The sequence below is a fragment of the Meles meles genome, chromosome 4 (assembly GCF_922984935.1).
Source record: "Meles meles chromosome 4, mMelMel3.1 paternal haplotype, whole genome shotgun sequence".
Lineage (NCBI taxonomy): Eukaryota > Metazoa > Chordata > Mammalia > Carnivora > Mustelidae > Meles > Meles meles.
The window spans coordinates 161,937,548-162,075,982 of record NC_060069.1 but is presented as its reverse complement, the minus strand read 5'-3'; the positions used below and the strand labels follow the sequence as shown (position 1 = coordinate 162,075,982).

At 58.1% G+C, this 138,435-nt stretch overlaps 3 protein-coding genes across 10 annotated transcripts; 2 read left to right on the top strand and 1 right to left on the bottom strand.

Annotated features, from left to right (window-relative positions):
• Positions 1–31,617: 31,617 nt before the first annotated feature.
• Positions 31,618–44,411, top strand: U2AF1 (U2 small nuclear RNA auxiliary factor 1). Of its 4 annotated transcripts, none has more exons than XM_046002384.1 (8): positions 31,618–31,758; positions 34,975–35,062; positions 38,771–38,837; positions 42,246–42,295; positions 42,441–42,539; positions 43,100–43,233; positions 43,311–43,403; positions 44,130–44,411. In XM_046002384.1, the coding sequence occupies exons 1-8, from the start codon at positions 31,715–31,717 to the stop codon at positions 44,275–44,277; spliced, it is 723 nt and encodes a 240-aa protein (XP_045858340.1). In that variant the 5' UTR covers positions 31,618–31,714; the 3' UTR covers positions 44,278–44,411. The 4 variants fall into 4 exon arrangements, with proteins under 4 accessions (XP_045858340.1, XP_045858341.1, XP_045858343.1 ...); XM_046002385.1 differs by lacking the exon at positions 38,771–38,837 and adding an exon at positions 37,869–37,935; XM_046002387.1 differs by lacking the exon at positions 38,771–38,837 and having other exon boundaries at positions 31,740–31,758.
• An 8,879-nt stretch (positions 44,412–53,290) lies between these two features.
• CBS (cystathionine beta-synthase) lies at positions 53,291–72,354 on the top strand. 2 transcript variants are annotated; one of them, XM_046003362.1, is made up of 17 exons: positions 53,291–53,433; positions 55,828–56,041; positions 59,016–59,122; positions 59,488–59,622; positions 59,804–59,883; positions 59,976–60,110; positions 60,502–60,571; positions 61,867–61,958; positions 62,750–62,875; positions 63,198–63,282; positions 64,211–64,316; positions 65,453–65,530; positions 65,634–65,768; positions 66,286–66,394; positions 69,754–69,838; positions 70,249–70,290; positions 71,601–72,354. In XM_046003362.1, the coding sequence occupies exons 2-17, from the start codon at positions 55,836–55,838 to the stop codon at positions 71,738–71,740; spliced, it is 1,731 nt and encodes a 576-aa protein (XP_045859318.1). In that variant the 5' UTR covers positions 53,291–53,433; positions 55,828–55,835; the 3' UTR covers positions 71,741–72,354. The 2 variants fall into 2 exon arrangements, with proteins under 2 accessions (XP_045859318.1, XP_045859320.1); XM_046003364.1 differs by lacking the exon at positions 70,249–70,290.
• A 10,535-nt stretch (positions 72,355–82,889) lies between these two features.
• PKNOX1 (PBX/knotted 1 homeobox 1) lies at positions 82,890–136,356 on the bottom strand. Of its 4 annotated transcripts, none has more exons than XM_046001576.1 (12): positions 136,251–136,356; positions 113,062–113,130; positions 111,908–112,015; positions 108,930–109,057; positions 106,607–106,778; positions 104,733–104,903; positions 101,086–101,185; positions 99,859–99,956; positions 94,120–94,248; positions 91,636–91,712; positions 88,332–88,504; positions 82,890–86,132 (listed from the first exon to the last, which is right to left on the bottom strand). In XM_046001576.1, exons 3-12 carry the CDS (start codon positions 111,956–111,958, stop codon positions 85,921–85,923), a joined length of 1,311 nt encoding a protein of 436 aa, XP_045857532.1. In that variant the 5' UTR covers positions 111,959–112,015; positions 113,062–113,130; positions 136,251–136,356; the 3' UTR covers positions 82,890–85,920. The 4 variants fall into 4 exon arrangements, with proteins under 4 accessions (XP_045857532.1, XP_045857534.1, XP_045857533.1 ...); XM_046001578.1 differs by having other exon boundaries at positions 101,086–101,182; XM_046001577.1 differs by lacking the exon at positions 136,251–136,356 and adding an exon at positions 114,490–115,984.
• Positions 136,357–138,435: the final 2,079 nt, after the last annotated feature.

Here is a 138,435-nt window from a genome sequence, read left to right as displayed (position 1 = left end):
CGTGACGGCATGGGGAGCCCCTGCTTATGGACCCACTTCACAGACGAGGGCTGGGCTCAGCGCCGACACCCACGATCCCCAAACCACACAGCTCCTGGGGAACGGGATAACGTTTTTCTTTTCTTTCTTTCTTTTTTTTTTTAAGATTGTATTTATTTGAGATAGCGAGCACAAGCAGGGGGAGCGGCAGAGGGAGAGGGAGAAGCAGGCTCCCCGCTGAGCAGGGAGCCCGACCTGGGACTCGATCCCAGGGCCCCAGGATCACGACCTGAGCCGAAGGCAGATGCTTCCCCGACGGAGCCCCCAGGACCCCTAGGAAGTCGTTTTTCAAAACAGCATTCCGTCTTTCACTGCCTTCTGATGACAAAACGGACGGAGTGATAACCTCGAGGAAGACCGGAAACACCAGGAAGAAACTGAAAAGGGGGAGGGGCTGGCGTGGGGTCCGTGTGTCAGGACAGGGAGGCGGGCTCGGTCCGGCGGGCGTGGAAACCTTGTGTCGCAGACTCGGCCTGGACATCGTCCCCCCGTGTGACCTTCCCCCAGGTTCTTCGGCCGGCCACCCGCATGGCCAGCGTCCACTGTCGTCCACGAGGCCCCGGGACCGTGTGGCTCCTCCCGCTGCGGCTCCGGCCGGCGGCTGCCCGGAGGGACTGGCCACCCGGTATATCCCTCGGCAGCCTGGCCTCCGGGGAGCGCGACCCTGCAGTAACATGCTCCCAGGCCCCTGGACCTGCCCCTCACTGCGCCGTCTGGCACCAGAAGCTTCTTTGTCCTCGTGGCCTGGGTCCCAGCCCAGCTCTTAGCGGCGTCCGCAGGTGCTGAGGAGGGATCGCACCCTCAAAGCGCCCGGGCGTCCTCACACGCTCCCCTCGCACCCCGGACCCGGCTGGTCCCGGAAGACCACGGGCTCCGATGGAATCCGTGGGAGCAGTGGGAGCCCCAGGGCACCCCGCACCCAAGCTCTGGACCAAATCCCCGCACCGCCTCCCACCCGCTACGCACACAGCACCCACCCGGTGGCAAAGGCCCTGGAAAATCTGAAAGGGCCAACCTCTGCTCTGCAGTTCCCCAGATGTCAGGCAACGAAGGCCAAATTAGGGCAGAGACGGTCCAGGCGGTGGGGGGCGGAGGGCACCGTCCCTGCCCAAGCCTGCCCCGGGCCAGGCCGGGTCCCCTGTGGGGTTCCGGCAGAACCAGCCACTGCCAGGAGCTTGACGTAGAAGGAACAGAGGAACGTAAGGCAGAGGGAGAAGTCGGGAGCGCTGATGTGTCCTCATTAAAAATGGTGGTATTTGGGGGCGCCTGAGGGGCCCAGTCAGTGAAGCGTCTGCCTTCAGCTCAGGTCATGCTCCCGGGGTCCTGGGATCGAGGCCCACGTTGCGCTCCCCACTTAGCACGGAGCCTGCTTCTCCCTCTGCTTCTGCCCCCCACCTGCTTCTGCTCCCTCTCTTAAACAAATAAATAAACTCTTAAAAATAAAAAAATAAAATGTTGGTATTCTGTGCATTACCGATTTTTGCATTCATTTTGATTTTTTAACCATTACAGGAAGAAATGATCCGTCCGAAGGACTATGCTTCTGGTGCCCCCCGACAGGGTCACCGAAGGGATGGCCTTGCTCTCCTCACCAGCTGTGGCCCCGACGGGCTCATTCAAACAGCCCGGGACCGCAGGCAGAGACGGAGGCTCCGTGCCATGGGCCACACAGCCCGGGGTGGCTGAGGTTGTGCCACGGTCCCTCAGACCCTCGGGGTGCCCGGGTACTCGCAGCCCTTCCAGGGTCGGGACTCCTGTGTGCCGCAGCCGGCAGGCGCAGAGGTCCCACGGGGCTGGGGCGCGGTGGCCGGCCAGGCGTGTAGCGGTAGCCGCTGAGCCAGCACCGAGGAAGCCCCAGGCCCGGCTGTTTCCCACACGCATGTGCAGACTCCCGCTCGCCACCCCGATTCTGGGAAAAGGAAACCCCTTCATTCTGGGCCGGGAGGCCCCTGGAATCCCGGTGAAGATGCCTGCGGAGCCGTGGTGGCGACAGACGGAGAGGAGGGATGTGCGCTGGGCGTCCCCGGAGGACACAGCCACACGCCACCCAGGAGCGAGGCCTCGGGAGGAAGCGCCCCTGCCCGCGCTGGGACCTCCGACGGCGGCCTCCGGGCCGTGAGGACGCGACCTGGCCGGGGGGCCAAGCCCCAGCCGCCCTGCCTGCTGACCCAGGGACGGGCTCCCACGCAGAACCCTCCAGAACCAGGAGCCGCCGCACGCACGCGACCTTCACAGACACACAGGTGTCCTCTCACCCGAACATCTGCCGCTTGAAAACCACCCAGAGACTCCGGGCCACACGGCCGGCGGGGACAGCCGACTGCAGGCCTGTGTTGGTCCCCAGTGGCCACGGGCAGGAACAGGTCGGGCTCCAGGGGACCGGGTCTCAGGCCTGACCTCCACGGTGGCACATGGCTCTGCCCATGCGAGGACGCAGACCTGGAGTCACGAGGGTCACACGGAGGCACCACGGGGCGCACTGTCGGCCTGCTGGTGCCACGAGGTGGACGTTCCAGGACAGGCATCACCTCTCACAGAGTTCGAGGAGGAGCACTGCAATGGACGCCGTCTTCGAGTCCACGGTTCATCGTCTTACATAACAAATCAGCAGTCGTGTCTCTTCACGCAGAAGGAGTGAACAAGGGTGACCTTCTCCAGGTGTCCGGCTTCGGTGTCCAGGCCACTGGCCTTGGGCTCCCCCGGGACACTCGTGCGCATCCAAGTTCCCGCAGGTTTACAGGAGGGAATTGGAACCCATCGCTGTCCAGGGCAGACCTGAAGTTTGCCACAACCCCCCGGAGCTCTCCGTAAAGACCTTGGGGGTTCATCCAACAGAGCCCTCGGGCGCAGACCTCAGCCCTGCCTTGTGAGCCCCCAGGCTACAACCACCCTGTTGCCAGAGACCGTGCACAAGGCCAGGACACCGCGAGAGCTCGGTGCCCATCATCTGGTGCCTTGTGGCGATGGGGCCAGAGGTGTAAGCCGGCCTGGGGCAGCGGCCCTAACCCCAGAGCCCTCGACGCAGGGCACGGGCACAGAGGGCACAGCCCACGAGTGCCCCCCACGTTGTTCTGTCCATCATCCCCAGACCCAGAAGCAGACTTTCTGTGATGAGACACTTTTTTGAAAAGATCTTTATGAAACCAGCTTTTAAAAGAGGATCTTTTTTCAAAGATTTATTTATTTATTTGTCAGAGAGAGAACACAAGCAGGGGGAGCTGCAGAGGGAGAGGGGGAAGCAGGCTCCCTGCCCAGCAAGGAGTCTGATGCGGGGCTCCATCCCGGGACCCTGGGATCATGACCTAAGCCAAAGGCAGACGTCCAACCCACGGAGCCACCCCGGTGTCCCTCCAAAGACGACGGATGGGAGCAGTGACTTGGATTTGTTTGTTTGTCGGTTTCCAATAACATTCTTATTAGAAAAGCGAGGCACAGCCATTGTTCAGAACTTGACCGACAAATAAATCCAACAGCGGGGGACGTGCCCATCATCCTAGCAACCCCTGAGTGCTCACGCGGAGGAAAGGCGAGTCTTCCCCGTCTGGCTCAGTGGGCCGGTGCTCGGGGGCCGGGGAACCAGCCAGAAGGCATTCGCAAAGGAAGATGAGCTGTGAAACGCCAACAGCTTCTCAAGACGCGCGCGGGGTGGGCCAGGCTGGGGATCTCGGGGGTCGGCGTCCTGCGGGCTGGATATCAGGCACAGCCACCTGTCCTCCCTGCGACGAAGACGCCCCGCCTCAGAGCGGGGCAGAGAGTCCTGCCGTTGCGATGGGCCGTGAGTCAGGGACACCATCCCCGGGCGGTCTCCGGCATCGTGCGCTCTTACTCACTAGGACAGGCTGTGCTCCGACGGGTCTGCTCCCTGGCCTGTCCTGGGGACCCCGCGGAGGTCTGTTCAGTCATGGCACCTGTGAGGCCCCCAGGACAGAGAAAAGCCGAGGAGACGCACAGGTGTACAGCTGTGACTCCTGGGCCGGGTGTGTGCAGGGCAGCGGCTGCTCCATGAGGGGGAGAAGCCCCAGGTTCGCAGGGGAAGGAGTGAGGAGGACCAGAGCTCATTCACGGGTGGCCGCAGGCTGGCACGCCACGCCCCTGAGCCATGCTTTCCTCCCCAGGGGCCTGTGCCAGCCGGTGAACGTGGGCCCGAACTTGGCCTTTCTCCCCCAGCCGTCTTTCCGCCCTCCCACGGCTCCCCAGCCCCAGCCTCCTGGAGGGTCACCGTCACCTTCCCTCTGTGCCCCAGACCTCGACTCTGGGGAGAGGGCTGACCAGCCCGAGGCTGTCCCCTGCCCACCGACCGGGGTTGACCTTGGCCTGAGAGGCAGGTAAGGTTGCCATGGGGGAGGGGGAAGGGGTCTGCAAAGCCGGGGCGGGGGGGGGTGGCAGCCAGCGGGTACAGAAGGTGACCACGAGACACCACGTGGGGCTCAGCCAGGCCCAGCTGTGCGGTCCTCGGCGCGTCCTGAGACAGCCACCCGTCAGGGACAGGACGGGGGCCTGGAGGCCCTGCCCAGGACCCCAGCCACCCTGCTCTGTCCCCTCGGCCGGACCCACACTGCAGGTCGAAGAGAAAAAGGAAATGTCTAAAAATCAAAGGAAGAGAAAGGATGTCTCTGCTAAAGCCAGGGAAAGGAAGGGAATCCGGAGACGGTCCTGCTTATGTCCAGATGTCTGCTGAGGTCCTGCCTTCCCACGCGGGGCACAGAAGCTGTCCACGTGGAGAGTGTGACCCGCGGGGACGGGGCTGGACAGGTGCTGAGAGCCGAAGCAGCAAGGAGGGGCTCCGAGGGCGGACGGGCCCTACTGTGTGCTCTCGCCCAGGGCTCTAGGTGCACGGAGGGCGCAGGGCAGAAGGGCCAGCGGGCCGGGGGAGGGGCCGTGGACGTCAGGGCCAGCCCTTGAGAGGTTTGCCTGTGTGTGTGTCTGTGCGTGTGTGCGTCTGTGTGGGTCTGAGTGTGTGTGTCTGCGTGTTGTCTGTGTGTGTGTCCGTGTGTGTGTCTGAATGAGTGTGTATCTGTGTGTTTCTCTGTGTGTGTCCCTATGAGTGTGATTGTGTCAGTGTTTACGCTAGTGTGGTGTCTGTGTGTCAGTGTGTGTCTGCGTGTGTGTGTGTCTGTGTGTGTCTGCGTGTGTCTGCGTGCGGGTCGGGGGGAGCGGGAGCCACGGTCCCCGAGGTCATCTCCCTCTGCCATCTGAATGCATCAGGAGCTGTCGGGAGCATTTTGTCAGAGGTGTGCAGCCGGCCGGTGGGCAGGAAGTGTGCGGCGCGCGGGGGGAGCCCTCCCTGGGGCGCCGTGCCCGGCATTGTTCTGGAGCCGGGCTAAGCCTGCCCTCAGCAAAGGGCATTGGGCCGCACTGCAGCTGAAGGCCGGCCGCTCTCACACAAAGCCCGGTATTTGCTTATCGACAGGATTCCCCGCGCGCCAGCACTTTGCTGGAGCGCTCACAAAGCCCCGGCACCCCGATTTTCCACTCCAGGGACCGGCGGGGTCACCGGCAAATCCACACGGTGCGGGCCCGCGGGCGTGGCCATGCGTCAGCGGGAAGGCACCGGCTAAGCCCTCGGCCGACTCCCCCCAGGCTGGCCTTGGAGCCTACCACGGCCGCAGGCAAGGAGGGAGGGCATGTTGCAAACCCCCCGAACACCATGTGCTGGGGATGAGACCCCGTCCTGGCTCCGCGGGCCGCGTGAGGCCGGGGACAGCAATGCCACGTCCGCTCACCGGCCCATGGCCCTTCAATCATCGCTCCCCGGGGGTAAAGTGCAAACTCACCGACCTTGTTTTCATGACAAAATTGTTCATACGTCCTCACAGTGGAGAGAACGGCCCAGGGAGCGCCCCACGCGCACCAGCCGGCGACCACCCGGCTGCATCTCGCCCCGGCTTCTCCGAAAGCAGCCCCGGCCCAACGCCCTGCGAGGGGCTGCGAGCCCAGGGAGGCAAGAGTGAGGCGCCCTAAGGACATACAGTGAACAGGACGGAAGAATCGCGTGTGTCAGACCCGGAATGTGGCCGGACAACTTCAGCCTCTGGCCACGGCCCCAGCAGGGGCATCTCGGAGCGGCGGTGTAACCGCGGGTCCTGCCCACGGGCACCCCCACTCCGTGGACCCGCCGCCCCCCTGCCAGCTCCCCAGGAAGGCCTTGGAGAAGCAGAACCGCCAGGGCCCGGGCAGGGCCGCCCCAGAGCTGCGCCCCACCATGTGGGGGCCCCACCGCACCCTCCTGCCTCTGGCCCTATTAGCTGATGGCTCCGTCTCATTTAGGATCCCGGGTCTGTGTCCCAGAATCACAGGCCGCCCGTAGCTTCTCCTTCTCCAGCTTCCACACCCGGGTGTGATGTCAGAGCTGTGGCTGCCTCGCTTGATGGGGCGTGGGAGGCATGTTTTCCACTTTTCTTTCCTCTGGAAGAGCTTCTGCGAAACGGGAGCCGTGGCTGAGGTGTTAGGGAAACACCTGTGAACTTCTGGGCCTGGTGTTTTCTATTTGGGGACGTTTTTCCTACTGATTCGGTTTTTGTAGTGGTTCCAGGACCCCCCATCTCTCCGCTGTGCCTGAGCCAAGTGCAGGCTTTGGTTCTCCCTGTTCTTGAGCACACGGTGGCCCGAGCCCGGCGCGGCGCGGCACCTGCTGTTTCCCTCCCGCCGTCGTCGGCTTCCGTCTCCTCGACAATTCCCTCGCGTCATCTGCGGGTCATCAGCCTTTTCAGAGCTCTTGGCCCTCCGCGCTCGGCTCACTGGGGCCTGTCTAAGGGGTATTGTTTTCTATTTCGTTCATTTCTGCTCGTCCTACTACGTTCTCCCTTCCGTGTTCTCTGGATTGACTCTACTACTCATCATTTTACTTTATTTTATTTTATCTTATTTAACTTTGTTTCACTTTGTTATCTTACGTGGTTACTTAGCTGTGTGATCTACCGCTCTTTGTCTCTCGCGTAAGCATGGCGAGTGCTCGGCGGTGGGATCCTCACGGGGTTCGGTGGGAGCAGGCTGTGGGCGGAGGGAGCCCCACGGTGAGGAGCCCACCCCACGGCCTGGCTCGCCACACAGCGCACGCGAGCCCGGATCGATACTGCACAGACGAGCCTGTGGTTGGACCCCAGGGCTCGGCGGAACGTCCTGTGTGTGTGTATCGTTGCCCTTAGCCCACACCGACTGGAGGCAGCAACAGGGACTCCAGTCTGGGCATCTGCTGTGGTCACAGGAGCCAGGGACTCCTGGGAGGGGAGAGGGCCTTCTGACGAGAAAGAGAGCTTCGCCCCCACGTGCACGGCCTTTGCTCCACCTTCTGGGTGGGAGCCAACAGCAGAGCGGGGGAGGGGGGCCGGGTGGGAGAGTCACTAGACGCTGGGGCGGAGGGGCGGCTGGGAGCTTTGGGGGGAATTTCCTCCTCCCCTGACAACCTCCAGTTTTGCTCTGAGGCCTTTTGACGGAACAAGCCCCGTTCGTACGATCTAGATCCATCTCCCTCGAAGTCAACCGATGCGTATTTAAGGGCACGCACACCCACGCGCGCACGCGGAGCCCTAACCCTCACAGGCGCCCATCCACGTGAGTGCCCCTACTGGGAGACCACCCAGGAAGTGTGACCAATGTCATCCGGGGGCCCAGACGTCACCCCCCCACAGGGAGGGCTATGGCCAGAGGAGGGTACCTTAGCAAACTGGGGTTCACAGCCCCGGGAGCTGTGTTGGGGCAGACCCCCAGCTCTGAGCTCAGGGTGACGGGGCAGCACCCTGGCTGCCCAGCCCGGGCATGCCCGCAGCTGCCCCTCCAGCCGCAGTTAGGAGAACTGCCCCAGGACCATTTTGGACTCTCCTTCTGGTGTTTTAATTAGGTGCTGTGGGGGGCAGAGTGAGGCCCCCCCAGACCAGTGTCCCCCAAGACGTCCATGTCCTAATCCTCAGAACCTGGAAAGGGGCTTCTAGGGCAAAGGGACTTTGCAGGTGGGATTAAGTTAAACAGCTCGAGTGGGGAGATGACCCAGAGGTGCCTGGTGCTGTCACGGAAAAGCGGGAGGCGGGAGGGTCAGAGAACAGAGGTCAGCGTGATGAGCACCGTGAGTTAAGGAACGGGGTCCCCTCTAGAAGCGGGAGAAGGTGAGGACGGTCCCCTCGGGGCCCCCCCATGTCCCTACACACTGTGACCTGGGCCCAGTGACACCCATTCTAGGCCTGTGACCTCCCCTAAGGGACCATCAGTTTATGACAACGTAAGCCATGACGCACCCGGGAACTGGTCACAGCAGCCGCCAGCGAGCGACACAGCCGTGACGTTGCCTGGGATCCGTGACAACCAGGTCCGCGGTGTGGATCCTGACTTAAATAAACTCCCCGTGAAAAGACATTTTTGAGACAACTGGGGAAATTTGAACACGGACCATTATGTCATTAAGAAGACATGTGCAGGGGCACCTGGGTGGCTCAGTGGTTAAAGCCTCTGCCTTCGGCTCAGGTCATGATCTCAGGGTCCTGGGATCGAGCCCCGTGTCGGGCTCTCTGCTCAGCAGGGGAGCCTGCTTCCTCCTCTCTCTCTGCCTGCCTCTCTGCCTACTTGTGATCTCTGTCTGTCAAATAAATAAAATCTTCAAAAAAGAAGAAGAAGAAGACAACGATGACGATGTGTGCGGAGTGAGAAGGCTTGATGTCCAGATTTGGGTTCCAGTACAGGGGTGAGGAGAGCGGGGAAGTGGGGTAGATGAAGGGAACGGGGACATCTTGCTGAGCACGGAGTGGGCGTGAGGCTGCCGGGGCTCCACACACGTTTGCCTCGGTGGGAGCGACCTCCGGTCTCGTGGAGGAGAAACCTGGCCCTGCCCACAACTTGCTTCTTTCCTGGGGGTGCCCTGCTGCTTCCAAGAGCTGCCTGAGACCCCACTTTGTGCAAGCACGGGGACATGACCACGCCTGGCCTCAGGAGCCACACTCAGGTGCTTCCCATGGGGCTCATTATAAATAACGTCCCCGGAACAGCCCAAGCACACACGTCCCTGTGAGAGCATTTCTGTAAGGAAATTCCCGGAAGGGACATCACTGGGTCAAATAACCAAATTTCAGCCAAGATGAGAGCTACGACTCCTTCCAACCCTCTCTATAAATTCAGAAAAACAGATGCAGAGAGAACGGGTATCGTGTTTGTAGCCTCGTGTTCCCCTGGAGGAAAGCGCACAATGTGGCTTTCCCTAAATCCAGTTAGCTACGCACGGAGAGTCCGTGCCGTGGTGAAAGAGAGGAGATGATCCATAATGGCTTTCATGGGGTTTTCCAAGACGCTCCCCCTGTTGGCAGGGAAACACAGGAAAACCCCAGGATGGGCAGTCCCGCAAAGCCGGGCCCTTCCTTCTGCCGCGGCACTACCCGCTCCCAGATCCGGGCTGGTAGGGGGTGACCCGCCCTAGGACATGGTTTTGGGGCTTTGTGAAGAAGCAAGGCACTTTCTCCGTCTCAGAAACCAAGGGCTGGCCCAGGTCCTCTGGGCTCCCTGCACCCTGGAGAGCAGGGGCTCCCGCACCGGGGAGTCTGGGCAGAGAAACTCGTCGGAGCCTGGCTTGCTCCCATTCCCACCCCCAAGGCCCCGCGCCCGCTAGGTGTTCCGCAGTCCACTCGTGCTGAATGAATGAAGGATTTTCGTCCCCTCCGGGGTCCACGCCCACCACTGCCTTCCCACAGAGCCCGGACAGTGCGGGAGAGCACGTTCTGTCAGACGCGCCAGCGGCTGGTCCCTCGGTCAGCAGCTTGGGAATGTCACTCCCGTGTTCACCCTCGCGCCCCACGTCTGCTGGAGGCTCCGCCTCGGGGGCGTCCGGCCAGAGCCACCAGCACCTTCTGGGTGAGGAACCTTCTTCCTAACTTCGAAGTCCGCCAGCTCCCATGGTAACCCGGGCCCGGTGTGTTAGCGGCGGGGGCACGCTGCCCCCTCCCCGCGCGCGACCACACAGATGCCCACAGCTCCCCAGCCGCTCCGGCCTCTCCAACCCACACAGACACCCCAGAGCATCGATCTCCCTGAAACTTCCGGAAGGCTACCATTTCTGGGCCCTCAGGTGCGACGGCTCCCGGGAACCACCGTCTACACCGCCTGCTCACTCACAGCTGGCGGTTCACGGAGGCCCTGTGAATCGGGTCCCCATAAAGGCGTGCTCACCTCCAGACCCCGCGATGTGAGCTCATTTGGAAGCAGGTGATGTGTTAAGCTGACGTCATGCTGGGTTAGGGCGGCCCGTGGACCTGGATGGTGGTGTCTGGGCAGAGAGGTCGGGACGCAGGGAAGAAGCTCGTGAGACCGTCCACGTCTGTAGTTTGAAGTTCCCCATCTGGGGCGCTCCGTTGGGCCCCCCGACGCTCGCCCGAGCCCCTCTGCTCTGGGAGCGACGGCCCCGAGAGGCGGGTCAAGCGTGCGAGGGCACAGCTCCGTCTCCATCTCTGGGTCTCGGTTAGACGGTGAGCTGAAGGCCCTTCCATCCCGGGTTCCCGGTTTGGTGGGGGTCCCGCAGCTCTGAGCGCAGCGGTGCTCACCCTCCCTCCCTGGTGGGACACAGGAGTGCGTCCTTGCCAGGGACCCCCCCCCCCGTCACAACACAGGTCAGGCAGAAGGACCCGTGTGTCACGGCCCTGCCCCGGCAACACAGCACAGACCCCGACCCCGGAGCACCTGGGGAGACTCCCCCAGAATGGCGAGGTGGGGCTGCAGGGGGCTGGTGAGGGCGTGGACGCAGCAGCCGGGTACCCAGGACCCTGCCAGGAGGGAGTCCCGTGGTCCTCACTGCAGACCCCTCCCCACCCCTGCCTCGTTGCCACTCCTCCCCCATCCAGCCCATCCCGGGAGGCCGCACAGCTGTGCATCAGCCCCTTGGCCCCCTCTGGGCTCCTCCAAACACCCCCAAATCTATGAGTCCTGGTCCCCTGGGTTGGGATGTGGCCGCGGCCCTTGTGTTGGCAGGTGGCAGGTGGCCGGGAGAGAGCCTGCACCAACCTCTAGCGACAGCTGGGGAGGAAGGACCAGACCACCCGCCACGCCCACTCCGTCTCCACCGCAGCCTCCCTGCAGGCCCCCCGACGACATCCCCACCAGGAGGGACATCCCCACAGGACCCCGGCCAGAAGCCACCACCACGGCGAGGCGGGCGGAGTGTCAGTCCATGCGCAGGGGCGGGGGGCGGGGGGGCATGCACTGAGCCACAGGCCACCGAGCCCTGAACTTGGACAAATGAAGAGAAACACCCGGGTCGGTGTGGAAGAACGTGCGAGGCCTCGGGCACAGAGAGGCGGAGGCCGACGAGCCAGCTGGGAGCCAGATGAGCCCAAGCCCCCAGGTCGCTGTCCACCCAAAACCTAATAAACAAATTCCGCGCGGCCTCTCTTTAGGAAACACGGATCGTCCCCCACCGTCCCCACCCCCACCGGAGAGTGTCCCCCGCAGCCCGGCCTTCTCGGTGCTGCCAGCGGGGGCATCGCGCCCCCTAGTGTCCGCCGCCGCAGCCCGCAGGCGTCGCGGCTTCTCTGTCCAAGCGGCAGCCCCCAAAGCAGCAGAATTCGGAATTTGCAAACCCGTCTCTGACTTTCGCCTGGACCCGCAGTCCTCACACCACTACCCGTGAGGTTGGGCGCGTCCAAACCAGCTTCCAACAGCGGCCAGACAAAAACGACTTAAAGTCACAAGTCTCAAAAGCACCTTGGGTGGGATCCATCCGCCCAGACACACCCCACGGATACACAGGGGCTCTGCCCTGCGTTCCTGGTGTGGCTGTGCCTGTGACTGCAAGGGACAGACGTCAGAGAACGGTGCGTCAGGAGAGGGCCGGCACGCCGGGCTTGGCTGCTGGAATGTTCTACAGTGCTCTAAACACGCAGCGCACACCCGTGTTCACCGCAGCACCATTCCCAAAGCCGAAGGGTGGGCGACCCAAACCCGCCAGCAGGTGAACGGATTAGAGACAAGAATCACCTACACACAATGGAATAGTACTCGGCCTTCAAAATGAAGATTTTATTTATTTATTTGATAGAGAGATGGAGATAGATTTTATTTATTTATTTGACAGATGAGCAGGGGGAGCGGCAGGGGGAAAAGGAGGCAGGGGGAGAAGGAGGTTATATGCTGAGCAGAGAGCCCGATGTGAGGCTCGATCCCAAGACCCTGGGATTATGACTCGAGCCAAAGGCAGACGTTTAACCCACTGAGCCACCCAGGAGCTCCAAAGAAGGGTATTCCTTTTTTTTTTCTCTAAGATTTTATTTATTTATTTGACAGAGAGACACAGCGAGAGGGAACACAAGCAGGAGAAATGGGAGAGGGAGAAGCAGACTCCCCGCCGGTCAGGGAGCCCAATGCGGGGCTCGATCTTACGTCCCTGGGATCATGACTTGAGCTGAAGGCAGACACTTAATGACTGAGCCACCCAGGCGCCCCAGGAAGGGCATTCTCTCCCCTGCTACAACGTGATGAACCTTGAGGACATTGTGCTGAGAGAAATAAGCCAGACACGAAGTGACAAGCACGGTAGGATTCCACTCCCATGAGGTCCCCGGAGGAGTCAGACCCAGGGAGACGGGCAGTAGGACGGGGGGTGCCAGGGGCCGGGGACCCGGGAGGTGACTACTAGTGTTTCATGTCGGTGGAGGCGCTTGTGAGTGATGAAAACGTCCTGGGGTGGAGGGGGGCACGTGGCTTCACAGCCGTGCGAATGTGCTTAAATGAATGATACACTTAAAAATGGTCAGAACGGGAAATTTTGTTCGATTTTACCACAACTTTTAAAATGAGGAAGTTTTTTTATGTTGTGATATGGCAATATCTCCGAGTCATTATTTTAAAAATGAGGTAGAGAACAACACGTATTGTGCACCCTTTTTTAAAAAGATTTTATTTCTTTATTTGACAGAGAGAGATCACAAGCAGGGAGAGGGGGAAGCAGGCTCCCCGCTGAGCAGAGAGCCCGATGCTCCATCCCAGGACCCTGGGATCATAACCAGACCAAAGGCAGAGGCTTAACCCACTGAGCCACCTAGGCGCCCCCGTATTGTGCACTCTTTTTTTTTTTTTTTAAGATTTTATCCATCCATCCGACAGAGATCACAAGTAGGCAGAGAGGCAGGCAGAGAGAGAGAGGAGGAAACAGGCTGAATGCAGAGCAGAGAGCCCGACACGGGGCTCGACCCCAGAACCCTGGCATCACGACCCGAGCCCAAGGCAGATGCTCCAACGCACCGAGCCACCCAGGCGCCCCACGTGCACTCTTAATGCCAAAACAGAGCAGACACACACGTGGTGGCTCGTGACCACACTGATAAGCCCCAGGAACGCGGCCACTCCTGGGGAAGCCCCGGGGGCGGGCAAGAGCCAGCAGGGCTCCTCATGGTGAATTCTGGACCATGGGAACGAGTTTACCCACATGTGAAGTCATGAACTGAAACCAAAATGCAAAGAACAAAGATGTGGAGCCCAGCCACTCTGGAGAACAGCACGGAAGGTCCACGGAAAGTTGAGAATAGAGCTGCCCTACGACCCAGCAATTGCACTACTGGGTATTTACCCTAAAGATACAAACGTAGTGATCCGAAGGGGCACGTGTACCCGAATGTTTATAGCAGCAATGTCTACAATAGCCAAGCTATGGAATGAACCTAGATGTCCATGCACAGATGAATGGATAAGGAAGATGTGGTATATATACACAATGGAATACTATGCAGCCATCAAAAGAAATGAAATCTTGCCATTTGCGACGACGTGGATGGAACTAGAGGGTATCATGCTTAGTGAAATAAGTCAATCGGAAAAAGACAATTATCATATGATGTTACCTATATGTGGAATTTAAGAAACAAAACATGATCATAGGGGAAGGGAGGGAAAATAAAATAAGAAGAAATCAGAGAGGGAAACAAACCATAAGAGACTCTAGGAGACAAACCGAGGGCTGCTGGCGGGGAGGGGGTGGGGGACGGGGCACCTGGGGGACGGCATTCAGGAGGGCAGGTGGTGTGATGAGCACTGGTGTTACCTAAGACTGATGACTCACAGACCCCTACCTCTACAACTAATAAGTTATATGTTAATTGATTGAATTTAAATAAAAACAAATTAAATTTTTTAAAAAAGATGCAGAGCTTCACACACACATGGAAGGTCATATGTGTGTGTGTGTGAGTGTGTGTGTGTTGACCACCTTTACTCTGCCAGAAATAAGGGGTCCCAGGGGCCCGCACGCAAACCTTAAGCTAAGGGTTTAACTACACGGTCTGACAGATTACTCAGGCTTGAAAGAACACACACACGGTTTCTTTTGTTGCAACAAGGTTAACAGATCCCTCTTGAGAGCTCACAGGGAGGTCACCCCGGCAGGGCAGCGTGGCTGTGAAGGGCGGGCAGGACCCTTCCTTGTCCCCTTCTCCCCTTCCCGCCCTCTGAGGCTGTGCGTCGGGGCTGCCTGGGGGACGGACTCTGCCTTCCTCTTGAACGTCCCTGGGGAGTGAGACTCCCCCGGTCTCCTCGGACCCCGGCACGGCTGTGTTCCACCGCACGGACCCACAGGATGAGGGTCTGAGAAAGGATGTCGGGAATCAACACGTCCAGCCCCATTTTACAGATCAGCAAACTGAGGCCCACATGGAGGAAGGGACTTTATGGAGCTTCGCAGCTGGGACCGCCCCCCACGCGGCGCTCACACATGGACCGGCCTGCGCTCAGCACAGCCCCTGCCTCATTGCGGCATTTCACCAACGGGGACACTCCCTTGAGAATCGCTCATCCTGCCCAAGACCTCCCAGTTCTCATAGGTTGGAGCCGGCATGAAGCTCTGGAGTGTACGGCGGGACGGGGTGTCCGGACAAGGCCCCAAACCGTTGCTCATGCTGACTCCCGGCCAAACACTGGGTGAGGGACGGTAACCCCAGGGGGCCTACAACCCTTAAACCTGCTTCTCCAGGCCAAACCTCTTCCTTCCATACCCTCGCCTCCACGGCCCAGCCAAGGGCCAGGGCCAGCTCCTCCTTCCCTCAAACCCCTCCTGAACCCCCAGTCTAGCCGACGCTCACCCTCCCAGGATCTGCTCCCCAGCCATCCTCCCACGGCTGCCTCATCCTCAACACAACAACCTCTGCTTCTTAAAAAAAAAAAAAAAAATTTTTAAATCAGCTTTAGGAACACCTGGGGGTCTCAGTCAGTTAAGCCGCTGCCTTCGGCTCAGGTCATGATCTCAGGGTCCTGGGATCGAATCCCGCATCGGGCTCTCTGCTCAGCGGGGAGCCTGGTTCTCCCTCTGCCTCTGCCTGCCACTCAGCCTGCGTTTGTACGATCTCTCTCTCTCTCTCTGATAAATAAATACATATATAAATATCTTTTTTTTAAATCGGCTTTATTGAGACATAATTCACATACCATAAAGTTCATCCTTCTAGAGTAGTACACTTAGGTGGCTTCCAGAGGATTCCCAGAATGTACAAGTGACCAGTCAAATCCCAGTACATTGTGGTCACTCAAAAAGAGACCCCGCTCCCATGACATTCCCTCCCAGCCTCACTCCTGCCTCCCCCCGGCTCCCAACAACCACTGATCCAAGCTTCTGCCCCTGTGGGTTGCTTTCTGGCTGTCGGGACGGACGCGAGAGCCCGTGCACAAGCTTGTGTGAGATCGGAGGCCGTTGTGACAGCAGGTCCCGGTGACACAGTCCACTTCTGGGACTTAACCACGGGGACGGGGTCTCAACTCTCGTCTCATGCACACTTCCCAGGGCAGCTACTGATTTTTGGACGGCGTCCAACCTGGGTGTCCCAGACCTCCTGACGAGGGGTGGGGGGGGCAGTCTCTGCGGCCGCCAGCCTCCCCCTGCCCCTGCCCCTGCCCCTGCCCCTGCACTGTCCCTTCCCAGCTCTTCACGTCTGGGAACCTCAGCTCCCGTATCATGTATCATGACCTCGGGTGGCCTCCCCCGCCCGCCTGTCTTGGCTGCCAGGGTCCCCCTCCGTGCCCACCAGCACCCCCAAATGCCCGTTGCTCCTCTGGGCAGCACTGAGCCGGGTGTTTGCACTTTTTCTTCTTTGTTCTTTTCTCTTGCCCAGGATGTGGGCTCCCTGAGGACAGGGACCGGCTCTCACTCACCCTGGGATCCTGGGTGCCTCCCGCAAAGCCTACTTCTTCGGAGGAGCTCGGTAAGCACGTCATGAATGACGGAACGGGGGACGGGGGGGCAGAAGCGCCCAGCATCCCCGTCCCGCAGAGCTGCCTTCCCTAGAGCGTGGGCCCGACTGTCGAAGTGGCATCCTGTGTGGTGTGTCCCGGTGGGCGTTTGCTCGCTGGTGGGGGGACCGGGGATTGTGACTTCTGTGGGGTGGCCGCCGCAGGGTGGCCGGTCCCAGACGGCGACAGGGCAGGGCCCCTGGGCCCTCGGCTCCGAGTGGCCCCACCATTCTGCCAGCTGCCCTGGACGTCCCTAACTCAGGGATAGTTGTGTCTAAGGGCCACACAATAGGCAAGTCAGCGAACAACCTCCCGCAGGACCCGTGTGCGTCGGTGCCCCTGGAGCAGCCCGTGGCCTCCACCTTGCAAGATCCTCTCCCTGCTTCTGGCTCAGGGGGCTGAGCCCGGGCAGCTGCGTCCCGAGCAGGTGCAAGCCCGATCTGATGGGAGGGGTCCCCGACCGCATGCCGAACGCCGCGGACCTGGCCGAGGGTTCTTAACCCAAACCCACAGCCCCCAGACGGGCCGCGTGGTCGTGAACCCTCAGCAGCGTTGCACAGAATCGTGTGTTCACACAAAAACCTCTATTTAGACCTGGAAAGAGCCTCATGACCCGAATGAGGTTGAAATTCACCAATAAGCAGGATGCCTGGTTTAAGTGTCTGCCTTCAGCTCAGGGTTGTGGGATCCAACCCCACATCGGGCTCCCTGCTGAGTGGGGGGGGGTCAGTTTAACTCCCTCTCTGCACCCCCAAACCCTTGTGCTCCTTCTCTCTGAAATAAATAATATATGTATTTGTTTAATTCACCAATAACCAGGGGCACCTGGGTGGCTCAGTGGGTTAAAACCTCTGCCTTTAGCTGGGGTCATGATCTCAGGTCCTGGGATCGAGCCCCGCATCGGGCTCTCTGCTCAGCCGGGAGCTTGCTTCCCCCTCTCTCTCTGCCTGCCTCTGCCTACTTGTGATCTCTCTCTGTCAAATAAATAAGCAAAATCTTTTTAAAATTTTTAAAAAATTAAAATTAAAAAAAAATTTGGATTCCAATAACCGTAAGTACTTTACATTCACCATGATTTTCTCCCCCTGCCCCCCACCAGTGGTGAGACCCCCCCCCCACTCTGTGAGCCCACCTTCTCGGGCTCTGAAATCTGCTTGAGAAATGTATCTCACTCCAGTTAGGCTAACTTTTTCCTAAATATAAGAATTGTTTGCCTGGGACGCCCAGGTGGCTGTTGGTAAAGCCTCTGCCTCCAGCTCAGGTCATGATCCCGGGGTCCTGGGATCGAGCCCCGTATCGGGCTCTCTGCTCAGATGGGGGCCTCCTTCTCCCTCTGCCTACCGCTCCCCTGCTCGTGATCTCTCTCTCTCTGTCAAATAAAGAAAAAAAATCTTTAAAAGAAAAAAGAATTAGGGTCCCCTGGGTGGCTCAGTGGGGTAAGCTTCTGCCTTCGGCTCGGGTCATGATCCCAGGGTCCTGGGATGGAGCCCTGCATCGGCCTCTCTGCTCAGCAGGGAGCCTGCTTCCTCCTCTCTTTCTGCCTGCCTCTCTGCCTACTTGTGATCTCTGTCTGTCAAATAAATAAATAAAATCTTAAAAAAAGAAAAAAAGAAAGAGACAGGAATTGGTGGCCTGTTTCCACATGCTTTTACACCCAAGTGCATCTGGGTACTGAAGGGAACGGGGACTTTTCAGGGCATGGGGGTGCGCGACCTCGGCAGGGAGCCAGGCACGCCTCCCTGGGTGGGTGGCACAGGGCTTTCCTTTGTGGGCCCGACACAGTCCCCATCCATGGGAGCCCCTACAAAACGGCGGCCTTCTATCTACTTGGGGGGTCAGGATCACGTGACTTCGGCAGCCGCCCTTGGGAACGGGGGGGGGGGGTGGTCAGAGTCTCTAAAATGAAACTTGGTAAGACCAAATTACGATCCTGTCCCTTGACGAGGACGTCCCTAGTAAAACCAGAGAGCAAACCACCCGGAGAAGCTTCGAGCCTGGCATGAGGTGACGATCCCCATAAGTCCCGGCCCGGCTCGGAGGGCTACAGGAGAGCCCGACTGAAAATACAGACTCAGAGTCCCCAGCACAGGTGTGACTGGCACTGAAGGATGGTGGGAGCTCTACCCCAGGTTGCCGTGGGCCCCGAAATCCCCCCACCTCCCTCACTGAGAAGAGCCCGGAGCCCTGGGTCTCAGAAGCCCCGAGAGGGTCCAGGATTTCTCTACTGACCAAACCAGGCCTTCTAGGACCTTCTGGAGGACGGGGGACGCATGCAGGGGCCATTGCCCGGTCTCCCGCTGGAGATCTGTGGGTGACACGGGCTGGCCACAGGCTGCGAGCTTCTTGGAAGATGAAGGTCGCTCAGGGGCTCCCACTCCCTGGTCTAGTCACACCACCCGGCGTTTGTCTCCTCCCTCAAACGGAACTTCTGCGGTCTCTGATAAGAGCTGTCCCCCTGGGGCCCCTGGGGGGGACACCGTGCTCTCGCGGGGACCGGCCTCAGCTCACTCGAGGCTCCCAACCCTCCTGCTGGGGAAAAGCCTTGTGTCCTGTCAATTCCTCGCATCTCTTGATCTGCCACGCCCACCCCCAGGCTGAGCCAGCTTCCCCTCCAGAACCCAGACCTGCCTGGCTCCCCCGTGGCCTCCAGCAGGGGCCAGCCAGTGGGAGCACATCTCCCCGGTGACCACCCCTTCCAAGGTGGCAGATAGTGGTCTCAGGGGCCCCCGGGAGGCCTGTTTGGGCAGAGTCTCTGGGCCGCCCTCCGTGTCTGTGGTCACACTGAACGAATCCAGCAACCATCAGGCCCTGGTCTGAGAGAGAACACCAGGCTTGCTTCAGAGTAAAAAACAGAACCACAGAGACACTTCGTGCCTGGGCCATCGGGGTCCCACAGCAGGAGACAGAAACCACACAGTCGTGTGAAGAGGGAAAGTTCGTTTGGAAGACTTATCCACAGGGCCCTGGAGTGACCGTTGGGAGCAACCGTTTCAGAGATCACTGGGGTACAAGACTAGCAGATGTGGGGAGCGGCCCTTGGGCAGCCAGGAAAGACCCCCTCCCTGCCCAGGAGCAGGCCCAGGGGGGCCCCAGGGTGGCTGGCTTCATGCTGGACTCGCTGACGGCCCAGCTGGAGGTCTGGCCTCTGGGGTGCTGGGCAGGTGCGACAGGACGTGCTGTGTGTCAGGGTCCTCTGCCAAGACCCCCAAAAGGATGCCAGGAGAAGCAGTGCACGGGAGGCACCGTGTCCCGTCACTCCACTCGGGATGTTGGAAGAGACGCCAAGGGGAGAGGCTGGCCACAGCATGTTGCTGGTGTTATGCACTGCACCAGAACTGGGAAGAGAAAAGCTTCCCCTCCACTGTGCCAAGTACTGATGGGGCTCACCAGCAGCCCAGCTGGCAGAGGAGGGCCCTGGGCAGAGCCACTTCCATTATCCGGAGCAGCCAAAGGGCGGATTTGAAGCTCAGAGGCAAGAAGCTGAGAGCGGACACAAGCCCACACCCGGCCCAAGTCCACCCCTAGGTCCCGCCATTCCTCGGACACCTGTGAGCATCTCCAGGTGCAGGGCCGGAGCTAGGGCACCAGGGACAAAAGTGTCTGAGCCCCCAGTGCGACCTGCCAGATTTAGGACATAAAAGCGAAGGACAAAATTTCAGATAAATGGTGGATACATTTTTAATATAAATCCCTTGTGATATTTGGAACATACTTGGACTAAACAATTACTCGTTGTTTACCTGAAATCCAAATTTAGCCGAGCATCCTGTATTTTCCTGGGTACCCTGAGCCCAGCACGATCTTGGGGACAGAGTTTGATAGACAGAGTGAGTCCAGAGTCCTCATCTCTCTCCTCTGTCCACAAGAGCAACCATCAGGGCCAGGACTGGCCAATTCCGGGCTTACTCCCTGCTGCCGGCACTCCAGTCCCTCAGGACCCGCCGGGGCCCCGACTTCTTGGGCAAAGTGTCAGCCGCGCCACACTGTGGTCCCCTTCACTGCTGTCCTTCAGTCCTGAACACGTCCTGGGGTCCTCCTTCTGAGCACCAGGCCTGAGTCCTGCGGGGCTGTCTGCACTTTGGCCCCGAAAGAGTCCCGAGCAAAGAGAGCAGCACGAACATGCACAACTATATCGCGTGGCCTCCCTCGGGGTCCGCGGCAGCAGCCCCAGAGCAGACACGCTAACATCGCCGCAGTCGGATTCTCCCGCTGAGAGGAATTAACATCGCACAGACACGACTGCGGTGCTTCCGGCTGATTTACAGTCACGAAGCGGTGCGTGACCTCGTGCGCTGACTACCGGCACTAAGTTCCCAGTACGCCTTCCCCAGGACAACGTTCAGTGCAGTTTCAAACACACAGCGGCTCAAGAGAAGCAAAGGTTCGTCCTCACATGCGGGGAGCCGTCCCTGGGCCTGCTGCCCGCGGAGCCGGGGCTCGGGAAGAGGCCACGGCCGTGCTGCATGGCTGGGGTCCTGGGGTCGGAGGTGGACATATGGGAGTTCGGGCGTCTCGGTCACCAGGCAGCCCCCTGAGGACAGCGCTTCTCTGCATGTCTTGCCAAGTCACCAGTCTCAAAGTTAAGCCATCCCTCGAGCTCGGTAACCACTTGCTCCCTGATCTGTGTCCTTGAAGCCAGAACTTAGAAGGTCCCACGCTGGTTTCCACATGGTCTATGGGGACGGCCCCAGCACCCACAGTTCCTCATCTCCCTCCTTCGTCTTCTCTGTATCTAACCCATGCGGCGATTTCCCCATCACTCAAGGAAGTGTTCAGCGTGTCACTTTCCCTTGACTTAAACAGCTTGGTAAAACTTTGGAGTAAACAATGAGGTTTGCTCTCACCATACCCTCTGGAGGGCTGACTTCTCCAGGTTCGGGGTCCAGCATCGTTTTAGATCGAAGTTGTGCCGAGCACGTGTCAGGGGAGCTCCCCAGACCAGCCGAGCACTAGCGACGGTGCAAGTGCCCGTCCCGATCCTGCCACCCGTCGCTAGCTTGATGGACCGACGGTCTCTGGAGGCCCCGCCCTGACAACCGCGGGAGCGTGCATTTACCCCCACCTGTGGAAATCATTCACATTTACTCTTCACGGGACAGAAAACTCCTCTCGCAACTGGGGAAAAGCAGATGTTAGACACGTTACTTTTCCAAAGACATTCAGGAAGGGAGTGTGGGGAGCTAGCGAATCGTGCTGCTAATAGGAAGGGGTTATCAAACCAGCCAAAAAAACATGTCTTGGGTGTGTTTGTCTGCACAGGAGGACTGAGGGACACAGCGCACGCCACCGAGAACCGGTGGCTTTTCCCAATCACGCCTGGTTTTATCCCGAGCCAGCCTGTGACCTGCGTCCTGAAACCCTAGCCAGCCCCTCCCTCAGCCATTCTAATGCCTTTCTGGAAATGCCCGCTGCCTTGTCTGCACCAAGACTCGTTCGGATGAAGGTTTTCATCTCCCACGATCAGAGCAAGCCCATCAGAGTGATTTTCAGATGCTTCCTGACTGGAAGTTTTCCCTCCACTGATATTCAGGCTGTTTTCTGTCACAACACTTCTTCAGTTCCCACAGCCAGGCTTCTCAATATTCACGCTCCCTGTAAAGATCAGGTCTTCCTGCGAGATCCCAGCCACCTCCATGACCAGCAAACAGCCCTCGGCATCGTGGGCTTTGTCCTCGCCAACCTCACTCATGCTACCCCTGAGCAGTGCCTTCTCCCTTCTGCCAGGCAGTGTTTTCCACATTTCTATGGTACTGGGTTGTCACTGGTACTGTGGTATTGGGTCATGACGGGTACTGGTGTACTGGGTCGTCACAGGTGCTATGGTACTGGGTCGTCACGGGTGCTGTGGTACTGGGTCATCACGGGTACTGGTGTACTGGTGTACTGGTGTACTGGGTCATCACAGGTGCTGTGGTACTGTGTTGTCACGGGTACTGTGGTATTGGGTCATGACGGGTACTGGTGTACTGGGTCATCACGGGTGCTGTGGTACTGGGTCGTCATGGGTGCTGTGGTATGGGGTCATCACGGGTACTGTGGTACTGGGTCATGACGGGTACTGGTGTACTGGGTCATGACGGGTACTGGTGTACTGGGTCATCACGGGTACTGTGGTACTGGGTCATCACGGGTACTGGTGTACTGGGTCATCACGGGTGCTGTGGTACTGGGTCGTCACGGGATGTGATGGAGGGGATCCCCTGTACACGCAGAGGCCGCAACTCGGGAGTGTGGTGCTGTGTGGAAGAAGACGGGCCCAGGAGCGCACGCCGCTGGATGGTTTGTGGGAATTCCGGGAGGGTCAAAACTGTAGAGGAAGAAAGGATCACTGGCCTCCTGCGGCTGAAGCTGGGAGGATGTAGTGACCTTGGAAGGGCAGATGGAACTCAGCATCTTCTTTGCAGTAGAGTCTCCATGACTGGGAACGTTTTTCAAAACTCAACAAACCAATTCACTTTAAACGGGAAAATTATATTAAATTATACTTCAACAGAGCTAATTTTTAAAAAGATTTTATTTATTTGACATAGAGAGAGATCACAAGTAGGCAGAGAGGCAGGCAGAGAGAGAGGAGGAAGCAGGCTCCCTGCTGAGCAGAGAGCTCGATGCGGGGCTCAATCCCAGGACCCTGAGATCATGACCTGAGCCGAAGGCAGAGGCTTAACCCTCTGAGCCCCCCAGCATCCCATCCGACTGTCTTAATGTCAGTGCCTGGCTACAGGGAAAAATAACCTTAACTTGACAATGGCAAGGTCGTGGGTATCCCCTGCATCTTCTTTGGCATGTGAAAGTCCTTTCGGAACGTCCCTTCCTTTTCCCCCCAACCCCAAAGCACGGGATCCGTCACCCCTCGTGACCCCAGGGCAGCAGCTCTTCCAGCCTGCGGTTCCTGTCCCCGTACTTCAGCAAAACCGTCTTTTTGCACCAAAGACGTCTCGAGAATTCTTCCTTGGCCGTCGGCTCCGGACCTCACCAAACCTCACCTATACTCAAAAACTACATCAGGCCCTCCTACCGTCCCCCGGTTTCCATCGCTCAAGCCTGTCTCCCAAAAGCGGCCTCAAACAGCTCCTGCTGTTGACAAGGACAGCATTTGACGTGTCCCTCCCACCGCACGCGACAGATGTCTTTCACTCTTTTTAACTCACTCATAGTGCCATTGAAACCCAGGTCACAAAAGTGGGGGGGTGCGTCAGCCCACTCAGATGAGGTCAGGTTTTGCAGCAAGCTAAATTTTGGCACCAAACTTACCAAAAACAAAAATTAAAAAAAGCAAAAAACAAACAACAACAACAACAAAAAAAAACAACAACCCCACAACTTTCTGTCTTCAGAGCTTTTTGTATTTCAGAATTGCAATCAAGACTGTGGTCTCCTACACAATGGAATCAAGGGGGAGGTAGAACAGGGTCTTCCCAGAGCCCACAGTGGCCAAGAGAGCACCGTCCAGGGGTGTGAGCAGCTCCCGGAGGAAGCCCTGCTGGGTAAGGGCCCAGCTCGGCGCCACCGTCCACATGGGTGTGCCTGTCTCCATTCTCACGTGGAGACGGAGTCAGAGAACTTCACATCTGAACGGGTACCTTCCCCCAGACTCGTCTGTTCCACTCTAATCCCCAATGCATTGGTGGTATGTGGAGATGAGGTCTTTGGGAGGTGATGAGGTCTCGAAGCTGGAGCCCTCAACAGGCTTGGCTCCCTCTGAAAGGGACCCCAAAGGGCTCCCTCGGCCCTTCCGCAGTGAGGACACAGGAAGGAGGCGGCCATCCATGAGCCACCACGGGGCTCTCCCCAGACACTAATCTGCCGGCACCTTGAGCTTAGACTTGTGGCTCCAGGACTGTGGGAAATAGATTTCTACTGTTTATAAACCACTCAGGCCATGGTCCTTTTGTTTCAACAGCATGACTAAGACTGGACATCAGTACCAGGAATGGGGTGCTACAGGCAGAGGGAGAGGGAGAAGCAGACTCCCCGCTGAGCAGGGAGCTGGACGCAGGACTCAATCCTGCCACCCAAGCCAAAGGCAGCCGCTTCATTCACTGAACTAGCCAGGTGCCCCGAGGCTGGGCGAGTTTTGAGGTCAATGCTGGGAAAAGCCTCCACCACCATGAAGACCACTGCGGGCAATTCTGATGAGAACTCAGGGGAGGAGGAGAGCTGGAGGAGAGCCCCTGTCTTCCTGGAGAGTGCCCGGGTGATCTTGGACATGATGTTGCTGGAAACGTGGGTGGTGTCTCAGATGGAAATGGGGACCACGTTGCTGGAAACGTGGGTGGTGTCTCAGATGGAAATGGGGACCACATTACTGGAAACTGGAGGAAAAGCCATCCGTGCTATCCCATAACAGCGCTGGGCCGGACTATGTTCTAGTGTTCCATGGAAGGTGTGACTTGAGCGATGAAAGTGGATCTTCAGCTGAAGCTCTGTCTAAGCAAAGTGTGGATGGTGTGGCTTGGCTTCTCTTGAGGGCTTATCTTGAAATGGAAATATCTTTTTTTTTTAAGATTTTATTTATTTATTTGACAAAGAGAGCTCACAAGTAGGCAGAGAGGTAAGCAGAGGGAGGGGGGAAGCAGACTCCCCACTGAGCAGAGAGCCCGATGTGGGGCTCGATCCCAGGACCTGAGATCATGACCTGAGCTGAAGGCAGAGGCTTAACCCACTGAGGCACCCAGGTGCCCCAAAATGGAAATATTTTAAAGACGGAATTGTTCATCAGAAATGAGGTAGAACTCTAAGATTTGGAAAAACTCCCGGCCTATCCACATTGCAAAAATGGAGAACACGAAGGATGTTTGAGTGACCATCGATAAAAAGACTGGATGTTATTCTCCAAGACAAGAGGGAAGGACCCTGAGACCTTTGGAGACCATTGGAGCAAGGATTCCCTCACTGTGGCTCCAGGTACTTCCCCAACCCCCACCCCAAGACCCCACCCCCTCCACAGAGTCCTGGAAATGTGGCTGCCTCCGCCTAGATTTCAAAGGATAGGGCCTCCAGGTAGAGCTGTAACTGTGACCCCAGCTGCAGAGGGTCAGCCTGAGGGCAGGGCCCTGGAACAGAGTTGCACCAGGGTGGGGCCGCCCTGCCTAGGAGAGCTTGGGTCAGAATCCTGCCCCAGTAGTCCCAGAAGGCAGAGGATCCAGGGAGGATTCGTCTGAAACCTCAAACTCTTGCAGTTTTTCTTGTAGTAGTTTGGACTGGCTTGGCCTGGTCACCCCATCCTTCCTTCCAGCTGCTCGCCTTCAGGATGGGCATGTCTGTCCTGTGCCCACCCTTGCATTCAGGACAGCTTCACAGCTGGAGAGGTGCTGCCTCAGCATGACCGTCCCTGGGGTCTCCCCGACTCCCGACTTAGAGGAGATTTAGATTGGACTTCGGATTCAGACTTGGGAGTTGATGTCGGAACGAGTTCCAACTTGGGCTGTTGGGATGGAGCAAATGTATTTCTCCTGCGAGAAGGACGTGACATCTAGGGGCCAGGAGGGGAAGGCTAGGGTCTGAAGGTGCCCCCCTGACATTCATAGGCTGAAACCACCCCCCCCCAAAGGTGATGGCCGTAGGCAGCGGGGCCTCTGGGAGGTGATCAGGGTCGGGGGGAGCCCTCATGACTGGGGTCAGTGCCCTTAGGAAGGAGACATCCAGGAGTCCTCTTGCCCCTTCCCTGCTGTGTGGACACAGGGAGAAGATGACATTGGTGAATGAGGAGGGCTTTCAGCACTGTAGGGAGCAAGACGGAGTTACTCATGTCAGGCAGTGACAGCAGCCACCACATCGAGCTAAGACGAGAGATCACCCAGACCAGCACCGGCCGACCATACCCCAAAACCAACCACCAGCAGAAGCAGGGGAGGTCGGCAGGGCCCAGGACTGATGCCAGCCTTTTACAAAGGGAGGATTTCGCAGCAAACCGACTTCTCAGACCCTGACCCTGCGTGTCCGACCACTTCAAACGGCAGCTGCTGCCCAGGCTCTGCCTGACTGATCTCCAGGAGGAACCGAGACCCTTCCCTGCTGGGACGTAAGCAGCAGTAAGCGCCAGGAGGTGACCTGGACGAACGGAGACCTTATCTCCATGGTGCACTCACAGACTGACATTGTGTGGGGTTGTTTGCTTCTATGTCCTGTTCTGCCTAATGTGCTGTATGGCCCGTCTCATGCTGTGCTCCGTGCGACCCATAAGAAGCCAAGGTCAACACGTGGGGAGATGTCACTGAGTTTGGAATCCTGACCCTGCCTCATCAGCACGTTAACCTTAAGGACCAAATAAAGCCGGTATTGGGAAAGAAACTCCTGGTGCGCGTGCCTTCATAGCACGCCCCTGACAACCACACGTGAAATCTGCTGGTGCCTAGATCTTGGCCATCCAGCTTCCAGAAGTGTAAGACATACCTGTCTGTCATCCAGACACCCTGTCTTTGGTCTTCAGCTATGGCAGCCTGAATGGACGAAAACACTAGTATTGGTACTGTTGTGGTGACACAGGGGCACTGAGTCCTGGCCAAGCGGAGCAGAGACAGTTGAGAAAAACCAAGGAATTAGAATGGATGGGACGGTAAGGAAGACAGAAAACCAAGGACCGCCCATGCAGACTTATGGTATGGATGACTAACAGCCACTAAAGGCTAGAGCAGGCGAAAGTCTGGAGTTGGGAGAACATGAGATCAGATGGAAACACATTGAGCTCAAGGGCTTGGCAGACTCCTGAGTAGCAATCTCCCTTCTCAGTAGTGTTTGTGGTCCTGCCTCAGTAATGGGTGTACCAACTACGCCCTCCAAATATCACATAATGGATGGACAGATGAGTGGGTGCGTGGTTTAATGATTGGATGGATGGTTGGATGGATGGATGGATGGATGGATGGATGGATGAGTGATGGATGAATGGGTGGATGGTTCAATGGATCGATGAGTGATAGATGGATGGATTGATGGATAGACGGATGGTTGGATGGGTGGATGGATGAGCGATAGATGGATGGATGGTTGGATGGATGGATGGATAGATGGACGGACAGATGGAGGAATGATGTTGGTGGCCCTGGTTCCAGTAACTGTATTAACTCCTTGTGATGGAGCCTTGTATTTCAGCTCAGTTCCCATAAGCAGACTTTATCCTGCCTTCTCCATTTCTCCTGGGGGCTCTACAGTGACACCTCATTTCCAGCTTCCACCTCTTCAGGAGTCATCCTCCCTGGACCACGCCCCACAGCTGCACCCTCTGGATCAGATGTGCCTGCTGAACGGGCATCTGTCTTGTCGCTCATCTGGCCTTACCTCTGAGCCCCTGCTCTTCCTAAGAGAGGTTCCTGGTTTGCTGATCCAGCTCTTCTCCAGGTACGGAATGTTTGTTCTGTTGCCAAGTGAACAAGTGAATTCATCCGAACACGAGTGATTAGCATGCAGCCCCCTTCCAGCCAAGACCACCCATGGTCCTGCTGCACAGTCCACTTCTGGAACACATCCTGTTGCCCTCTGCAGTGACAGCTGCCTCTGAGGCCACCGGGTCTTCTGGCGTCCCAGCTCTAGCACTCTTCTTCCGAATGTCACCACCCAGGCTGCTCTGAAGGGTCCTGCTGCTAACCCCGCCCAGGCACTGCTGTCCCGTGGGGTCCTGGCCCCTGATCTACTCTTAATACTTGGAGTTCTTAACCTCCGGACAATATTCCCCAGGGCCTAGAGTTTCTCCTAACTTTGGAGGCTAAAGACCCCTTTAGGAATCTGACAAAATCATGGACTATTTGCCCCCAGAGCACACACATATCCTGGGATTCTGTATATATGTTCCAGGGTTCCATATATATTTATATATGTCAATTCTATATATAAGAATAAATCCCAAATATGCTACTCCACCGGGCCTCTCTCCAGAACTTACTTTTTTTTTTCTTTCTTTTTAAAGTAGGTTTCACGCCCAGCGTGGAGCCCAGTGCAGGGCTTGAACTCACGACCCTGGGATCAAGAACTGAGCTGCAACCGAGAGTTGGATGCTTTACCGACTGAGCCCCTCAGGCGCCCTCTCTCCTGAGCTTTAGACGTAGATAACCTGTGCTGTCCAAGACAGCAGCCGGTCACCATACATCACTACTTCAGTTTAAATTTAAATTAATTAAATAAAATTTAAAATTCAGCACCTTCATCCTGCCGGCTACGTGTCACGTGCTCATAGCCACGGGCGGCCAGTGGCAGTCCCATCACGGAATGGCGATGCATTTCCTTCATCACAGGACATTCTAACAGAACTGTCTACTGATGTAGTCGAGAGGTGGCTGGTCATTTCTATCTGAACGTCCCCTAGGCCATCCCCCTTCCTGCTGGACTAGTCGGCGGTACTATGGGTAACCATACGCCGTGTTGGCACCCTAAAATCTCAATGGCTTACAGAAATGAGCGTCTTCCCAGCTCCCTTGCCTGCGGGGCCACCGGGACACTGCGTGGGCTGCAGGTCGGTTAACCCTGTTCTGTGTGCTTTTCACGGAGGCCCCCGACGGCAGGGGAGCAGCCACGTGGGACCAGCTCTTCCGGATGTGACTTCCTTACATCGGCTCACATTCTACTGGCAAAAGCGAGGTACAGGACCAGGCCCCCCCAGCAGGGGATGGGTCACAATGTGGATCGCCCGTGGGGCACCGTGGGCAGGCAGGAAAGGCAGGAAAAGCTGCAAACTAATAACCCAACCTCCCAGAGGCCAGAACTGCTCCCAGATCTGTTTCTCCTCGGCCACTCTGTGCCTCAGTAGACGCGACTCTCCCTTTGACCGCTCGAGGAGCCTGCGGATGACGAACCACCTGGCCAGGGACACACCGAGGAAAGACGACGGGCCCCGGCTTGGGCAGCAGATGCGTGCTGCAGCGTGGAGTTCCTGGTGTCATGTGTTAATGGGGGGCAGGGGAGGATGGAAGGGGGATCACAGCACGACCAAAGCAAGGCAGTGGGCGCCTCCCCAGTCCAGGGCAGTGGGGAGATCCCAGACTGTGACTCCCCACATCTCCCAGTAATGTGATGAATTACCCAATTTCCTTTTAAAATCCCTTTAAAACAACAGGACTATGGGGCTTAAACAACAGACATTTATTCTATCACAGTGCTGGAGGCTAGAGGTCCAAGGTCAAGGTGGGGACAGGGCTGGATCCCCGGACGCCTCTCTCCGGGGATCGCAGGCAGTCCTGGCCCATGTTCTCATGCAGTTGCCCCTCTGGGTGCCTGTGTGTCCCAGCTTTTGATAAGGACCCCAGTCGGATTGCTCAGGGCCCGCCCCAACAGCCTCATTTCACCTTAATCACCTCTATAAAGGCCCTATCAGCAGGCACAGTCTCATTCTGGGGAAATCCACACGTCAAAGCTTCAACATACGAGTTTCAGAGAGACAAGGTTCCACCCATCCCAGCCACCGGCATTCAGACGGCAGCTCCCAGCCCAGGACTCTGACGTCTGCCACTCCAGCCCCAATTCAGGCTCCTCACTTCTCACCGACCTAACTGGCCCTCTGGCCATTTGTCATGTCCGGTGTGAGCACCCTCAAACCCAGACAGGACTTTAAGGTCACTCCCAGGAGCTTCCTCCCCTAAGGACTAAGCTAGGCACGGCTGTGAAGAAACCGCCAACATCATTAAGACCTTAACACAGGGAGAGTGTCCTGCCTCAACCAGGAACCGGGGCCCAGCCGGTAACTGGAGCCCTTACATGCGAAGATGTCTCTGGCTACAGGCAGAGAGACCAAAGCAGGAGACTGAACCCACTGTCCGCAGAGGGCTGTGTGAGGCGGGGAGCGCCAGTACCGTCCAGAACCCGACGGACAGTCAGCCGGGAAGCAGGAGATTCACCCCCAGCCCGCATGACCTGAATGCCACCCACACCAGAATGCGCCCGAAGACCGCGCTTCGCTGCTGTGCCCACAAAGACCAACACCCGGCAACCGCCCTGCCCAGGCCAGCGGGCTTGGCGGCTACACAGCTGCGGGATGACCACCGCGTCTGGAGCCAGAGTCTGCCGCAGGGCGACGTGGGGGGCGGAGCACGGCCGTCTCGACAGCAGGGACGGCAGCAGGGACGGCTCACAGCCCCGCGGGAGTCCTCGGCGGCCGGGGCGGCGGCTCTCAATCGGCCTGCGAGCCAGGCCGCGAACCGGGCTGCGAACCGGCCAGCGAAGCAGAGCTGCTAACCAGGCTGCGAACGGGCCTGCGAACCGGAGCTGAGAACTGGGCCGCGAACCGGCCTGTGAACGCGCCTGCGAACCGGAGCTGCGAACCGGCCTGCGAACCAGCCTGCGAACCGGGTCGCGAACCGGAGCTGCGAACCGGCCTGCGAACCGGAGCTGCGAACCGGAGCTGCGAACCGGCCTGCGAACCAGCCTGCGAACCGGGTCGCGAACCGGAGCTGCGAACCGGCCTGCGAACCGGAGCTGCGAACCGGAGCTGCGAACCGGCCTGCGAACCAGCCTGCGAACCGGGTCGCGAACCGGAGCTGCGAACCGGCCTGCGAACCGGGCTGTGAACCGGAGCTGCGAACCAGCCTGCGAACCGGCCTGCGAACCGGCCTGCGAACCGGGTCGCGAACCGGAGCTGCGAACCGGCCTGCGAACCGGGCCGCGAACTGGCCTGCAAACCGGAGCTGCAAACCGGCCTGCGAACCGGGCCGCGAACCGGGCTGCGCCCCCCGCGCCCATGTCGACGCGCTCGGGGCCGCACGTGCCAGCGCAGCCCCAGACGTCGAACTCCGCGGCCAGGACGACTCCCTCGGGCGGTCCTCGCCGCAGACGCGCCCGGGGCTGCTGCGTCCGTGGGACTCCGAGGCCCCGAGGCCGCCCGGCGGGGACACAGGCCGCGAGCGCGTCCCTCCCCGGAGCCCGCCGGCCGCCGCGGCCCCCACAGCGCGGCTCCGGAGCGGGAAACCGCGGCACGTCGGGCCCCGGGCGGCCTTCCCCGCCCTCCCGGCTGCCTCCGCCGCGACCCCCGGCCCCGCGCGAGCCGGCCCGCCCCCGCCCGGAGTCGGCGCCCGGAGCACCGGAGAGACCCCCGGCCCGAGCCCCACGCGGCGTCCCGGCAGCGGGCGGGTCTCCGGCGAGGGGAGGGGCTCGGCGGAACCTCCCACGCGGACAGGAGCGCCCGCGGCCCGGCTGCTTCTCCGCCACCGCCCCTGCGCGCTCGGCTTCCGGGGCCCGGGGAGGCGCGAGGGGCGCGGGGTCCGGGCAGCGGAGGGCGGCGGCGGCGGCGGCGGCGGAGAGCGCGGGCTCCGGGGCCGAGGGGCGCGGGGCTGACTGCGCCGGGAGCGCGGGCGCCGGCAGGGGGCGCCGGCGGGCGGCGCGCGGGCTCCAGGCCGAGGGGGCGGTGCCTCCCGCGCGCGGCAAGCCCCGCCCGCGCGCAGGCAACGCCTCATCCGATTGGCCAGCGCCGCCACGCCGTCGGGGCGGGGCGAGCGTCGTCGCGTCCGGGTGACGTCTCCGGCGGGCGTCGGGCAGGGTCGGCGGCGTCGGCAGCAGTGGCGGCGGCGGCGGGTGGGAAATGGCGGAGTACTTGGCCTCCATTTTCGGCACCGAGAAAGACAAGTGAGTGAGAGCCGCCGGCCGGGGCCCCGGGCCGGGGAGGCGGGCGGGGCGCGCGCGGGCGCGGCGGCGGGGTCGGGCGGCCGCGGGAGGCCCGGGCGGGCGGGCGGGGGGAGGGGCGCGGCAGCCCTTCCGGCCTCGGGAGCCGCGCGCCGCCGCCTCGTGGGCGCCTGGGCGGGCGGGCGGGCGGCGGGCTTCCGCTCGGGCGGCGCGGCCTCTCCGGCCGGAGGCTGCTCCGCGGCCCGGGGCCGCCCGCTGTGCTGGCGACCGGAGCCCCCGCCCCCGGCTCCGAATTGTCTCGAGTTTGGGCCGAAGTTGTCAGCGCGGCCCCCGCCTGCTGCCGCCGCGGGCGTCGGTCAGGCGCGCGGCCTCGGGCCCGCCGTGTTCGTCGCCCGGTGACTCGGGGCGCGGGGCCGCTCGGCGAGCCTCCGGCGGTGGAAGCCCCGCGGCGGGCCGGGCCGAGAGGACATTGGACGCGAACAAGTGCGACGAACTTGGTGCCGGTTCGAGACGGAGCCGGTTTCGCGGGCTCGGAGACGCGACCCAGCGCGGCGGAACACCTGGGCCCTCCCCTGCTCCCCTCTGCGGCCGCACGTCCTCCCTGCCCGGCGTTAGATCACGAGCAGAAAATGCAGTTCTGATTTGACTGTCGCTCTGGGACGTTTTAGTTCCGTGACGGAAGTTTAGCCCAGAGGGAATGTCTTGTTTAGGAGCATAATTCCTGCTTGGAAAACCGAAAAACTAAGCTCTGGTGTAATTCATTTTGGGTCCGTAGTTACCACGTTGGGTTCTTCGGGCTGCTCGAGGCGTACGGTAATGTGTGCTCCTCATGATAAGTCCCTGGGTTTGTCACAGAGAAGGTCTTAATACCACTTTTTCAAACACGGTGGGGTTTTTAATTATTATTTCTTAAAGATTTTGTTTTTAAGTAATCTGTGCATCCAGCGTGGGGCTCGAACTCGCCAACCCTGAGATCGGGAGTGGGGCGCAGGCAGCTCCCGGTTGGCGCACCCATCAGACACTTTACATTGTTTCTGTTTTCCAGGATGCAGGCTACCTTGTAACCTTTTGTGATGATGGGAGGAGGGTTTATGTTTTTTAGTAGCAAAACCACAAGACACAATGGTCAGTCCTAGTCACTTTAGAAACATTGTTGTCAACCGTAAGTCTGTCTCTGCTGACTTGAACAAAATTCCACGAGGATGTCAAGGAGCTAGAAGGGAGGGGGCGCTTGTCGCCTAAAGGACGATTAAAGTAAAACATACTGAAGCTTGTGAAGTGCTAGGGAAGGCGGTCGCTGGAGGCACCGGGGAACTTACCCGTAAACCTCATCACCTAAATGAATGGGCCTCTCTTCTGGGAAAAGAGCCTTCTCCCCGCTACAAAGATGCAGCGTTAATTTCGTTCTTGAGCTGGTAATAGTGCGTGACTTCTATTCCATGAAGTTTTTTCCTTATTCTTATAAAAAGCTGCTTCTGGAGGTGCCTTCACTGTGCTCCCGACACTTGGAGTTCAGAGGTTTATTCCAGTAACCTTTTTTATATTCCCGCTGTAAGAAACCACGTTTCAGCCTGGTAGAGCTCTATTGTGAGAGGCATGGCTTTAATTTGGAAACAAGATTCTTTAAGTTACTCATAGTCTCGTTTCAGGGGGCTTGAGGGGTTTTAAGTTCCAGGAGACGGTATCAACTCCTAAAAAATGAAGGTGATGATCCCGGCCAACTTCTTTCTTTTTTCCCCAAGCCAGAAGTAAAATGTAGGTGTGTGCCGCTTTAAAGGATTTAGCTAGTCCTACATTCGAAGTGGACATTCTCTAAATCCAAGCAAAAGTTCGTTCTCTAACCTCTTCTCTGTGATGGTGGATCAGACTTTTTTTCTGTCTCTTCCTTTCATTTCAGTAGTTTAGTAAGTGGGTCACTAAAAGTTGATTACTAGGAAAGTGTTGACGAATACCCAAAGCTCTAATTGAGCATTATGAAATGAAAGCCGTCTCTGGAAGTACAGGAACAAAGATTGTTTTAATAATAGAGACTAGTTGGGTATTGTTCAGGCGGGGCTGGCGCCCGTTCTAAGGGATTCTTAAAATAAGCTCTTCGTTTTCAGGGGACTTTCTGAAGATGGAAGTTGTATATTCAACTGAAGTTACGTAAAGAGAACTTGGTATGATGAGTTTGCAAATCTGTGCAGTAATCATTTTCCTTCCCCGATAATGCTGACTTTCCCGAGTTTATTGCTACCTAGTAATAAATCAGTGACTGATACTTGTGAACCATCAAATTTTGTTGAAGCCCTTTGATTATAACTCTGGACCGACTGTCTGAACATAGGGCACTTGCTAAAAAATTGAATCTATGGGGTAACAGTCCCTCCTCTGCGAGTCTAACTCTGACTTGGGCCCATCCAGTAAGATTTCATAGTTCATCACAGGTCTGAGCCAGCGGACGCTGCTGTCGTGATGGCTGGATTGCTAGGTTTGATTTCATCTGGATCATCCAGGTGTTCGAACAGCAGTGAGAGAGGGCTTTGCGACATGGACAGAAGGTGGCCTTCGTAAGAACAGGCGGAGGAGTTCCCCAATAGCCTGTCTTCAGTGTATTGAAACCAGGAGACTGACTTGCTTCAGACCTGTGTTTGGAAATTTCCTGTTGGTCTGGCGTCATGAGCAGGAGAGCATGGACTTTGTTAGATAACGATTGCATTTAGCGAGTAGTTTGTATGAGGCGCACACGCCGTCTCTGATTCTTGGAACAAAGCCAGCTTGGCATTTTCCTCGTTTCACAGATGGCTCCAGGGATCAGGAGAGGTAGGGTGACTTGCCCAAGGACAGGTAGCTAGTGGGGGAGTCAGGATCCTAACCCTCACTGTGCCGTGTTGGTGCCCTCGAGAGAGAATTTCATCGTAGAACACTAGAGAACGGATACGTTTTTCGAGTAAATTTCATTTTAAACTAAATATTCCATTTAAGAAAAAACAGTAGAGCAGAACGAGTAGCTGAGAGTCGAGTGGATACAGATGAGGGGTTCTGGACTGGAGTTAGAAACGCTTCGTTGGAGTAGCGTGTTTATCAGGAGGCACATTCAAGTGACTTTTCCGGAACTGCTGCCCCAGAATGCCCTGCGCCGAGGGACAGCAGTTGGGTAGCGCGTGCTGTGGTGTTGGCGTGTTTACACGTGTGTGATGTCTGCGCAGCCGGATAATCCGCTCTTCTTTTCCCTTACAGAGTCAACTGTTCATTTTATTTCAAAATTGGAGCATGTCGTCATGGAGACAGATGCTCTCGCTTGCACAATAAACCGACCTTTAGCCAGGTTTGTTTGTTTTTCCTTTCTTTTTTCTGTTCTCATGTAAATTATCAAAACCTCACGTACTTTACAGGGGCAGTTAATAATGTCCATGTATTACGTTGGGCATTTTTCTCTCTCTTAGTTGTATTCTCCATTTGAGTTCATGAGTTTGTTCTTCTGTTTCAATGAGAACGAGGCAGCCGAACCACCCCTGGGGGAGGTCTGCAAGACAGGTCCCTCCTCTTTTACAGAGGAGTGATTAATGTTTGTGTGTTGGCTGTGACTGGTCCCTGCCGCCCAGCCCCCGCTTCTGCCCCTCCTGTCCCTTCACAGACGTGGGTCCGGTGCGGCGGCCGCAGCAGCGCCGAGCCAGCTTTGAGTTTCAGGCGCGGTAGAGGCCCCGCGGGCTCCCTGCGCTTTACCGTCTCCGGGCCAGCGGCGGAGACAGAGCCAGCTTGATCCGTGCTCAGGGCATCTCCAGTGTCCCGGGAGCGCCCCCACATTCAGACCCCCAGGGAAGGGATAGCGAGGACCTCATGTCAGAGAAACCTTAAAAATGAAACTGAACGTCTGAAGTTGGCATTTACCTTCAGGTACTTGCAGCCGCTCTGTTCAATCAGTTGAGAGGGGTTCCCTGTTAGCCTGAGCTTAGGGCCGCTGTGAGTTCAGATCGGTCAGAAACTGTGATTTGGGGTAGGTTTTGTTTGGTGATTGAAGAACAGGCAAGGGTTTGCTCCCTGCGAGTGATCACTGATGAGTTAGAGGGAGAAAGCACCTGTACCAGGGACGGAAAGCATCTGCCCGTGTTTATCTGAGCATTTGGGGTTTGAAAACTGCAGTGTTTCAGACTGAGGACTTCTGAGCTCCTTCCAACCTACAGCGAGGTCTGAGTGAGCTTCCTCTGAGCCGTTCCGTCACGATTGTGTGTAGCGCCCCGGGAGCTGCCAGACTGGCCTTTGAGCTCACGTTGTCCTGCTCACGTGTTTTAAACCTCTGACAGAATAGATACTGGGGTTTTCCTATAAGGATTTAGGAAAATCAGCCAATTGCTCTAAGACAGAGACGTTTGTATTTTCTAATTTAAGCCCAGAGAAGACCGCACAAGGTCATGTGTTTTTAGAAAGGGGGGAGATGGCTTCCTTTCCCGCATTAGTCTGCTGATAACAGCACGGTTGATACAACAAGAATCTCTCAAAGCTTACAGATATGTCTCTTTGAGATCTTGCTTTAAACTTTGCTTGCTGCAGTTTAAGTCCTTCGAGTTTTGGACTAAATCTCCCCAACTAAGCCAGAGATCCTAGGTTGGGCAGTAACCAAATGTCTTGAGGTCCCTTGAGTTTTTGACTTTGGGGGGTTGCTTGCAGATGGTGGCAGGTGTTGGGCCGAGAGGGAAATGATCCTGGCAGGAAAGTTTTCTTCAAGCTATCCAGAGACACGGCCCATGTTCTCTCTGAATCACTGATGACCTCAGAATGTTGGTGGGAAGTGAATTTTAGTACGACGGGTCAGAAAGAGAGAGCGGGTCCGTCAGTGTTGGGTGGGGTCAGCCGGAATGTGCTTGCCTGAGCATCTCGCTCCCACTGGCTCGGTTGGTCCGCGGGTCGCAGGCAATCCTGACCTCCACTGATCGTAATGGAACTCCGTGGCCCCCTTTGAGTGATGATCCTTTTCCTAAACAGTCACTGCCGGATGATCTGAGTGAGACCTAAACGAATTTCTTGTTGAGTAATTGGGCTCCGTGGAGCTCTCTCCCAGCGTTGCCACAAACGCGCTGGTGGTTCCTGTTGAAAACTGAGTCAGATCAGCTTTGGGAAATAGCGGAGGCAGAGAGAGGTTGCCCCGGGGCAGTACTTGATGGCGGGGGACGAGGCCATGCTCGGCGAGAAGGGTCTGTGTGTGCGTGTGTGAGGTCTGGCTGTTAGATGTTCCTCCCCCGGGGGTGTCCCCACAGCAGACCTTTGGGGAGTGCCCCACAACGTCTTCTTTACACGTAGCTAGAAACGGAATGGCTGCTTCCGTGAAACCACTGAACTGCTTTGGACCTGTGTTGAGACCACCTTGATTTCCCTAAGTCACGCAGTTCATTCATTCAGCCTATACAACTCAGTGTGGGTTTCTTTTTAAGCTTCTTGCAGGGATGTGGACGTTAAGATTCATGTACTGTATTAGCCTACTAACTTAAACGTGGTTTGTTTTTTCAGACTTGGTTTTAAGAAGAACGGTACAATGTAAGGTTTCAAGTCTGCCTGATCCAGTTTAAAGCACGAGGGCTAAAAGGACTTTTTTCCCTTAAAAGAAGGATCGGAAAGCACAGACGTTTAAGCTGTCGCGCTCTGTGAACAGGGGCCGCCAAGCAGACAGGAGTGTGTCTAGGGCTCCGTGACAGTCAGGGCACCCATTCGGTGCGCCTGTTTCCTGGGAGACCAGACAGCTTGACGGACTGCATACCGTTGACTGACGCATTTGGTTTTAAAAAATACGATTTTGTGTGGGGAATATGATTATCACGCGAATTTTTCGACATCGTAGCTTGAAGTATAAGAAAATGTCGGTGTGTTATTTATTTTGCACTAAAACACTTGAATGACGTGGGACTACCGAGAATAATGGCTACAGTTTCTTCTTGGTTGCTGGCTGACTTGACCTCAGTTGCTGCCCACACTCTGTTTTCATAATAGGATGGTTTGGGTGTGCTCTCAGAGGACGAGCATCTGCCTTGTGGGAAACAAGCGAGCGTTGAGCCATTTGCAAACAAGTTGTCTCTTTGCAATTGTCTAATACATGCACAGCAGCCAGTAGAATTCCCCTTTTTATTTTTTTTTCCCCGCAGACCATCTTGATTCAAAACATCTATCGTAATCCCCAAAACAGTGCACAGACGGCTGACGGCTCACACTGTAAGTCCCACAGTTGGAGAAATTTTTTTAAAACAATGGTGTTAAAGAGCCCACTCTTAATTGAGACAAATAATGTTGGCTTCTGAGCTGCTGACGTAGAGCTGTTGCAAACAGGACAAGGTGCTGGAAGGCCTTGGTACCTACAGCAAGAACCTGGTACTTGGCCACGTCCAGGAGGCTGCCGTCGGCAAGGGCGCTGGGGAGGCCTCTTCCCTGGATTGATGTTTGTTAACGAGAGGGAAGGGGTCTGTCCCTGCGACACTTGACAGCCGCCAGCGTCACTGGTCTTTCCAGTGCCTGAACGCTTGACCTTAATATGAGGTTCTTTCTGTAAAGCCACAACTCTTAGGAATATTTAGGAATCACCAAGGTAAGTTGCCCAATAAGTGTGGGTTTTATTTCACCATTACAATTTTTTCTCTAGGACGTGGAGATCTCATGATATGTAATTATTGTATTTCTCTGCTCCCACGGTTCTTGTTGTCATCTGGTGCGGGCACTTCCTCGGCTCCTAAGTTTTCTGTAACACGGAGGACCGTCTTGGCAGTAGTCTGCCAAGGAGCTTGCACCCTTACCTGGGGAACTCGGCAGCGGGGAGTCCCTGCGTCCCGTGGACAGAAATACGATACCCGCATATCATGGCATCTCCGTGACGGTGCAGGGTTAGGGCGCTCCGAGACAGCCACCCGCTAAGAGAGAACTTCTCTGCTTCGAGAGAAAATAACTTGCTCTTTTTTCAGCACTGAGTCTTGACGGAAGTGATCGCCACAGGAAACCGGTGAAGTGTTTAAATTTAATTTTCCGTAATATAAAGTTGTTGCGTTTTGTATTTCAGACCATTGCCCTCTTGAACATTTACCGTAACCCTCAAAACTCTTCCCAGTCTGCTGACGGTTTGCGCTGTAAGTTCATCCAAGTTCCTTCCCTGGTTCCCTGGGCTTGCGCGTCAGAGCTCAGTGTCCGCTCCGCCTGGTCTGCCGCTGTACGGTCAAGGACGGCCTTCCGCTAGCCGTGCCGAGAGCTTTCGTCCCCCTGGCCCCTCGGAAGCCTCTGAGATCGCAGCTCCTGCCCACTTACTTAAGCGATGAGAAGGGACCGGAAGGGATGCCCTCCCTGTCCCACAGCTCGGAGCTGCTGCTCTTGACCTGGACCGTCACCCTAGGGGAGACGGTGCCTGGAATTAAGTGTGCAGCTACGTTCTTCCCCTCTAAAGAGCAACAGCATTGAAGTTTCCGGTTAAGAAACAAGTGCTGTGGAAATGATTTTTGAGCTTTTATTTTTCATTAGACGGGTTCTTAAAAGTCCATCCTGGCGCTCACGCTTTAAGTGTGAGAGCATCGTTCCGAGAGCGTTTCCCAGATGAGGGTCCTCCGAGTGGCACGGACCCCCCTAAGTTTTCCTCCACGCCAGCCCTGGGCCAGCTCAGTCTGTAATCAGAGCCCTTTGGGCGGCCGTCTGCAGCCGCGGGGGCTCGCTTCCCCCACACGGGCGAGAGGAGGCGCGCGGGGCCCGGAAGCAGGGCTGCGCTGGGCACTTAGTAGACGCGGCCCCCTTCTTCCTGCTTTGGGAAGCAGTAACTTTAAGTTACGAACATTGTGTTTCCCAAGGGGTAGTTCTTCGAGAACAGGATCTGTGTTGGTATCACTGGAGATTTCAGAAAGTTGAAATTTTAAATTTTATGGCTCTTGAGCCGTGGAATCAGTCTGCTCGTCTGGAAAAGCGGAAGCGAGTCCCCAGACTCCTGTTAAGATCACAGGGTTCGAACCAGGCGGCTTCTCGCTCGCCAGTTTGTTCTGAAGCTGCAAAAATTCATGTGAGGTGCTGTCCACAGAGGCCCTGGATAGCCACAGACCTGAGTCCAACACACCCTTGGCCCGCAGCCCCACAGCTTACAGGGTGATCTGCACGGCTCAGTGTAGTGGTCCCAGCGGCACTGCCCGCTCGGGCCGGCCCCAGACTGGGGGGACCTCCCCGTGGTGCACCTGTGAGTGCCCGGGTCTGGGGGGAGGGGCCGGTAAGCATTTCCTGCCCAGACACTGTGTGTCTCCTCGCTGATCCTGACCAGTCCTGACTGGGTAGCGGATCGTTTGTGTCCCCGAGTTTGATGGTAACAGGATCTACTTGGTAGCCCTTGTTTTAAAATACCTGGTTTTGCTTTCTTTTGTTTTGTTTTGTTTTTTTAAAGAAACAAGATCAGTAGTTGAAGGGAAATGCTTATATATGAACTTATTAAATAATTTTCGTAACAGCCCTGCCCTGGGTAAAACCAATGAGAGGTTGATGACTGAGTGACAACAGTTAATCATTCTTTGCCCTGATGGTCTACCTGGGGACTACGGATGCTTCATTGACAAAACAGTGTTGGATTAGTGTCTCGCGTCTCTCCCTGCGGTTCACAGTGCTGTTGTGCATGTGCTACAGAGTGAAGCTTAGCCACACCAAGTCCCGGTTGTGGGGTCCCGATTCCACAACTTAAGTGAAATTCCGACTCTTCAGTTTAGGAAGGAAATCCGCTTAAACTGATGAACCTGCGGCAGACCTTCCGAGTAAATTTTCAACCGGCCAGGCTCATCCAGTCCCTGAATTTACACCTTTTTGACCCATCCTTCCGTCTGTGAAGTACGAACCCCAGTTTAAGGATGTGTCTGCGTGAAAACGGGGTTTTCGGGTGCTGGTCTGTAGCATCTGCTGAGTCACGCAGGTGACTTCGCAGTGGACCGGGTTCCCGTCGCTCACCTCTGTCCTGCCCGAATCACTTGACTGAAAATCTTGAAGCTGAGTATAGAGGATAAAATAGGCCCACTATGGAGCATTTTCAGACGGAACTTTCCAGAAGTTGCTAAGATGCAGGAATACGTTCTCCAGCGAGAGAATAGAAGTAGCCACGAGCGCAGCCGTGTCCGAACGCCCGCCAGAGCCCGATTCCCAACACAGCTAGCACTTGAGAGTGTAAATACCTTTCTCCTCATTTTGTTGTGTGTGAGCAGGAAATGTAAACATTAAAATCTGCCCTTTGGAATGGGCTTCTCTTCTCCCGACCAGCTGTTCTGTTTGCTGAGGGCTAGATGGCTACAGGGAAGGAGGTTTTGCTCACGGTAGCATTTCCATGGGACCGGGCCGTCAGGAGGAGGAGCTGTTGCCTAGCGCGTTCTAGAGGTTTTCCTTCTAAAGGAAGCTGGATTCCTGGAAAGTCAAAAATAACTGCAATGCAGGAATGCCCCCTCCCATGCATTAGAAAGTAAATCTAGACCATTCTCAGAATCCAAAGATTAAAATTTCTTGTCCTTGAAGAGAAGGTTTTTCCAGAGAGCTAGGAAACCACTCCAGGGCGGCTCAGTGGCTAGGTCCGTGCGCCGCGGCTCCGCTCCCTCAGTGGGGTGCGCCAGGGGAGGCCAGGAATGTGGTCATGGAAGGGGACAGTTGAACATTGAGCTGGCCCAGCCTCGAAGCCCTCAGCCTTTGTAGGCTCCTGGAGCTGGCTGTGTGGAACACTGGTTTATCGACCTGCCAGCTTTGTGATTTCTCACATTTAGGTCAAGAGAATTCTAGAATTTGAACGGTAACACTTGGTAGAGAGAATGGCAACAAGGATAGAATGTAAATTTGGAAAAGTCTGTCCACACAGCGGACAGGATTTTACTTAGTGCATGCGCATTACGGAGAATAAACTTGACGGAAATAGTTCTGGAATATGAGATAATGCTTCCTTCAACAAAGCATTGTAACTTTCCCTTTATGCAGAGGCATTTAAAGTATTGTAACTGAACTTGGTCATTATCCTACTGAGTCTTTATTTATGGTCATTCGGGTTTTAATCGCATCAGAAGGAATTTTATAATAGCATCGTGTGGCTGTTCATCCGTAAAAGAAATCAGTCAGGAACATCAGCTCTTTATCACGTACCCTGATTGCAACTTTTATTTTAGCCTAATAAAAAGGGGAAAAAATCCGCGGGATTTCTTGGCCTCTATCTTAAATTGTAAAAAGAAGAGAATTATCATTTTAAAAATAAGTTCTCGAGGGTAAACTTGACCCTTACACTTTCTGAAAACATGGCCCTTTGATGCGGATTAAAAACTTGCTGTGATCGAACGGCCAGCAGTGAGACTGTCAGGAGGGGCGTCTAAAAAGCTCCCCGCACCCAGGTTCCGGCAGTCGGGCGTCATGCGGTACCGTCAGTCCGGTAGAACGCAGCTCCGTTGTGTTTCCTCTCTAGATAATCGAATGTGTGTGACTGTAGCAGGCTGAGTTAAACGCAGAGTGGCGGCGGGGCGGGCTCCCGTCTAACCAGCAAGGTTTCTGTGTTGCAGGCGCCGTGAGCGATGTGGAGATGCAGGAGCACTACGACGAGTTTTTCGAGGTGAGATGCACCGTTTGAAAGTGACTGGCCCCTTCGCCCTCTGTCCGGGGGGACTTACATTTTGTTGGGAGATCAGTGGGAGTGACGTTCGGTTCCTCCTTCATCTTGAGCGTGTCGTGAGCCTTAAAGCCCTGTCCCCCCGCAGGAGGTTTTTACAGAGATGGAGGAGAAGTACGGGGAGGTGGAGGAGATGAACGTCTGCGACAACCTGGGAGACCACCTGGTCGGGAACGTGTACGTTAAGGTGAGAAGAGCGTGGCGGGTCCGGGGACTTCTGGCTCCTGACCTGCACACTGCGGGGTGAAGACCACTTGCCCTTGGCCTTTAGCTGTGCTCTTGGAAGTTGGGATCGCTTCCTGCTGCTCGAGCCCGGGTGTGGCAGTGGCCTGTGGGTGCGGGAGGGGCGCACGGGCCACCGTGGTCTCAGGACTCCGTGATCGCGGGGGGCTCTTCCGTGTCGGAATCTCCATAGCCTTTCCTGACAGGCTGTCTAGACGCAGGAGAAGCTGGTTTACGTGTGTGGTTTCTTTTTCCCATTTTTTAAAATCCCCCGGCCTGCGCACATCCTCGCATTTGCTCTTTTAACGCATTGACGTGGGAAGCCAAGGCTGTGGGCAGCTGGCGTGACCTCGCGCCGCCGCAGAGTTGAGTGATGGGATTGCAGGTAGAGGGTGCGCAGCTTTTCACCGCTCTGCGGCCTCCTTCCGCCTCCTTCTACCCCCGTGAGCTCGCAGCGCGTTCGTGCCGGGTCTGGGAGGCATGTGGGAAAGCGCGGCCGCAGGCAGCTCCGCTTCGTCTCCGCAGTTTCGCCGTGAGGAGGACGCGGAAAAGGCCGTGATCGACCTGAACAACCGCTGGTTTAACGGGCAGCCGATCCACGCGGAGCTCTCCCCGGTGACCGACTTCCGAGAGGCGTGCTGCCGCCAGTACGAGATGGGGTAGGTGACGGCCGGGCCCGGGGCGGGGCGGTGTCCGGGGGAGCGGCTTGCGGCATGTGGGCTCTGCTTCCCTGCAGGGAGTGCACGCGAGGCGGCTTCTGCAACTTCATGCACCTGAAGCCCATCTCCAGAGAGCTGCGGCGGGAGCTGTATGGGCGCCGGCGCAAGAAGTGAGTACCTGCGCGGCCCGCCACCCCGGTCCTCGCGCCCAGCCTGCGAGTCGCCCCGGGGACCGCGAGACGTGCTCTGCAGAGAGCAGCACATGCGGTCCCACGAGCCCTTGGTGCCTGCGGGACGCGAGCAGCTTCAGTCCCTCTGCAGAACTGGGGTTTCCTTTGGGGGCTCCTGGTTTGTGTCGGTTTGCTTTGGGGGGGCACAGGCAGAACCGGGCTGTCTGTGTGTCTGGGCCTGGGGTCGAAGCGCCCCTCCGGGAGCACGGAACGGAGACCGAGCCGGGGTGTCCGGGGAGGGTCCCTCGTCCTGCGCAGCTCGCGCTCTGGCGGCGGGGGCTCTCGCCGGTCTCCGCTCGCAAACGCTGCCGGTGATTGTCCCGTTGTCAGCAAAGCCCAGGAGGGGAGCCCTGCTCTCCACGCCCAGAACCCGCCCAGGCGAGGGGATGTGCGCGTGTGTGTCCGGGCGCGGTGGCAGTTCAGTCCCCGGGCTTTGGCACCGGCGCCCCAGAAGCGCGGGCCATGGAAGGTGACCTGGCCCCCAGTCCTGCTGGCCCCCTCTTTTTCCCTGACGTGGGGCCGTGGCTGCGCGGTTTCCTGGGAGTGGTTTCCCTTTGTTCACGCGTTCCCTCGGCAGAGACGCATCCAGAAGCATTCGTCACTGTGGGGTTCCGCGGCAGGCTTTGCTATGGCTGCCACAGTCCCGTTTCTTTTCTTTGGTTGCAGGCATAGATCGAGGTCCCGGTCTCGGGAGCGTCGCTCTCGGTCTAGAGACCGCGGTCGCGGCGGCGGTGGTGGCGGCGGCGGCGGCGGCGGGGGACGGGAGCGTGACAGGAGGCGGTCGAGAGACCGAGAGAGATCTGGGCGATTCTGAGCCGTTTGTACCGTCTGTCTGCCGGACAGTGCCGTAGTTGATTGACCAGACCAGTTCGTAACGGGGATTTTTTTTAAAAAACAACAAAAACAAACAAAGATGGGTTTCTGAATAAAATTTGTAGTGATACAGTGCCTCGGTGTCACTCACTGCTCGCGGACAGTCTGCCTCTCCTCTCCCGGCAGCCTCGCGCCTGGTCAGTGCTGCCGGCGGAGGCTAGAGCCCACCCTGACCTGGCTGTGCACGACACCGTGGTTCCAAGCGTGGAAGACTCCTGCCCCCATTAAGGGACAGTTCCCCTGGGGCATGGTCAGGCCTGTTGCCCGTTACTACCTCCTTGGTAACCGGCGTTTCTCCGCCGAGGCTCCCAGGGAGCCCAGTGTGGGGGCGGGGGGCCGTCCAGTCGGACGCCGTGGCCCACCTCTCACCCGGGCCTCTCATCTGCTTGCCGGGCCTCCGAGCGGCCAGGAAGCGGGGGCGCTGCCTGAAACCCGGCGCCGCCTGGAGCAGCCTGAGAGCCCCTGGCCCCGGCCCTGCACAGGGACGGGCTGCAGCCGTGTCGCCGCCCCGGAACCATCTTCGCGGTGACGATGGCCGTGCATGCACTGCGGTGTGACGTTGACTGCTGTCACAGGTCTGGGCCCGCACACGTGGCAGCCGGGGGTACTTCCTCAAAAGGGCACGTCCGTGGCGCGCCAGGGCGTGGTCTGGGGACCGCCCTGGGTGCCCACTTGCGGGCCTGGCCGACCCTGCCCGCGCCCGCCTGCTGCTCGGCCCCTGGGGGCTGAGAGGCTGCTCAGGGAGCTCACGGTCAGCCCCACTCCGGCGCTCAGTGTGGCCTTAGGGACCGCGCTAGGGAGTATGGGGGGCAGCAAATTCTCACTCCACCAGGGATGGGTTTTTGTTTTTTTGTCTTCATGAATGTCCGTTTTTATGGAAGGAAATGTTGTGTTTCTTAATTTGTCGAGAGAGCACAGGCAGGGGGTGGGCAGAGGGGGAAGCAGGCTCCCCGTTGCAGGGAGCCCGATGCGGGCTGGATCCCAGGACCCCGGGATCATGACTGGAGCCGAAGGCAGACGCCCCAGAAAGCTTTTTCATGGTTCGTTACGGACATTTCTAAACCTGCAGGGACGCAGAGGCTGCCGGGAGGCCGCAGCTGCTTTACATTCGCACCCCTGCCCTGTAGACTTGGCCCCCCGGTCTCAGGAGAGGCTGTGCCCTGCGTGACTCCCACGGGGCCTCGTGTCCCACATTTCCCTGGGCGCAGGGTTGGCAGCCGCTGGCCCGGCCAGCCCCGTCTGGACGCGCGTGCCAGCAATGGGAGCGAACCGGGACGAACGCTTGGTTGGCCCTTGGAAGGTTCAGCTGTCGTTCCGTGCCGAGACGCGCGAGGGATCGACCCTGGAGAAGTGGATGCCCACACGGGAGCGGCGCCCAGGGTACTTGCTCCGAGAAGTGCTCCGTCAGACGAGCAGTTCAGGAGGAGAGCCCGGTCTGTGCAGGGCCACGTGGCGGAGACTCCAAGGCCTGGAAAGTGGGAAACAGACGGGTCACAGGGTGCCGTCCCGGTCTTTGCCAGGCCCGGGGATTCGGAAGCAGCCCGAGCACAGCCGCAGGAAGGGACCTGGTAGGATCGGGCGCCATCCCGGTCGACGCGCACAGCCTTCCGAGGCTCAAGGAAACCGCTTTGGTTGGCGACCAGGCTGTCCTGGGGCAGGAGCCAGACCATGTGGCCGGTGAGCGCCGCAGCAACGGCAGGAAAGGCCGGTGGGCTGTAGGATCGCACCGCCTGCCTTTCCCAGTCCGCTAGGGTTTGCACCCGCCCCACGTGGGTTTGCATGCCAGGCCAAGAGCCACATGGCCGCTTCTCGGGGCCTCATGTTGGCTCATGCGGCCGGGACCTGGGAGGGACCTCTCTTCCCCCAAAACACCCGGTGTGTGACGCCCCATTGACCCAATTCGGTGCAACTTAACTTTATGGTAAGAATGAACAGCTTCCGGGGGTGCCCCGGGGGCTCAGTGGGTTAAGCCTCTGCCTTCGGCTCAGGTCATGATCGCAGGGTCCTGGGATCGAGCCCCGCATCGGGCTCTCTGTTCAGCAGGGAGCCTGCTTCCTCCTCTCTCTGCCTGCCTCTCTGCCTACTTGGGATCTCTCTGTCAAATAAATAAATAAAATCTTAAAAAAAAAAAAAAAGAATGAACAGCTTCCAGGCTCCAGGAAATGAGGATGAAAACAAATAAAGCCTCACGAAAATGGGACAGACACGCCCACAGCAAGGGAGTCTCGGTTCTGAATACGGACACGAAGCCCTGAGATAAACCATTGGCAGACGCAGCCCTTGCAAAGGGACACCGCAGGGCGCCCAGCAGACGCGGGACCCCGGGGCGGCGGGGTGAAGCCCGCACTGAAGGGGTTGGGGGGCCTGCCTGTTGCATTCAGCACAGGAAACAAGTAGGAAGAGCTGAGGGAACGGGGGGGGGGGGCCGCTAGCCCCAGATGGGCCCTCCCTGCCACCGAGCTCTCCTCCCGGAGGGAACGGCGGCCCCGTAAGCTTCGTGAAACGTGGCCGTTTCCCCGGTGTTTCAGTTCTACCGAAGCGGAATGTTTACGCATAACCTGGCTTGCTGGTGCGAGGCTTCTGCCCGGCCCCTGTGTGTTTCGGACACACCTGCCTTGACATCTGCCCGCAGCCAGCAAGGAGCAGAGCGGTGTCGCTCAGGGCCCCTCCCAGCCCCCTGGGGAGAGCCCAACCTCCCATCCAGGCTCTGGCCCTCCGGCCAACAGCCCCTGCCCCTCGGGGCTCCTGGCTCCACAGAGCGAGGCCTCTGTCCTGACAAGGTGTTGAACAAGCAAGACCCCAGAGCGTCGGCAGCGGGGTCTTGCCTCCCCCCGGCCCGTCTCCTGGGACCGCAGCTGTGCAGGAGATGGGGCGAGGTCAAGGCTGTGGTCTGACAGCGCTCCTCCCGTGCCCGCGGCTGGGCCGCCTTCCCTCTTCCAAGTTCAAGGCCTCCCGCTGCACCACATCAGGTGATGGACGCTTGCCCACCAGGTGGCTGCCTTCCCATGCTCTGGGAGCAGCAGGACAGGCCCGAAAACAGAGCCAGGCCAAGTGCACATGGCCCGTCAGGAGATGTCCCGGCCCGGGATCCGTCAGCCCCGTGCCCGTCCGGGCGGGGGCTCCCGACAGGCTGGATGACTCATAGACGTGCGCAGTGTGACCCTGGGGCCTCCTGTTGGAGCGGGCACAAGAGCTCTCGCCCCAACATGGGACCCCATCTTGGGGCAGGCTGCGTTCTTTTCCTCAGAAGACGCCGGGCATGAACTTGGCCCACTCACGGCTGGAGCCTCCTTGGGGGGGAGCACACAGGCACGAACATCTCCACCCCCACTGTGAGGGCAAATAGACTCGGCACCTGCTGCAAATCCCAGGCTTTTTTTTTTTTTAAACAAGTTGAATCACATGAAAGGGCCATTGTTTGTAGATCAAGTAAGATCAAACAGCCACGTCACCTGGTTCAGGCTGACACATCCCGGGGCTGGGCTGATGCCCTTTTGCCGCGGGGGTGAAGGAGCAGAGACCAGGAGCCTGAATTCTGGGTCCAAATCCCGGCTCTGCTCACTCTGCTCGCCACTAGCTGTAGACGCTGGCCAAGTCCCCGGACCTCTCCGTTTTTCTCATTTTTCTCCTCGGTCTGGGGAAGATGAAGCGGGGTGAGGGCTGTGATGATGAGATTCCGTTGCTAATTTAGGGAAAGGTCCTGAACAGTGAGCGCCCAGCAGGCACGTAGCGAGTGCTCGGTAACGTTAGTTGTAGGAGCAAGACGGTCAGTAACGGAAGGTGGAACGCGGGTGAGTGCCCAGGAGGGCAGGAGAGGGATCCCTCGGAAGCCCTTTTACCCACGAGGCCCCTTTTACAAGGTGTAGAGCTCACAAGTAGTGTAAAAAGTTGAGACTACAAAACCCACATGCTGACTGTGACAAAACGTCGTGGAAAGAAGTAAGGCGGCCTAAAGAGAGAGGCATCCCATGTTCATGGACCAGAAGACTCGCTCCCCACAGCCGAAGGCCTACCATCGTTGGGAGTACTTTTAATCAAGAAAGTGCAAGACTTGTGCCCTGAAAATTACAAAACATTGCTGAAAGGAATTGAAGACCCAAGCAAACGGAAAGCCGGCCCGTGTGCACAGACTGGACTGTTTCCCTTTGCTGAGACGGCAGTCCCGCCCCCACCATGGTAGTCTGCAGATCCCACATAATTCCTACCACAGTCCGAACGGCCTTTCTGCAGAAACAGAGAAGCTGATCCCGAGGTTCATGCGGAATTTAAAGGACCCCAAATAGCTGAGAAATTCTCAACAAAGCAGGACGACTTGCAGTTCCTGATCTCCAAACCTACTGCAAGTCACGGTAATGAACCTGGTGTGGGCCTGGCATGAGGGCAGACACAGGGGCCAGCGGGACAGAACTGAGGGTCCAGAAAGAGCTGGTCAGCCGGGAAGCAACGGTGTCTCCAACAAACGTGGTAGGACCGCTGCGTATCTACGTTCAAAGGAAGGAGGTTGGACTCTTACCTCACACCATAAACAAAAAATTAATTCAAAATGGGTCAGAAACCTAAACATAAGAATTAAAGCCATGGGGGGGTGCCTGGGTGGCTCAGTCGGTTCGGTGTCTGCCTTCGGCTCAGGTCATGATCTCAGGGTCCTGGGATCGAGCCCCACATTGGGCTCCCTGCTCAGTGGGGAGCCTGCTTCCCCTCTCTGGCTCCCCCTGCTTGTGCACGCTCTCTCTCTCTCTTTTTAAAAGATTTTATTTATTCATTTGACAGACAGAGACCACAAGGAGGCAGAGCGGCAGGCAGAGGGTGAGGCCCCAATGGTGGCTCGGTGCCTCCTAAGAAGAGACAGGAGATCTGGGTCCTGCCCGCCCCCCACCGTGTGTGCGAACCAGGGGAGAAGCCCTCCCCGTGCCCCCGCCTCCTCTTGGAGGAGCTCTGGCCTCCTCCGGGATAGAAGAACTAAACGTGTGTGTCGTTTAAGCCCGGCCCCCTCTCCGTCAGGAATCTTCCGACGCTGGAAGAAACGGTAGGGAAGACGTCCTTTAAGTGACCTCTACCCCCAGTGTGGCGCTGGATCTTGCGACCCCGAGATCAGAGGGACACGCTGAGCCGGCCGCGCGTCCCCAGATGGGAGACGCTAGTCAAGACTCTTAGCAGTGGACCTGTGACCGTAGGGAGAGAGTTTGGGCTCAGCCCCAACAGGAGGGCAGCTGGGGCGGACCGCCAGGGGGCAGGGGGCACGAGGGCAGGGCAGATTCGTGCTAAAGGCTGGGGCGGGGGGGCAGGGGCTTCTCCATGCGGTGGGGGATCAGGGGGCGTGAGGCACGTGATCAGGTATGATGGCGAGTGAACGTGGGGCTTCCTCTCTAAACTCACTTAGCAGGATTCTTGCTGAACCTGGCCAGGCAGACCCAAGCTGGGGCGGGGTGGGGTGGGCGAGGCAGGGGGGTTAGTGGAGAAGAGGTCAGAGGACCATGGCCAAAGGTCGGTCACCCGAATGGCCTCATTTTCACCTTGTCCCCTCATTAACGAATGACCTACAAACACGGTTACATTCTTAGGTGTGGGGGTTGGGACCTCCATACAGGAGTTCGGGTCCATCGGAGAAACGTCCCTGTCCCAGGACGGGGGCCGGGCGTCCACATGGGCCTGAAACACCTTGTGTGACAGAAAACGGGGCGTTGGGGCACCTGGGTGGCTTCTGGCTCAGGTCAGGATCCCGGGGTTCTGGGATCGAGTCCCACATCCAGCTTCTTGCTCAGCGGGGAGCCTGCTTCTCCCTCTCCTCTGCCCCTCCCCCACCCCGCCCCAGCCCCGCCGCTCCTGCCCTCTGTCTCTGTTAAATAAATACATGAAATCTTTAAAAAAAATAACGGACCTGAGTGCACACGGGTGTGGATCACTGCGTAGGGGCCGGAGTGGGGCGAGGTCCCCCTGCTGTGTCCGAATGCCAAGTAACAGAGGCAGAGGGGCCAGGACCCAGAACGCCCCCCTTGGCCGCCACTGTCACTGAAACCGATTCAGGCCGACTCTCCGAGGAAGCTTCCCCCGGAGGACGCCGAGCTGGAGAAGGTCACCGGGTATTTCCGAAGCGTCTCTCCGAAGAGTCTTACCCGTTACGAAGCGTAAGACCCGCACCTTCACAGAGGAGAATCCCAGTGGCCGGAGAGGGGCCACGCAGACACCGCTCTGTCCTCCGCCCCCCCCCCTCTTGCCCCAGGAGGCCATCCCCGCACCAATCACGAGAAGACATCAGACAGTCGGGGACATCCTACAAGATGTCTGTCCTGTACGCATCACCAACGCCCGTGGCTTCACGTAAGAGCGCCCACAGGAGCTCAGACATTGGGGACTCGCTCGTGGTGCCCGGCGCCATGGGGACTGTCGGCAGAGGGACCATTGATTCGACCCCGGGTCTGTACCACTGCTGACTTCATCTCCGGTTTGCTCGTCTTTTAAAGACTTGATTTCTTTCAAGCAGTTGTCGCTTAACTTCTTGGCTTTGACCGCTGGCTGGTGCTCCTGGAAGACAATTCTGTTTTTCAGAAACAGGTGCTGAAGGAGGCGGAAAGGGAAACCAGGTCTGCGGCTTCATGGGACCCATTCAGAAGAGCCAGCCGGTGCGCGGACGGCCAGACCGTGCGCACTTGCGTTCTCACTACAGAGATAGGCAGAGACACCGCGCCGGGAAGACGCGGTGAGAATGGGACCTTTGGAGGCGCCCAGCCGGCTCGGTTGGTGCAGCGCACGACAGTTCATCACGGAGTCACGAGTTCGAGCCGCACGACGGCTGTAGAGATGACTCAAAAACACGATCTTTAAAAAATTGAACATTTGGAAAATGGGTGAAGGGCATTTGGGAATTCGTACTGTTCCTGCCACTTTTCTGACGGTCTGAAATCATGTCAACATTTTAAAGCTTTGTTTAGTACTTGGACACCATAGCAAATCACTATAAAACGACACAAATTTCTTGTCTCTCACTTCTGGAGGCTAGAAGTCCAGAAGGTGTCAGCAGGCCCCCCTGTAGGCTTCAGGGGCGGGTCCCTCCTGCCATGCCCAGCTGGGGTGGGTGGTAGTGGGGTGCGGCCCGAGTCCCTCCTCCTGGGCCAACGTGACTTCCGTCTGTGCCTCAGTGGTCCCAACTTCTCTCCTCAGAAGGACGCTAGTCACGTTGGATTTAGGACCCCCCCTTCCAGTATGACCTCCTCCTTTTTTTTAAAGATTTTATTTATTTATTTGACAGACACATCACAAGCAGGCAGAGAGGCAGGCAGGCTCCCTGCTGAGCAGAGAGCCCGATGCGGGGCTCGATCCCAGGACCCTGAGATCATGACCTGAGCAGAAGGCAGAGGCTTAACCCACTGAGCCACTCAGGCGCTCGACCTTCTCTTCTGTTGATTAGGTAGTCAAAGACCGTATTTCCAACTAAGGTCATATTTACAGATTCCAGGGGTTTGTAAAAGCTTACTATTTGGCGATTTGGATGAGTATCTGGGGATTCTTATCCTTTTCTTAACACTTTAGTGACAGTCAGAAATGATGCCAAAATAAACAAATTCAGAGAATAATTTAAATCTCCCTGGTTTGGGGACGCCTGGGTGGCTCAGTGGGTTAAAGCGTCTGCCTCCGGCTCAGGTCATGATCCCAGGGTCCTGGGTTCGAGCCCCACATCGGGCTCCCTGCTCAACGGGAAGCCTGCTTCTCCCTCTTCCCAGGCTCCTGTGTGTGCTGTCAAATGACTCAATCAAATCTCACAAATAAATAAATAAACACTCCCTAGTTTGAATCTGTGCAAGGTCCCTGGAGCGTGGAGGCTGAAGGCTGGACCCTGTCCTCTTGGCCCACCGCCCCCTCCCCCACTCCTGTCCCTTGCTCGGCTACACGGACCACACTGACCTTCCTGGGTTCTTCCAGCCCCAAATCTTGTTCCTGCCCCAGGCATTAGCGCCCTGGCTGTTCTCAGCCCAGAACATTCCTCCTTGAGAACAAGACGTGGCTTCTCCGGTCACCTGTCACCTGTCCAGGGCGCCTTCCGGAGCACCTGACCTCAGACCCGCTCCCATTCACGTCTTCCTCGTGCTTCACATTAATTCTCATTAGTGGAAATTTTGTTATAAAATGAGACCTTGTTGAGGCCCCTCTCCTGGAATAGATCACCCCAGGGGCAGAGTTTGAGTTTCTGTGTTTGCAGAGCCTGGGACAGAAGCCTGCCAAGTAACTGCTGGGTGAAGCCTGGCCTGGGCTGAGCCAAGGATGCTTCTGCCTCTGTCCACACCTGGTGGCCCTGTGCCTGTCAGTCCCACAGGGACCTGTCAGTCCCACTGTGCCAGTCCCACAGGTCCGGTGGGCCCCAGAACCCCAAGAGGCCAGCTCCTTAGAAGTCAAGAGCACACAGGTTTGAAATCCTGTTGGGGGTGTCCTTCCCGGTGGCCCCAGGGCGCCCTCTGGCCGCAGCCAGCGTTGATGGGGAGCACCTGGGTGACACGTGTTTCTGAGCAGCGTTTGTGACTTCAGGCCAAGCTTCCGGAGAGCTCCGGTTCCTTCCCAGTCCCCGGACCGCGCGGACAGTCTCCGAGGGCAGGCTCTGGGTCCGCGGGGCACCTGCACCACGGGGGGCAGAAATCAGTCCCGGGTACCCCGCCTCGGGGAAGCCAGAGCCCGGGTGCCGGGTCCTGGCCAGGCGCCAGGCCAGTGGGGCGGAGACCTGGGGGCGGGGGAGGGGGCGGGGTCCTGGCCCGGCGCCTGGCCAGTGGGCGCGGGGAGTTGGGGGCGGGTTCCGGCCTCGCGGCCTTGCAGCGGGGGTGGGGGCGGGGTCCCGGGCCCGCGGCTGGGCAGGGGGCAGGGAGTTGGGGGCGGGAGAGGGGTGCGGCGAGAGGGAGGGGCGGGAACAAGCGCGGCTGCGGGCGGGGCGCTCCGCACTCGGGATTGGCCGCGCGCCGGCCCCCGCCCCCGCCTCTCGGCCAATCGCCTGCGCGCACCGTCGGCCGCGGGGTCCCGCAGGTCCAGGTTCCCGGCTTCGGTGAGCAGAGTCGTGCCCGCAGCTCCCGCGCACGGTCGCTCCCGCCCCGCGCCGCTTTCCCGCGTCCCGGTCCAGGTGAGCGCCCGCCGGGCCGAGACCCGCTCCGCCGCTGGGCCGGAGGCTCGGGCTGGGGTCCCGGGTCGGGGGTCCGGATCGCCCCCCCCCCAGTTGCATCATCTCCAGCCGCACGCGGCGAGCGGGGCTGGCGTCCCGCACCCCGGACCGCCCCGCTCCCGCGCGTCGGGGCGCTCGTGAAACTGTGGGTGCCGCCGCGGCCCCGGGCCTGCGCCCCGACTCCCGTGGCTGTGGAGCGAATGGGGTGGGGGCGGGGCGGGGCGCGATCACTGAGTTTTCGCTGCATTTTTTGGACGGGAAAGGGCTGTTTCGCAAATGCTCCTTCCCCAGTTGTAGGAGGCGGGAGTCAATATTGACGGAGGTGCGGGTGTCCGCGGGGGGAGGGGACGCGGGGTGGGGGGAGGATGCCCTGAAACCCCCACTTCCCCGAACCCTAAGCGAGGCGGACGGCCGGACTGGGGAGTGGGGCGGCGAGGGGCGGGGACGCCTGGTGACCTGGGCGTGCGTACGCCGGACTGTCCCTCCGGGCCTCGCTCTCCCACCCGAACACACACTTTGAGAGTTCAGCACCCCCTGCGCCCTTGACCCTGACCACCCCGACCCCCACCCCCACCCCCAAACACGGGGCCGGCTGGTGCGCGTCTGCAGAGCACGGGGTGCACACGGGCGGTCCTGACCGGGGTGGGGGGGGAGGGGTGTCTTGCGGTTTAAGGTGAGGCTGGAGCCCGCCGGGCGGCGCCAGGTGAAGCCGCCTCCGCAGGACGCACGTGCGTCGGCCCGCGGGTTCGGACCGACCCAGTGCTGTTGGGGGCGCGGACACTCGCTCGGCTTCCATCAGGGGACGCAGCGGCTCCTACCGGGCGGTAGGTTGCGCCAGGCGAGGTCAGTCGCCAGAAAGGAGGCGCGGGTGGCCAGACCGGCAGTCCTGCGGCCCAGCACGCGCCTACTGGGCCGGGGCGCTGCCGGCCCCTAACGGGGAGCGACGTTGGTGACAGCGGCTTCTGCAAGATGCCGGTCACCTGCCCACAGCCAACTCCGGCGACTGCCTGGGAACAGGCGCTGTTCTGCTTAGGTCTTTCCAAAAGGAGAAAGAAGGAGATCCTCGAGTGGGTTCAGGGAAGATCTGACCCCTGTAGAAGTCCGTGGTCCCCTTGAAGGAACCACCGCTCTAAGGATGCCGCGGGGCAGGACAGCGGGGAGCTGGTTTCTCCCAGAATGCCCCAGCCTTGGGGGGAGCCTCGGCCTTGAGAATCCTGGAGGGATTCTCCTCCAGGATTCTCAAGGCGTGTGACTTGCAAAGGGTCCTGATCCTCTTAACCCCCTGCTGGCAGGCTCTGGCCTGGGTGTCTGTGGGGAGCCACTAGGCTGGGCTACATCAGGCCACCTGCTCTGGGGGAAAGAGACCCAGCTGGGGCGGCCTCTGCCCTCGCCCATCACCTGGCCAGGTGAGCTCCAGAGGAGAAAGGGAGCAGGGGAGCGGATTTGCACCCACATGGGAGGAACCCTGTGCCCAGCTTCAGCCCAGTTCCCCAGGGCCCCCAGCCTTTTCACAGCGGAACTGCCCTACAGAGCTCTTGGGGAGCAGAGACGAGCACGGCTGGGATCTGGGGTCCCTCCCGCTTCCCAGAGGAGAGACGGCCCGGAGCCACGTCCCCTACCATGAGCTTCTGGCAGGGACTTTTCCAAACCCACAGGATTCCAGAGTGTTTTGTTTTTGTTTTTTAAGATTTTATTTATTTGACAGAGATCACAAATAGGCAGAGAGGCAGGCAGAGGGAGAGGGAGAAGCAGGCTCCCCGCAGAGCAGAGAGCCGGACATGGGGCTCAATCCTAGAATCCCGAGATCATGACCTGAGCCGAAGGCAGACGCTTCACTGAGCCACCCCGGCGGCCCAGATCACCCCCCCCACCCCGCCGAACCTGCCCTATGGATGCCATTCGAAGCCATTTTTACAACTTTGTGTTCAGGTTTGACAGTCACAGTCAAGATACCGTCACCTCCACATAGGAACTCTTTTTTTCCCCCATGTGCCCTTATATTGAGAAGAGATTTTAAACTTTATTGCTTTTTCATGACCCAGTAATATTTCTATCTTGTGGGGATGCCGACATCCGTCTCGTTGGCGTGGTCGCCCGCGGCGAGCCGCACTGCCACGGATGCGGTGCCCAGACACCCCCTTCCCGGTCGCCGGGGTCGGTCTGTGCCTGGGAGGGGGGCGCCGACCCGCACGGTGGGTCTGTGTTAACGTCTTGGGGAGCGCCCGGGGCTGCAGTTCAAACTCGTACTCATTCCCATCCCCCCGCCCCAGGGGGACCAGCTGAGCCGAACCCCCCAGGTCTGACGGCAGGTGTTTAGAAACGGCCTGAACGGACTCTGTCCCCTCCCTTCGGCAGATCCCAGCATGCCTTTCGAGACGCCCCAAGCAGACGGGTGCGCGGCATGCCCCCACCTCTCAGGGGCACAGCTGGGGAAAAGGAGCCTGGAGAAGGGGCACCCGGGGGACAAAGAAGCCAAGGAACGCCTGTGGATCCGTCCCGATGCCCCAAGCAGGTGCTCCTGGCAGCTGGGCAGGCCCGTCTCCGACTCTCCGCATCACCATGCCGCCTTGTAAGTGCCCGGGGACAGTTGGCCGTGGAAGGGAGGACTTGGTTTCCTGGGAGCCCCCTGGCCTGAGTTGTGGTCCCCCCTCGAAATCCCTCCAGAGGGGCGGTGAGCTGGGGCGGGGGCACCGTCGTGGGGAGTGGGCCGAGGCTCAGAGAGGCCCGGGCTTGTCTGCTCGGTAGCCCGGCACCTAGACCGTGCGCAGCGAGGGTCGGCGCTGAGCCCGTAACAAGCCACAGACTTGGAGCGACCCGTGGGGGAGACGTTTCCTGCCCCATCGCACGGGGTGCCCCCTCGTGTGGGAGGCCAGCCCGCAGGTGTTGGTCATTAGGAACAGGCCTGCGCTTTTCTGCAGCAGGTGATGAACGCTTCTGATCGGGAAATAGTTTCCTGCCCCGGAACTCTTCGTGGTTGGGCCGAGGCTGTCGCATGGAGACATGTTGAGTTCTTGGATGTTTGTGACGATCTCGTGTGAAGAACTGTCCGTAGAAAACTCTGTCTTTAACGAAAACCCACGATACCTGTGACGTGTTGTAGGTGCAGGAGATCTGTCTGTAGGAAAGGGAAAAAAAGGACAGAAGTCCCTGTCCCAGGATAAAAGCTGAGTCCGCTAAACCCCAGGGTTGTCTCGTGTCGGTATAACCTCCCCGCAGCGGGACAGGTAGGTCCGGGGATGTGCCCCCGGGGGTGTGCTGTTTGTCCCGGGGATGCTGCTGGACCAGCGCTCGTGATCCCCGGTTTGAACATCAGAAGTGAGGGCTGCAGGGAGCGCAGGCCTCAGCTGACAGAGACGGAGAATGTCCCAGAAGCCACAAACAGACGAGTCTCAGGGCGGGGAGTGGAGGGGGCCACATTGGCCGCTGCGACGGGATGAGCCCTCATGTCCCAGGCAAAGCCCAGCTGTGGGCAGACGGGCTGCGAGGCTGGGGCATGGTTGCTGGGGTCAGCCGCGGCGTGGCAGGGTGGGGGGGGGCAGCAGAGAGAGACCCCGGTTCCTGCAGGCTCCCGAGCTCCAACTCCGAAAGCGGGGGGGGTGGAAAGGATGCTCTCCCAGGTGGTGAGACAGTGTTAGACCTGCGTCTCACAGACCAGCTGATCCGTCCCCTAAAAACGGCGTCCCCCGGGACGCTCGTTCCAGCTCAGGCCCAGAGTTCCGAGGGTGTTGGGGCTGACACGCCGGGAGAATGCAAGACCCCAGGGACCCGGGGCCCGTGGAGCTCGGGGAGCCTCGGGTGAGGGCGCCGGTGTGCTGTGGCTGGGTGGGGGGGAGGCGGTGTCTGGATGGACCGAAGCCGCAGGGACATCGGGGGAGGGGATTCTAGATGGTTCCCAGGTGGAATGGGCTTGGGAAGAGGGCCAGGGTGGGCGCAGCTGTGAGGGGTGTGGTTTACCTGAAGATGCTGTGGGGTTACCCTCCCGAAGGCCTCCAGGCTCCTCCCTGCTCGGTTCTCTCTCGGGCTCCCAGGCTGCTCACCTTGGCCAAGCTTCTGGGGGGCGGGGTTTGCCCCCAAGGCCTGGTGCTGAGTCAGGAACCCAGGTTCTCCTGCCCAGAGAGGGTGGGCCTCAGCCCCTGCCCGGGGCAGGGTGATTCAGGGGTGGCTGTTTACCTCTGCGCCTTTGGCTAGTTGATGAATCAGCCCCCGGCCTCACGCTGAGGTCCTGGCCTCCCTCCCAGGCCAAGGTCAGGAGCCCTGGGCCCCCAGCCAGGCTCGCCCTTCAGCCGCACATCTGTGAGGCGTCTCTCTGTGGAGCTCGCCCCAGGGGGTGTCCTCTAAGCCTCTTGGAAGGCTGCAGTGGGAGGCTGGTTCCGGCTTGTCCAGGCCCCCAGGCTGGAATGCTGCCTCCTTAGGGCTTCTGGACCCCCCGGGAAGCAGGGCCCGCGGGTGCTGGGCGTGGGGCCAGGAATCTGGCCACGGCAGGTTCCTGGAGCAGTGGACCTGCTGCGTCTGAGAACCCCAGAATGTGCGTGAGAGCCAGGGCTGTAGGAAGCGGCTGCGTCTCTGGAAACTTGGGTCTGTGGGGCATGTCCCAGGTGAACGCTGGGCGAGCACACCGTGGCGCGGACAGGAGGAGGGGCGGAGTCGGCACCGGTCCCCGAGGGTAGGGATGGAGGAAGGTTCGTGGGGGCCCTTCAGGAAGTGCACGTATCCTGGTTTGCACACCCACGCCAGCTGGGCTGTCCACACCCGCCCGTCCCCTGTCACCAGGTGGAGAATGGGGATAGGCAGCCAGTCGCCCGGATGTGAAGGGAGACAGCAGGTCCATGATAGGGAAACCCGCACTGAGCTGGAGGTCTGCCTCGGAATTCATCCTGACCTTGACCCCAGGGGCACCAGGGACTTCTCCACGGTCGCTGTGGTTTGGTTTTGAGCATGGTACTTCACACCGCCGGGGCCTGGCATTTTCTAGATGGCACCAGGTGCCTGGTACGAGCCCTTTACGGCCACCGTCCCCGGCCTGATGGGCAGACGGCAGCCCCGGGGGCCCTGGGGCTCTGGGTCTGCATCAGTGCGTTCATCGAGGAAAGGAAAAGCAGGAATCCTGGGGCTTGGGTTGAGAGAGGGAAGGAGGTGAGGGTCCCCAGAGAAGACGTCCCGAACGGATCGAGCGGGACCTCGTCAAAGTCAGTGCTGTCCTTCAGTGTCCTTATCGGGAAATAACGTAACGTGAGAAGTTGCAGAAACCCTGCAGAGGGGTCCTGCGTCCCTGCGCCCGGCCACCCTGTGACCCCTGCTGCCGAGGACATGACCTTGACGCAGCTGACCCCGAGCCAAGCTCCAGGCAGGGCTTGTGCGTGTCCTCCTGTGGTGTGTGTGCCCGCGCGGGTGTGAGAGTGCCTGTGGCCTTCACCCTGTGTGTGGATTCAGTCTTCACTCGGATCCCAGGAAACCCCGTTCTTCGATTTGCTTCTTGACTTACTGAAGACAACGTGCCAGACTGCCAAGACGAGACTGGATAATCATGGACTCCTCCATTTTAGGGCAAAATCCCCCAAAATCTTGCCAGATATCCTGAAGAAAATTGGGGACACCCCCATGGTGAGAATCAACAAGATTGGGAAGAAGTTTGGCTTAAAGTGTGAGCTCCGTGAGTGCCTGGTGTCCTCTGTCCTGTGGTTGGTTCGGGGAGCACAGGGATGGGGGGGTGGACCCCCGGACCCCCCTACGGGGGCTTTTCCTGGCCCGTCACCCAGCAGGGGCTCCTCAGGGGCCTTTGTCTCCTTCAGGGGAGGGACCGTGGGGCCAACGGTGGAGGCAGGAGGGAGTGTCCCAGGGGACCAGCCCTCCTCCAGGTGCAGGCGGAGGTGGGAACGGAGAGGGGCTGGTTTGCAGAATCAGCAGAGACCGTTTCTGTCCCCACATTGGGCTGTATCAGAGCACGGGGGTGGGGATCGGTGGGGGGATCGGTGGGGGCAGGGCCTCCTCCTCTCCTGATCCATCCTTGGCTCCCAGTGGCCAAGTGCGAGTTCTTCAACGCGGGCGGGAGCGTGAAGGACAGGATCAGCCTGCGGATGATCGAGGACGCCGAGCGGGCTGGAACTCTGAAGCCCGGGGACACCATCATTGAGCCGACGTCCGGGAACACCGGTGAGTGTTGGGACAGGCCGGGAGGGTCCCCTGGCCCAGGGCGACAACCCGCTGGTGCATGCTGGCCTGTGTGGCTGGCCTCGTCCCTCGACCGTTTGCACCAGCTGCTCCTGTCAGGGGAGGGGGTGTGGCCCCAGGACCAGCAGGGGCGCCCCCTCACCCCGCACCCCGCCATCCCCAGGGATCGGCCTGGCCTTGGCTGCTGCCGTGAAAGGCTACCGCTGCGTCATCGTGATGCCCGAGAAGATGAGCACCGAGAAGGTGGGGGCAGGGGTCCTCCCCCCGGGGCCGCCCCTGCATGCCAGTCCTGGTTGCAGGGTCGGGGACGTGCAGGCCTCTGTGTTCCTCTGCAGGTGGACGTGCTGCGGGCCCTGGGGGCGGAGATTGTGAGGACACCCACCACCGCCAGATTCGACTCCCCTGAGTCGCACGTGGGGGTGGCGTGGAGGCTCCGAAACGAGATCCCCAATTCTCACATTCTGGACCAGGTGAGGCTGGGGGCCGGGGGCGGGCGTGCCCTCGGAGGCAGGGACTCTGGGGACAGGGCGCACTGGCCGCAGGGGTGCCTGGCCCGCAGGCAGGGGCGTCTCGGCTGGTCAGGCCCTGGGCTGGAACGGCCTGTGTGGGGGGCCCCTGGAAGTGCCGTGTGGGTGTAAAACGCACAAAACCCTTTTTTCTGGACGCTCTCTGCGTCACTCGCTTCCCTCCCGGGGCTCCCGGAGATGGGATTTTGTGTTCTGTGCCTGCGGAGGTTCCCAAAACGGCCCGTGCTGTGGCCCCCGTCACCCGAGCTCCCGGGAGCGTCCCGGCTCTGAGCCGTGCACCTCCCGCGCTGTGGCTGTAGCCCCTAGTGTGTCTGACCTCGCCGTCTTTGCACAGTACCGCAACGCCAGCAACCCCCTTGCTCACTACGACACGACCGCCGAGGAGATCCTGCAGCAGTGTGAGGGTGCGTACCCTGTCCCGCCCCGCAGTCCGTCTCTGCGGCTTCTACCCCTGCTTGCCTGGCAGTGTCCGAGTCCCTTACCCTCTCCCTGGCAAACTCCTATTCATCCTTCAAAACCCAGCTCAGATGCCCTGGCTCTGTGACATGCTCTGCTGAGCCTCTCCCTAGAGAGGTTTTCTCCCTCCGGTGTGCTTTTTTGGACTTTGCCTTTGCCTCTTGTCTAACCCCAGACACGAGCAGTCCTGTTTGTGTGCCCAGCGGGCCGTCCTCCAGACGTGTAGGGGCTCCCGAGCTCAGGGAGCGTGTGTGTCCCCGGCAAGGGCTGGACACGTCCCCAGGCTCACGCTGTGGCAGGGCACTTGACATCGAGCCCCGATCTGAACGGGTGGTGGCAGCTGGGGTTGGTTTCCTTACCTCACGGACGGACGGGAGCTTCCTCGGAGCCTTTCCACACGCTCAGAGCCAAGGCCCCAAGGGGGTGTGGCAGTGTTTGCTGACGGGCCGTTTCCCAAAGACACTTGAGGGAGGCGTTGCGGGGCGCTGGGCCCCGCTGGGTTTCTGCTCGGAGTCTGGTGCTGGCGTGGGCTTCCGTGCAGCCGCGTTCTGAGCCCAGGAGCCAGGCGGCGAGCTCCAAGCATTGGGTCACCCTGTCCCTTGGCAAAAACCCGCGTCTGCCCCGGCATGCGTGCCCACGCAGACTTGTCTGCGGCCGCCGGAGCTCGCCCCTCAGCAGGCTGAGAGCGGGGGATGTTGGAGCCGAGCCTCAGGGATGTCCTCTGTCTCCTCTGTAACTCGGTTCCCTTAGTCCCGTCCCCAGATGGACTCAGCCGCCCCCGGGCCCGGGCCCCCAGGGGCAGCCTCCGCGGAGGGACACACGCCACTTCGGGGTTGCCGTGGCCGTGGGTCGCCAGCACACACTGGAGTGAAGCCCCCGGGGTCACTCGCCGTGAATGCTTTCAGAGATCCGGCTGTAATGAAAGGCTGTTGAAACACGAGAATGTTTCTCTGGAACTTTTCCATAACCGCCCTCACTTGGGTTAGGTTTTCACCCGTTAGCAGGCGCGGGGGTGGCTCCGTCGGTGAAGCGTCTGCCTTCGGCTCAGGTCATGACCCCGGGGGCCTGGGATCGAGCCCCATGCCGACCCCCTGCTCACAGGGGACCCTGCTTCTCCCTCTGCGTCTGCTGCTCCCCGTTCTTGCGTGTGTGCTCTGTCTCAAGTTTTAAGGAAAGGAAAAGGCGGGTGGGCAGGCTGGGTCGTGGCCCGGGGATGTTCCCCTGACGCAGCTTCTCCCACCAGGGAAGCTGGACATGCTGGTGGCTTCGGCGGGCACGGGTGGCACCATCACCGGCGTCGCCAGGAAGCTGAAGGAGAAGTGCCCGGGGTGCAAGGCGAGTGGCCCGGGGGCTGCGGACGGGCGGGAGGTGGGGGCATGTGGGCGCCGGCCCTGCCCCCTGATGCAGGCCCCGACGTGGGCGCGTCTCCCCCCTGCCGCCTCGGCCACCGCTGGAGGCGGACCCGACCCGTCAGGCGTCCAGGCATCCGGCCCCCAGAGCGGCCTCTGCTTTAGGGCTGAGAGTTCCTCCGTTCCTGCTTCCAGCCTTGTGTCCCGGACGGTGCGCATGTCTGGGCCGGTCCAGGAGTGGCCCATGACCTACGTGCCCAGACCTACGTGCCCGTCTGGGGGCGGACGGTTGGCTTGGGTGGCCTCCAAGGACTATTCCAGAAGCTCTAAGCTCTTAGGCTCAGGTGCCAATGTGCCGCACCTGGGAGGGCATCTGGGTTTAGGGTTTGGCCCGGGCCTGGGGAGGGGCTTATAGAAACATCCAACGAGTGGTTCGTTCTCTGCCCTCTAGGCCTCCCAGGCTTCAGCTGTCCCCACAGGCAGTCAGCGCTTTCCTGGGGCGCCTTGCTACCAGGTTCTCCCCTGGGAGGCTCCTTCCCCCGAATGTCAGCCCCTCTCAGTGCCCCGAGTGAATGTTTACTGTGGAATCTGCCCAAGGCTGGGGGTGTGGGTTCTGGCTTTCCAGCTCAGCCCGAGGCCTGGGAAGGAGGCCGTTGCCCCAGGGGCTGATCTTTATCCAGGGCTTGCTAGGGTCGGGATCGGCCACCTGGGTGAGAACCAGGCCTGGCGGGATGGGACTTGTGCACAGCTCAGGCCCCAACGCTGCCCGCTCTGCAGATCATCGGGGTGGATCCTGAGGGCTCCATCCTCGCGGAGCCCGAGGAGCTGAACCAGACCGAGCAGACCATGTACGAGGTGGAGGGGATCGGTTATGACTTCATCCCCACGGTGCTGGACCGGTCGGTAGGTAGAGCCGGGCTGCCTCCCCGTAAGGGGCTCCAGCCCTCCACGTCGGGCGCCCTTGGACCGGCCTTCGTACGGAGGGGGCGCCAGGAAGGGAGCATGGTCTTGGCGTCAAGGCCGGGTAACCGGCTGCACCGTTCAGGTGTGTGCCGTGGCCTTGCTGGGCGCGGACGTGGACGTGGCCGGTCAGACCCAGCTTTGTGTGCCCGTCCGGACGCCAGATGAGGCTCTTGAGAGGGTCTGGGTTGGGCCCGTGGGGACATACGGGGATGCAGGGGGCGGGCCGCACCCCTCCAGGCCTTCGGTCCCGTCCCGTCCGCAGGTGGTGGATCAATGGTTCAAGAGCAATGACGAGGAGGCCTTCGCCTTCGCCCGCATGCTGATCGCGCAGGAGGGTCTGCTGTGCGGTGAGCTGGGCGCGGGGGAGTGGGCTGGCCCTCTGCCCGCTTCCAGTCCAGGGTGCGAGAGACGCCCTCCTCCTGGGGCTGTGGGAGGCGGCAGCCGGGCTTCTCAGGTGCCGCCCGCCCGCCCTTCAGTGCTCGGTGGGCATCGTGCTGGCGCGAGGGCAGGAGGCCGGGGAGCGTGGAGCTCTGGGCGGGTGCTCCGGGGTCCCCACGTGCTCTGTGCTCTCTGCGGAACGGTCTTGCTGAGAACAGGGACATGGCGCGCAGATCAGGGGCAGCGTGAGCGGTGAGGGGCCTGGGGACACAGCAGACCCCAGTAGCCTGACGGGAGAGGAAGTTGCCATCGAGCTCCTGGGAAAGTAGGCACCGGGGTCCGGGCGTGCCCCGGGCGTCTGCCTCCACCTGTGTCCCGCACCCTGTGAGAAGAGCCCTGGTGGTGCCATCAGCCGTGCTGGGCTGTTCTGGGGGCGAGGCCAAGGCTCTTGGGACACTTGTGTTTCTAATCAAGCCCCTCACTGACTTGGAGCCGGGGCTTCTCGGGGCTTCTCGGGGCTTCTCTCGACGGGAGCCTCCGGCAGGAGAGGTGCTGGGAACGCCCTGGAGAGGCTGGAGGGCATCTGTCACAAGGCACGGGGCAGAGGGAGGTGGGAGGACACTCCAGCAGCTCTCAAAGGCCCCCGAGGGAAGCAGTGGTTTTGACCCCCAGGGGCTTGGGGGGGGGGGGACAGGCAGTGCACGTGCTCTGTGAAAGCCACCACGGGTCTCAGGGTTTCCCTGGGGCAGGGCCGAGTGAGGGAAGCCTGGGCCCACACAGAGCTCGGTGGTAAGAGAGGAGGGCGGGGGCCCTGAGAAGCGGGCGCTCTCCGCGGAGGCAGAGCCCGACAGAGCGTGCCGGGCACACGGGCTCACGGGCTCACGGTCCACTCCGCAGGAGGCAGCGCGGGCAGCGCCGTGTCGGTGGCCGTGAAGGCGGCGCGGGAGCTGCGGGAGGGCCAGCGCTGCGTGGTGATCCTGCCTGACTCTGTGCGCAACTACATGTGAGACGCGCCCCCTCGCCCGCCCGGGTCGCCCCGGCCTTCCCGGCCGCGCTCGGGCCGGCCGCCGAGCCTCCCCTGACGTCCGCAGGCAGAGCGTGGCGGGGTGGGGGCCTGTGCGACACCCGCAGGCCCTGTGTCCTCCCTCCTGGCCCTTGGGGGCCCCTTGGGGTCTCAGGAGTCCGTGGTTTTGCCTCCCAGCTCGTCCCCCCCCCCCATCTTCTAGACGCATTTACAGTCTGGGCCTAAAGCACCTGTCGAGGGAGGAGGGGTCCAGCGGCCGTGACCGCGCCTCCCTGCGGCCCTCCGCGCTCCCCTGCCTCCGTCCAGCCTCGGGCCGAGGCGCTCCCAGTGTGGGGCTCAGATGGCCCCGTGGGATCTGGTGCGGAACGTGTGACCAGTGGCCTCCGAGGCCCCTTCACTTTGTGTCCCGACTCTGCAGACCGTAGGCCCGGCTGATGGCCCCGGGCTGGTGCGCTCTGCGGCGGGCTTGTGGGGGGCAGAGATCTAGAGACGCCCCCTCCGCCCACCAGACCCTCACCCTATGCTCCGCAGCCCGGGAGCTGGGGTACGTGTCCCTGGTGCTCTCCCGGGGGCGGCCTGAGTCACGTCTGGGCTCCTGAGGCCAAATGGCCCCGAGCTGGGCGGCTCACCCGCCCCGGTCAGGAGGGGTGTCCGACTCCGTGAGCTCGTCTGCCGCATGTGCGACCAAGTCTGAAGGGGAGTGGGGGGGGCGGGTGTGGGCGGGGTGAATGCATGAGGTGCCCGTGGTGCGGCCGGTGTCCCTCACCCCCAGGAGGGTCGCACTCCCTTTGTCCCCGAGTGGGACTGGGAGTGGGCTGGGGAGGAGGTGACCCTGGGGCCGCGAGGGGCTTGCTGGCCCAGGTCCGGGGACGGGACTACTGTGTCCTGTGCTCGTTCAGACGCAGACACGGGTCGGGTCGCTGCTTGTCCAGCTCTCCCACCGGGTCCCCACGGGGTCCCCCTCACCCTGCAGCCTCGGCCGCGGTGGGATCTCTGCTGGACTGTGGCATCCGGCGGGGCGTGCTGGTCTCTCTGGGCGCCCGGGTCCCCCTCGTGTGGGCAGAAGGGCAGTGAGACCCTCCGTGCAGACCCTGGTGACCTCACGATGCCCGCAGGTCCAAGTTCCTGAGCGACAAGTGGATGCTGCAGAAGGGCTTCCTGAAGGAGGAGGACTTCACGGTGACCAAGCCGTGGTGAGGACCGACCCCCCCAAGGCCCCGTGTGACCGCAGGGCACGTGCTCCTGGTCCCTGCCTCCCGTGCCCCGGTTCACGGCCCGCCCTGCGCTGTCGCTCAGGTGGTGGCATCTCCGGGTTCAGGAGCTGAGCCTGTCGGCGCCGCTGACTGTGCTGCCCACGGTCACCTGCGAGCACACCATCGAGATCCTGCGCGAGAAGGGCTTCGACCAGGTGCCCGTGGTCGACGAGTCGGGGTCAGTGTCCGACCCCCAGCGGGGACTGCACTCCTCACTGCGGGACAGGGCGGCCGCGGGGACCCACGCCGACGGGTGGGCGGTGGCGGACGAGCAGTTGCTGCGCAGCCACCGAGGCGGGGAGCGGGCCACGTGCACCCCTGCGGCCGGGGCCCTCCTGCCCCGTGGCGCTCTCGCTGTGCGCCCCGGGGCAGGTGGGGCACGCCAGGCCTGGTAGGCCACGCACAGGTGACCCGCGTGCACAGGCTCCCAAGACAACCCCACGCTTGCCCCGGGAGTCCAGGTCCTGGGGGGCGGCCTCGGTGTTGATCAGAACGGAAGCCCCCAGGAGACCGGCCGGTTTGCACAGTCTGCCCCCCGCACGCCCTGCTCGTGCTGGCCGAGGTCCGAGAGGACTTGCGCCTTTGGCCAGAGGGCACCGTCTGACGCCGAGGGCGACCTCAGACATGTTCTGCCCTGGGGAAGGAAGGGGTACCTGCCCCGAGCCCTGACCCTGAGTCTGCCCCCCACCCTCCAGGGCGATCCTGGGGATGGTGACCCTGGGCAACATGCTGTCGTCCCTGCTCGCCGGGAAGGTTCAGCCGTCGGACCAGGTTCGGAAAGTCCTGTACAAGCAGTTCCAGCAGGTACGGGCGCCGCTGGGCCAGCTGCGGAGACGCCGCCTGGAGGGCACGGTGTGGCCCCCCGGGGTTCGGGAGCCTGCTTGGCCTCGGGGGGCACGACTGTCCCATAACGCAGGCCACGCCTTTCCTGGGCACACTCGTGAGGAACACCTGGTGCGCCCGATTGTCCAGCAAGAACTGGAAGGTTCTGGGAATGTGCCGGGGCTGGGGGGACCCCGTGGGTGTCCTAAGACCGAGACAGTCCCCAACACGCCGTGGCCCGAGCGCTCTGGCCCCCACCTGCTGTGTTCCACGCAAGAGGCCCGGGGATCGGGGGTCGGGCCCCAAGCCGGGGACGAAGGTGCAGCTCCCCTCCCCCAGCACACGGCGGCGGGCCTGCAGAGCCCCCCTCGCCACGCCATGCCCAGGAGAGCTCGCCTCCCGGCCTGGACCCCCACCCCCTCTCCTCCGGGTCCGCCTGCTTCCTCCAACCACCAGCACCCCCGCTGCCCCGGCCTGGCCCTCCTCATGACCCACCGAGCCCCCAGCTGCGGTCTGAGTGTGCTTCCTGTCCGCGAGCGCCGTGAGGCTGTCTGGCCCCCACGCCCCTGAGCCCGGTGTCCCGCGCAAGTGACTGGCCAGCCCGGCTGAGCACCGGTGGCCCGTGCATGGGCCCCGCGGCCAAGCGAGCTGTCGAGCTCCCTCCTTCCGTCTCGGGACTGCCACGCGGTGACCACGTCCTACACGTCCCAGTTCACAGTTGGGACAGGACACCGTCACCAGTCACCCCGAAGACTTCCCACGCTCCCTGACCCCCAGCACCACGGAGGCCACGCCCGTCCTGTCCTCACAGGTGGCGTATGCCACGTGTCCGGCTGCTTCCCCACGTCTCCCTGATTTGTCCTCCATCCGCAGGGGGCCGCACACGTGGTCTGTCCCCTTCCTCCTCGCGGTGTGTCCCCTCCCAGCTCCACCGCATCTCAGGCCTTTTGGGGTTGATTCCTGCCTCGGCGAGTGGCTGCCCCCGCGCCGTGGCCTTCGGCAGGCCGGCGTGGCTCCCCGCCTCTCACCGCTGGGGGGTCTCCGCGCTGGTGGCCGCTGTGGTTCTGTGCGTGCGCGCTGCTCGTAGAGCCTGAGGACGGGCAGGCAGAGCGGGACTGCCACCTGCCACCTAAGTCTGTTTTGTTCCCTCCTTTAGAGGCCACGCCGGCAGGTCTCTGTCTTCAGAGCACGGCCGAGCCCCGGGCAGGGCCCCCCATGGGTTCTGCTGCTTTCAGGACCCTCAGTGTCTCTGTGGGGACCCCAGCGTCCTGCCACCCAGATGCTGGGCAGGGCCGGTGGGAGCAAACCACGAAGGGGCCCTGGTGTGCCCGCTCCACTCCGGGCACCACGGGGCCGGTGTGGATGGAGGCAGGATGTCGTCCTTCGCCAGGCGTGCGAGGCTTCCGTGGACCAGATCCTGCCTGGAGGCAAATGCAGGGGCCACGCGATAAAGCCTGGGTGGGACCCGTGTCGCAGGCACCCGGCAGTGAGCCGTGGCCGCCCCGACCCCCTGGCTCTCCATGACCCCTGCGGTCGTCTCGGCCATGTCACGTCGGACCTGCCGAGGCGCGTTCAGGGGCGCTTGGCTCCCGCAGGCCGGTGCTGCCGTGCTCGGCCTGCCCTGGCGCCCAGCGTGGCTATGGTGGGGCCCTGCTGACCCTTTCTGCCCGGCCCCGTGAGCACGTGTCCTCTCACGGGAGGTCACCCCCGTCACTGGAGCCAGATGGGAAGGGCGCCCCGCGAGGCTGTGGCGTGGCCAGCCAGTTTGGAAGTCAGTTCGGGGCTTGTGCAGCTCGCATCTGATCGGGACCCCCTCGCTGTGTGGCTGGAGAGGGTCGTCCAGCCCCCGCGGCCCCTCCCAGGGAATGGCCTCCCACGTGGAGGCCGTGGGGACGGGGCACTGTCCAGGTCTGTGAAGGACTTTCCTGGGATCGTGAACAGATGACCCGAGTGCGTGGTTAACGCCAAGTGACCCTTGGGGCTGGGCCGCGGCGCCCAGTCTGTAAGTCCCCTTCTGAGAACCTCGCAGTGCTCCCCTGTGCCTCCGGGCCCCTTAAAACTGGAAAGAGCTTTCAAAGGGCATGAGTTCAACCCGCAGGGAGGTCGCCTTTGATCACTGTGAACATCGTCTCCCCGGGAGGGACGAGTGTGACGAGCCCCCACCAGGGTCAGGGAGCCCCGACCCGAACAGCCTCCTCAGACTGATTTGTAAATGAATGTAGAGTCTGGGGCCAGTGAGGCCTCTCGCTGACGGCACACATCTTCCCTCTGGACGCGAGGTCACGTAGCTCCCCGGCTCCCAGGCGTTTGGGCCGAGAAACCTCATCTCAGGTCTTTCCTGAGGTGTGATGTTGGCTACTTGGGGGGACGTGGGTCTGGGCAGCCCTTCCCAAGGGGCTGGACCCGCCTAGACCTGGGTACGGGGTCAGCTGGTGGTGAGCTGTGGACCGAGCGGGGTGACAGGCCTGGAGATGGGGACCACCGTGGGCCAGCCTTGTGCCCCCCCACCCCGGAGGACCAGAGTCTCCGTGCCATGGCTGGACGTCCGTCCCCCTCCTGGTTTTCCTTCCTGGATCCTCCGTCCACTCTGTAGTCCCCTGATTCCATTCCCCGTCTTGTCGGAAACACGCTTCCGTGAAGCCACACGCAGGCGCGTCTGCTTGTGTTCGTGTTTGAAAGGTGGACCCGAGTGTCCTCGTCCTTCCTCGCCGCGGGTTCTCCTCTGTCTCGGGCGCCCAGTGCGGCGCTGAGTTCCCACAGTCCCTTTCTCCGCCCCATCTCCTCTCCTTAAGTCTCGTGCTGGAGTCCGTCTGTCGCGATGCATGACCGATGTCCGTTGTTCGCAAAGGCCGGCTGAGGTGGGGGTTCCGTCTTGGTCTCCTGGGGTCTCCGGGCTGTGACCGGTCCCTCCGTGCTGGTGTCCCGCAGAGCGATACTGCGTGTGAGCCCCCCCACACCACCGGTTTACCCCTCGTCTTTTCTCCGGTTTCACCTCTCCCAGAATGGCAGGACTGAACGGGGATCAGACCGCGGGAAGCTCTGCCGGCCGCGTCCACGCAGGGTTAGGTACAGGACGTCCTGTGTCTTTCCAGGGACTGGTGGCCCGTCTTCGTGTCTGCTCACACGCATTCTGCGGCTCTCTCCATCCTGTGTTTCATTTGTGACTCAGCAAAGGGCTGCAGGGGGCCTTCTGGGGCGGTGTCCAACTTGTCCTAGGCTTTGCTGCCTTCACTGGACGGCCGGGCAGGCAGCGCCCACGGGGGCGGCGGCTCTCCGGCTCTGGCCGGGTTGGAGTGTGGCTGGGCCGCCCCTGTGGGCGCTGAGTCCCGCTTCTCTTCCAGATCCGCCTGACGGACCCGCTGGGCCAGCTCTCGCGCATCCTGGAGATGGACCACTTCGCCCTGGTGGTCCACGAGCAGATCCAGTGTGAGTAGGGCCGGCTCCAGGCTGGGCTGGGACCGGGAGAAGGGAGCCCTGCGGGGCGCTGGCCGCCACGGCCCGACCCCAGGTGCCGTGCGCCTTCCTGCCGTGAGCTGTGCGGGGCAGGAAGGCCCTTGTCCCTCGAAGGGCATCTGGGAGTTGGTGGGGAGCCGACTTCAGCCCTCACTGGCCTTGCACTGTAGCTCTGAGGGACCCCCCCCCTCTGGGCCTACTTGGGGTCCACTGCTGGGGAGGCCACGGGGCTTTCGGACGGCCGGTCCGGTCCTGGGGACGATGAGGCCTGGGGAGGTGAGAATCAGGCGGGGCCTGGAACCTGCCCCCCCTCCCAACAGAGGGCTGGGCTTGGGGCCGGGACGGCCCCGAGTCTAACCCCTCTCCCGTCCTTGGCTCCACAGCACGGGACCTGGCCTTGTCGGGCGTGGTGGGGGGGCCCGCAGGTATGTACGGCCCGCCCGGCCCGGAGACGGCTCGGGGTCCGAATCGCAGCCTCTGAGGGCAAAGGAGGGCATCCGGCGTCCTGGAGCCTGAGCTTGCGCGCAAGGGTTCCTCCTCCCAGCGTCACATTTACTCCTCTCTGAGCATCTGGTCAAAACAAAACAGAACAGAACAAAGAGCCCGGAGGTCCAAGTTCAGGGTCCAGGAGTAAAGTTTTCTTAGAGTCACACTCGGCAGCGCTTCCTGCCGTGCCGGCAGAGCCGAGCGGTCATCACGGCCCGCGTGGCCCGTGGCATGCCTCGGCTGTGGGCGCGTTTCTCCTGGAGGGGCTGGAGGGCGGGTCCCAGAGGCGCCTGCAGACCCCCTTTGCCTGCGCTCCCTGCAGTGCACGGGGCTGGCCCTTCCCCTTGTTTCTTCCTGGGGTGCCCCCCCCCCGTGCCTTCCTGACCCCCTCCCGTGACCTCTGCTCTCAAAGGCCACACAGAGTGGTGCTGGGCGGAGAGGTGGGACCTGGGCCCTTCCCACCCGCTCCTCGGCTCTGCCGGTCCTCTGTGTGTCGCTCACGGCTCTCCAGGGACACCAGGATGTGTGGATGTAGGGAGAGGGGTTCGGTGTTAGGAACCGGCTCACGCGACGCGGCTGGCAGGTCCCAGGGGCTGCAGGGTGAGCGGGCAGGCCTAGGGCCCAAGAAGAGCCGATATCAGTTTGAGTCCAAAGACAGGAACTTCACTTCTGACTCAGGGGGCATCAGCCTTTGTGTTCTGTTCAGGCCTTCGGCTGATTAGGTGGGGCTCACCAGGCCAGGGAGGGCATCTGCTGTACTGCACGGACCCATCACATACCTGGGCTCGCCTGGGCCAGAATACGTTTGACCGAATACTCGCACGCCCCGTGACTTAGCGAAGTGGACACGTGGAATTAGCCATCCCCAAACCCTCTGCCCGTTGGCAGCCAGTGCAGCAGCCACCGAGAGAGAGGGACCCGGGTCTGACGACAGCCCAGAGCTGTGAGCTGGTGTGGTTCGTGGGTGTGGGCCGGGTCGGAACTTCACGCAAGAACACGAGCGCCGGCCACCGAGGGGGCCCCGCAGAGGAAGTAGTGAGACGGGGCGTCGGGCCCAGCAGACCTGGCGGGGAGAAGCCAGGACCCCAGTCTGTGTGGCTTCGCCCAGATGGCTCGTGCCGGAGGACGGCTGCTGTTGGGGTCGGCTTGGGCGCTCCTGGGCACCGGCTGCGCCCGGATGTGGCAGGGCCGCGTGTCCCCGAGTGCACACTGAGGCGCCTTCACACCCTCCCGCCTTGTTCGTCCTCAGACCACAGCGACGGGAAGTCCAGCAAGAGGCAGATGGTGTTCGGCGTCGTCACGGCCATTGACCTGCTGAACTTCGTGGCTGCTCGGGAGCGGGAGCAGAAGACAGAGTCCGGACCCGCCGGGGCCACCGTACAGCTCTGACGCCACCTGCGGGGGCCGTGCGCTGTGGCTTCTGACAGCCCGAGCGCACACCCCACGACTGCCGACTGCCTGCCGCCCGGCTCCGCTCTCCCGTGATGGGCAGCAGGGAAGGCGGATGACGCTGAGCCTGCGGCCGGCGGGAACGTTCATTCCCCTTTGTTAACGCCTGGCTACCCCTGTGCGTCTATTTATGGTTTGTTAGAGTAGACGGCGTTCTTTAACTCTCTTCTAACCCGTTTCAACGCAAAAATCTGAGTAGAGCCCAGCCAGGTGGCGGCATGCACGCGACAACAGGAGCAGGGTGGGCAGAAGCAGCAGCGGGTGCTTTTTCTCGGTCCCTCCGAGGACGGGGAGCAACAGAAAGGCGTCTGGGAAGGTGGGGTGCGTGTGATGCCCCTCGCACGCAGCAGGGTCTGCGTGGGGCCGGGTCGCTCAGAGGGACTTGTCTGGGGTTTTCTGATTGAGGTGACGTTCCCATAACATTCAGTCGGTTTAAAAACGTCCTGTTATTGGGGTCATGTAGCCAGTCCCTTCCCTGGCCTCTCTGGCAGCTGCCAACCTTTGTGTCTCATGGGTCTGTCTGAATTCATCACATAAACAGAATCCTATGGTTCGGCCTTCTGTGTCTGGCTTCTGTGGCTCAGCGCGACGCTTCCGGAGCTCACCCACACGTAGCGGGCGACTCTTCTCCTGCTTAGGGCCGAGTAACTTTCTGCCGCACTGCGGGACACGGCTCATCCCTTCGTGCACAGTGGGCGGGCGTCTGGGTGGTTTCTGCCGCCGGGCTGCCGTGAACTCCGATGTGTGCCCAAGTATTTGTCTGCGGGTTGGCTTCGAACTCTCTGGTTCTGCACCCGGCTGGAAACTGCTGGGTCACGTGATAATGCCGCACGTGTGTGTGTGTGCATGCGTGTGCATATGCGTGCGTGCGTGAGTGAGTGCAGCTCTCACCAGGCTGTTGCACAGCCGCGGCGCCCACTTCCGTCCCAGCCCGCCGTGCTCAGGGTTCCGGTTCCTCCGCGAGCTTGTCCACAGTTGCTGGGCTCTGGTTCCAGGCGTCCTGCCTGTGTTTTCCCAGTGACTGGTGACGCTCAGCATCGTTATGCTTTTTGGTCGGTTGTAGGTCTTGGCAGAGGTGCCCGTACTTCTGTGCCCATTCCTCATTGGGGTTGTCTTTTGTTGTCCAGTTGGAGAACTTCTTTATATATTTTTTAAGATTTTTATTTATTTTTATTTGACAGAGAGACAGCGAGAGAGGGAACACGAGCAGGGGGAGTGGGAGAGGGAGAAGCAGGCTCTCTGCTGATCAGGGAGCCTGATGCAGGCTTGATCCCTGGACCCTGGGATCATGACCTGAGCTGAAGGCAGACGCGCAACGACTGAGCCAACCAGGCGCCCCTGTTTATATATCGTAGAACTAGATCCTTATCTGATTGTGACCTGCAGAGGTTTTTGCCTGTTCTGTGGGTGACTGTTCCCCTTCTAGCGTACAACAGCTTCAGCTTTGACGAAGTTCAGTTTCTTTCTTTTGTTATACCTTCACTCTTATATGTACAAACCCACTACCAGATCCAAGGTCATGATACTTTATACCTGTTTTCTTCTAAGACTTTCATAGTTTTAGCTGTCATATTTGGTTTATTAACCCATTTTGAGTTCATTTTTATACAGGGTGTGAGGTAGGGATCCAGCCTTTTGTGTGTGTGTGTGTGTGGATGTGGATGTCTGGCTGTTAGAGAATGTCCCCCATCGAATGGTCTTGGCGTTGAAAATCCACGGGGGAAGTGTTTATTTCTGGGCTCTGAATTCTCATCGGTCAGGAGATCCGTCCTTAGGCCAATGCCACACCATTGATGACTGTAGCTTCGGTAGTAAGTTTGGAAATCAGGAACTGTGAGCCCTCCAGCTTTTGTTCATTTTTAGTATGATTTTGGAAATCAGGGTGTATCTTGATGTATTTTGCTTCACGTTTCTTGTGCTCGGAATTCTTTGAGCTTCTTGGATTCTGCTATTTGACTAGAAACAGTTCCAGAAAGAAAAAAGAAAGCAGAGAAAGAAATCACCAGCGAAGTAATTTCAAGACCCTTCCCAGACTAAAAGACGTGATGTTGTAAGTCGAGAGGGTCCATCCAGCACCCCGCACCAGGGATGGGGAAGGACTCGCACGGGTAACATCACTGTGAGATGTTCGGTCACTGGGGACAGGATCGGAAAGCAGCTTCCAGAGGTGGGTGGGGAAACCCAGTTCCCCTAGAAAGTCTGGGAAGGAGGAAGGCGTCTGACTTGATCTCTAGCTTGCGGAGGCTGGGAGACGGAGCAGAGCCTAAAAACATCTGGAACGGGGAGGAATACAGGCCAGGCCCTCCCTTAACAGCAAGGAGGGGATGCAGGCCTTTCCACCCAGGCACTGGGAGAGGTGCTCCCCCCAACAAGCTCCAGGTCACCCCGAATGGTTGGGGGGGCGGGTCCCTGACAGGGCTAGTCAGCCGTGGGCTGTAGCAAGACAGACGGCTCCAGGGGGTGCTCGGAGGGGAGGGAACATGAGAGGCCTGCAAACATCTGAGTCACAAGCCTGGTAGAAAGTAGGGGTTGCTTTCGTCCCTAGGAAACACCACAAAAAGGCCATCTGAATGAAGACTGGACTGTTGACCCTTCAACAGCCCAGGCTTGGGGCGCCAGCCTTTCTGCACTGCAGTAAAGAATCTCACTTTCTGTTCCTCAGAAACTTAACTGTTGGGGCGCCTGGGAGGCTCCGTCGGTTGAGCGCCCGCCTTCGGCTCAGGTCACGGTCTCAGGGTCCTGGGATCGAGCCCCGCGTCGGGCTCCCTGCTCAGCAGGGCGTCTGCTCTCCCTCTGCCTGCCCTGCTCGTCTCCTCTCTCGCTCGCTCTCCCACTCTCACTCTCAAACAGAATCTTGAAAAAGAAACGTAACCGCTCACAGCCTACCACTGACGAGAAGCCTTGCTGGTAACCTGCACCATTAACACATAGTCTGTTCCATTTCTGCTGTATTTTTACACTAGGCTAAGCTGTAGGTTGTTAAGAAAATACACATACGGACTCGACTACGGAGAAGAATCCACGGACAGGCGGATCCTCGTGGTCCGAGCCCGTGGTGTTCGCGGGTTTGCTGTCGGAGGGAGACAGGCACGGTGCCGAACACAGCTAGGCTGGGACTAAGGGCTGCTTCCTAAAACCCAGAAACACTGCGTGGGGATCCACACAAACGTTACCATAAACCATCAGAAGGGGGTCTGCGCTGGTGGGAGGGGCCTGGGGGCAGGGGGGCCCGCACCCCTGCAGATAACAAGGAGTACGGCAAACGAGGGTTTGGAGCCACACAGGCGAGGGGCACAGGCTGCGGCCGGGGACTGAGCTGCTGTGTCTCGAGGGCAGCCTGGTGCTCTGGAGTCCATACCCAGGCGGGGTGGGTCTGGGACTTGCTCGTGCCCACGGTAAGCCGCCTGGAACTCGGGCTGGATCGGAGCAGAACGGTGACGTAAAAAAAAAAAAAAAACAAAACAAAACCTTTTTACACACGAAGCCGGTAAAAGTTAGTTTCTGGACAGAAAGGAAAGTATCTTAGGTACATTTCTGAAACTCGGTAGTCCCTGTATTAGGCTTCTGTGAACCAGGGACCGGATGGAGAGGACAGTCCTGTCTGGTGGCCCGTGTCTGTCAGAAGACTCCCGACGGGTCAGCAGGTTACTTTCCCACAACAATGCCCGTACTGGCCAGTCCCAGCACCCCAGCCTGCTCCCTGGGGACCACGGGCTAGACTGAAAGACAGTGACGCTCTCTGTGGAGCTCCGAGCCTCCGCTCCCCTGGGCACCCCAGCCGGGGCCTGACCTCGGGGTCTGCACCCCAGGGCTGGGGAACACACCTCCCCGGTGGCCTTCAGCCTTGTCAGGAGCCCCCCTGCTGTGGCTGCGGAAGCCAGCAGCCCCCCTGCCCTGCGTCCTGGCCCTCGCTCCTCCCTTGAAGGGCTGGGGACCCGGGGGATGGCACCTGGGGCCACGTGGGCTTGTGCTCGGGGAAAGCCAGGAGCTTCCCGACCCGGGCTCAGGAGCCCCCTTCCAGCCTGTCCCAGGCTATCCCCCACCGTCAGCCTCGACACTGCTTCTCCGGAGCCGCAGGCCTTGCACGACAAGGCCCCTGTTTCTGGCGCACTGCCCTCCCGTGCCCGCGTCCCCTGGCCCAGAGCCGCCGGTGCCCCCCGACACACGGTGACAAGCAGCTCCCTGCTCAGTAATACCTGGTCCCTAAGCAGGAGGTCCCCACCCCGCCCTGCACATGGCTGGCCTGCCCGCGGGGCTGAACTCCGGGGCGCGGCCACCCCTGCCTGCGAGGGAAGCTGGACTTTGGGGTCGTTAGTCAGGGGGCCGTGGGCTCAGCTTGAAAGGGCAGTGGCGGGGGTGTCAGTCCTAAGGAACAAGAAAGATCAAACGCGCAGGACCGCACGCTGCCCATTCCCGAAGCCGCCCTTAAGGGGACCTGAACAGGTGACAGCTGGTGACACACTGGTGTCCCGGGGGGCACGCCAGCCGAGCCCCTGGGGTCCATGTGAGCATCCCACGTGGCCGGCAGACCCCCTCCTCCCGCCGAGTCCAGCAGGGCACTGGATCGCTCCTGGCCCCGCCCACAGGTGAGCCCTCTTCTGCGCTGTGGACCGCCTCCCCTCCTGGCACTCCCGGCGAGACACAGCCCACCTTCCGCCGTGGAAGCGCCGTGCTCTCCCCCAACATCCTTTGCAGCCGGGATGCAGGCACCGGACAAGCTTGGGCGACCAGACGCCCACCCCATGCCGCCAGGAAGGAGGACGTGGCACCCGCCGCAGGATCTGGGCGTGGAGGGCAGCGCGGCTGCATCCAGGTTGGGGCGCCGCGTGGCGTCTGCCCCACTCCCGGGGCGACCAGCGGTGGTGGCTCGGTGGCTGGCCTGACCCCGGCCCTCTGGCTCTGGGACCACTGGAGTCTGGGCTTCCCAGGAGTGTCCTTTTTGCCGAAGGAGCCACTGTCTCTTGCAACAAGAAGCGCCAAGCAGGGATGTTTCCTCCGTGGCCACCTAGGGATGACCGCATGCTCAGTCCCTTCTCCCGTCCTCCGTCATAGCTGTGTGCACGCTGGATTCCAGAAGGAGCTCGCTCTTCCTGGAGCCCAAGCTGCGGGAGGAGGAACCCGTCCTCCGTGACGGTCTGGCCAGTGCTGGAAAGACTCCGGCCCCAAACAGCCCCTCCTGGGCGTTGTCACCTGGGCGTCAGGTAGCGTCAGTCCCACTGCACCCCTCGGGAGGCTGCTGGCCGAGCCGCCTTCTCCTGTGCTCAGAGACACAGGCCACAAGCAAGACTGTTCTCCACCTGCTAGATCAGCAACAGTCAGGAGCAGAAAATCCCCACGGTGGAGGGTGCCGGTGGGCAGGTATCGTGCCCCACGTCCTGGGCACGACCTCTGCCAGCTGCTGGGGACATCGGCACAGCCTCTGGGGAGGGCAGCCTGCCGGCACACGGACTGGAGCAGCCGATGCGAGCATCCGGGAGACACAGAGCGTCCCTAGACACCAGACACCAGTCCCAGCCCAGAATTACAAACACCCCACACCAGACCTTCCCTCCTGGTGGGAGGAGCCAAATAAGACATAAGACACGTCCCGTCCATGCCTGCCGCGGAAGAGGACGCGGCCTCGGCAGGGAGGACGTTCCGACGCCTGCTACAAGGTTGAACCTAACGACATCTCGCCTTGCGAAATAAACCAGTCACATAAGGACAAACACCGTCAGATTCCGCTTGCGGAGGCATCTCGGAGGGTCAGACCAGCGAACACAAAATGCAGACCGGGGGGAGGGGGGCGAGGGGCTGCGGGAGGGGTGTGGGGCTGTGTTTGAGGAGGACAGAGCTTCAGTTTGGGAAGGTGGGACGTTCCGGAGAGGATGGCGGGACGGCTGCACGAATGTACTGAGCGCCACAGAACTGGACGACTGCAGACAGGGTCGGGTGCTGTTTCATATTCCCTGTAGCTTACTGCGATGAAAACAAGAAACGGGAAGACAGCCGGAGAGAGCCGGGGGGGCGAAGCGGCCACATCCCACCAAATGTTGACCCTGGAGACCGGAGAGCCGCGTGGGGCCGCCCGGCGGACGGCAGGTCAGGGCCCCCCGCCGCGCGCAGCCAGCACACGGGCCCTGGGGCGGGCGCGCCTGCAGCGTCCGGGCAGCTCCGAGGGGCCGGGAGGAGCAGGCGAGCACACTCGGGGTTGGGACAGAGCTGCCCCCTGCGCCCCTCCTCCCAGGGGCTGACTTGGGTCACTTGGGCCAGCTCGCTGGTCTGGAAGTCACGCGTGGCAATTCCCACACAGACCGTGTGTGCAAATGCTCTGCACGGGGTGAGTCCACGGTTTCCAACGGTCTTGGTGGCCGTGTCGGGTGACGCTCTTACCGCAGAGGCCCCAAAGGCCAGACAACGGGGGAGCTTCCCAGGCCCGTGGGAGTCGACGGAGTAGAACCAGCCATTCCTCCTGAGCCTTGTTCAGAACAACCAGGGGTGGGGCAGGGACAGCCAGGGAGCCCCGGCCTGCAGCCCGCGCTGGAGGGAAGCAGAGGAAGGGCAGGGCACGGGGCGGGGACAGGTCCTGTGCAGGGTGGCTCTGCCCCAGTCTGCCCCAGGGGCCCGCCTGCGCGGGCGGCTGCCCAGAACTGAAGTGTAGAGCGCGGGGACCTTCTGCGACGTGTGACGACAAAGCCGGACCGACTGCTCTCGCGGCACTGACTCACGTCGCAGGTCGTGTCTGTGCCGGACGGGTGTTCGCTTCACTCAGAGTTCACAAGCTCAAAGAAGGCGAGGACCCGTGAAGCCCGTGTGGACCCCGAGAAGCTGTCAAGGGCCAGAGAGGAGCCAGGAGGGGACCGGGGGACACGGCAGATGGGGTGGGGGGCCGGGAGGCACAAAGGAAGCACCACGGGGCGGGTCAGAGCCTCTCCAGCCGGGTGCCAGGTGCCAGGACGGCCAGGCAGTCCCTAACCCTCCGGAGACAGGGTTCGCTCGACGGACGGGGTCCTGGAGGAGCGCGTGGGGCTGGCGCGCTGCTGCGGCCACAGAAGCCGCCGTGCCCGGGACACGAGCACCGCCACGGGGAGCAGGGTCGCAGCCGTCTGGGACCGCTCAAGGGGACGCAGGAGACCACGAAACCACCTCTCAAGTTCTAAGTAAAAGTGACTTCCAAGTCCCAATTCCTCCCTCCTGACGCCCGTTTTTAACTTGTGGACCTCGGTGCCGAGAGCTGGTGATGCCCCCCCCCACCCGCGGTGGGCGAGCTCCCGCCGCCCTCGCTCCCTCGCTCCCAGGCAGCGCCCGGCCGAGGTGCGTCCCGCACGGTCTCACTGACCTCGGGGGGCTGCGGCAGAGCAGTTGGCAGACGCCCACCCACGGGAAGTCCTGCCGATCGCGCGGCGGCTCCACTTCCCCTTCGGACGGAGAAGCCACGCGAGCGTGCCCCCGACGGTAAGGACACTGGGCAAGCCACCAGGTCCTGACTCTTCTCCAGTCAGAGCCGCAGCGTAAGGCCACCAGACGCCTGACCTCCCAAGTGGGACAAAGCCCTCTGGGACAGGAGCGGACGCCGATGGGCTCCCCTTGAGCCCGGCACAGGAGGGGAAGAAGACAGCCGGCCATCAGGGCGCGGCGCTCCCTCACACGGGGGCTGGCGAGGCGGCTTGGGGAGCAGGCGAGGGGCCGGAGAGATGCCCTCGGACGTGTGCCGGCACGACCCCGCCCCACCCCAACCAGGCCCTCATGTAAGAGCCTTAATCCACGAGGGGAGGAACCATCCCATGCTGCCCCATGAAGACCACTGCTTCTGGGGGGGCCCAGAGAACCTTCTGGACTCCGGATGCGGCCCCGATCCAGGAGGCCCACTTCCTCCCACTCTGTAAGGCCGGGTTTGCGGTCAGAGGCACCGCTGGCGCCCCAGAACCTGCCCACCACCTCCCGGCCTCGCCGGGGTCTTCTGCAGGGGCGGGGCAGAGCAGGGAGACCACCGCGGGGGCTCGGGTGCAGGGCTGCCGAAAGCGGACGGCAGGGCAGAAACAGGGGACAGTGGTCGGGCTGGAGGATTCTGAAGGTGAAAAAGCAAGGGTGAGACCGAAACCCAGCACGTCGGTTCAAAAGACGCAGGCACGCATGCTCAGAGCCTGCCGGAAGGGGTGCGCCCGTCCCCCCGGGGCGTGAGGACCATGTACCGGGTCTCTGCTGTTCCCCCAGGTCAACCCGGCTTTCCACCCGTCCCGTCAGCAGTTAGGCGGCACGGGACGGAGACAACCACCCCGTGTCGAGAAAACAGTCCTCCAAAGGGAACCGGGAACACGCGCTTGCCACGGTCACCGGGTTCGGGCGCCCGCCCCCGGCAGGTGCATCCTTCCCCGCAGCCCTGCCCCGTGCCCTCGGCTCTGACTCCCAGGGAGCGTCTGGGCCGTGGTCCGCACGGGAAGGGGACACAGATCCTCGACCGGGACGCATGGGGCCAGAGCCACCCCGCTTCCGCTCCCTGGGGCACCTGGAGTCCCGGGAGGAGGTCCTGGCGGCGGGGGTCCCAGTGATGCTCCGACCCCAGGCTCCGGGCTCCCACTTCCAGGCAAACTCAGAACCACCGCCCCCACCTCGGCCGAGAGCCACAGCCGGCCTCGCTCCCCCGCGGGCTTGCCGGCTGCCCGGATCCGGCCCTGACTGCTGGCTCCTGTCCTCCGGGCTTCTCTCGCCACTGCCAGTCTCGTTCTCTGGATCTGCAGGACCCCCCGTAACCCTAACCAGTAAGTACTCGTGGGTGGCAGGCACTGGGACAGAAGCCCGCCCCGCTCGGCCCGTCGCCCGCTCCCAGTCCACAGCGGCCTCGGCGGAACGGGGAAGCTTCCTGCGGGTCTGGCCAAGCCCACTTCTGGGTTAGCCTGTCTTTATGTGTTTGGGGTCTTACAAGGTCTCCCACGAGGTAACAAAGACGCGCTCCTTCCGAGTCGCCTACTGATCCGCGGTCACCTCTCCGGGACCCCCGGCATCCGCCTCCCCGTCTTCTCCAGCTCTGCTAGAAGCCGCGATCACCTCCTGGGGGCCCAACCCAACGTCCCCCGCCCATGCCACGTCCACTCCTAGAAACACGCCTTTCTCAGCCTCTCCGCTCAGCCCCGCCGTCCTGTTCTAAGAACGTGGGGCTTCGGACCTCCGGCCAACGCCAACGCGCGGTGCGGACGCTTATGGGCTTTACAACTCACTCCGAGCAGGACTGCTGGGTCACTACTCCAGAAAACTGAGTTAACAGAAAGCAACATTTTAAAATACACCTCTTTTTTTCTGTAAGACGTTGTCTACAAAAAAAAAAAAAAAAGCCTGAGCAAATGAAGCTCTCGACCTCCTTAAACTGTTCCTTGTCAAACCACTGCAGTGAAGGACTCCCTCGTCTACAGTAAAACCATCACTGGCTTCTGCGGGTTGAAGTTTGGGGTTCATTTAAGTCACGACATGAGAAACGGAAACATCTGGGGGCGCCTGGGTGGCTTAGTTAAGCGACTGCCTTTGGCTCGGGTCATGATCCTGGAGTCCTGGGATGGAGTCCCACATCGGGCTCCCTGCTTGGCGGGGAGCCTGCTTCTCCCCCTGACCCTCCCCTTCTCATGCTCTCTCTCTCTCAAATAAAAAAAATCTTAAAAAGAAAAAATTAAGAAATAGAAACATCTGTGCAACATAATGCCTTCTAAATATTATTTGTGCGTATGGGGTCCCTGGGTGGCTCAGTGGGTTAAAGCCTCTGCCTTCGGCTCCGGTCATGATATCAGGCTCCTGGGATCGATCCCCGCATCGGGCTCTCTGCTCCGCAGGGAGCCTGCTTCCTCCTCTCTCTCTGCCTGCCTCTCTGCCTACTTGTGATCTCTCTCTGTCAAACAAATGAACAAAATCTTAAATATCATTTGTGTGTAAAATACTAAATTATTCAATTAAGCCAGACAAAGTAGCCCTTTCCAGGGCTGGAAGAGCCACCGCGGGGAGGAGACCGGACCTGGTTCAGGGCCAGGGCGCTGGGGACAGTGGACGGCTGGCAAGCCAGCAGGACCCCGCGTCCAAGACGAGCATTCATCTCCTTGTCACGTGGGCTTCGAGGCCACAGCTCTGCAGCTTTGCCAATTTTAGCTGAAAAATGGCACCGAGACCTTAGGTCTTAGTGAAGATAAGAGGGTTTCACTGTAAAAGGGCAAAATCCTGTGTTAAGAATTTCGTCAAAGAGCGTCTCTAAGCACAGCATCGGGGCTAAACGTAGTAGATGTTACTTCTGACCTCTGCACGGTGTAACAAAACGGGAAACACTAGTCCAAGCGTATTTCTTCTTTTCAGGATTCACCAGGTCAGACTTATTTACTTCTCTCTCCAGACAGATGGGTGGAACTGGATTAGTTATAAATACTATTTCTGAGCTAGAATAACCTTACACGCCAATTTCTTCCTTTTACATACACAGCACCTGAAGCCTAGGGGGGGGTCAGAGACTGGGCTCACCTGGTTAGAATTCCGACCTAGAGGAGCTGCAGGGCCGGCACAGACGCTCCATTTTCCGTCCGATCAAACAGGACGTTTCCTGAAACACTGTGCTTCACAGCTGGTTCTCATCGCCCGCGAGACTCAGCGTTCAGGTGTGCTCTTTAAACACCCGTGAGTCTGCTCACTTTGGCCTGGAAGCGTGAACGGTCTGGGGGGAGTTCGAGTGCCCCGGGCTACGAAGAGAACGTTCGCTGACGCTGTTTTACTGTCGCTCTTCGACGTGTCCAGAAGGACGCTGGGCTCCCCTCACGGCACGCCCGTGGAAGGCAGCCCCTCGCTGATGAATCCTTCCTCATTCCTACCAAAACAATTAGGTTTCTGATAAACTACAATAAAAAACAAACAAAAACTTTGCAATTTTTTTCCCTGGGAACAGCACTTAAGGGAGGACCCCTGAAAACGCGGGCGGACCGGTGCGTCCGGGCCGTCCCATCCTAATTCTTGAACCAAGCGCAGGGCTCCCCACGACCCCCACGACCCCCACGTCACCAGCAACACCTGCCGACAATGTCCACGTCCCACTTCAAACGGAAAAGGCAGCTGTGGTGACACCAGCTTTTAGAAAATAAAACGTCCATCAAGCGCGTCTCTATTTTTAATGTTTTTGCTTTGATAAATCAGATGCTTCACAAAAATCCCTTTGAAAGACAACAATCCAAGAAAACATAGTGTTACAGTGTTCACATTTTAAAGATTGTCAGTTCATAGACCGAACGGAACTAAAACGAAGGCAGACCGTGGAATCACTTCTGTCACTACGGCCAGAGACGGCCTTCTCCCTCGGGCCGGCGGTGCTCGAGTGTGTCTGGAAGGCGAGCCCTGGCCGCTCGCCCCACAGGGAAGGCCCCTCCAAGGCCGCCCCCCTCACTCAGGATCCTCCCCCGGCTGGCGGCAGGCGGGCCACTGCGGGCGGAGCGGGTGATGCCCCCACAGGGAGGGCAGCGGCCCAGCCTGTCAGGCTCCCTCCCTGCTCAGCCGGGGCACAGAGGGGACGGCCGGCTTCCTCTGGGCCTCAGAACGCACCCAAGGCACCTTCTCGTGGACGGAGAGCGTCGCATCCGCTCACCGAAAAGGAACGTTCGAAGGCGTCCCCTTTGCGCAGCTGCTCTGGAATGCCGAACGGCTGGGGATGGAGGTTTCTCCGATGCAGACGGACAGACCGTGCGCTGGTGGCGGCTCTCTGACCCCAATCGGCTTTGCCATATGCCCAGTCGCGCATGGGCACCTGTGCGTCCCGGGAAGTTGGAACCTCAGGCCACTCTACGCGCCTCTCTCTGAACGGCTCATCGCAGTGATCGGAGCCCAGTGAGCACGGAGACCCCGAGAACCCCCGCCGCAGCCAGAGGGAGCCCGCGGCATCACTGGGCACCGAGGCCTCAGGCCCGTGGGGGGTGGGACTCTGCACGGGAGCCCTGCACCGCCGGGCTGCCCCTTGCAGGATCCCTGGCCGGGGAGGGAAACAGAGATTGCTGGGAGTCCCTGGGCAGGGAGGGACATAGTGACTGCTGGGAGTCCCTGGGCATGGAGGGGGACAGTGACTGCTGGGAGTCCCAGAGCAGGGAGAACACGGTGACCACTGTGAATCCCTGCACGGGGAGGGAGACAGTGACTGCAGGGAGTCCCTGGGCGGGGAGGGAGACGGTGACCGCTGGGAGTCCCGGGGCAGGGATGGGGACGGTGACCGCTGGGAGTCCGCACCGGGAGCACGTCTGCACTCACCCAAGGAGCAGAGCGGCTAGGAGGGCCTGGGGCCGCAGGAAGCCGGCTGGCCGGCCTCCACAGGTCCTCGCTGGAAGAAGTCCAACAATACCAGACTTTAGGTCAAGTTAAAATCATCTTTTAAACTGGGCAGACTTACTGAAAAAATTACAGACCATTTATAAACAAGGAATGGAACTGCTGCTTACAAATGCGATTCTCTGGCCAAGAGTCAATAGTCGCGTTTTTCTTCTAAAGCTCCTGAAATATTTTTAAGAGAAATTTCCGTGTATTTCTAACTGTCTTCTAAGTTATCTAGGAAATGCTCTTCTGTGATTAACTTTAATCAATAAATTTGGGGGGACGAAGTCAGTTGCAGAACAAAATCTGCCCTCGCTCAAAATGTCCCCTCAGCGTCAGCGTGGTCTGCAGCCGGCTACCGCCGTCGAACCTCAAGAACGGGTGACTTTCCTGACCGTGAACTACTGGTCAGCCACATGGACCGCGGGAGTCCCGTGTCAGACCACGTACAGACTTCACGAGACAAGGCGGCTTGTTTTCGCTCGGAGGAAGAGCCCCACTTGCAACTACATGAAAAAAAGGGAACAAAACCCGGTCTCCTCTCCTGGCGTGTCTGAAGTCTGCAATTATTCCAAACCTCGCGTGCACAAGCCCAAGGGGCAGGGCTCTGGAAGAGCGACGACGGACAAGGAGGGAAAATGGACACCGGGCGGGAGAGCCTGCCGTCACACTGTCGCCCCGTCTGGGTCCGTGTGCCTTCGGGGAGGTGTTGATTATGTAACAGAGCTAGCGTGGCTCATGGGCCCTCACTCGGAGCCCGCGGGCAGAGGACGTTTTGTATGAGTTTGTAATGAACATTCTAGTGTAACACATGGCTGACGAAAACATCCCAGAGCCACACACAGCTAGCTGGGACAGGGACCATTTAGGTTCAGATCAGACAGAAACACAGGCGGTGAGCTGTTCTCCGGTCACTGGCCGCCGCGTCACCTGACTTACTAGCCCTGTTTAGCAATCCCTTAGGTCTACGTCCGGATCGAGAGTAAGATGTGATGTGAGCGTTCACGTAGCGACTAAAATTTGCAGGGACCAAAATTTCATTCAACAGCTGCTTCCTTCATAGTCGTAAATACGAACCACCAGCCTGGGACGGCAGAGAGCCGTGGAATGCTAGCTAACTTTGGGCAGGTTCACGAAATTTGGTCAGTCCACAACATTCCAAATTGAAGTAGTAAGCACATATTGTTTCTCCTCTAGAAATTTTATCCTCATATAGTCATCCAATTCATAACGAATTTATAAAAATAGCTTTTTATCCAATAATTCCAGCAAGGTAAAAATAGGAGTTTCTTTTTCATCTATAGCAAATGAAACAGGCTCACGGAATGTGCGAGAACCTACATGTGTTCAGAGGGCCCCCCGCGGAGCCACGCCCACTTTGCCCCGTGCGGCGTCCGCCTGGCATGGGCGGCTTTAAGACGCAGAAGCTTCTTTCGAATCCGCGGGCCGCACAAAGAGATCAGCCCACTGAGACCTGCTTCAACCACAGAACTAAGTTAAAACTGCGTAATTTTTTAGAAAACGGCAGCACTATTCCTTAATCTAATTAGGGGCTCACGGGGGTGTTTGCCACTCATCACATTTTTAGCGTTAAACCTTTAAAGAATTTCCTTAAAAACCCACACACACGCACACACACACACACGCACGCCCGAAAGAAGTCGCTGCACCAGCAAAGATGCTCTTGAAGCGTACTATGAAATACAAAAGTGCACTCTTCTCTATCTACATATAAAACATATTAGAAATAAAACTGTGTAAAAGGTTTGCCGTGCAAACTGTAAAAAGTCAGGCCGGCCCGCCCCACGGTTCTGGGCCGCGCCGGCGCCCTACTGCAGGGAGTCGCTGTTCTCCAGGACGAGGCCGCTGATGTGGGCGGGGGCCAGCGCGGCCCCACTGTCCCCCGTGCTGTCCACAGACTCGTCCTCGCTCTGCTCCGCCATCATGACCTGCTGCACCGCCAGAGTGGCGCCGTCCGAGGACAGGGACTGGAGGCTGTCCACGTTCATGCTCACGGGCGCGGTGATGGTCACGACGGCCCCTGCGGCAGGAGGGGAAAATCAGCTCCGGCACACGAAGACGCTCGTCACGCGGTGGGCACGGTTGCTTATCTGACTCCGGTTCTGGGGTGTTCCACAGGGGCTGGGAAACGGCCTCTAGGATCCACCTCAGCCCTTCCTGAGCTAACACGCTCTCAACCCTCCTGGTCTACGGAAGGCCTCGGGTCGGGACTACAAGAACACAGGTGCACGGGGCGGAAAGCAGGTTTCACAAGGAGAACAGGAGAGGCCACGAGCCTTCTAACATGCCTGTCCTCGTGTGCCTTCCGGCCTAGCAGCCGAGGGACAGAAGCTGCAGGAGCGCAAGGAGCCCTGTGCCATCACACACGGGGCCTCGTGCGCTCGTCTGGAAAGGCCTCCAGACTTAGCGACGGGGGACAGCAGGAGGAGACGTCACAGGTCAGAATCGGGGAAACCCTTTTAAAGAGCTTCATTCATCCCCTGTGGTCTCCGCACAGTGGGTCGTGTCAGGAGTGCCCTGGGAGCGCAGCCAGAAACCGGTAATGAGGACGGTTTCTGGAGAAGACCGGGGGCCAGGTTGGAGGGAAAATCAGTTTCCACTGGATGGTTCTGTGTGAAATTCCACCCAGATATGCAGGGAATGTCTTTTCCAAGGAGGGAGGGCGGGGGAAGAGGGAGAGAACTAATACCTTCCTAACTAATTCTTGGATTAAAAGAGAAAACAGAACCTGAAAACACAAATTACTTAAACAAAAATCGAAGACCACTGCGTAGCAAAATCCAAACGGTGAAGGCCCAGCTGCAAACGTACGCACCACAACCAGGAAACAAAGTCAAGCCTGGCTTACACCCAGCGTGAGGGGCCCAGCCCAGCCGGCCGGCCAGCTCGGCTGTGGGAGCCCCGCGTCCATTCGCTGGAGGACGGGTCCGCACATGCACGCGGGACACAGTCAAGCCCCAGGAGAGAAGCATCTGAGAAGATTCAAGGACGCCGTCCAGGCCTCTGAGAGCTGCACGGGGGGCGGGGGCAGGGAAGGGGGACTAGACAAGAAAATCTTGCCTGGGCTTACGCAGTCAGCCCGGGACGGAGCGCCCCTGGGTCACCAAATGGGGATCAGTCACAAAAGACTGTCCCAAGTAACGTCCGTGCTAGGACAGGGCTCAGGAGGACTCGCCGCCGTGGGAAAGCCCTGCCCCCGGCCAGGCGACATTCACAGGGCCTGGCATCAGTCCAAGGTTCCCAGGCACGCGCGCGGGCAGGGCGACGACCCTCAGTGAGGACAAAAGTCAGCCAACGGACAGCCGCGCAGGGCAGAGATGTTAGAGGCAGCGGAGGGCGTCAGAACAGTTCCTGGGACTGTGTTCTCGGAAGCGGAGCCACGAGAGGCAGAAAAGACTTTTCCGGAACTTCTGGAGATGAGCAGGACAGTGTCTCCCCGAAACGCACCCGCGGTGGGCCCGGTGGCAGGTCAGCCACAGAAAATAAGCTCAGTGACGCCCAAAGACAGACACGGGAGCCATCAAGACGGCGGAAACAAGAAACAGAATCCCAAACGCAGGAAAGCGCACCAGTAAGTACAGGTGGACAGAGGCGGTCCCTGAAGGGGTGGGGGAGGGGCGGCAGAGAAGGTATTTGAGGAAATACGGGCTCGAGTTTGCCGCCGCAGCAACAGTAGCTGCTGAGGAAAACACCCCAAGGAAGTAGGGCCGAGCTAGTAAGGGCGAAGACACACACGGAAGGACGCGCACACCCGAACGAGCCCAACGCTGGAGAACTGTCGCTAACATAAAGCTGCTTGTAAACACGGATCAGGCGGGGAGAGGGACGGGTCGGGGACCAGCAACAGCAGGACCAGGGCCGCGGGGGCTCCCCGACGTTTAAGGGGAAAAAAGGCAGAACGCCAGGTGGTGAGGCCGGGACAGCCCCGCACTGACGCCCAAGGGAGAAGCAACCCACAAAGGGGAACGAGGAACAGAACACAACTGGGACTCCAGGCCTCGGTCACTGGGCTCTGCAGATAAGGTCAGCCCCACAGCTGTGCGCGGAAGGGCCCCGCCCCCGCCCCCGCCCCCTGCGGTCCCGCCCCCAGCACCCCGGTGGCCCCGCCCCCGCCCCCTGCGGCCCCGCCCCCAGCACCCCGGTGGCCCCGCCCCCAGCACCCCGGTGGCCCCGCCCCCAGCACCCCGGTGGCCCCGCCCCCAGCACCCCGGTGGCCCACCTTCAGACATGGCCAGCTCGCTGGGGGGCGGCTGCGCAGCGCCGGAGGCAATGGAGTCGGGCCAAAACCTCTGGACCGGCCTGTTCTGAGCCGTTTTCTTCTTCGTTTTTGGAGTTTCTGAACAGCTAGAATCCAGCATGGGCTGAAGAATCCGTCTTCTGGCGTTGATGAACCTGGGCGTCAGGGGCAACACGGGGAAGCGGTCACGAGGCGGGCCCTCCCGCTGAGCACGCCCTGGCCCACCCCCAGCACGACCCCACAGTCCTGTCCCCCTGGTGCAGACGGTGCTCCGTCCGCTCGTGGTCACCTCCGTGTGGGCAGCTTTAGGGCCGAGTGGGCCCTCGACACCCCAAGGAACAGGCTAGTTATGGCAGGGCCCCTGTCTGAAATCCCTCAGCTGTGCGGCTGCTGCGACAGCGCCCCCGGGGACCCCAGACAGGACCCAGCAGCCCAAGCGGGGACCAGATCCCGCACAAGCAGAGGGGCAGGAGCGCACGGTCCCACGTGGGAACATGCTTCACTGACTTTAAGTACGTGCCTGGAAAGCCTGCCTTCAGCCGCACCTTCCCCGCACCCAGCTGGTGCCCCCGGATCTGGGAGGGCAGCAGAGCTCTGGACCACGCCTGCCCCCCAGAAGCCGGCGGCTGTTCCGACCACACACTCGGAGGAGGACACAGCTGCGCCTGCCAAGCCTAGGAGCAGTCCCTCCTCTAGGAGAATGGCAAGGAGGGGGTCACCTCTCACTGGAGCCGAGCCTGCTCACTCCCGGAAGCGGGGCCCTCATGACGGCGAGGATTCGTGTTTGGGCGTCGGAGAAATACAAGCTCCACGGAGACTGGGGTCCTGCGCTGGTCTGCCGCCCGCCCCGCTCTCCAGGTGCCCAGGTGCAGAGCAGAACCGGGGCGCACCTGCTCCCAGGCCACATGAACATAGTGACGCTCACGGGGCACCTGGCTGGCCGGGTTAGAGCGTGCCACTCCGCATCTCCACCGAGAGCGAGCCTGACGCTGGGTGCACAGACGCCTTAAATCTAAAATCCTAGCATTTGCAACATTCTCCAGGGGAAAGGAGGGGACTGAAGCCACAGAGTGGCAGGCAGTGATCCGGTCCCTGGAGCACAAGCACGGGGGGCGCCGGCCGTCACAGGAGAGCCCTGGCGGCCCCCAGCTCGGCGCCGACCCGCCATTGCCTGCGGAGGGAAGCCCGCTGCTGCCTCTCAGCATCCGCCTCTCCAGCCTCCTCACTCAGAACCGCCAGGTGGCAGGGGCACAAGCTAACGGGGTGTTCAAGGTCAGCCCAGGGTGGGATTTTTGTAAATGTAAAAGGAAACAAAGTCACACAAAGTAAAAGTAGCTACAAAGATGAAAAGGTTTTAGAAACTTTATGCTAATCGTGCTAGTAAACTGTGATTAACGTAAAACTTAAAAGCGGGGGCGCCTGGGTGGCTCAGTGGGTTAAGGCCTCTGCCTTCGGCTCAGGTCAGGATCCCAGGGTCCTGGGATCGAGCGCCGCATCGGGCTCTCTGCTCAGCAGGGAGCCTGCTTCCTCCTCTCTCTTGCCTGCCTCTCTGCCTAGTTGTGATCTCTCTCTGTCAAATAAATAAATAAAATCTTAAAAAAAAAAAAATAAAACTTAAAAGCAGGTGTCAAACCTTCCAGATCAGACAATTCTAGTAACATGACAGAGCAGCACGTTAGGGAGCTCGAGGAAGTTAAGACGAGGACAAGCAAGAAGGCTGACCAGCAACAAAGGCATCGGGCTGTCCGGAGAAGGGACTCTAACGTCCAGCTCCAACCAGCTGACTGCCCTTAGGACTAAACCCGGATGGAGCGTCCCACCAGATGCGCCAGGGAACAGAAGGTACTAGAGACCATCGCAAACGTCACAGCGACAACACGTGTGAAAACTTTTTTCTTTCTTTTTTTTTTTTTTGCAAACGCTGTTTAAAAGATCTAATAGGAAATAATCCAAAGACTCTGTATTCTTGGTCCCCAAGGCTCAAACAATGGCCCAAACGCAAGATTACAGATACTCATTGCGACCCGAAGCGCACCCATACGTCCTGCCCAGACGGCCGGGAGATTTTGTCATTGATACTGGAAGGTACCTGACCTTGCTCAAATTTAAATTTTTTTTTTAAGATTTTATTTATTTATTGGACAGACAGAGATCACAAGTAGGCAGAGAGGCAGGCAGAGAGAGGGGGGGAAGCAGTCTCCCTACTGAGCAGAGAGCTCGATGCGGGGCTCGATCCCAGGACCCTGGGATCATGACCCGAGCCGAAGGCAGAGGCCTTGACCCACTGAGCCCCCCAGGAACCCCTCGAATTTAAATGTTAACAGTTAGCAGAGAACCGTGTTCACAAGTGATAGAGTCTGTGCTTCCTTTTGAGGACGCCCGTTTTATCAGCCGGTCCTGTTTCCCTCTCCTGAGCGACTACGAGAGACCGACGACGGACACCCACAGCCTTACGTGCACCCTGGACCTTAACGCCCTCCATCATGTCAGCGGCTCGATCTCAGGGGAGCATGCGTGGTCGGGGTCCAAGCGTCCACCGTAGCATGTGACACCGAAATTACAAGAGGCTACTTCATTCGTGAAGTCAACCAATCCCGGGCATTTCCCTCCTAGGACCCCGAGTCCCGCTGTGGGGGTGGGACTGCCATACGGACAGGGGACAGCAGAGGGGCCGCCTCCCCAGCTCAGAACTGAACAAAGGGACAGAGGTTGGGCAGCTGCAGGGGCGGGAGGGGCACCAGAGGTCAAGATGCCTCATCGCCACCAGGCACCGCCCAGGGAAGCTCATCGCCGAAAACATCACGTTTCTGAATGAATGTGGGGGCTCCGGCGTAGTGGTGACCCACAAAGGAGAAACGTTTTTTCTGAGACTGTGTGGCCAGGTGCAAGCGGCTGGGGGGCGGGCAGAGGGAGAGAGTCTCAAGCGGGCTCCACGCCCAGTGTGGAGCCCAACGCGGGGCTCAATCCCATGACCCCGAGGATCACAGCCTGAGCCAAAATCAAGAGTTGGACGCTTAGCCGACGGAGCCACCCAGGCGCCCTCGGACAAGCACGTTTCTAACTGGACGAGCAGAGAAAAGTCCTCAGTGAGGACGAAAGGTTTAAGTCGAAAGTGTGTGCTGATTTATTCTCAAATATCCTGCCATCAGTTCCGGCACTCTGGGGACACAGCGCCGCCGGTTACAAGGACTCAGCCATCTTCAACCCAACCCCACTATTTATTAGTGTATTCTCGAGGCTTCCATCATGGTGACCGGCACCGTTCCGGAGGGCGGGCGGCTCTTACCAGTTGTTCACTTGGAGTAGTGTCAAATTTGTCTGAGCAGCAATCTGTTTTTTCTCGTCTTCTGTCGGGTAGGGGTGCTGGAAATCAAAAGAAGGGTCAGCACGACTGGCACGGTTTAAAGGGGACTCGAGCTTATGTAGGTAGAAGAGAGACAAATAATCATTAGCAAAAAAACGGTAAGTAGCAAGAGCACTTTCTGCCAAAACCTCATTAGTCTTATGATTTCGCTTTAGAAACGTGCCGCAGGACGTCTCCCCCACGCTGCTCAAGCACGCGGCAGCGAGGGGGCAGACACAGCGCAGGCCAAGGCGAGACCGGGTGAGCGGCTCAGAGACGAGGCCGGGGTGCTGGGCCCACCGAGAGCCACGCCCTGCTCTCCTAGAAGGGCCACTTCACCGAGGCCACACGATGGAGTTCGGACCCAGCAAGCCACAGCACGGGCGTCGCGCACAGTCACTTCTGTCGTACAGACGGGGAAGCCAAGGCCGGAAAGCACACAAAGTCCCCATCCTCCAGCTGGGTAAGCAGGGGACACAGGGAGGGGGCGGGGCCAGCGGCTCCCAGGCCCACACACGGGGCGACACGCTTCTGTCCCAGGCACTGGGAGAGGAAAGGGACACGGGGGTGCATGGCGGGCGGTTCAGGACCCGCTTGGGGCCAGGTCAGCGTGTGCGGTCCGTGAAGAGCCGCACCCAGGGCTGGGGTGGGAGCACCTGTTACCTTCCTCCTCCTCGGACAGTGAAAACACTTGAAAAAGCAGAATTAAACCGGAAGGTACGTATCAAAACTGACAGAAGGACCAAAGGAATCTCTTCTATCTACGGTAACAAGCGCCTTCTCCACGGCTGATCACTGTCCACACACAGAAGCCAGGAGGACACGGGCTCTAAAGCCTGCCTCCCCGGAGTCCCTGATTCCAGATGGCCTGGGACCCCGGAGGACATGGGGGACAGAAGCTACCGTAACACTCGGCACGGGCGGCCGTCGCTGCACACGACCTTCCCAGACGCGGCCGCACCGCTCAGAGACGGCACTATCGTCCCCAGACCCGTGCTGCCGTGGGCTGCACGTAGGGATGGCTCGGCAGAGCGGGAGAGGAGAGAAGCGGGGTGTCCTGGCGCTCCAGGCGGGCTGGCCTGAGCTCCCTGGGGGCCTTCCCCCCGGGGAAAGGGAGAGAGGTCCTGTCCCCACCCCAGAACTGCTCAGCGACAGCACGTGCCGGTGTCTGGAGTCAGTGGCTCCTCCGACTGCTATCTCTCGGGGAAGGAGCCTGGCATCAGTTAGAGAAAAGGGGGTGCTGGTCGGCAGTGACATGGGCTAAAGCCCGGAAGACGGGGGATGACAGAGACTGGTGCCGGCCCGGGGCTGAGTCAGGGCGAGGATGGAGACCGGCGCTGGAACACAGGAGGCCCGGGGCTCAGGCAGCCGGCCTGCCCCAGGGTGGATGCAAAGGAAGGGCACCAGGACACCTTGTTGACAGCCAGGGACAACGGGCTGCAGATGAGCGGGGTGGGCTGCGGAGGGAGCGGGCGGCAACCAGAGACACAAGCAGGGGCCAGGGAGGCCAAGGGGCAGAGTCGCCGACGCAGCGCGGCAGTCGGGAGCAGCAGGTGGCCGGGGCTGCGGAGGGAGGCGAGCACGGGCCACAGAGCTGGCTCCCGAGGCTGCCGGGCGGCTCCCCGCTGGGCCTCCTGACCTTCTGTCCCTCCGGGCACAGACAGGCCACTGCAACTGTGCCCACACGCCCCCGTGGGCTCCTCTGTTTGCCTGGACACGACAGGCAGCGGCCACTTTCCCACCTTGGTCTCACCGCACACTCCCCTAAAAGCCAACCGGGCCCTTCCTGACCCTGGCCACCAGACCGGGCGGTCCCCCAAGCTGCCCAGGGTCACATGTGTCCCCCAAGTCCAGCAGCATGAGGCCTGAGGGTCTCAACTCATGAGAAGCAAGTCTTGCCAGCAAATGGGCGAGCGAGCGTGTGCTTGCTAAGACGGGACACCCCCACAGAGAAGGTGTGTCGCGACCCGGGGGAGCGAACAGGTGCGTGGACACGCCTGCGGGGCCAGCGCCATCTCAAGTTCAACAAGCCCGTGTGCCGGCCCCTCGGTCCACAGCTCGGTCTTTGACCTTACCACACCCTCCGCTCAAATCCAGTATCCAAGACGTCATCGTTTCCCCGGGTTTTGCCCAAACTCCTCTTCTCTCTGCCCACTTCTCGAACCTCACTGCACTAGGTCACCCCTCGTGGCACGGAGGTGATTAGCAGAGCGGAAAGGACTCCCTGGTCGGCAGCGGGGCCCTCCCGACTAAGTCCCTGAGGCAGAGCCCCCCAGAGCGCGGTCACCCTCCTCTGTCCCGCGTCCCTCCCGAACACTGAGACAGTCAGCCGGGACACCCATGCCCGACGCACAGCGCGCTCTTTGCGGAGAGGAAGCGGAGGGGAGGCGTCCCGGGGCACCGCTGCCGGGGTCCCCGCGCCCTTACCCCGATGTGCTGGAAGAGCCAGGACCGCATCACGTTGGTGGCGTGCTTCGGCAGAACGCCCCGTTTGTTCTTAGAGGAGCCGTCGTCTTGATGCAAGATGCTCAGGTCTTGGTTTAACTGCAACTGGAGCTTTTAGACAACGGGAAAATGACGTTAGAAAGCACAGAAAATCACAACACACGCAAGTGGCTCCCGACTTCAGATGGACAAATACCCAAAGGTCTTACGGATAAATGACGTGCGGACCTCAGAGGGGGTGGACTGGGCCCGGCGAGCTCAGGTGTGGGGGCGGCGCCCTCTGCAGCCTCACTACGGACCCCGCTGTCTCGCGGGCAACGGTCCCCCATCCAGCAGGTGAGACCGGAGCCCAGTGGGCCTCGGAGCCACTGCCCGGCAGACACGTGCGTCCCACGGCCCTCGCGCCCACCGCGTGTTTTCACCTCGTGCCCTCTAGTCACAGACGTGACAGCATGTGACAACACCCGCTCCCCTAGCCGAGGATCCCAGGTGATCAGCAGAAACGGGCAGGAAGGCGGGAGGGCGGCCAGCGAGAGGTGGCCGTGTGACCTGAGCAGAGGGGAGATAGAGACGCGCACACAGTGTGGACACGGGGCACAGGGCAAAGGGGCCATGGTGCCCGCCCTGGGCATGGCCTCCCTTGGCTCCGAGGACAGCGTGGGCACATTCTGCTCATTCCGGCGCACACAGCACTTCTCACGTGCGTGTCTTTCGCACCAACGGAAGAAGGTGTCGATGGGTCAGCCCCCTGGGCCCCAGGTGTCACGGCTCACGGCCGGCCTGCCTGTGCAGACGGCAGCGCTCACGACCCGGGCCAGGAGGAAAAGCCGCCGCGCTCCCCAGGCCCTCGGGGACATCCCCGCGGCTGTGCACGCGTGAATTCGGAACTTAGTGTAAGAACCGGACTTGCTAAGGAAGAAGGTCAGCTTCAGCGCAACTATCCAGAGACGGAGCTGTGAGCGCTTGGAACTTGGTTTTGAGGAGGTCACTGTATCGTCTGTACTTCCTCGGGCTGTGCAGCGCTGGGAGAGGATACGCTCTTTAAAAGCCTCAACAGTGACATGAAACGGCCACGATCTATGGCTTCCAGGAAGCACGGAGACACCAGCTGTATCAAAGTGTCTCGAAAGTCAAGACTATCATTAAGGGCGTAAGTGTTTTTTGAAATGTGCTTCTTTGTCAAAGGACGGAAGGCGGTCGGCATCAAGCACCCCTCCACGCTCCAGTTTGCACACAGGAAGAAGAACAGGAAACCAACTTGGAACAGGAGCTCCAAAGCCCCGGGGCCACACCTCAGCTCGCCTGGCTTGTTTGTTTCAATCTTGCTTGTTTCAATCTTGTTTGTTTCAATCAGCACACGCTGTTCTTCACCGAACCTCAGGCGCTCAGGGCTGCTTAAACGTGGGCTCAAAACAGGGGAGATGACAGCTGCCTGCCTGACTCGCCCTCACAGAAGTGACCAAGGGGCCTGAGGGCCAACGAGGCTGTGAGGAAGACAGGCCACGGGCCTCTGTGCCGAACGGCCGCTGGCCCTGCTGCGCTCCGGCAAAGCCGGGGACGGGACAAGGGGGGGTTGAAAGGCCCAGGCAAGTGGCTGGAAGTCTGATTCCGTAGCGAGAGCCCCCGTCCGACCCTGCCCATCCTTCTCCGCAGATGACCGATCCGCCCCGCGGGAGACCAGGGACACAAGGGGCACAGTGGCACACTGGGAGGGAGGGGCACGGCCAGAAAGGAGGTGAGGGGAGTCGCACGCAGAATGGGAGACCCCGGCCCACGCCCGCCCTCGCAAGCAGGCCTCCGCCGGCCAGATGTCCGAGAGCCCTTCTCTGGAGACGCGGAGCAGTGGAACCCTCCAGAGGCCTGCGGAGAAGCGGGCCTGCCCTGCACCGCCCCTGGCCACGCACCCAACGGCTTCTGGCAGCTCGTGGGGACAGTCCCGAGGACAGCCAACTGTCCCCAGACAGCGGAAGGCCGCCACACACCGCAGGCGCCCGCGTGAGTAAGCGCGGAGACGCAGAGAGAGAGAAGGCGGACGCTACAGACAACTCGGCGGCCCGCGGAGCCCACGTGGGGGCTACTTCGGAAGACAGCGCAGCGGGCTCGCAGGCGTCCAGGAAACCCGCCCCGCGCTGAAGCGGCAGCCCCCGCGGAGGGGGACGCAGAAGGAGCCCGCTCAGAACGCCGACAGGAAGACAAATACGAAATGACACCAAAACGCAGAGATTCGGTTCAGAAGGTCTAACGGGCTCGGGCTGGGGGCGGGGCTGTCCCAGAGATGTCCGGGAGAGGACCCCCACCCACCCGCACCCACGACGTGAGGTCTGCCGGGGCTCGGCAGCAGCTCAGAGAAGAGGCGTCTGAGAGCAGAGAACTCAGCAGATGGGAAAGCCGCAGCAGGACCTCCTCCCACGGCGAAGCCCCCGGCGCCATGCTCCCCGCCCCCACCGACGATTTTATGCGGAAACCTACTGTAAACGGAAACCATACTGTAAACGGACTGCGTCGAGTACGAGACACAGTAATAATAAATAATAAAGTCATCTTCAGGTTTGCCACGTCTCAAAAAACGTCGTTCCCACGCGCATCTCCCCTGGAAGTTCTCCAAGTGGGGACTGAAGCCGAGAAAGTAGAGGACGGAGGCTCTAGGAGAAGGGACTCCTCAAGGCGGTGTCAAAGGGAAGTTCAAGAACACGCCCTGTGCCCCCCGTGGATGCAGAAGAGCTGCGACAAGAGGAGGTGGAGAGCTTCTGGGGGCACGCGACACCGTGCGGGGCACCCAGGGCTCAGCCCGCTGTGGGCCATGGCACCAGGAGAGCCAGGCCAGGGGCGACAGGAAAGCGCTTGTGACTCTGCCAGAAACACGTGAACCAGAGAAGCCCTGCGATCTCCGCTACACACTCAGCTCACAGAGACCAGGTGAGGCTCATGCTGACGACAGGTGCGGGGCGGGGGGATGGGGCGGCACAGCCTTGCGGGGGTGGGGGGGCACGGGGTGGGATACGGAGCACAAGCCCCGACCATAGACAGAGAATCCAAACAGGTGCTTCAGGGGTGAGTAAAGAGGGGAGATTTTTAGTTAGAAACGGGAGGAAAGCAGGATTGGGAAGCAGCCGCCCGAGCGGAAAGGAGGGAACGGGGCAGGAGAGGTGGCGGTTTGCTCCAAGCCTCTCAGCACCCCGCCCACCGGGCTGGACGCACAACTGGATATAAAAAAGCAAAATAAGGGGCGCCTGGGGGGCTCAGTCGTTAAGCATCTGCCTTCGGCTCAGGTCATGATCTCAGGGTCCTGGGATCAAGCCCCGCATCGGGCTCCCTGCTCAGCCGGGAAGCCTGCTTCTCCCTCACCCACTCCCCCTGCTTGTGTTCCCTCTCTCGCTGTCTCTGTCAAATAAATAAATAAAAAGAAAATAAGAGTAAAACGGAAACAGAAAACCTTGTCATGGGCCAAATAATAGCAAAAACCTAAAACACGTAAATGGCAGTCATACGGGGCTGCGGGAGGGAGAGGGCGTCAGGGAAATGCCCAGCCACCTCTCTACTCCCGAAAACATGTGCTGAGAAGCAGAAACGGCTTTCCACAGAGATGCCCTAGGAAGACGCCAAACCCTGCCTCCTCTTGACGGGCACTAGGTCAGAATGTGGCCCACGGCGGCCGATTCTCTTCCGGGGGCGAGGGGCAGGGTTACTATCGGCCCTGCGTGCGCCCACGCCACCCAGACACGGGGCAGGACGGGGCCGTTCGGGGATGGCCGGGAGGGACTGCTACCACACTGCTGCCGTGGCCGGTGCTGGCCGGAGTGACGGCGTGACCTGGGGCGGACAGCGGTTTTCCCGATAAAACCAACCCTGATGGTTTCTGAGGGAAGAACAGAGCCAGAGCAGCCCAAAGAGCTACAACAAAAACCGCGCGGACCACGCCCAGCTCGTCCTCAAAGGAACCCACACCCCGGGGCCCTGTCAATCTGTTTACGCTTCTGCTGCAAACCCGGGGCAGCTCCTGTCTCCCGCTTCCTGGCCCTGCCACCCTAGAAGCCAGACTCGGCAGGCGTGTGGCGGGGAGGGGACAGACGCCCGGTGGGCTGGAGCCACGGAGCGCCGGGGCAGAGGCAGCCCGCGGGCCGCAGGGAGGGGAGCTGTGTCCTTCCGTCTGCCCAGCAGTGCTGGGGAGGGTCACGTGCATGTTCCGCGTCCAAAAGGGTTTTGCTGAAGCTCTGTGTGTCCCCTGCTAGACTAGTCCTCGCCGTCTGTAAGAAAATTCAGGCAAGTAGAAAACTTTCTTCTTTTTATTCCTTAATGACGGATTTACGTGTCTGAGAGAGGAGCACGCGGCAGGACGGGGCGGAGGGAGCAGAGAGAATCCTAAACGGACCCCCGTTGGGCGCAGAGCCCGACACGGGGCTTGATCTCCCGACCCTGAGACCGCGACCTGAGCCGAAATCAAGTCAGAGGCTTAACTGACTGAGCCACCAGGCGCCCCGGAGAACTTTGTTCTTAAGCGACACAAGGCAGGCAGGTCACTCTGAAGTGTGTCTCTCTGAAAGCAGCTCCCTGTGGTACCAGGAGGCGCTCGTGCTCACCGCCGCGCTGAATGGGGAGCTCCAGGGACAGCGGGTTGGCCAGGAATCTAGGGACAACGCCGGCAGAGTCCGGCTCCTCCTCTACCCACGACGGGGCCTGGTGAGACCCCGTGTGCCCAGATGACCAGGCCCCCAGCCCCAGCTCAACCGTGTCCAGGCAGCGAGAGGCAGGAAGCCCTGGATTGGCAGCACCAGCCCGTGCGCCTGCAGCCCCAGGCCTGCTCGCAGGAGACCAGCATCTCCGGAGCTGGGCCTCCAAGCTGCCCGGGAGGCTGTGGGAAACCCTTGTGCAGGCCAAAGACAAAGAACTCACCGAATCTGTATTCCTAAATGTGAGCGGGTAAGAGAAACACGACCCTCTGACTTAAACCCAGCTAAATGGGGAAAACAGGGTGCGTGTGTGCCCATGATTGACAGTGGCGGGCGCCGAGCCCGAGAGCTCTGAGAGCGCCGAGCCCGAGCCCCGCACAGGCACAGAGAGAGCAGCGCGAGCTCCACCGGCAGAGAACGGCTCGTCCACCTGCGGCTTCAGCCCGCAAAGCTCCTTCCTGCACTCTCGGAACCGGGGCTCCCCGCGAGGCGGCCGGCCAAGGGCAGGATGAGCCCACCGGCCTCCTCCTTGAGCAGGGCCTCCACCGGGCCCCAGGGAGCAGGGAAGGGGCAGCCCGGGCTTGGCTCTTCCACAAGGCTGTGGGAGGGCGTTCAGGAAGGGTCCCGCTGCTCCCAGGACAGGCCTGAAGCCACGCTCTGGCCCAGCAGGTGCACCGAGAAGGGCCTGGCCATGGTCTGCGGGGTCTGCGGTCGGCCAACGGGAAGAGCCCGTGCACGCGGCCTCGAATCTCCCGAGCCGGAGACAGCTGCGCAGTCCGCCCTTCAGTTGGACGACAGTGGCTGCTGAGGGAAAGGGGTGAGGGCTGACTTTTTTCCGGCTTCCTTAGACTTTCTGAACTTGGAGACTTTTTTGCAACGAGAGAGACGAAGCGTAGATGAGAGACAGCGCGCTGACATCGCGATGACCTGCAGACGGCTACGGGAAAGCCGGCCGAGACCGTGGTCTTCAGGCGGAGGAACAGCTCCAGCCCGGACCCACTGTGCCCCATGCGGCGCGACTCAGCCCCATCCCGCCCGGGAGCGACACACGCACCTGGGAGCTCTGGATCCTGATCGCGCCGGGCGACAGCGCCTGTGTCACTACGTGGCCTTGAGGAGTGACGACTGTGACGGGCTGGTACACGGTGCCACCTCAAGAAGGAAGACATTAAAAGACGCGTAAGTCTCAAGGATTTAAAACCATATTCTCGATATATGCAGCGCGCGTACGGAAGGAATGACACCTCCAGTCTGACGCAGTTTTTAAACTATTTCAAGTGATCAGTACTTAGCTGGCGGACTTGTCACTGCAAATTATTAAAACAATGTCCCTGGACAAACAGCGTCCCGGCATCTATAGGGAGGCCTGGCTCTGGGCAGGGGAGGGGCACCGTGGGGGGCCGCAGTACTCTAAGGGGTGTGCGGGCCCCTGGGCAGGAGGTATGGCATCGTGCGGGGAAAGAGGGTGCGGCACAGCAGAGCAGGGCAGTGAGCGGGGGGGAGGGGGGCAGAACATTTGGGGGGACAGGGCAGTGTTCCGGGGCGGGGCACGATGTGGGGGTGCACAGTGTGGGGCAGGCGGCAAGGTGTCCCACCGCACAGGGCACAAGGGCATACCTAGATCCTGCAATTCCCTCTTTGTCTGCCTCTATGTCCTCCTTTCCCCACAGTTACCAGTATTAGAGGACCCGGCCATGGTGTGAAATATCTTTATCATCGTCTGTTTTGATCCAACATGCGTTCCTCTCCCCGCGGAGGTGTCCCTGCACACTACTGCACGAGACTTTCGGTGTGAATTTCTCCCTCCTTACACGCCCCAGTCCGTTTTCACAACGATGTTGTATTTGCGACGTTCGACGCGCACCAGGGAACTGCAGAACCCCTACCCATGGTGGGTTTCACTATGCAAGTAATACTAAGAATGAATTCTTGTTTGTCAAACACTAATGACACCACCTAAGCTTGTCCAGGTGCTGCCAAGAGCCCAAGGAACAACGACGTCCCCTGCAAACCACAGCGGTTTTTGCTACATGTCGTCAACTCCTTCATAAAACCTTTCTTCTCAAAATCCTTCGGTAGAGAAACAGAGCTTGCGCACACTATTTGTTACTGGGAATTAAAACGAGGAAGATGCATTCGATTCTAAGGGCTCTAGATGTTGCCACTCCTATTTCAGGAACCGGCATTGATTAGAAATTATACTGACGCACTTCTCTGTTCTAACGGGAAGGCCTTTCCCACAAGCGCTCAAGGCGAGAGCAGCCCTTTCTCACCCGCATACCTGCCACCGTCGCCATGGTGACGTTCCCCTGTTGCAGCGCAGACGCCGGCACCACGATTCCCTGGGGGCTGAGAGTGCCTGAGATGGCGCTTTGAATCTGCTGTAAGTCAGAGACACACAGTGAGGGGGTGGAGGAAAACAGAAAAGCCTCCTTCCGTATCTGCAAACCAGGAGATCCAAGGCTGACCCGGTTTCAATCTGGCTTTCAAAAGGTTACGTTTCCGCTTGTCATCATATGAATCATCATCAAAGAGGCGAGCCCCCTGGTGTTCCTGCTTGTGGAGGGCTTGGTCTGGGCCTGGCCTGCAGCAGGTTCCATGAAAACGACCGTGAACGCCACACCCAGATCCCGGCCATCTGAAGTCGGGTACAAACGGGCTCATCTACCCGTTCACTGTGACGGCTAAATTGGCAGCTTGCAAGGGGAGGAAGCTGTGCACCTGGCGTCCGGGCACGGGGCCCGGCATCCGGCAGGCACCCGGCTACCTGGCCAGCTGAACAGCGTTGGTGGCGATTGTGCAGAGACAATTACTCCGCAGGCTGCCACATCAACTTGGTTAGAATAAAAGTTAATTCATCCCAGTCAATGATCCAAGCTCCCACCATCGAGAACCGAACCACGGAGGAACAAAAGGAAACCAAAGCAACCAGAAGGGAGGACGTGAAAAAGATCAAAGTGAAATCATGAAGCTGCAAACAGAAATCCAGAGAGCAATGAAAACAGAGCTGGTTCTTTGCACGATCCGTAGATTGACAACGTCTACAAGACTCGGGGAAAATGAAGGAAGACAACATATTACAAGGACCAGGAAGGACACAGACGGCACCGCACATCCTACACACAGCAGCAGGCGAGACAGCAGGCCACAGCCACTCGGCACACGAGCCTCTGCCGTCTGAGAGGGGAGCTTGTGTGAAATAGGCCATCTGATCAGCCCTACAACCGCGAAGGACACCAGATTCGTAACTTGAAAACTCATAAACAATTCTCCAGGTCCAGCTAGTGTCACTGAAGAATTCTATCCGACATGTAAAGTAACACCAATCCTACGTAGTCACTTCCAGAAAACAGGAAAGGAGGGAATAATACTCTTCCGTTCACTTTATAAAGCTGTACTATCCTGGTACCAAACCTGGACAGAGACTGTAACAAAAAAGAAACCACAGACCAGCATCCCTTGATGCAGACACACGAACGCTTGACAGCAAACTGGCCAACAGAACTCAGGAGGCTACATAAAAAGAATTTCATGCCATGCTCAGGCAGAGTTTATATCAGCTCAGTATACAAAAAATCAAGTACTGTAATCAACTACCACGTTAATAAAAGAAAGGAGAAAAATCACATAATCCTATCAATGTACACAGAGAACGCATTTGACAAAATGCAACATAACAGAAACCCTTAGAAAGACAGGAATAGAGAGGAACTTCTTCAACCGGATGGACAGCATCCAGGAAAAACCTGCCACTAAAACTATAATTACTAGGGAAAGGCAGAATGTTTTCCCTAAGCCTGGGGAAAGGGCAGGACGTTCACTTTCACCAATCGCATTCAAGACCGCACCAGAGGTTCCTGCCAACGCAGTAAGGAAAGACAAGGAAATGGGCACACAGCTCGGGAAGGAAGGACTAGAACGGCTCCTGTCTGCAGCTGGCATCACTGCACAGGTGAGGCGTCGTCAGGAAGCTGCAAACACGGCCTCCTAGAACTAAGAAAGGAGTTCCGCAAGGTTGCCGGATGCAGGATAAACATACAAAATCAACTATTTCTCAATATTAGCAGGGACACTGAAGTTAAAAACATAACACCACCTGTAATTGCTTAAAAAGAAGAAAAAGAAGAAGAAGAAAAGAAACACCGAGGTGTGATTCTACAAACACACGTGTGGGCCTTATAGCACGAAACTACAGAGAGCCACTGAAAAACGACAGAATGAACGGAGAGACATGCCGGTCTGTGCGCTGGAGGAGTGGACAGAGGGAAGACCTCGTTTCTGCCCAGAATGATATGCAGGTGCCCAGAATGATATGCAGGCAGAGTGTGATTCCTGCCCAAACCTCAGCAGCACTTTTTTGTTGATACAGACAAGATTATTCCAAAGCTTCTATGGACACGACCTAGAATAACTAAAATCACTTTGGAAACGAAGACTACAGTGGGAGGAACCCGTCTACCGACATGTGAGGCTTGCTAGATAGCTCCGGAGACCCGACCGGCTGCTGTCCACACACGGATCAGCAGACCCGAACAAAGAACAGAGAAACGGATGGTCACAAACACATCCGACCGGCTGCCCCCAGTATCGTAAAAGCACTCCGAGGGAGGGACCAGAGCGGACGGAGCTGGAGCACTGGGCGGCCAGAGGCAGAACAAAGAAGCTCGACCCAGAGCCTCACACTTTATACCAAAGTTAACTCAAAAGGGTCATGGATTTTTTTTTTTAAAGATTTTATTTATTTATTTGACAGAGAGAGATCACAAGCAGGCAGAGAGGCAGGCAGAGAGAGTGAGAGGGAAGCAGGTTCCCTGCTGAGCAGAGAGCCCGATGCGGAACTCGATCCCAGAACCCTGAGATCATGACCTGAGCCAAAGGCAGTGGCTTAAACCACTGAGCCACCCAGGCGCCCCAGGGTCATGGATTTAAATGTGAAACATAAAACTTGCAGGAAAGAAAAAACAAAACAAAACAAAACAAAAAACCTAGAGAAAAGTCCTTGGCACCTGGGGCCAGGCAGAGTTCTTAGACTTACCACCAAAAGCACAACTCATCAAAGAAAAGTTGACAAATAGGACTTGATCAAAATTTAAAGTGTTTACGATGCAAAACACCCTGCTGAGAGGATGAGAAGATAAGCTCCAGACTGGGAAGAAAATCCTCACAAACCATCTAGCTCATGGAAGACTAGTACCTAGAATACGCTGAGAAGTCAACAGTTTAAGAAATCCCATCAGAAGATGCGCAGAGACCTGAGCAGACCGACAGAAGGCCAACAAGCTCAGGAAAGACGGCCCAACACCATCAGGCGTCAGGAAGGCGCAAACTGTGAGCACGACACAATGTCACTTCGCGCCATCAGTACAGCTCAGGGGTAACGGCACTCTGATGTGCACCAACCTCGAGGACGTCACGCCCGTGAAGCAGGCCAGACACAAAAGGACGAATGCGGTGGGATCCCCTCGCATTGGGACCTGGACTGACCAGGTTCATAGAGAGTAGAATGGTGGGAGCCAGAGGCTGGGGCGGGAAGAAGGGGGGGTTAGTATTCCACAGAGACGGCGTTTCAGTCTGAGAAGATGGAAAGTTCCAGAGACGGCTGGTGATGACGACTGAACGACAGTGTGAATGCACCGAATGTCACCGAACAGTCAAGACGGTACATTCTATGATACGTGTGTTTCACCACAATTTCCAGAAATAATAAAAACCTTATTTTAAAGAAAAAGGAAAGCGATGACTGGTACTCTGTCCTCCAGACAGCCGGGGTCCAGGGTCCGGCGGGCAGATGGAGGCCTCAGTCCACGACCGAGTGAAGCCCAGAGGGCTGTCCTGGCCTCTGGCGGGGCTGCCGGTCTCAGGAGGCGGCACCGTCGCCCCTGCGGACCTTACCGTCACCGCGAGGCAGAGCAGGACCCAAACAGATACCTGGGACTGGACGGGGGAGTACGGGCTTCCGGGCTCTCCGCTCAGCAGAGTCTCACTGTTCATCTTCGTCTTTAGACAAGCGATGTATCGACTGCAGAAGTCTTTGCACAGTTCGTTAACCTTCTCCAGCTCAAGAAGATGGATGCGCAAAACCTGGATTGCTTTTACCATCTAGGAGCAGAGGAAAAGAAAGGCCCTCAGACGAGACAACGGCAGCGTCCTGGGAAGTTCGAATTCTCAGCACGTAGCCAGTCTCAGCTCAGCCTGAGCTCCTGAGCCGCGGCCGTCCACAGGGCCAGCGACAGAGGGGAATTGCGTCCGAACCCCGCGGACCAACAAGCCATCCCAGCGCGGCGGGCCTCTGGCATCTCGGCTGCATCTGCTGTGCGGGGACACGGATGGTCCCCGTGCCGCCCTCGTGTGTCCCAGCGCGGGGAGACGGCCCGGCCTCGGCCCGGCCCCACGGCTGCACCGCTGCACAAGAGCAAGGCCCTCACCCTCCCCGTGCTCCCGTGTCTCCCTCGGTCCCTCCGTCAGAGGGGACGGAGCCACACCCACAGCACAGGTGGCTCTTCGTTTCAATAAAACTCCACTTACCGACTCTGCCTGTGACGGACCGCGCTCCTGGTGTCAAGCCCGAGAACTCTGGCCCTAGCACGACGTCGGCCCTTTAAGATCTAGAAGTTCTACCGTGACTTTATTAAGACACTAAGTTTCGGGGTAGCCCGCCCCAAAGCTGCAGACTCCGCTCTGTCCCAATAAGCACCACGTGCCTGTGAATCCACAGCCCAAAGCCCAGCCCCTTCCGCGGGGACCCTGGTGGCACAGCTCATATGCACTCGCCGAAGGAAGCAGCCAAGCCGCCGGCAGAGTGACCACGCCCCAAGCCCCGCCAGGCCCTCTGCCCCGACACCAGTCAGGAGAGCCTGGTCCCCTCCTCCGGCAGTCCCCGCGGCCACGCCCTGGCGGCGGTGTGACAGATTGAGAGGCCGAGCGTGCTTCGGATTCTCACCCCGAAAGGGCGGGCACCTGGAGGCCGCTCTAGGTCAGATGCGCCTTGGGAAAACCCGTTAGGCACAGAGGGTGAATGCATGATGAGAAATTAAAAACCAACACAGACCCGGGACATGTATTCAGGAAAAGATTTCCTAGACAATCTTCTGCGAACAGGGGCCCTGACCCCAGTCTGGGGCTCGGGGTTTGCAGGCTCTAAAGACAGCCTGGGGAAGGAGTGTGCCCCCGACTCGGGCTAACGGTGTCCAACTGCCCTGAGGGGCACACGAGCGACGCGACTCTGACCACGTCTGCCCGTCCTTCAGGAAGCGCAGAACGCCCCAGGCCGTGGGGCACCCGACTGGGGAGGAGGGCACCCAGCCGTGGCGGCATGGCGGGGGCGAGCAGTGAGGAGCGTGGGAGCCCGCTGCCCTGCTCTGTGTGCAAGAGCCTCGACTCTGCACGCAGCCACCTGCCACCACTCACTGCCAGCCTCCAGACAGAGCATAGGGACGTGTGTCCGTGGTCGGGGATGAGCCCAGAACCGGACAGGGACAAGGCATGCTGCCTGAGAAGCGCAGCACAGAAGCACGCCGACCCCAAGGGACTTCAACGATACTGGGGGGGACCTGAGTCCCTGGCCCCCTGGTGGCACAGGCTCAGACGAGCTCCTCCGAGCCCTTGGTAGAGGTCACTCGGCAAGGCTGGGAGTCATGCGGTCACATCCGGGTCACACATACGGGAAGTATCTCATCAACTCCCGGATCCCCCCCTTTAGCACAACTACATTCTGAAGTCCTGATTACAAGTTTCAAGTTCACTGAACAGATCTTAAATTTGGAATAAATAAAGATTAAGAATGAAACATTTCTTTTACTTACTAAATTGTCAGTTTCCGGATCTTCACAAAAGAAGGGTTTCCCTTCCTTCTCCTGCTTCCGTACAAAATTTTCGATATCCACATCGAAGCTGGCGGAAGTCGTGCCTTCGGAGCCCTGCGTGGACTGTTCGCATTTTTCAAACAGCAAAGCTAATAACGGAAACAGCGGGTGCCTGGGGGAAAGAAACGGTAAAACGGGTGTCCCACGTGTGCACGAGAGTATCTGAGTACGCGTGTACGCATTCAATGTCAAGACATCGTTCTCATACTACAGCTTATCCGCTGCCATGGACGAGCCAAGGGGGTCTCCTCTGTCCACGGAGGGCTGCAGCCATCACCAAGGGCAACCCTACAGCTCCTCATCAGCCCGCAAAGAGACCCCGCAGCCATCAGCGGTCGCGGCCCATCTTCCCCCAAACCCCAGCCCCCCGCCACCACAACCGATTTTCTGTCTCTCTAGGCTTGCCAGGCTTCTAGGCATCTAAACGGAATTACACAACACACGCCCTGCGGCATCTAGCTTCTCGCACTCGGCACGGTGCCTTCCAGGCTCATCAACGCTGGCACATACGTCACTACCTCGTTCCTTGTTGTGGCTGAATGATACGCCACGTATGGACAGACCAGCTTTATCGGTTTAAAATTTACGGTTAGATCTATACTCTGTTTTGAGTAAACTTTTTTTTTAAAGATTTTATTTATTTATTTGAGAGAGAGCACGCACAAGCAGGAGGGAAAAGCAGGCTCCCCGCTGAGCAGGGAGATTGATGCAGGGCTCCATGCCGGGACCCTGGGATCAGGACCCCAGCCAGTGGCAGAGGCTTCACCCGCTGAGCCCCCCAGGCGCCCCTTGAGTAAACTTCTGTACAAAACGTGAGAGCATGTCGAGGATGTTCTTTCGGCATGTGAATGTCTAATTCTTCCAACACCCTTTGTGGGAAAGTCCGCCTCTACCCCACGGAACTGTCTGCAGAGCCACGAAATCCCGTTTCGGTGCGTCTACTTCTGGACTCTATCAGTGATCTGCTCCTATCCCTTCACCGCCATCACGGCATCCTCATTACTCTGACGCCACAGGATGTCTCCAAATCCACCTTCATTCTTTTCAACACTGTTTCGGCTGGCCTAGTTATTTTGCCTTCATATAAAATTCAGAATTAACGTGTCTCTATGTACAAAACTATCCCGCTAAGGCTTTAACTGGAATTGTGCTAAATCTACGGTCGACATCTTTACTATGCTGAGTCTTCCAATCCATGAACAGGGTACGTGTCGCATGGAGGTTTCCTTGATCGCTGGCATCAGCATCTTAGAGTTTTTCAGCATAAAGCTTCTGCGTTTTGTTAGATTTATACCTAAATGTTTCGGAGCTCTTGTAAACGATACCGTCTTTTTAAATTCTCAGCCTCCCGTTGTATATTACTGATACGGAAGCGGGATGGGTTTCTGTGTGTTGCCCTTGTAACGAGTGACCTTACTAAACTCACTTACCCAGTTCTGGAAGTTTTTGGTAGAGTCTTAGGCTTTTCTATACAATCGTGTTGTTTGTGCACAGAGCCAGTTTCATGTCTTCCTTCCTAATCCGGTAGGCATTTTCTTTCTTTTTCTTGCCTTATTGCACTGGCTAGGACTTGTATTACAGTGCTGAACGGGGCTCCTTTTGCCCGGTCTCAGAGGAAAACAGTCTCTGGCCATTAAATACGATGAGAACTACAGATTTCCTGATGTTGCCCTTCATCAGGTTAGGAGAGAGTCCCTCCACGACCACCTGGCTGGCAGTTTTGAATCATAAATAGCCGCTGATTTTTGTCAAATGCTTTTCTGTGTCACTCGGTATGATCATGTTGGGGTCTCGCTGGCTGATCTTTTGACAAATGATTTAGTTTGAGTTCTCAGGATAAACTCCACTTGGTGACTGTATGTCATTCTTTTTACATGTCACTGGATTTAATAGTTTATTAATGAATTTTATGTTTAAGTTCCTGAGACACACTGGTGTGTACTTTTTTTTAAATACTGTCTCTGTCTGGCCTTAGTATCAGAATGATGCGCTGGGAGCCATTTCCTCTTTGTTTACTGGATTCTCCTCAAAAAATGGCTGAGCCTGAAGATTTCTTTTTGCAAGGCTGACTAAAATGTACACTTATATTCCAAAATGTTTTTTTAAGGTATCGGGAATGATATCTTAATTTGACGAACTTCTCACCCCGTGGCTATCATGTCAACCTTACTACTCCGCCTGACAGCTCGAGCGTTCCATTTCACAAGGTTCTCGATCCCTATTATCGCTCTTAAAACCCCCGTGCGTCGCAGCTCGTCGCTACCTATAAATGGCCTGCTTGTCCGCGTCCATTGGCGTCTGGGACCCCACAGGTGGGGGGCTCACTCCTTCCACATCGGGTTCAGAGCAGTTGGGGTCTTGCTCCGTTTTTAACTCTGTTACTACTTGCATCTGTGAAAGGAGGAGGAGAATTCTGGTTACTAAACACAAAATAAACAGCTACTAAGTACTTGACTCTCAAGCAGGAACAGAAATGCAACAGCAGCGGAAATTGCTGCTCGGCTGGATGACTGGCAAGAGTATCTAGAAACTACGACCAACAAAACTCCTCTGAACTTAATATGTTTTGCAAATGGCTGAGACAAAGTCAAATTTCCAAATCATCATGAAAGCTGTGAGGACCGGTCTCCGTGAAATGCTTATGATTTTCAGAAACGTGCTACTGCCCAGCACCGAAGGGAGGGGCACATGAGTAATGTCACCGCTGTCCCTTCCTGCCCTAGAGGCTCACACCGAGTAACACTACAGTAAGAGAAGCGCACACGAGGAGTTCACACCCTTACCTCATCACAAAAACAACTCGGACCCCATATTCTAAATTCTCCCCTATCTACTCTTGAGTTTGAGGAACACATAAGCTATCCAAAGTTTGAGAAAAAAGTCACTGTGCTCAGAACGCAAAGACTGGCTGTGTTTCGAGAACTGGTATTAAATGTGAGAGGAAGCACTAGAGATACTGTGAGTTAAATTCTTCTCAACTGGCTATTTGGTTTGGAACTTAGGTGTAAAGTATTTAAACCCATCAGCATAAGGAATTCAGTTCAGAGAAAGAAATCCCAGATCGCTACAGGACGCTCGCAAGGATCGGCGAGCAGATGGCCAGTCCCCCAGCTCCTTCGGGTCGCCCCTTGCCGCCAGGACTCCGTCCCTCCAGGCAGCAGCTGGGTGGGGACCCTCGGGGAAGGGGCTTCTCCCCACATGGCGGGAGAGCCTGTGCCCTGCCACAAACCCTGCCCCCACCCAGGGTCCCCTGACAGCCAGGGCTGGTCACAGGCCACAGGCACCCTGCCGCAGCTCTCCGACGGTCCAGAGGGCAGGGACCCCTCCGAGCCGCTGCCTTCAGATGGTACAGCGGGCCTGGGAGGGCATTTGTCTCTCTTAACAAAACACTAAAGCGGCTAACTGCAGCCAAACACGAGCTTTCTGGAGGGAAATCTGACAGTGTTATTGAAAAGCCTCAAAAGGGGGCACCTGGGTGGCTCAGTCGTTAGGCGTCTGCCTTCAGCTTGGGTCATGATCTCAGGGTCCTGGGATCGAGCCCCACATCGGGCTCTTTGCTCAACAGGAAGCCTGCTTCTCCCCAACTCCCCCTGCTTGTGTTCCCTCTCTCGCTGAGTCTCTTGTCAAATAAATAAAAATAAAATCTTTAAAAAAATTTTTTTTAAGCCTCAAAAGATTTATTTTAGGCTTTTTTTAATGATGGTGTAAAAAAGAAACACCTAAATGTCCCGCCTCGGAGGAACGGCCAATGAAACGGGGCACATCTAAGCTGCAGGGTAGTAAACAGTCAACGTTCACCAAGAGTTTTCCACGGCAAGAGAAAAGCGAGGCTCCTTCCCTCCCTGTGCCTGGCACCGCGCGGGACACGGCCACCACCATGGGCACGGACCTGCCCCTGCCAGGATAGGCTCCGGGATAGGCTCAGCCAGCAGGGGATGGGGCATCAGTGGAGGGAGGAAGGACAGGGTAGGGGGCAGGTGGGGAGGGAGCAGGCTGCTGTGTGACCAGGACAGGCCAGGGAGTCTTTCCAGGACGTGAAGGAAGCAAAGACCCATAGGACCGGAGGGCCGTGGCCCAGCCGCTGCTTGAGGAAAGAGCCAAGGGAAGCGTCAGGCCGGGCACAGGGCACAGATGCCCAGAAGCAGGCTGCAGAGGTGAGGCCAAGGGCAATGCAGGGTCCTCAAGGCTCTTCGGGCAGGCAGAGAGGGGACAGCACTCGCTTTGCATTTTAGAAGCAGAATCACGTGGAAATATCAAAGGACTTTGAGGTGCAGAGAGCACCCCCACACCTCAATTCCTGTAAGAAGCTAAGAGGCTTAAACGTTTGTAAAGAGCCAGCAACAGGACCACAACAACAGTGAAAAGCAACAAAAACAAAGTCCAGCAAAGCAGGGGGCTGGCGGCCAAGGAAAGACAAAGCAGGGGAGGGAGGAGCCACCAGAACCTCACTGGTGCAGGGCTGACCTCATTCGGGTGAGTCCCTGGCCTGGGAGTGACAGAGCGCACTCACGTCCGAGCAGGGAGAAGGGGGCTCCGGGCCGTCTCCCACCGCCTCCCGACTGTAGGAAGCAGGAAGCAAAGACGAAGCTCTTCGACGGAAGGAGCTCCAGGGCTGGGAGTCAGAGAGAACTGGCCCCCATTCTGAACACACGGAGCACCCCAAGGCCTCGAGTTCCCACAAGAGGCCGCCCTGGCCTCCGCTGAGCTGCTCCCACTCCCCGCTTGCCCAGTTCCTTCAGGGCGCAGAACCCTCAACCTCTGGATCCTCACCGCAGCCACAAGGCCAACCAACCGCACAGACGAGGGAAGGTGGGCAAGAGGCTGTCGGGCGGCCCGGCAACACCGCCATCCAGCCCATCGGGATGCCCCACGGCCGCTCACACCTGCAGAGGGGAAAGGCCGTGGCTCCCACGCAGGTCGGCAACCGGCCACGCAGTTCTCACCCACCCAGCTTCCCCTTAAAAGCAGCAACGCTCACTAGCGTGAACATGAAACTGGTAACTTCCTAATCAGCTCCGACGGAGCGGGTCACGACCACTGGGAAGGGGGCATCACTGGGAGAAACGACCGAGTGAGTCTACGGCTAGCCCCTCTGAGCATCGGCACGTAACCCACACATCACGCACTTGAAACTGAACCCGCAGGCTCCCAGAGACGGACTCAGCAGCGAACGACGGGTTGGTCGCGTCTCCGCAGCCGCTCCACACCCAAACGCAGCGCGGGTAAAGCGCAGCCGCTCACCTGTTGCCCATCCTGATAGCTGTCTATGCTCAAGGTCTGTGTGGCCATCATGGTGAGTGAGTTTTATAATAAAACATCACATCATCTCGAGTCGGAGGCAGATGGTGTCTGGGGAAACAGAAGCAGAAAAGCATCGTTAGTAATTACAGAGCATTTTGGGTCCCCCTTATTCCACAGGACCATAGGCTTTTTTAAAAGGCGTATTTTCACATGGAGAGGAAAAAGCCACCCCAGGAGGTTATAAGCCAACCCCCTCGGCCCGACTCCGCTCACTTAGTGGCCCTGAAGTCACACGCGCTCCGGGCCCGAACTCGTTCACACAGTGTTTACCCCTCCGGATGCCTTCCCTCTAGTAACTGTCCACGGGTGCAGGACACCGTCCTGGGCCCGGGGCCACGACAGTGCGGAGGCTCTGCTCTGCTCTCCTGGGGCGGCCGGGCAGCCGGGCCACACGGAAGGTCGGCATCTTCATCTACTTGACACTCGCACCCTCCCTGGGGCAGGGTCTCCCGTGGGGCCACCCTCCCCAGAGGGGCTTGAGTAACAGGGCCGCAACGGCAGAGTGGCCAGAGCCGGGGCCCACCAAGCCGTCAGGAGAGTCGGGGCCTCCCACCCACCGGGAGCTAACCGTGACCTCGTAAAAGGCCCGGGGCAAACGAGGCTCCGCCCCCCTGCAGCAAATGCTCCGGCTCAAGTCCCACCCGGCGCCCGGGAGAGCACAGGCAGGAGCGCAGATCCGCGCCAACCGGTCAGCACGCACACGGGGCGCCGGGCAGCTGTGGGCACAAGACGGTCACCTTGTACGTGGTAAGTGTCAGGAGGGGATGAGATGAGGATAAACAGGCAGGGAAAGAGAAGACTAGGGGAGGGTGGGAAACCCCCAGGGCGCAGGAGGGCCAGCAGGGGCCACGGGGAGGTGTGTGGGGCAGGGGACTGGGCAGAGTGGTGAAGGGGACGGCGAAGGGAAGGGAGCAGCAGGCATGAGACCAGCTCCCACAGACTTGCACAGGCCCCGGCCCCGCTCTCTTGGGGGCACGGGGAACCATAGGAGGGTCTGAGCAGCGGGGGGACGTGGCAGGGGTCCAAGACGGACAGGTGCGCAGCGGCGGCAGGTGCGCAGCCGCGGGCAGGCAGGGGGCTGGGCGCGTTCCCACCTGAACAGGGGGCAGAGCCGAGCCGCACGTCCCGGAACGGAGCCGACGGAGGGGAGCAGCTTCTGTGGCCTGGGAGGAGAGAGCAGGGGGCAGGGCATTTTAGGTTTGATGCTTCTCAAGACAAATTCTGAACAAATGCGACTGAGTGAGAAATGCCAACTCAGCGCCCGTCAGGGCATGGCTGGGGCAAGGACGGGACCGAACAGTGTCCCCCAGGAGACCGCCGAATCCCAGCCCCTCGTCCTTCCAGTGGGACCTTCTCTAGAACAAGGGCCTCTACGCAGGTCATTATGCCCAGGATCTTAAGATGAGACTATCCTGGATTTCGGGGAGGCCCTAAGTCCAGTGACTGGTGTCCTTTAAGGATGGGGAGACAAAGACCTGAGACATACAGAGGGGACGCCACGTGCACACAGACGCCAAGACCGGGGTGATGCTGCCACAAGCCAAGAATGCCCGGAGCCAGCAGGAGTGGAGAGAGGAGGACCTCGAGAGCCGCAGACGCCAGGCTGACGTCAGGTGCCGGAAAGCATGTTTCTGTTGTTTTCATCCATCCGGTTTGGGGGACTTTGTTCCGGCAGCCCCAGGACACTGCGTCAGCACGTAGGGCCTCCAGCTCGGGTGAAGCCAGCCCGGGGAGGGGGGCGGGCCACGTAAGCCAGGAGGTCGGGAAATCTGGGACACCCAGTAGAGAATGGGGAGCAGCCGCCGGCAGGACGAAAGCAGAACCAGTGGCACGGCTGAGGCCAGAGAAGACAGATGGAGGCGGGGGTGTCAGCCTCGGCCCCACAGCTGACTGTGGCCACGGGGACCTGCAGTGGTATGTCCGCGCGCTGGGGAGAGGAGGGCCAGACCGGAGCGGGGAGGACAGAACAGCAAGACGTGGCCAGCCCAAGGGCAGGAAGTGAACTCGCGTGGAGTCATGACTCGAGCTGCCCGCTCCGTCCCCGGCAGCCTCTGTCCTGAGACAGAGGCAAACCTGTCACCGGGCGCCTCCCAGTGGTCTTTGCGTTGACCCAAAGGTGGCGCCTCCCGCCAGCATCTTGCCTTCCCCTCCACCCCAGGGCAGTGACTCCAACCAGCATTCCCCCCTCCCACAACCCTGATCACAGCAGGGGCTCATAGGAACCTCTGGTCTCCCCCTCCTCCTCTCCACTGTCCACCATTCGGAAGCGCAAATCTGCTGAAAACCCCACCGCAGGTCAAGTCCATGGGCGGCAGCACCCCGGCCAGCCCTGTCCCCCCGGGAGCTGTGCCAGCAGGCAGAGGGCGCCACGCTATTCCTCCCCCGGCCCGGCACGCCCCAGCCCGGGACTTTGGCTGGAACACTCTGGACTTCTCTGGGCCTGGCCAGCTGGCAAATACACCTCATCACCTACACGGCCTCCCCAGAGTCTGCCCAGCGGCTTGCCCACACCTGGCGCGCACCTCTCTCCCGGGGCCTCACGTCCAGCTCAGTGCCACGGGCCTCGTGGTTTCTCTGCACACTGCACGTTCCTTCAGGGCCAAGGCCCCTGTCCTGCCATGGCCCCGACGACCAGTACCGTCTCCGATCACGACGTACAGAGCCCACCGTGGACAGACGACAGCGTGGTCTGGACGCCTGGCTCACCCAGCTCTGCCCATCCTGGCGCCCGCATCAATGGGCCGCGCTCAGCCTTCTCCGATCTCGGTTATGGTCCCTTCGGTGGCCGCAGGCACACAAACTCTCAAGGCCAGGCTGGGTCTCAGTCAATCCCAGGGCAGCCCCCGGCTCCCAGCGCCAGCGCCAGCTGCCCTGCGAGCACGGCGGGGCTCTGGGGGAGCACCCAAGCCCCCCCCCCCCGCATGCGCACCAGCCGTCAGTGACCAGCAGGGCCGCCTCTCTGGGCGACACCTGCAGCGGCCGGCGGGGACAGCTGCCCGCGCTCACGGCTTCACTTCTTGGCCGCACAGACCTCGGGCTGGTGCACCTGTGCTGGGGCCGCCTCCACACGTTCTAGGTCACCCCCCCACGAGCGCAGGGGGCTGCGAGCGCCGCCATCCAGGGCAGGCGGGCCAGGCCTGGACGCTCGGCCAGGAAGGCCCCGGGCGGCCAGGGCCTCACTATCTCAGCGCTGCACAATGGAAACGGAGGTTTCCTGCCATCAGCTGTCTGAAAGTCTGACACTGCTCAAAGCGGAGAAGAAAGTATTTTAGAAGACGCGCATTTAAAGAATAGACGAACCAAGGAAGGAAGGAAGACACATGCCTTCTGGGGCCGTGCGGGCCGGCGAGCCAAGCCCGGAGCTGCCTCTCTCCCCGCCGCTGACGTCCATCTCCCAGGACCCGGCCCAACGTGGAACCTCACTCTACAGCAGACAGTTCTAGATCAAAGTCATGCCGGCCCAGAAACGCCTGCGTCAGAAGAAGTCCTCGTCTACTCGGCTGTCGGTGTCCAGAGCTTACAGTGGCTTTCAGTTACGCCAAGTCCAAACAGCAGCAACTGCAGAGAACGAGCGGGTGCTGCGTGTGCGGGGTCCTCTCCCGGGCACACCCCACCTCCTGCTCAACCCACCCTTCGAGAATAGATGCGACGCTCAACCACAAAGCAAGGCCCGTGGGAGACGAGGCAGCACCGCGCCCACGGAGTCACTCCCCACACGTGTCAGCAGTGGCCTGCGTTCGACACTGAAAGCCTTTTTCATCCCCGTGAAAGGAAGAGGCTCCCCATGACTGAGGCACGAAGTCACAAGTGCACCTGATGGACGAGACCCCTTGGCAAGGACACCTACCAAAAGCGTCCTGCAACAATCCAGTGACTCGGAGTTAAAAAGCATACTGCAGAAAAGGGGAGGCCCCTGGGTGGCTCAGTCGGTTAGGCATCTGCCTTCGGCTCGGGTCATGATCCCAGGGTCCTGGGATCGAGCCCTGCATCAGGCTCGCTGCTCAGCAGGGAATCTGCTTCTCCCCTCCCCCTCTTCCTGCCGCTCCCCTGGCTTGTCCTCACTCTGTGTCAAATGAATAAAATCCTTTAAAAAAATGTCCATACCATCCAAAGCAATCTACACCCCGAGTGAAATCCCTATCAAATACCACCAGCATTTTTCACAGAACTAGAACAAACAAGCCTAAAATCTGTATGGAAGCACAAAACACCCCACATGGCCAAAGTAATCTTGAAAAAGAAAAGCCACGCTGGCGGCATCACAACTCCAGACTTCGAGCTCCATTACAAAGCTGTAGTCTTCAGGACAGTATGGTACTGGCACGAAATAGACACACAGTTCAACAGAACGAATAGGAAGCCCAGAAATGGACCCACAACTCTACGGTCAATTAATCTTCAACCAACCAGGAGAAAACACCCCATGGAAAAAAGACCGTCTCTTCAACAAATGGCATTAGGAAAACTGGTCAGCTACATGCAAAAGAATGAAACTGGACCACTTTCCTACGCCACACACCAAAATAAATTCAAAACAAGTTAAAGACCTAAATGTGAGACCTGAAACCATAAAAACCCTAGAAGAGAGCACAGGCAGTAATTTCTGTGACATCAAGCATAACAACATGTTTTTAGATTTTTAGATCTATCTCTTGAGGCAAGGGAAACAAAAGCAAAAATAAACTATTGGGATTTCATTTTAAAAAAAGAAGAAGAAAAAAAACCTTCTTCATAGCAAAAGAAACAAGCAATAAAACCAAAAGGCAACCTATGGAATGGGAGAAGATATCTGCAAATGCCATATCTGAAAAAGGGTTATGATCTAAAATAGTTAAAGAACTTATAAAACTCAACACCAAAAACCGAACAATCCAGTTAAAAAATGGGAAGACACGAAAAGACATTTCTCCAAAGAAGACATCCAGAGGGCCAACAGATACACTCATCATCGGGGAAATGCACATCAAAACCTCAATGAGACACCATCTCACACCAGTCAGAACGGCTAAAATTACACAAGAAACAACAGGTGCCGGCGAGGATGTGGAGAAAGGGGAGCCCTCGTGCGCTGTTGGTGGGAACACAAAGTGGGGCAGTTGCTCTGGGAAACAGCACGGAGGGTCCTCGGAGAGTTAAAAATAGAGCTACCCTACGACCCAGCAAGCGCATTACTGGGTATTTACCCTAAAACTACAAAAACACTAATTCAAGAGGAGGTAAGATGGAGGAGGAGTAGGGGATGCTAATTTTGTCCGGTCCCTGGAATTTGGCGAGACAGTTATGAGATCATTGTGAACACCTGCAGAATCAACGCGAGATCTTAGAACCGCTGCAACTCTGCAAATAGAAAAGTGACCACTTTCTGCACGGTAGGAGGTGCAGAGACGAAATCCGAGGTGATGCAGAGGAAGATAAACACAGGTGGAGGGAGCCTTTGTAAGCAGCTACTGGAGAGTGTTATATGCAGTGAAGACAAAATCAGAGCTTTTAGACGTCTGCCTGAAAGGCGCTCATGGGGCCAAGCAGGCCGGAATCCCAGGTGGGACAGTGTGATCTCAGGGTCCCTAGAGTCACAGGAAGAATGGGGATGCCCAAGGGTGGCAGGGTTCCCAGGCATTGGAGGAGGAAGTTGACTGCAATCAGCGACCCGAGGCACCAGCTTTCTGCTCAGTCTTGCCACAAACCGAAAACCGCTGTGGGGTCGGGTCCCTGTTCTCTGAGCAGGGACCCAGAAAGCAGCAGATCTGGGCTGACAGCCCCCTCCCGCCCTGCCCTCAGAGGAGCAGCATGGGGGCACGCCACAGGAGTCTGCAAAGTTTGGAAAGTCCAGACAGGGTCATGCACCTGAGATAAAAACTTTCGGCCACAGGCTCGGTAAACACAGGGAGTAAAGAATGACTGGCTGCTTTCCCGCGGGGGCTCACGAAGAGTGGGGGGCGAATTTCTCCTCCAGGGCTGGACATTGGGGCGCCACTGTTTTCATCCCCCACGTGGTCCTGGAGCCACGTACACCGAGCCAGGCCTCCTGCAAGTGGGGTGCAACTCTGCTGGGCCAAAGCCACCTGAGAATCAGCGCGACAGGCACCTCTCCCAGAAGATCAGCCGAACTTTAGGCTGACAGCAAGTTTACCGATCGTCCAAAACTGCAAGACTCCGGCTCTTGGGGAAAACCGTATATGGCATTTGTGGTTTTTTTCTTGTGATTCTTTAGTCTTTCAGTTTTATACTTCATTTCCGTTTCAGCTATTTTCTTATATTGTCAATTTTTTTAAGTCTTTTTCATTTTCAATTTTACATTTACACTTCATATATGTTTTCCATTTCTGGCTTCCTTTCGTTGTATTCAATTTTACATATATATATATAGAAAAAGAGGCAGTACTCACTGCCAAAGATTTAGCCAATATGGATATTAGTAGACTGTCAGAGCTAGAATTCAGAACAACGATTATAAAGATACTAGCTGGGCTTGAAAACACTTCTATGTGTGAAAACACATAGAAGACACTAGAGAATCCCTTACTGGAGAAGTAAAAGAACTAAAATCTAATCAGGTCAAAATAAAAAAGGTTGTTAATGAGATGTGATAAAAAATTAAAAAAATTTGTCCCAGACTCTGCTGGGACAAATGAGGCAAAAGACAGTCAGTGATCTAGAAGACAAAATGATGGAGAATAAGGAAGCTGAGAAAAAGAGAGAGAAACAACTACTGAATCACAAGGGAAGCATTCAAAAGAGCAGCGATTCCATAAAGTGAAAAAAGATTAGAACAATTGGGGTCCCAGAGGAAGAGGGAGAGAGTGGGACAGAAGGGTTATTTGAACAAATTATAGCTGAAAATGTCCCTAATCTGGGGAAGGAAACAGGCATTCAAGTCCAGGAGGCACAGAGAACCCCCCTCAAAACCAATAAAAATAGGGCAACACCTCCACATATAATAGTGAAGCTCGCAAATTTCAGAAACAAAGAGAAAATCCTGAAAGCAGCTCAGGACAAGAGGTTCTTAACCTACATGGCTAGAAACATAAGGTTGGCAGCAGACCGGTCCACGAGACCTGGCGGGACAGAAAGGACAGGCATGATATATTCAGGGTGCTAAATGAGAAAAAGATGCATCCAAGAATTCTTTGTCCAGCTAGGATGACATTCAGAATAGAAGGAGAGATAGAGAGCTTCTAAGACAAACAGAAACTAAAAGAATTTGTGATCATTAAACCAGATCTGCAGGAAATATTAAAGGGGATCCTTTGAGCAAAGAGAGAGCCCCAAAGTAACAAAGACCAGAAAGGAACAGAGACAATATACAGAAACAGTGACTTTGCAGGTAATACAATGACATTAAGTTCATATCTTTCAATAATTACCCTGAATGTAAATGGACTAAATGCTCCAATCAAAGGACACAGTGTATCAGTTTGGATAAAAAAAAAAAAAAAACAAGACCCATCAATACACTATCTGCAAAGATGCCTCCAGATTAAAAGTGAGAGGGTGGAAAACCATTTTTCATGCTAATGGACATCAAAAGAAAGCTGGGGTACCGATCCTCATATCAGACAAACCAGATTTTAAATCAAGACTGTAATAAGAGATGAGGAAGGACAACTACGTCATAATAAAAGGGTCTATCCAACAAGAAGATCTAACAATTGTAAATATTTATGCCCCGAATATTGGAGCAGCCAATTATATAAACCAATTAATAACAAAATTAAAGAAACACACTGGTAATAATACAATAATAAGCGGACTTCAGCAACCCCCTCATGGCAATGGACAGATCATCTAAGCAGGTCAACAAGGAAACAAGGGCTTTGAATGACACACTGGACCAGATGGACTTCACAGATATACTTAGAGCATTCCATCCTAAAGCAACAGAATACATATTCTTCTCGAATGCACATGGAACATTCTCCAGAATAGATCACCTACTGGGTCACAAATCAGGTCTCAACTGGTACCAAAAGACTGGGATTATTCCTTGCATATTTTCAGACCAGAACAGTTTAAAACTTGAACCTAATCACAAGCGGTAATTTGGAAGGAATTTGGAAGGAACACAAATACGTGGAAGTTAAAGAGCACTTACTAAAGAATGAATGGGTCAACCAGGAAATTAAGGAAGAATTTTTTTTTAATTCATGGAAACAAGTGAAAATGAAAACAAAACTGTTCAAAATCTTTGGGATGCAGCAAAGGCCGTCCTAAGAGGGAAATAAATAGCAAGACAAGCCTTTCTCGAGAAACAAGAAAAGTCTTAAGTACACAACCTAACCTTACACCTAAAGGTGCTGGAGAACGAACAGCAAATAAAGCCTAAATCCAGCGGGAAAAGAGAAATAATAAAGATTAGAGCAGAAATCAATGAAATAGAAACCAAAAGAACAGAACAGGTCAAGTAGGAGCTGGTTCTTTGAAAGAATTAATAAGATGATAAACCCCTGGCCAGACTCATCAAAAAGAAATGAGAAAGGGCCCAAATAAATAAAATCATGCATGAAAGAGGAGAGATCACAACCAACACCAAAGAAATACAAACAATTATAAGAACATATTATGAGCAACTATACACCAGCAAATTCGACAATCTGGAAGAAATGGATGCATTCCTAGAAACATATAAACTACCACAACTGTCATTCAGAATAGGAGAGGAAGAAAGAGAAAATGCAAACAGACCCATATTCATCAAGAAATTGAAGCAGTCATCAACAATCTCCCAATAGGGGCACCTGGGTGGCTCAGTGGGTTAAAGCCTCTGCCTTCAGCTCAGGTCATGATCCCAGGGTCCTGGGATCGAGCCCCGCATCGGGCTCTCTGCTTGGCTGGGAGCCTGCTTCCTCCTCTCTCTCTCTCTCTCTCTCTCTCTCTCTGCCTGCCTCTCTGCCTACTTGTGATCTCTGTCTGTCAAATAAATAAATCTTTAAAAAAAAAAAAAAACTCCCAATAAACACGACTCCAGGGCTGGGTGGCTTCCCAAGGGAATTCTACAAAACATTTAAAGAAGTATCAATACCTGTTCTTCTGAAGGTGTTTCAAAAAAAAAAAAAAAAAAAAAACAGAAATGGAAAGAAAACTTCCAAACTCATACTATGAGGCCAGCATTACCTTGATCCCAAAACCAGACAAAGACCCCACCAGAAAGAAGAATTACAGACCAATATCCCTGATGAACACAGATGCAAAAATTCTCACCAAGATACTAACCAATAGGATCCAACAGTACATCAAAAGGATGATTCACCAGGACCAAGTGGGATTTATTCCTGAACTGCAAGGGTGGTTCGACATCTGAATCAGCAAAGAAGTCAAACTCTCACTCTTTGCAGATGACATGATATGCTATGTGGAAAACCCAAAAGACTCCAGCACAAAACTGCCAGAATTCAGAAAAATTCAGCAAAGTGGCAGGATACAGAATCAATGCAGAGAAATCAGCTGCATTTGTACAAGCTAACAATGAGAAGAAAAAGAAATGAAGGAGTCAATCCCATCTATAACTGCACCCAAACCCATAAGATACCTAGGAATAAACCTAACCAAAAAGGGAAAGGAAGGATCTGTACCCTGCAAACTAAAACCACTTCTGAAAGAAGTTGAGGAAGACACAAGGAGATGGAAAAGCTCTCCATGCTCATGGACTGGAAGGATAAATATTGTTAAAATGTCTCTGCTACCCTAGAGCAAGCTACACATTCAGTGTAATCCCTATCAAAGCACCATCAGCATTTCTTCACAGAGCTGGAACCAAATAATCCTAAAATTTATATGGAACCAAAAAGACCCTGAATAGCCAGAGGAATGTTGACAAAGAAAAGCCAAGCTGGTGGCATCACAATTCCGGACTTCAAGCTCCACTACAAACCTGTCACCATCAAGACAGTATGGTACTGGCACAAAAACGGACGCATAGATAGATGGAACAGAGTATAGAGCCCAGGAATGGACCATTAACTCTATGGTCAACTAATTTTTGATGAAGCAGAAAAGAATATCCATAGGCAAAAAGACAGTCTCTTCAACAAATGGTGTTGGGAAAATTGGACACCCACATGCAGAGGAATGAAACTGGACCATTTCTTTACACCACACACGAAAATAGACTCAAAATGGATAAAAATCTAAATGTAGGGGCTCCTGGGTGGCTCAGTGGGTTAAAGCCTCTGTCTTTGGCTCAGGTCATGATCTCAGGATCCTAGGATTGAGCCCCGCATGGGGCTCTCTGCTCAGCGGGAAGCCTGCTTCCTCCTCTCTCTCTGCCTGTCTCTCTACTTGTGATCTCTGTCAAATAAATAAATAAAATCTTTAAAAAAAAATCTTTAAAAAAAAAAAAAGACCTAAATGTGAGATAGGAAACCTTCAAAATCCTAGAGAACACAGACAGCAACCTTTTTGACCTTGACCACAGCAACTTCTTCTTCAATTTAACTGAAGTTAAATTTTTAAAAAAGTAAAACAAAAAATGTTTAAAAAACCACCAATTTAAAGGGACGCATGCACCCCTACGTTCACAGCAGCAGTATCTACAGAGTCGAGATATGGAAGCAGCCGAAGCGTCCACTGACTGACGAATGGGGAAAGAACATGCTTGGGGTGTGTGTGTGCGTGTGTGTGTAAGGGACTACCACTCAGCCATAACAAGGAATGAAATCTTGCCATTTGCAACAATACGGATGGGGCTAGAGGGTCTCAGGCTAAGTGAAATAAGTCAGTCAGAGGAAGACGAATACCGCAGGATTTCATAATTTCACTTATATGCGGAATTTAAGAAACAACAAGCAAAGGGAAAGAGAGATAGGGAGAGACAAACCAGGAAACAGACTCTTAACTCTCGAGAACAAACTGATGGTCATCAGAGGGGAGGTGGGTAACAGTACGGGTAACAATACGGGGGAGACGGGATGGGGATTAGGGGGTGCATCTGCTGTGATGAGCACTGGGTGGTTGAAAATAAAAACAAGGAAAAGAAAAGCATCGGTTGAGTCCATTCTGATAGACTCACGTACACAAATAAGCAAGTGGGGGGACGGAAAGCTCTGAGTGATCGCAGCGTCCCGACCAGCGCGTACAGGAGGGTACCGTCCGATCATCACGGGCACAGTAATCACTTCTTCAGGCAAGAACCACCACAGGGCCAATGCAGGCCGTGAGAAGGAGGAGACGCCCAGGGTCTCCGGATACACCACGGAAACTATTACTTACAGGGGAAACCAAGAGCCTCACCCCAAAGAGAAAACCTCCTGACCAGACGGTGAAAAGTCCCATCATCGGCAATGAGACAGAACATCACAGCCCCCCCCGCCCGCCAAGAAAGGACAGATGACACCTGACACCACCATGTAGCCCTGCCCAGTCCAGAGGCTGTCCCCACAAACCACAGCCTACACAGGAACCCGCCAGCAAGCTTCCCAAGCGCCCGCGTGAGAGGGTGGGCGGACCTCTCCAGAAAGGGAAGTGACAGGTAAGTAGGTGTGATCCTGAACTGGGTCCTGGGCCCCCAAACTGTTACTTCCTTCCTGCTTTAAAGCTCCCTATTGAGACAACGGGCAACATTTACATCCAGTGGAGAAGGGTATCTTGCCAGTTACCCTCCTGGTTTTGATCACTGTGCTATGGTTAAAGACGGTATCCTTGCTTTGAAACGCACACTGACGTTCCAGGGGCCTCGTGTCTATAACGGGCTCCCTCTCGAGTCTGCAGGCACACGTGCGTGTGTATGGTTGTGCACGCATGCGCGCACACACAGTGAGGCACGGGGGTGGGGGGCACAGACTCGGCAAAATGTTAACACCGGTGAAGGCAGATGGGAAGTCTTTGTACGATTTTTGCAACTTCCCTGTAAGAGTGAAATTCAAAGCAAGAAGTTTCTTAACTTTTCACGCTTGCAGGATTAGAAAGAAGGTGAGGGTCTGTTCTGGGTTCAAGCGGGGCAAAGAAGGAGCCACCAAATGAGCACAGTGCAAAAGCTGCCGGACGCAGTGCAGGGGCCCCGGGGGAGGTGCACGCAGCGGGCAGGGGTGATGGGAGAGACCGAGGGCTGCTACCCACGCAGCAGCGCTTCTCACTTGTACAAAATACCTGTTTGTTTTTTTTTTAAAGATTTTATTTATTTGACAGAGAGAGAGCACAAGTAGGCAGAGAGGCAGGCAGAGAGAGAGGAGGAAGCAGGCTCCCTGCAGAGCAGAGAGCCCGATGCGGGACTCGATCCCAGGACCCTGAGATCATGACCTGAGCCGAAGGCAGCGGCTTAACCCACTGAGCCACCCAGGCGCCCAATACCTCTGTTTTGAGGAGTGATGGCTGCGATGCTTCGGGCTGTGGTCACAACCCCCAGAACGTACTTCAAATGGTCCACAGGCGGGGCGCCTGGGTGGCTCAGTGGATTAAGCCGCTGCCTTCGGCTCAGGTCATGATCTCAGAGTCCTGGGGTCGAGCCCCGCATCGGGCTCTCTGCTCAGCAGGGAGCCTGCTTCCTCCTCTCTCTCTGCCTGCCTCTCTGCCTACTTGTGATCTCTCTCTGTCAAATAAACAAATAGAATCTTTAAAAAAAACAAACAAACAACAACAAAAAAAAAACCCAAATGGTCCACAGGCACACACACAGCCAAACAACGAGTGGCCAGAGTCAACGACCGTTGAATCTAGCTGGTAGGGGGTCTCCGTCTTACTCTTTCAATCTTTTTGTCTCCAAATGTTCATAATAAATACTGGGGGGAAGTCAGAATTTTGTTCAAAAGCACATGGATTATTTTTTTTTTAAAGATTTTATTTATTTATTTGACAGACAGAGATCACAAGTAGGCAGAGAGGCAGGCAGAGAGAGAGAGAGAAGCAGGCTCCCTGCTGAGCAGAGAGCCTGACGCGGGACTCGATCCCAGGACCCCGAGATCATGACCTGAGCCGAAGGCAGCGGCTTAACCCACTGAGCCACCCAGGCGCTCCTGCACATGGATTATTTTTTAAAGATTTTATTTATTCATTTGACAGACAGAGACCACAAGGAGGCAGAAAGGCAGGCAGAGAGAGAGAGGAGGAAGCGGGCTCCCTGCTGAACAGAGAGCCTGATGCGGGGCTCGATCCTAGGACCCTGAGATCATGACCTGAGTCAAAGGCAGAGGTTTTAACCCACTGAGCCATCCAGGAGCCCCATGGATTATTATTATTTTTTTTTAACAGATTTTATTTATTTATTTGAGAGCAAGAGCACACCAGCGGGGGAGTGGCAGGCAGAGGGGGAAGCAGGCTCCCCATTGAGCAGAGAGCCCCACACAGAACCGATCCCAGGACACCAGGATCATGACCTGAGCCGAAGGCAGAGGCTTCACCAACAGAGCCCCGCAGGCGTCTCTCAAAGACATATGGATTTGCGGTCCTTCTAACGAAACTGGGTAAAACCACAATGTCTGATATAATTGGTACAACCACTCTAAATGGAAAACTTGTCCTTTGTGCCAAACGCTTTGAAAACACGTGCTCGCTCTACAACAGAATACCACGCAAGGAATTTTTTTAGAAAGGGCTGGGGCGGAGAGGGGGGCGCCTGGGTGGCTCAGTGGATTAAAGCCTCTGCCTTCAGCTCGGGTCACCATCTCAGGGTCCTGGGATCGAGCCCTGTATCAGGCTCTCTGCTCAGCAGGGAACCTGCCTCCTCCTCTCTCTCTGCCTGCCTCTCTGCCTACTTGTGATCTCTGTCAAGTAAATAAATTTTTAAAAAACTAAAAAAAAAAAACAAACAGAGTTTCATATAAATGCCTGTATTTTTTGATGTTCCAAATTATCCCATGTTTGGCCAATGCAAGCCCCTTTAGTTACCGATGAGAGCCTTTAACACACCCTACTAATTCTCAATAACTTTCTTGCTTTCAGGTAAAACGAGCTACTCCGTGATCATCTTGTTCATTTTCTACATCAAACTCTGACTTTGCCATTCACCCAAGGGGCTCAGAGTTCTTTCAGTGGGAAATGATATGCACCGACCACAGTCTAGGTAGCACCGTTGCTCACTGCTACTGGTTGGTCACTGTTCCTAGGCTTTTCAGGGGACACAGGAAGTGTTTTCTCATTAAATTTTTCCCAAAACGAGTTAACACTATTATCTACAATGCAAATTTGGGATTACAGGGTATTTACCTACCACTTTGATTTCATATTTCTGTATCTTTTCTTTACCCTGAAAACCTTGACCATGTAACATGACATACAAATTTTTATTTAATGGTCGCTACACTTTATACAAAGTTTGATCTAACTCACACAATGGTTTCTAGCGTCTATTTAAACAGATAAATCCCTGACAACCTTCTCAATTTCATCTAAAGGTGGTGGTCTGTACAGGTTTTCCACCTCCAAGGTCAATGCTAGTCATTTATGACTTCCTCATAAACCATCTAGAAGGCTTCCGATTTGTTGCCATCAAACTGCACGTGTGGTATTCCTATTTAAAAATCCTCATCCGGGGCGCCTGGTGGCTCAGTTGGTTAAGCAACTGCCTTCGGCTCAGGTCATGATCCTGGAATCCTGGGATCGAGACCCACATCAGGGTCCCAGATCCAAGAGGAGTCAGCTTCTCACTCTGACCTTCTCCCCTCTCATGCTCTCTCTCACTGTCTCTCTCTCAAGTAAATAAATAAAATCTTAAAAAAAAAAAAAAGATTCAAAAAAAAATCCTCATCGGGGCGCCTGGGGGGCTCAGTGGGCTAAAGCCTCTGCCTTCAGCTCAGGTCATGATCCCAGGGTCCTGGGATCGAGCCCCGCATTGGGCTCTCTGCTCCGCAGGGAGCCTGGTTCCTCCTCTCTCTCTGCCTGCCTCTCTGCCTACTTGTGATCTATCAAATAAATAAATAAAATCTTTAAAAAATAAAAATCCTCATATGTACAGTTATATCCTTCTTGTAAATGTTGTGCTCTCATTTCTTCTTAATCCGATTTGTAAAAAGCAAAAACAGATTTGCCTCTATTTTCTTTGACTTGTTCTCCTGGTTTCTTGAGTTGAAAGCTGAATGCATTTCCTTCTCTTGCGCTCTAAACCCTTTAGGTTATACATTTTCTTTCTCCCGAGAACTGTTTCTGCCTGATTCTATGACTGCGGTACGCAGCCCTCTGCCATTCACTTATACATTCTGAAAATAGTTTTTGATCTCCTCTTTCAATCTAAGAGATACAATGAAAGGGGTCTTAACATTTTCAGGGAGTTATTTTTAGCTATCCCTTCACTCTTGGGTTCTAACTAGGGTGCATTATGGTCTGAGAATCTGGCCCATAGGACTTACTTTTTGGGTGAAACTGGGGTTTTCTCTTGTGGTCTATAGGCGGCCAGTTTTGTTCAATGATTCATGTAAATGAAGAGAATCTGTATTTTAGGTTTGTTGGGTACAAATTCCTATATGTATCTACGGCCACATTATTTAAATCCTTGAGATCAGTGGCTCTCAACTGGGGGTGATTTGACTCCCCGAGGACATGTGGAAACGTCCAGAAACCCTGCTGGCTATCACAGTTAGGGAGACAGGTAGCAACTGGTGTCTAGTGAGTAGGGACTGGGGCGCTGCTCAGTAATGGGCAATACACGGGACGGCTCCCTCACAGAGAATGATCTGGCCCCAAATGCCAACAGGGTCGGGCTAGGAACTACCCCCCCCCCCCAACACACATCCTTTCTTCCCTTTGGTCTACTTTGCAGCTTGCAAAGAGCCACGTTAAGAGTCCTCCCTTTCACATGTACAACTGGAAACTTCTGTGTCTGGCAGGTGTTTCTGTGACATTCATTTCTGATGATGAGTCGTACCTTCGAGCAACGTGGCGCAGTCCCCCAGCGCTCCGTAAGCGGAGTCTGGTTGGGTCCAGCGTAACGTGACTAAACCTGCTTTCTTCTTGTTGGGACTGACAGTGATTAGCTGCCTACCTCTTGTGCTCTCGATGTAATCACACATCAACAGCATTTACTAGATTTCGCTCTTCTAAATCCGGAGGCATCATCACCCGGGAGACTTGAACCTTTTACGTGATTGTAGTTATCTGCACTGCGCTTACTCTGCGCGGACTCAGGCCATCTTGTATGCGTTGTTCGCTTTTAAGACCCCTCCTTGCTCTCGTCTTCTCCTTTTCGAAGTTTTTACGTAAGCTCCACACCCAACGTGGGGCTCGAACTTACAACTCCCAGATCAAGAGTCACATGTCCCACCAACTGGGCCAGCCAGGCACCCCTCTTCTTTCTTCTTGACACCCTTTCGCCGAAATGAAGTTCTCCGCGGCCGCATTTCCCTCTGGCGGTCTGGGAACTGCACAGCCCCGCTCCCGTCTTCCACTGCTCGCCCTCACAGCACCTCAGCTCGATGCTCACAGCAACACCCCAGCCCAGGGCTCTGACAGTCCTCACCGCATCCGCGACACCTACACTAGGGTTCACTGTACTTCCACACTTGAACTTGTCCTCCTTCGCCGCAGGGACTGTGACATTTTGTCCTTAGAGGCCCAGTGTTCCAGCCAACACAAGGCTGGAACGGCAAACACATCTAGGATCACTTTCGGACATTTTCTAACCCCTTAAAATGCGTTTCGGGGCATTCACAGGGTAAACTTTATTATCTGTGGGTTTCTCTTCGCTGTAAAGCTTCCTTCCCAATTAATGCCATGCAACCTGTATAAACCGGCTGTACACACACACACACACACATTTAGTTGTCTGTGGACTCACAGTACAGTACCAGGATGTCTCCTTTCAATGAGGAACCACATCAAACACAGCAAAGCACGTTACAGTAACTATTTGGAACACGCAATTATTCTGACTAGTCTAGACGGATTTCAGATAATTGTAATGACACCCTATCAAGAATATAACCAAAATGAGAGAACATTTAAATGTTTTATTTGCACTACCATTGTTGCTTTCAACATTATTTATTATGTGAAGCAAAGACATTAAAGAAACGTTCCTTTGAGCTTTGGAGGCAGAGATACTCCGTAAGCTTTTCCACTGCACGCAAATTCAGTTAATTAAATTATCCACTTGGAGATCGAGTCACATAAAATCGTCTTTGAAAAAAATGGGGGAAACAAGAGACATAGTGATAGAGAAATTTTTAAAATTTAAAAGTTACAGGTCACCTTCTTAGGATATACTGGGCGGACATGAAAATTGAAACAGAGAAACGAACCCTTCCAGACTTGTCCAAACATCTAGGAGAAAACAGCTGTCGGAGGAGAGCTGAAGATTATCAGCGCCTTTTTTACTCCTTTTACACAAGAAATGCTGAAAGAGATTTGAAAACAAGCAAAAAAGTTGGGGCAGGGGAGGATTCTAGAAAGAAAAAACAAGCCCTGAAGAACGAAAAGACCAGTGAGGGCACCCCCAGTCCAGCCCCCCAGTCCCCTGGCCCGGACTTCGGAGCCCTGCCCGGGGCCCACGGGCCCTCACACCCAGCGCTCCCAAGCGCAGAGCCCGGCCAACGCCGGGACCGCCACCCACAGGACCGGCCCATGACCAAGGAACCCTCCTTGCTTTCCCAGCAGCATCCGGGGTCCCGGAATGCCTTCTGGGCCAGGAGGCGGCACCCATGAGAGAATTCGACCCTATTTGCTGACTTCATCAGCAAAGCAAGGTTCCCCAGGGCTCAGATGCCAACAAAAGAGAAGAACGACTGGGCACAGAGTCAGCTTCCAGCCCGTAGTCACAGGGAGGCCTTGGCAAGTCTAATTCTGGCGCAGGAGCTCTCGCCACAGGCTGGTCCCGGCAGGACTAAGAAGGGAAACTATCCTACTTCCTCCCTCTCCTCACTCGTGTTTCCCCCAACACACTTATGCAACCTTATCCATTCAGATCGGACTGACCTCCGGCATTTCAGCTGCGCGGAGTGGAGGTCGGTGAGCTTTTCTGTAAAGGGCCAGACAGGAACCTTCCAGGCTTTGCAAGCTGCCTACTGTCCTCCCTAGATTGTGCTTTCCTGCTTCTGTGACCTTTTCAATAGTAGACCAGGCGGCCCCAGGGCCAGAGGAGAGGGGCCCACAGCCCGATGGCTTCCCACCCCTGGCCTGAAGGCAGAGCTGTCCAAAGAGACACGTGATACTTTAGAAACTGAACTCTTCTATTTTTAACCCATCTCAAAGTTGCTCAGTCGGTGACATCGAGTCCTTTCATTTTTCAGTGAGTCTGCAAACACGCCCGAGGAGGGAGGAGCAGCCAGGCACCATCCCTCCCTCGCTGCCAGACTAGGAGCAAAGGCCTTTACTCCCCCAGCCCCGCCGCTCCACAGTGGCTCTCCAAGGCGGCTTTATTTTACTAACAAGCGCGATCAGTTCCCCTGACAGAGAAATGCCAGACATCCGAGGGGAATTTCAAGCTTACGGGCTCTCGGTCACACCGCCAACTACAGCCGCGGGCCTGAGACCTTGGCACACTACGTCTCTCCCTCTTTTTCTTTTTTTGTTTCGGTTACTAGCATTCCCCAAAAAACATTTATCCGAGGATCCTTTCTCAAACTAAACCTGTTTATTAATAAAGCTTAAGAAAGCTGTCAAGGAATCCAAGAAAATTGTCAAAACTCTGCATTTGGAAAGAAAAAAAAGAGAGAGATCTTTTCCCAGACACCTTTCCAGAAACTGTCATTGCTGTTAAAGGAGTTTTCATTTTGAGTGTGGGAAGTCATCAGTGCCCGGGGCCTCGAGCACAGTCACCTGCCGGCCACCCTCCAACCCGGCTTCACGTCCCCCAGCCCCGGGAGGCGTTCGGTCAACAAGTCGTATTAAGGAAAACATTCGTCAAGAAATCACTTTATGGGATGCATGGGGGGCTCAGTTGGTTAAGCGGCTGCCTTCGGCTCGGGTCATGATCCCAGCGTCCTGGGATCGAGTCCCACATCGGGCTCCTTGCTCAGCAGGAAGGCCGCTCCTCTCTCTGTCTCTGCCTGCCTCTCTGTCTGCCTGTGCTGGCATGCTCTCTCTCTCTGACAAATAAATAAATAACACTCAAAATCAGATACTAAATCCTGTTAAAACAAACTGTACAGGGTGGGGGGGGGAAGCATTCCCAAGTTAAATGCCCACATGTCCACTCAAGTCACAGCAAAATTCTAACAACGAAGGTGATTTCATGGCATCAGAATCTGTTTCAGAAATTCTGACCTGGGGGGGCGCCTGGGTGGCTCAGTGGGTTAAGCCTCTGCCTTCGGCTCAGGTCATGATCTCAGGGTCCTGGGATCGAGCCCCGCATCGGGCTCTCTGCTCAGCAGGGAGCCTGCTTCCCCCTCTCTCTCTGCCTGCCTCTCTGCCTACTTGTGAGCTCTCTCTGTCAAATAAATAAATAAAATCTGAAAAAAAAAAGAAAAAGAAAAAGAAAAAGAAATTCTGACCTGGAAGGCCTTAGGTCATTGCTGGTAGAATTTTAAATGACCGCAAACCCTTGCTTCGCAGACGCCGACTATCATCGGCATCATTAAAAACTGACATTCAAAACTTTCGTGATGGACTTGTTATAAAGCGTAAAGGAATGGTTTTAGGAAAAAATAAGAACCCCAACTTTTCGAAGCAAGGGCCCTTCCACACGACAATCCTTCCTCCCAGGGCACCATGTGCTCGGGGACAGAGTGCCGTCAAAAGGAACCCAGGAGCACCAGCCCTCTTACCCACATCCCCTGTGATCTGCCCAGCACTAGCCGTGGTAGGCCAGAGAATGACGGGAAAAAGCAAGGAAATATCCAAACCTAAATGCTCAAAAGGTTCTGTGACATCAGACATGCCATAAAGCAATACAGGGGGAAAAAAAATCACAAAATTATGTGGAGATCGTTGATACCTTCTTTTTCAGTGAGAAGCACGTGGGTTATGTAAGTACACGGAAACATACATGATAATGCCGACTAAAAATACAGCCCAAAATGGGGCGCCTGGCTGGCTCAGCTGGTTAAGCCTCTGCCTTCTGCTCACGTCCTGATCCCAGCGTCCTGGGATCGAGCCCTACATCGGGCTCTCTGCTCGGCCAGGAGCCGGCTTCCCCTCTCTCTCTGCCTGTCTCTCTGCCTACTTGTGATCTCTCTCTGTGTCAAATAAATAAATAATCTTTTTAAAAAAAAAAGGCACAAAATAACTAAAATAACCAACATGTAAAAATGGATACGTATCCCGTTAAACTTGGGTTCCGCACAGTACATTTTGGGAAATGTTCTCAGCCGGGGCTGACTCTGTCCCCAGGGGAGGTCTGGCAACATCTGAAGACATGTCTGGCCTCGGGGGTAGCAACCTGGACTGCCGCTGCCATCCCACAACGCCCAGAACGCCCCCGCCACACTGAAGCATCTGGCCCCAACGTCAACACTCCCGCAGGTGCGCACCCCTGGCCCCGCAGTATCACAGAAGTGTCTGCATTTACGCGGCATAAATTCTGCTAAAGTACATTCTGGGGGGCGCCTGGGTGGCTCAGTGGGTTAAGCCGCTGCCTTCGGCTCAGGTCATGGTCTCAGGGTCCTGGGATCGGGCCCCCCATCGGGCTCTCTGCTCCGCGGGGAGCCTGCTTCCCTCTCTCTCTCTGCCTGCTGCTCTACTTGTGATCTCTCTTTCTCTCTCTCTGTCAAATAAATAAATTAAAAAAAAAAAACAAAAAAAAAGAAAAGAAAAAAAAAAGTACATTCTGGGGCGGGGGTGGGTCCACGTAAACACAATTTAAAGAATGCACGGCTAAATTCCTAAATTTGTTAATGCAAAAAAAATACACACCTTGATCCTGTATTTCAGGCAACATAAAACAACGGGTACTGAGACAAGCATTATCATTGCAAGTCTGATCTGGGGCGGCTTCTGGCGGGAACCTGCGCCACACCACCTCCCAATCCATGGTCCCTTCCCAGTGATCCAAACCTACGGGAGACCCCAGGGAAGAAGAGTGGCAGTGCGGTGCGGGAGGCATGTGCCCTCCGCTCCCTGAGGGCAGCACCTGGCCCAGGGGTCGAGCCTGGGAGGTGAGCGGAGGGAAGGAGCTCGTCACTCTCTCTGGGGTGCCTGCTGAGAAACAGGAAGAGGACAGGCCGGTAGAGCTGGGCCCCAAACTGTGGGGAGGGGAGACCCTGTGGTCACCAGTGTGCAGAGCACGCAGAGAGTGGAGAGCGATGGCCCAGCCGAAGCAGGGCGGCCCAGCCTCCTGCCAGAGCTCAGGCTAGTTCTATGGGCCCCGAAGTCCAGCACTAGTGGTTCTGGGACCCCCCGATTCCTGGTTTCCTTCTTGCTGTGTAACCCTCGACCTCTAGACTGGAAGTCGGCCTGCTCCCTGCCACCTGCCGAAAGCAGCTCACCGTCCCGTAGGCGCCAGCCACAGACGGAAAATGAGAAAAGCATTTCCAGGGAACGGGCCCAGCAGCCTTACCAGCACATGGAGGGCTGCGTTCGGCTAGAGACTACACAAAATAACACACACCTTTGGGGTGGCGGGTGGTCACCCCAAGCTGAAATGGTCTCCCCCAGACAGGAGCACCAGCAATCCACGCTGAGCGGCTGAGCCACTCGGAGAGGAGGCAGGCCTGGTCGCTGACCTGTCAGGGGACTGCATCCTGTCACTTAGAGGAAGACTCAAGACAGGAAAACGAAGGCTCAGTTTTACTCACAAACTCTTACACTTGCAATCGGGCAGGTCGGTTGTTCTGAAGAGTCTCAGAACACCCTAGAACCTTTTCCCTAAGGAATCCCAGCGAGAATGAAGCTGCCGTCCCCTCGCCCCCTCCCCTCACTAAGGCCACTGCCCCCCACCCCGAACCACAGCACTTCCAAGCCACTGATTTCGAGCCACACAGCACGTTTGCTGCGGTATCACACAGCCTTCTGCGAATGACCTTTCCAGAAACAGCAGCTGAAGCGGCGGGGCGGCTGGTGGGATGGCAGGTGTGGGTTCCTTTCACAGCCTGTGCAGCCAGGGCTGTGCCCAACGACCAGGCCTCCCGCTCTCAGACGTTGATTCTAGCAACTTCCGGACTGAAGCTCTTCTACACTATACTGCCCACCGTCCAGGACACACCGGGGACTGATCTGGTCTCGGCACAAGACGGCCCTCCCCATGTGGCTGCAGCCACTCCTTCACCCCGACGACGACCGAGGACTGCTAAGCTCTGCATTCGCCCGCCCCGCGGCCACCAGCGCCGCTGCCCACCCGAGGAAAACGAGGTGCACACACAGGCCTACTGACAGTTCTGCTCTCCGGGACCGTGAGTGAGAAACATCATCACCTCTTGATTCCCAGGAACCTGGGGCTGAAACTCAGTGCCCATTCAATCATCAAGGAAGACATGAAATCCCGGAGTTTTCACAGTACCTGTGACTTCTCCACCAAGAGAAGCCACAGATATTTTCACAAAGCACCGTTGTTGCTACAGAAACAGCCGTCACTTGGGCTGGTCGCCGCTCCAGAAGGAACCACCGCAGCCCGAACTTGACCTGTTACCAAGTGAGCTAACAAAGGGCCCGCAAGCAGCCAGAGCATCAGTCTGGCTCAGTATTTCGGTACCTACATTTCAGTATGACATATGGGCTCTCTCCTCCATCTCATTTTCTCTAAAACATGTGGGTGAGGAGCCCCCAGGCTAGGTGAAGCACAAAAAGGCCCCCCCGAGGCACAGGATGTCCACCCCTCCGGTGGTGTCAGGCTTTCTCCTCAACGGTTTCAAGTACTTTAACAATTTGCAACAATCTGCAAAAGTGAAAGCTACAGCTAGAATGTCGCTGTCCACCCGCAGCGCCTTCCGCTCACACACAGACCGTCTCTGAAGCCGCAGCACAGGACGCGAACTGTCAGTGCGTGTCTGCCCCATCCTCAGCCACGCCACCTGCAGACCCGAAATCCTCACGACTGACCGTCCCAAGCTCGGGGTCGGCCGCGGAACTCGCCGTTCTAACTCCCGCCTGTAAATCTGACACACGAGGCACCCCCGACCTGGGCGTAAGGCAGCGCCGGGTCAGCTCCTGCCCTGCACGCACACCTTCCACCTTCGTGGCCACGTGTCACGCTCCAGCCACGCTCAGGACACTGAGGCCGGGAGTCAGTCCGCCACCCCCGAGTCCACGTGCGCACAAGTGCAGGAGCGCGCGGCACCGACATGGGCACCGACCCGTCGCCTCGTTCCCCCTCGCCGTGTCCCCAGCAGCCCATGCGGAGCCTTACATAATGGACCCAACACGCCGCACTGCAGAAGCGTATTAGGTGTTTCCTCTCTCGGAAGATGTCCGAAAGGAGCAGAAACTCACGGCAGCCCGGGTGGGGAGGGCGCACTGGCGCCGGCAGAGACACCCAGCGGCTCTCGGGGAACCTCCTCTTACCACCCAAGCGCGCGGGCAGCCCTTGCGCGCGCCGCCTCCGCCCCGGGCTGCGGGCGTGCGAGGGCCCGGGACGCCGTCCCCGAGCCCCGCTGGGGACCCGGCGCAGCGGCCAAGCCTCGGCACACGGGCACCACGAGGCCCTTCCGCGGCCGCCGGGACCCCGCAGGGCGGACGCAACTTTTCCCGATTCCCGTCCCGTGACTCAGGCGCCCTCCGCACGGACGCGAGACGCCGGCGAGCGGCCCCGCCTGCCCCGCGCCTCCCGGCATCCGCTCCCGCACGACACACCGCGGCCGCACACCTGCGCCCGCTAATTCCGGGAACCCGGGCCCGCCCTCGGGCAGGACGGCGGCCGCCCCACCCCCACCGCCACCCCCACCCGAGGCCCGCCGCCAGCGGGGCTCCAGACGACCCCGCGCCCCCGCCCCTCGCACCCGGCCGGGCTCCGGGCCCCGCTCCCGGCCCGCGACCGCCCCCGCCCCGCCGGCCCCACCCCGCACCGCCGCGGTCGCGGCTCCGAGCGCGCCGCCGCCGCCCGCGCGCCCCCGCCGCCCGGCCACGCCCCCGCACCCCCCCCGCCCGGCCCCGCCCCTCGCGCGCCCCCCGCGCCCCCGCCCGCGCAGGGGCGCGCGCCGCGCTCCGAGAGGGACGGTTAGGAGCGCGCGCCTCACAGCGGGCCCCGCGCGACAGCGGCTTCCAGAAATTTCCGCGTCCCTGAGCCCACACAGAAAAACAAGCGGGGCGCGCCCCCGCGGCGGCCCGGCGGACGGCGCCCCTCCCCGCGGCCTCGGCTCCCCTCCCCCACCCGCGCCCCCTCCCCGCCCCCTGCCCCGGGCGGCGGGTCCGGCGCGGCCCTCTCGGGCGGCGGCGGCCCGCGGAGACCCGAGCGGCGGCGGCGGGGCGGCGGCCGCGGCGCCTGCGGGCCGGCGTGATTGATAGGGACGGGGCGGCGGAGCGGCGGCGGCGGCGGAGCGGTTGAGTGACAGCTTACCTGGGTGCCAATCTTCATCACACTGACAAGCGGCTGCAGCAATCGGGACCCGCAGTGCCGCGCCCGCGTCCAACCGTCACGCCGACGCTGGGCCACGCGACACAGCCTCGCTCAATGGGAGGAGGGCGACGCCGACGCGCGGCGCATCAATATTCAGGCGGGGGGCGGGGCCTGCCGGGCCCGGGCCCCGCCCCGTCCCTGCGCCGCGGCGGCGCGGGGCGGGGCCTGCGCGCCGGGGGCGGGGAGCGAGGCGGGGGCGGGCGGCGGCCGGCCCCGCCCCCGCCTCGCGCCCGCGCCGAGCCCCGCCCCCAGCAGGGCGCGCCGGGGAGCTAGGAGCGGCCCGCCCCTCCCCGCCCGGCCAGCTTTGAGGGCCGCCTCATGACTATGCAGCTAGAGGCGTGACCGGGGCGCGCCACGCCCCCCTCCGCTCGTTCTCGGGAGGGGCGGGGTTTGTGGCGCGGGCTCGGGTGGGCGGAACCATCCGCCGCAGGCCGGCGGGGAGGGCGGGCCGAACCATCGCGGCGGGGAGCGCGGGCTTCCCCGGGCGCGACCTGCGGCAGGTGGGCCTCGGACCCTTCCCCCCACCCCCCGGCTGCCCTGGGATCCCGTCCGCTCGGACGCCCGGCGCCGGGGGCCCGCAGCCCGCGCGCGCCCCTTTGTGTGCCTCCTCCGGGCGGATGCGCAGCGGCCCCCGCGGCCCCGGGCGAGGGCTCCAGGGACCGCGGCGGGCTCGCCTCTGCGCCCGCGCTCCGCCTCCCGCACAGCTGTCCCCCGGGAGACCCACGCGGGCCCTCCATGCGGGGGACGTGGCCTCCCTTGGAGAGACGCGGAGAGTTGTCTGCGTTGCGGGGCGGGCTTTCCAGGACCGTGCCAGTGCGCCCACAGGCCCCGCGGTGGCCTTGTCCCCTGCGCCGAGGGGCGGGCGGGCCTTCCCGGGGCCGGGCCGAGTGCCCACCGCGCGCGATCGCTGTGCGGGCTCCGCACCGCCCGCAGCAGGGCCGCGCGGCCGGCTCCGGTGCCGCCCCTGGGAGAAGCCGCGCCAGGATGGGACCCGCGGCTGCAGGGGGCCTGGGCCGGGTCCGGCCTGGAGCGGCTCGGAGGACATCCGGCTGAGCTCCCCGACGCCGCGAGCCACAGCAGAACTGCTCTGTAGACGGCGTTGTACAGACAAGCTTGTAGCGAGGCCCGCGCGCCAGGGAGGCCACTGGGGCTCTAACGGGGTGAAAAGTCGGAGGGGACCCCAAAAGTTCAGGGATGCGCACCAGCTACAGAATGTGCGGGGCCCAGGGCAAAGCGGAAATGCACGTTCCCTTGTTCAGCAGTTACTGGGAATTTGAAGGCAGGGACAGGACAACTCTGAACCGAGCGACAGCTGGCCTGGGCACAGACCTGTGTGACTGTGCTTGTCCCCAGGCCGCCCGACTGTCCCCGGCCTCTCCTCCCCCGAGTCCCGGTCCTGGCCTGTGTTTTTGCGTTTTTGTGGTTTTGTTTTAGTTTCTAGTTCCCTTGGAGTTTCTGTAAACTAAGAGAAAAAGCATAATGTTTCCAAGGACTAGCCCTCAGTTCTTGAAATAACAATCCTGACAAACAACAGAAGGAGTTATGCCACACTTGTGATCCACACAAAGCAACATTTTGGATTGTACGTGATTTAAAGACGCGTCTCACACGCTTTTTGAAATACAGCAGTAGCCAAGCCATGGAGGGATGCCTGCGGTGGGCACAGGGATGCAGTTCAGAAAAGAAAGAGAAATATCACTCTGAATTACCCAATTTCTTCAAAATCACTGAGCGAGAAAAGGAACATTAAACTTCCATACGGATTTTATACAACTTCTGTACAGTATCTTGGCTTAAATCCAGAGCCGAAAGTAAGACTCTCCACCTCTATTTTTGGTGAACAACTGCGTGGTAAACTGAGATGACTTTCTCCCCTGGATTCCTTACAAGTGGGCGGATTTATACTGATGTCACCAATGTTAGTATTTCTTGGGATGGGGGAAGATTCCTGTCCTTCACAGCAGATACAGCTGGGGGCCGGAGCCCCTGCAAACCAGCCTCAGATTATCAGCCTCAGAGTGCATCAGTTGGTGTAATGATCTCCTTCCGTTGGTCTCCAATAGCATTTCCTCCCCATCCCCGTTTCAGCTAGAATATTAGGAACCTCATCGACGTGGCAAAAATG

Coding starts and splice junctions, on each gene's coding strand:
- U2AF1 (XM_046002384.1), top strand. CDS start 31,715: ATGGCGGAGTACTTGGCCTCCATTTTCGGCACCGAGAAAGACAA. Junction 42,296..42,440: donor ACTACGACGAGTTTTTCGAG/GTGAGATGCACC, acceptor GTCCCCCCGCAG/GAGGTTTTTACAGAGATGGA. Junction 43,234..43,310: donor TGCCGCCAGTACGAGATGGG/GTAGGTGACGGC, acceptor GCTTCCCTGCAG/GGAGTGCACGCGAGGCGGCT.
- CBS (XM_046003362.1), top strand. CDS start 55,836: ATGCCTTTCGAGACGCCCCAAGCAGACGGGTGCGCGGCATGCCCCCAC. Junction 59,623..59,803: donor GCCGACGTCCGGGAACACCG/GTGAGTGTTGGG, acceptor CGCCATCCCCAG/GGATCGGCCTGGCCTTGGCT. Junction 64,317..65,452: donor GACTCTGTGCGCAACTACAT/GTGAGACGCGCC, acceptor CGATGCCCGCAG/GTCCAAGTTCCTGAGCGACA.
- PKNOX1 (XM_046001576.1), bottom strand. CDS start 111,958: ATGATGGCCACACAGACCTTGAGCATAGACAGCTATCAGGATGGGCAA. Junction 109,058..111,907: donor GCTATCAGGATGGGCAACAG/GTGAGCGGCTGC, acceptor CTCCTTTCACAG/ATGCAAGTAGTAACAGAGTT. Junction 101,186..104,732: donor ACTCCCCCGTCCAGTCCCAG/GTATCTGTTTGG, acceptor TCTGACTTACAG/CAGATTCAAAGCGCCATCTC.